General features: G+C 32.9%; 6 protein-coding genes and 1 pseudogene across 14 annotated transcripts; 5 read left to right on the plus strand and 2 right to left on the minus strand.

The window, feature by feature from the left end:
- Positions 1 to 2,035: 2,035 nt before the first annotated feature.
- LOC111369091 lies at positions 2,036 to 4,129 on the minus strand. The gene is made up of 4 exons (XM_022990576.1): positions 3,124 to 4,129; positions 2,827 to 3,043; positions 2,675 to 2,792; positions 2,036 to 2,596 (listed from the first exon to the last, which is right to left on the minus strand). Exons 1-4 carry the CDS (start codon positions 3,773 to 3,775, stop codon positions 2,036 to 2,038), a joined length of 1,548 nt encoding a protein of 515 aa, XP_022846344.1. The 5' UTR covers positions 3,776 to 4,129.
- Positions 4,130 to 35,744: 31,615 nt separating this feature from the next.
- Positions 35,745 to 40,358, plus strand: LOC111369716 (probable inactive receptor kinase At5g58300). Its single transcript, XM_022991336.1, has 3 exons — positions 35,745 to 36,161; positions 37,617 to 38,948; positions 39,540 to 40,358. The coding sequence occupies exons 1-3, from the start codon at positions 36,152 to 36,154 to the stop codon at positions 40,157 to 40,159; spliced, it is 1,962 nt and encodes a 653-aa protein (XP_022847104.1). The 5' UTR covers positions 35,745 to 36,151; the 3' UTR covers positions 40,160 to 40,358.
- A 10,526-nt stretch (positions 40,359 to 50,884) lies between these two features.
- Positions 50,885 to 54,709, plus strand: LOC111369235 (annotated as a pseudogene).
- A 480-nt stretch (positions 54,710 to 55,189) lies between these two features.
- LOC111369092 (zinc finger MYM-type protein 1-like) lies at positions 55,190 to 56,431 on the minus strand. Its single transcript, XM_022990577.1, has one exon. The coding sequence runs from the start codon at positions 56,429 to 56,431 to the stop codon at positions 55,190 to 55,192; it is 1,242 nt and encodes a 413-aa protein (XP_022846345.1).
- An 8,786-nt stretch (positions 56,432 to 65,217) lies between these two features.
- LOC111369717 (protein NETWORKED 4B-like) lies at positions 65,218 to 69,622 on the plus strand. Of its 5 annotated transcripts, none has more exons than XM_022991337.1 (4): positions 65,248 to 65,405; positions 66,886 to 66,965; positions 67,188 to 67,317; positions 67,704 to 69,622. In XM_022991337.1, the coding sequence occupies exons 2-4, from the start codon at positions 66,951 to 66,953 to the stop codon at positions 69,386 to 69,388; spliced, it is 1,830 nt and encodes a 609-aa protein (XP_022847105.1). In that variant the 5' UTR covers positions 65,248 to 65,405; positions 66,886 to 66,950; the 3' UTR covers positions 69,389 to 69,622. The 5 variants fall into 5 exon arrangements, with proteins under 5 accessions (XP_022847109.1, XP_022847105.1, XP_022847107.1 ...); XM_022991339.1 differs by having other exon boundaries at positions 65,248 to 65,373; XM_022991338.1 differs by lacking the exon at positions 65,248 to 65,405 and adding an exon at positions 65,467 to 65,568.
- Positions 69,623 to 72,473: 2,851 nt separating this feature from the next.
- On the plus strand, positions 72,474 to 87,237 carry LOC111369718. 5 transcript variants are annotated; one of them, XR_002698233.1, is made up of 20 exons: positions 72,474 to 72,652; positions 73,287 to 73,360; positions 75,724 to 75,746; positions 76,044 to 76,228; positions 77,249 to 77,365; positions 77,468 to 77,507; positions 77,748 to 77,827; positions 78,056 to 78,157; positions 80,102 to 80,147; positions 81,689 to 81,788; positions 82,541 to 82,763; positions 83,871 to 84,036; positions 84,115 to 84,152; positions 84,896 to 84,968; positions 85,041 to 85,139; positions 85,245 to 85,270; positions 85,357 to 86,173; positions 86,280 to 86,329; positions 86,451 to 86,776; positions 86,954 to 87,237. XR_002698233.1 is itself a non-coding variant. In XM_022991345.1 (19 exons), exons 2-19 carry the CDS (start codon positions 73,319 to 73,321, stop codon positions 86,467 to 86,469), a joined length of 2,250 nt encoding a protein of 749 aa, XP_022847113.1. In that variant the 5' UTR covers positions 72,474 to 72,652; positions 73,287 to 73,318; the 3' UTR covers positions 86,470 to 86,946. The 5 variants fall into 5 exon arrangements, 3 of the variants coding, with proteins under 3 accessions (XP_022847113.1, XP_022847112.1, XP_022847111.1); XR_002698234.1 differs by having other exon boundaries at positions 86,451 to 86,598; XM_022991345.1 differs by lacking the exon at positions 86,954 to 87,237 and having other exon boundaries at positions 86,447 to 86,946.
- Positions 87,238 to 97,946: 10,709 nt separating this feature from the next.
- On the plus strand, positions 97,947 to 103,531 carry LOC111369093 (B3 domain-containing transcription repressor VAL1). The gene is made up of 12 exons (XM_022990578.1): positions 97,947 to 98,070; positions 98,847 to 98,928; positions 99,008 to 99,150; positions 99,735 to 99,909; positions 100,028 to 100,202; positions 100,654 to 100,730; positions 100,828 to 100,908; positions 101,005 to 101,223; positions 101,556 to 101,605; positions 101,945 to 102,058; positions 102,286 to 102,353; positions 102,675 to 103,531. Exons 1-12 carry the CDS (start codon positions 97,958 to 97,960, stop codon positions 103,397 to 103,399), a joined length of 2,022 nt encoding a protein of 673 aa, XP_022846346.1. The 5' UTR covers positions 97,947 to 97,957; the 3' UTR covers positions 103,400 to 103,531.
- The last annotated feature ends 84 nt before the right edge of the window (positions 103,532 to 103,615 follow it).

Below are 103,615 nucleotides of genomic sequence, written 5' to 3' on the forward strand. Positions count from 1 at the left end.
AATATGTTAAAAGATGTGATAGGTGCCAGAGGTTCGGTAATGTTATCCACTCACCAGCCGAAGATCTCACCAACATTAATTGTTCGGCCCCGTTTGAACAATGGGGAGTTGACATCCTCGGCCCCTTTCCTGTGGCAAGAGGTCAATTAAAGTTTGTTGTTGTAGCAGTAGAGTACTTCACAAAATGGGTAGAGGCCGAACCTCTCGCCACAATATCGGAGCCCAAGCTAAGAGCCTTCACTTGGAGGTCTATCATTTGCAGGTTTGGGATACCAAAGGTCCTCATCACCGACAATGGCAGGCAATTTGACAACCAACAGTTTAGAAACTTTTGCTCAAACCTTGGGATTGATCACCGTCTGACATCAGTTTCGCATCCTCAGAGCAACGGTCTGGCCGAGGTAACAAATCGAATCATATTGCAAGACCTCCGAACAAGAATAAGCGATGCTAGGGGTTCTTGGTCCGACGAGCTGCCTTCTATACTTTGGACGTACAGAACAACTCATAGGACAACCATAGGAGAAACCCCTTTTATGTTAGCCTATGGCGTTGAAGCAATGGTCCCAGTGGAAATTAGACTGCCAAGCCATAGGAGGCTCGTGCCAGAAACCTCGGAGCATACAACTGAACATCTTGATCTCTTGGAAGAAGTGCGGGAGCAAGCCGCTATAAAAGTGGCCTCTTACCAAACTAGGACAGCAAAACATTTTAATAGCAAAGTCAAGGCTCGGAGGTTCAGAGCTGGCGATTTGGTCTTGAGGAAGGCCGAAGCAGCAGGCCACCCCCCAGGGAAGCTCAGGCCCATCTGGGAAGGGCCCTTTGAGATCATACGACAGGTTCGCAAAGGAGCATACAGCCTAAGAGACACTTCAGGTAGACCTCTTCCGAGGCCCTGGAATGCCGACAATCTAAAAGTATATTACAAGTAAAACTCCCGACGCCTTTTAGGAGATTTTCTTTTTCTGCATTTTATTTCTAGTTTAGCGGGCCTGCGTGCCCATGCATGTTTTCTGCTCTCTTTTGTAATGAACTACGTTCGGCTTGATCCCGTTTGGGTACGTAGGCAGCTTGGGTATAATATAAATCCAAGTCCAGTCCGAAAAATTATAAATTCAAGCTTCAGGTATGACAGCCCTTTAGCAAAAAGCCTTGCCCCAGGCAAGCACTCAAAAAGCCTTACCCCGCGCAAGCACTCAGAAAAGCCTTGCCCCAGGCAAGCACTCAGAAAAGTCTTGCCCCGCGCAAGCACTCAGAAAAGCCTTGCCCCAGGCAAGCACTCAAAAAGCCTTGCCCCGCGCAAGCACTCAGAAAAGCCTTGCCCCGCGCAAGCACCAAAGCCTTGCCCTGCGCAAGCACAAAAGGCCTTGATCATATACTCAAGTGTAAAACATTATAGTATCGCCTAGGGACATACAAAATCCCACATCATTTTGGACACCCTCGAGAATCTCACATTACAACTTTTTAATGTTAGTGTGCTCGAGGATTACAGCCCTCGAGGATTTCACAACCCAACTTTTTAAAGTTAGTGTGCTCGAGGATTACAGTCCTCGAGGAAATCACAACCCAACTTTTTTAAAGTAGTGTGCTCGAGGATTACAGTCCTCGAGAATGTCACAACCAAATTTTAAAGTTAGATGTGCTCGAGGATTACAGTCCTCGAGAATGTCACTCAATTTTTAAAGTTTAGTTGTGCTCGGGATTACAGTCCTCGAGAATGGCCTCATTTTTTAAGATTAATTGTGCTCGAAGTTTACGGTCCTCGAGAATGTCACATCATCATATTTTTTATTTTTGCTCGAGAATGCACGTCTCACCTTTTAATCCCTTAAATACGCTGGAGTTGTGGAATCCTCGAGTAAACACTTCAATATCGCGTGAGCAGTAAGTTTCGAATTTGTTTGCTCGATTGTATGGAGTCCAAGGGGTCGAGATAAATAGTTCGAATAAATTAACTAAACATACATAATCCTCGATCAATTTACATTGTCGAAATTAAACCAAAAAATTACAAAGGATCGGGGTGGGGAAGTCATCCAATGTGGCCAAGAGGAGGGTCGAGGTTGCTGATGTCGATCTCAACGTCGTCCTCAAGACCTTCCTCATCATCTCCACCCGATCCTCCTCCATCTTCCGAACCCGAGAGCTCCAATGTATCAGCAATGGAAGGCACCGTCTTCAGGTCGTCTGGAGTGACATCGGGAACCTTCTGCCTGAGGAAGGCCTGGGCTTCTTTCAGAGCATGGAAGTACGCCCCCGACGCATACTCCCCTTTTATCTTGTCGCAGTCCTCGGAGGTTTTAAACTCCTCCCAAGTCTTCTCCCTGATAGCCTCGAGCTCGCGCCCGAAATCCTCTGTCTTCTGGATGAGCTCGAGCCTCGCCCCCTCGACCTCATCCTTTGCTGCAACCAAGTCATCCCTGGCCTTTGCAGCCTCCCTCCTCGCGTCATCACGCTCCTTCAATAAAACCTCGACCTGGGCCTCGAGGTCTTGAATCCTGCTGTCCTTAGAGGCCATGGACGTCTCGACCCCAGCTGCCCTCTTGGCCTCCTCGAGCCCTTGCAGAGAGAGTCCTCGAGCTATACTCAACATATGGAAAAAATGAAGAAAATGTCAAGTGTTAAGCTCGACCAATAAACTGGAGGTTAAAGTCAAAAGTTCGAAGATTACCTTCACTGTAAGACCCTCGAGGACCTTCATCCCATCCTCGAGTTTGACCTCCTCTTTGTATTTGTTTACGAGCTCAGGAGCGAGGTGGCAAGTCCCAAAGTCCCCCGGTGAGAGACGGCTCATCCTCAAGGTCAACCACTTCAGAAGGAGACCGAGGAGTGACGACACGAGGAGTCGGAGATCTGAGGTTCAGTTGCAGAGGGGTCGAGACTTCTGGATGTGTTCGAGAAGTTTCGCCAGGCCCTCTCGCACCCTCAGGAGCCCCTCGAGGCCTCTTCTTGCTTTTCTTCCTCGAGGGCTGCCCCTGTGGAGGAGCGCCTCCCCTTGTGCTGACAAAGTTCCGGAGAGCCCGAGGATCAAAAGACATACCTGCAAATATTTATAAACATTTAGAACGAGCACAAGGTCGGGGTATCTTTCAAAAAATAACAATAAAGGAACATCCCTACCCTCGACGCCTCTAATATCTGCCAGGTCTAAAACCTCTTCCCCAATCTCCTTCATCGTCGAGAAAAGGGGGCTGAGCCCGACCAGCATCCTCCTATGCTCTTCCAAAACATCCGGATACACCTGGCCCTCAGAGAACTTCTCAGCGTCGGGGATTCCCCAATCAGGCCAGAAAGGAAGATCGGGTTCTTGGGCTACAACATAAAACCACCCCTCCCTCCACCCCTTTAAAGAGCTCGCCATCCTCGGGACTTTAAAGCCCCCAATTGTCGAGAGATAGCCAAAACAAGTGTATCGAGGATGCTTCTTAAGCTCGAACACTAATTTGCTGAGGCTAACGTTGGGCTCGATACCTAAGTATCTACATGCTATAAAAAAGTAAACGAGCATCCTCCAGGCGTTGGGCACTAATTGCTCCGGGCACATGGAGTGCTCGACTAATAGAGCAATAAAGAAGGGGTGAAGGGGCCACCTAAAGCCAGCCTTAAGGGTCTCCCTAAAAATAACAAACTCCACTCGTCGTGCTCGAATAATCCTATCCTCGGGGTCAGGAAATCTAACATCGCAATTAGGCATTATACCATATTCCCTAGCCGCAGCTATGACTGAGTGCTCTTTAAGCCTACAGGGTTCGTCGGGATACTCAAAAACCATATTGACCTAGGCCTCGGGAGTAGCCTCTAGGGGAATAGCCGTCGGTATTATCGAGGTCCCTACGTCCTCCTCACTACTACTAGAACTGCTAGAAGATTCTCGACCCTCACTACTCGACATTACTTAACAAACTTAAAGACCTAGCTTATGAATAACTTAAAGTCTCCAGCCTTACCTGGAGTTCCCGACGACTTGAGAAGTTCCCAAAGTGTTTCTCTCGAGCACGACCTCTCAGAGCTCTGATTTACAGTGGGTAAAAGTGAAAAATGAAGGTGAGAACAATAGTATTTATAGGTGAAAATGATGGGAGGCCAAAGGTCGCTATCTACGACCGTCCACAGAGACACGTGTCACAAATCCCAAGCCACTCTCTGCAACGGTCATATCTCGACCTATATCATCAGCCGTCACTTCTCAATGAATGTCCGAGAAATGACATAACCCATGTGCACCCCATCCTAAGAGCACGATCTCTAGGACGAGTGCACGGGGGCCAGTGACTATGCCAATATTGATATACCCCGAGGAGTGTATCCCGAGGACTCAATCTATACCCCACCTCATTTCTCTTCTTCGGTCCTCGGGGTCACCTAAGTCCTCGAGATATTGTAGTCCTCGAGATACCTCGAGGACACATTTACATTCCCTCAATGTCCTCGAGAATAGTCCTCGAGACATACACCACCAACATACCTCCTAAGACCTGGGTACCTAACTAATAAATCTAAACACCCAAGGATTCTACATCAACCCTAACACCACTTGTCAAACAATTCCATTATAAGTAGGACACTCTTTATAATAGAAATTCCCTTGGATAAAAACATCCAACCAACACAATCCTACTAGGAGTACACTACCTACTCCTATAAAAGCAGAACCTTGGGCCATTATTTAGGTACGTTTTACATTGTTCTTCAGCACATAGCCTCACGCATATATTTTCCTTTCTGACTTAAGCATCGGAGGGGCGATGAGAACACAACTCGTTGCCTTTGTTTCAGGTATCGGAAGATCACGTTCGTGCCCCACATCCGTCATCAAGCTCGGAAAATCTACAGGTACGATTTTTGGTAGCATCAGTCACCAAGGAAACTGTTCGAGACTTAAACCAAGTTTTGACTCCTATTCACGACCCAAACCTAGGCCTTAGTCAACCTCCAATGACATTCCGGTAACTGTACCGGGCTTGAGTGAAAATCTGCCTTATGCACGAATCACCTAGTACATAAGCCAGAATTTCTTTTTTCCTTTGTTCGCTATTTCAATCCCATAGAATTGCTGGACGATCCTCCCTCTTGATCAACATAGCCTTCTCGTAATCCCAGATTGCAGCGCATGAGCTTTATTTTCATGAAAATTGTTGGATCTTCTACTACTTCTAATTTTCTTGGAGTCAGAAATCTTATTTTGGTGGTTGTTCTCCATTTCTCTATCTTTGAGTCGTGAACCTTGAAAAAATTTTCTCCATGATGCGGACCATTTTCTTTGGTCGATTCAACCCTCTGGCACGCATAGGATTTTATACGATCATTTTAGTATTGCACTACCTTTTTTCTTGATCAATCCAACCATCTAATACTCCCTTAATTTTGACAGATCAGACCTCTCTATCTTCTATTGTTTGTTACTAGTTCATGACACCTTTTTATCTTCTGTTGTTGTGCAATGTACTCCACGTGACCTCATGCTGGCTATGAATTTGGTGACAGACATGAAAGCCTTGTATTGGTTGTTCGATGTGCACTTTCATGCACAATTTATCCGAAGGGCTTGTATTTGTTGTTCAATCTGCACTTCCACGCACAATGTGGATGAGTGTGTATGGTGTTGATTCTTCTCACCTAACTAGGACGTTCTCTTAAACTCTTTGAATTTGATGCTCAATCAAGAGTGGAAATGGTTATTTGAAAGGGAGATATTTGAATTTGATTGCCCTTTCATCTATTAGGTAGGAGTATTTATAGATTTCCTTGAAGGCAAGTCATTCTAGAAAATAAAAAGGTGGTGCTCATTTTGTGGTGGACTGATAATCGATTTCCATAATGCATTATAATGTTATCATCGTTTAAAATTCATATTTTTCATATTTGTCCACGTGTGTTTAACTAACGATTTTTGTCATCATAGAGTATGATGTTTTCCCCGTTTCTTATACGAATCTTCTACGTTCTAATTGCCCTCACGTGTTTTTAGACTTCTCTTGAGGTAGTGAGCTTGCAGGATAGGTTTCTTAATTTATTAAATAGTCCCCAAAATTCGATTTCATTATTCATATTGAATCTAAGACTTGTTTATTGTCAAGCTCCGAACTCGTAGGTGTGGCATTACTTTATTATTATTATTATTATTATTATTATTATTATTATTATTATTATTATTATTATTATTATTATTAATGTGTTCTTCATCGAAGAAGTATGCCATGATTGTAGCCGTTTCCTACTTGCACTAATGGGCCTATTTGGGTGTTCCTAGGTTGGTGGCCCCTGGGTGCTTAATCAGCATGTAAACTACGTTCAATAATGCCCGTCCATTACGAGTTTTGATTAGGCGTCTCTTAGTATTCAATGGTTACGATTGTTCGAAATAATTAAAATGGCTTTGATTGTTTCTAGCATAATTCAACGATTTATATCTCCTATTTAGAACCTATAAGTCGGTCTTTCTTTCCGTGAGTGTATGCATTACTTTTTCTTCGTTGTTTTCTCTTGCTGGGCTTATTTCTGGTGAATATATCCCCGCCTTCTTTGTCTTCCTTCAAAATCCCTCCTTTAGGTACATGCTTTGCCATCATCTTGCTTTTGTGGTTAATCTTTAAAGTTCTACAGTCTTTTCTAACAATAGCTTCTCGAAGTGACTCCCAAAATATGTCATATATATAATTCTGACACTAGGGAGTTCTAGATTTAAGATTGATTCTCCTAGTGTTTCTTCTTCTTCCATAGAAACGCTATATACTGCCGAGGTGTTGTCATGCTATGAAGTTACGCATTTAGGTACTTGCGTTGCGTCAATCTAGAACTTCTTAGGGAATGGGGTAGTTCCCTTCCTAGGGTTGAGGTATGCGATAAAGTGTGCAAACCTTTGAGTAAATACTTAAGTTTTCATGATAGTGATGAGAAGGTTTTAGAAAATTCAAAAATTTTTACCAATCTTATCGAGCAGGATTCAGATGAAATTGGGAATTGATTTAATGTCCCTGATGATATAGAATTACTGTGTCCTGAGCAATTTTGAATTGCCGGTCATCCTCCTCATGATTGTATAACTATTTATAAACATTCAATGTACATGAGACTTATAGTTCCTTTACATTCCTTCTTTCACAAGGTTCTTTCTTCCTTTAACATTGCTACTACCCAGCTTACTCTATATGGGTAGGCTTATATGATTGGGTCAATTTTCCTAGCAGTTCAGTGGGTTTAGACAGGGAGCATTTATCGGATGCATTTCGATTTATTTTTCATCGTGTAAAAGAGAGAAATAAAGCGAAACCTCAAAAAGAGTATTACTAACTTTCCCCTCGCTCTAGAATATATCAAAAATTTGTAGTCACTCTTAATAAAGTGCATAATTGGAAGGAGAGTTATTCTTTGTCTGGGATAACTAGGGGTTTTAACCTAATGATCTTATTCTTTCGGCCGTTATGCTTTGGTTCTATGGCGAATATAGTAAGTGTTTGTTCCTCATTCGTTTTTTGTTTTAATAGTTAATATTATTTTATTTTGGTGTGTTGATTGATGATGTAGGACCCCTTTGAAGTCAAGCTCTTAGCGATCTTTGTGCCTTAGCAGCACCCATTTTTTGCTTAAGTTCTAAAACTCGCCAAGTGAGTTCGAGCAAGTTAAAATCTCTCATTCTCCTAGAAAATCTGCTCCAAATCTCGGGATATCTATTCAACCTTCATCCGAATGAAGAGTTTGATTTAGCAATTCTTTCTATGCTCCTCCTTTTGTTTCTCGATCATCAAGGTCTGCCTTTACTTATTTTAATCAATCTTGGGATAAATTAGAAAATGAGTTTACCCCAACACAACAGGGAGAAATGATTAATGCTCATCTGATGCAAGCTGTGGTACTATACCATGACCAGAGAAGGAGGAAGCTAAATATAAAGAAATGTGCACAAGTGCCCAGACACATGCTAAATTACTTAAAGTTTTGACGGCCATTAACATAATTAACACTATAAAAATAGATATGTTATGAGCATAAAAATAGTAGAAATTTGAAGGGAAAAATGGATTCAAGTGTGCTTGCGTTACGATTCTAATCCATAAAATCAAAACATATATACAGAATTTCTACCAAATTAATCCAGACAAAATCAATCAAAATATTTTCTATTAACATGAACACATACATAAAAAATATAAGCTTTGAAATCGAAATTCACATCACAGTAAGTTTCACACCCGTCTTTCACAAGCTAGATTAAAATGCAGCAATTTTCAAAAAATAAATAAACACGTGAATGAGTTATATAAATAGTAAAACTATGCACATACTAGCTGGGTGAACAAGTCGAAAAAAACAATAAAAATTCAAACTTTGAACGACTTCAGACCTTGTGACTGTTGCTTCAATTTTGTTGGCCTATCTGCAATGCGGGTGATCACCATTGATGAAATTTGGTGAATGTTATAAGTGTAATTGTTGCCTGAATTGAAATGGCAACGGGGTAGGGTTTTCTATGTGGTGAACTGATTCAACCTTGAGGATATGGATTGCTTAAAAGTTTGTACCACATAAGTAAAAATAGACTTCATTTAAAATGTTTCATCTTCAATGCAAGTTGGATGAACTCGTCAAGCTGGCGTAGTACAAAAAAATAGACAATGTTTAGAACTTCATCTACATTAAAGAAACTCCGTTAGACAGGCTGACTCGGCAAAATCAATATTTTCTATTCATATTTTCATTTTGATCCAAATTTTCATGCGATTTTTTTTATCCTTCTACTACTTGAATTTGGAAGATAACAACTGTGCTGAAAATAATTCTCCCGGGTCAGCGAAATTGTATAAAATTCAGGATTTGTCAATATTTTTTTATATATTCATGTTTTTTCTTTTTATTTTGGTACATGATTAGAGAGTTTTGTGAAGAAAAAAATTGTAAACTTAACGTCTAGATTTTTCTTGTTCTCTTTGTGGGTTATTCAAAAGTACAAATTGGCGAGTGTGATAAAACTTATAGCATTATTTTCCTACAATACTTGGATGTTGGATGAGTAAAATTCCACATGACTGTAACACACTTTTGTACACTGTGAGCAGATAACTCAAAATTTATTTTAATTTTCAACAAGTGTTACCAGAGCTTCAGAGCGAAGATAAAAATATGGCAAATGTGAAATATGACTTGCGGATATCTTGATTTAGGTTGGATTGCATAAGGCTTTGAAAGTGAATCAACTCTAGTTTCGAAGAAAAAAAATTGGTACGATCGTTGAGGATTGGAAATATTTGGATTTGAAAACTACAAGCACGATATGTCTATGTTCGGGAAAAACAATCTTCCAAATATTCATTGAATATTTATTGTCAAAGGGCTTTGAAAAAGACTTGAAAATATATGTGACAAAAAGTTTTCCACATTTGTTGTGTCTAAAGGAATATTTTCATTCTTTACGAATGGATGAAAGTACTAAAATCTAAAACCATTAGAGTGTTCTCAATGAATCGTTTCTAATTTGGAAGTTACTGGATTTAGAATTAATGATAAAGATAAAATGACTTCTTTCATCTTCTATGAGAACATCAAATAGATTTTGATATAGGGGAAGGAAACAATGAATTTTACAGAAATTACAAGTGAATTGATTATTGAAGAAAAAATGTTGAGTGAAAGTAATATTTTATGTGAAAACTCGTTACTTGTTGCTGAAAATAAGATTATGATTTTATGGCGTTGCAATTTGATGCTACAATGTAATAGCTTATAAAGATTCTGTAATTTATTAATAAGCTTCTATTAATGTACCCATTGCAATTTGCTCCCTTCATCCATAAAAATAAAGTTGTTTATATTTTAACAAATATGAAGAAAATATAATTAATATAATTGAATAAATTTTCCTTACATTTTTTTAATATATCCCTACATTAAATAATAGTTTAAATAAGTTTAGTTTATATTTATTGATAACAAGGTACAGGGATACATTAGAAAATTAAAGAATATAGGAAATTAGAGTAGAGAGTATTAAGGTTTATGTCTATATTTTTATAGTATTAAAGTTTCTCTCTCTTCATTTTTTATTTATTTTTATATTATGATTAATAAAAGAGATAAATAGAACTGTTGAATTATAAATAAAATTCATTGGAGATCAATTTTGAATTTGTCAATTTATTCATTAGAAATCAAATGTCTCGTAGACGACATGCCCATCTACTTGAGTACCACATAGATTCTGTTGCAACCTCTTCTAATGGGGCTTCAAATGGCGATCATGTGGCAGTTAGTAGCAAGTTCAATCAAGTTTACACTCCACATCACTATCAACTGAGGCCATATATTGAGGTGGCCAAAGTTATGCATCATCTTAGTCAAGGTGTCCTGTACAGGTTGACCCTCATGATCTAGCTAAGATGCTATAACCTACTACAGAGTAAATGCAAGGAGTTAACTTATAATGAGAAATGACATCTCCAACCTTACCTTCTCAAAGAGATCTTTCATACATGATCTCTCTATATTTGATTGATATGACATCTTTGCAACAGACGTCTTAGATCAACTTGCCAATCTAAGTTTTCAGAGGTCAAGTCTAGGATATAGGATGACTACTTGACCTTTGGAGTACACACAATCGTTTCCCCCACACTTAAATAAGGCTATGTGCTCCTAGTGAATTGTGTAGGAGAAGGGCTACGTGGACGTCACTAGCGTCGAGATATATTGATGGTCACCGTGCAGAAATCAAGGTCAACAAGTTGCGATTAGGGGTGAATACAGTTTGGTTTGAAAGATTTGCAACAAATCCTCAAACCAAACCACTAAAACGATTTGAAACTTTTCCAAAACAATCCAAACCATCTTATTCGATTTTTGTTCAGTTTAAAATCACGGTTTAATAAAGAAAAAATAACAAATATCAAATAAGTTAAATCATAAATATTAGTTTAAAATTTTTCGTTAAAATATAAATTGTATTATTAAAAATATTACTAACCAACGTTTCATAATTCTAATCATTATCATATAACAATATTATGGAAACATTTTAACCTCTTAATCGATACTAATGGGCACAACAATTGCAATTGTAACCCATGATTCATTCTCTTCATAAATATAGAATATAGTACGTGAATTTTTGTACCATAATTAAATGATATGAAACAATTAATAAAAGAAAATGATAGAAAAATCAAATACAATATCTATAACATTTTGTGAGTCATTCAATGTTTCTTACTTCATTCAAATATTGAAAAATCAAATCATCGCCTCAACCATATTTGTATTCAAAAAAACTTCTAAAAGAATCAAGAATCGAACCACTACTAAAAAAAATAGACTCATAAACAATTGTGGATATTTGAACAGCTAATAGATCTTTAACAATTTGGGGGATAATCTTTGTATTTATTCAATTTCCACCAAAGTAATAACTCGAAGGGCTCATTGGTCAAATCTTCAAAATGACCATTGAAATAATCCATCAAATCATAATAGCAATTACTAGTAAAATCTGGAAATTAAATTAAAATATAAATATTTAATTGAGTGATTTGACCAGAAAAATTGAGTTGCAAATAAGGAAAAAATGTTGTCCGTTAAAAATTTAAGGGAGCATGACACAAATAAAAAAAAATATATATTACAAGAATAAAAAAATAGCAAAAAATTACCGAAATATTTATAAAAAGAATGGATAAACTAATCTGAAAATTTAGCCGAAATTCAAGAACATTATTTGTAAAAGGAAAATAAATGTTTGAGTTTGAATTAAAATCTAGATATAATTGTCTACTCAATTATAATGGATGGTCGATGAATATGGTTCAAGAACAATTTTTCAATACTTCACCCAATTTGATAGTTTTGCATTCACAATTGTGATGACCAATAGGCATTTGGGTACGAATTAAGGGGATGGATAATCATCTGTTTAGATATTGAGTTTACTTGGATTATGCTAATATGAATGTATCTTTTTAACTGTGATGTGCTTAATTTTAATTGGGTTAGATAAAATTTAAATTAATTTATTTTCAAATTTTTTTGTAAACATTTTGGTGATTTGAAACAGTTTACAAAGATTGAAATCTAAACCAAACCTTTCAAAGCGTTTTGGTTCAATTTAAAATCAGAACGTTGACAGAGTCTCGTAGATCCAAACCAACATTTCAAAAAAAGGAGTTTCGATTCGATTTGGCAGTTTTATTGTTCAACCCTAGTTGCAATACATCAAATGCATTGGAGATGCTCTTAGTGGTCCATTAAATAACTTGGTTATGAAAATCAAACTTGTTGAATTGGTTGTTAGTATCATTTGAAAATCCTTGTACATAAGAAAAAATAGCGTGAAATTAGGGATTGTTGGCAAGAGAACAACGAATTAAATGAATTTAAGTATTTTTTTATATTTTAAATATAAGTAATATAGAAACAAGAAATGTCAAGAAAATATGAAAGGACTTAATTTTCAGAACTTAAAGGTCAAAAAAGTCTCCAAGCCAATTTTGGTTTAAAAAATTAAAAAATGGAATGAGTACTCGAAGTTGGTCTAGAATTTATTTGTAGTTAGCTTTTGGGCCGTGAAGCCTGTTTCATTGTATATTTTTCTCCTAGAAGTTCATATTGGGCTCCCAGTATTTCATATTGGGTTAAATTTATATGTTTTGCATCATTACGACGATAATCATCTAAGGTGCCTTAAAATATTTTTACAAGAATATAAGTGATAAATACTTAATTTTAATAACAATAAATAAATAAGTAGGAAAAAGAAAAATATACTAATATTGAAAAATATAAACTAGCGCAAAACATGATCCTCACAACCTCGACTACTATTCATTTCCTCTTCTTTTTCCTTGCCCTCGCAGTCATCCATCCCCTATTCGCCGCCACCCTACTTGAACTTAGTGATTCTTCGAGGATCTCTTAAGTATGAAAGGTTCTAACATCCTTTCAACGATTTTTTTTTTTTGAAAAAAAATTGGATGTTATTGCATTAATTTATTTTTTGAAAGTGAGTTGAGAATTTCGATTTAGTATCATATTAAATTAATTTATGTTTGGAGTTGATTGAGAATAGGCCTATTTAACTAAATTAGTTTGGTTGTTAGGAATTTTGTTGTTAAAATTAAAATTGATTATAAGCTAAAATGTGAAAATAAGCAATTATATGAGAATATAATAACTTCATGGTACAACGTTCACATCAATCCTTAAAAGTTAGCAAGTTAGTGACCTAAACTTGCCATAAAGGATGTTGCAATCTGACAACTAGAAGCCTAATTCGAAGGCAAAATAAAAATTCTATATGCCATTGAATTCCTTGTCTCGATTATGTTTTTATTTATTTTATTTTAATCGAGTCACTGTCTTTTAATCGCTTAAATCCTCAAGTTCTACATTAAAAGATTAACCTAGTTAAGAAGAACAAATCCATATTTTTTAACACTGATTATTGATTTCATATTTTATAGACATAGGATTACACATTTAACATATTTAGTAAAATTGTGACTTGTTTGAGGATTATAATCTTAGACTTCAATTGCTCGTTCGATTTTAAACAAATCAAGTACCTCATTAAGAATAGTAATCAATCTTTATACGTTGATTACTTTTTTGTATTATTGTGATATTTATCCTTAACAATTCTAATTTACACAGCTTATTGGTTAAATATTTAGTAAAATGGAAGTTGTCGGTAGAAGGTGAGATGTTCTTATCAAGCCCCTCAAGATTCCTCAAGGCTCTCAACGACATTGAGAATTTGTCAATGAAGAACATCAATTCCCTTCACCACTAAAAGCCATGAATGGCACATCGTATCCTATCAATCGATTGTTTGCTTTGTTTCTCTTCATCCTAATTTTTAAAGATCCATTTGGTATAATTTCTAATTTTACTTTTTTGTAAAACTTCACGAGGAAGTCACTTTGAAGAAACATCTTCTAAAAACTCTTTTAATAGAACAAAATACTTTCAAAAAATTATCTAAACGAACTGTAGTGAGAAGTATGAAGTGAATAGAGCCTATGTTTGACAATCCGAGCTTTATAGAACTGCCTTGACATGCCTTTCAAGTAGAAAGAATGTCTTCAAGGTAGTCGAGTAGGGTTGTTATTGGCCCGAAGTAATTTATGGCTAACTTATTGCTCGAATAATAAATAGGTTGTTTTATGGACCTACTTTGTAAACTTGTGACAGCATGTGATTGGCAAGTATTCTCCCTAAAGTAAATTGGCGACCATTGATCATTGATGGGCCAATGTGTCTCTCTACACCTTGAAGGTCAACTTTCCTTTAAATTCATCAATCTTTAGTTGGTTAAAATACCATTTTGTCCTTCAATTACATTGGGGTGGAAAAAATTCATGAGTGAGACAAATACGAGACACGAGGATATAATTGGTATTTCAAGGGCACATGAAAGATGAGTTATCAGTGCCTTGCAACTTTCTAAATTTTGGACTTCATTTTTAATTCAAATTCTCACTTTCAAATTATCGAAATTCGATATTAATCTTAACCAAGCATGTATTTAATTTGTCATACCTAAAAGACAGATATATTTAAAGCAACAAAGAGATGAATCTTTTCCCCCTATTTTCGTTTAATTGCATTCATAGTGCAACTCTGGATTTAAAAGAAATTGAGGGTTTTTTTTAAAAGAAAAGTTAAGCTTACAATTTGATAAATAAAAAATTAATTTGCAAGTACAAATTTTTTTTTAACAGAATTGGTACAGAAAAACAACTGTCTTCATATGATTTGTTGTTAGCAAAAATTGCCTTTGGACTTTGGCAATAGCCAATTACAGGAAGACAACTGTCTTTGTGTACAAATTTTGCAGAAAATTTTTTTATAGCATTTTTCATAAATAAAGGAATGATCTTTCACGAATTTCATAATGATGTTGCACAATAAAGCCTCGTTTTGTCCACATTAAATTCTATTTCATTTTTTTCTTTCTTATTTTTAACCACACAATTTACTATAAAATAATATTACACGTAAATTGAAAAAAAAAATCTTTTTCTATCATTTATTTTTCAAAAAAAATACTATTCCACCCATTTTAATTTCAAAAAAAAAAAAAAAAACTCTTCTAGGCTTACAGACAGGTCCTTGCCAGCCTCACACATACGTGGGGCTCACGTAAATTTTTTTAATACATGTGTGGCTCTTACACAGTAAGGGATCCTGTAAAAGCCCTATGAAAAACACTAGGCATTATTCTTCAAAAAATGGGGCCAAACGGAGGCTAAAATTCAAATATGACATAATTGTAGACAGTTAATTTTGGACAGAATGTTTAATTCTTCTTTGTTTTGTTTGACTATGATGGCATGGCACCAACCCCCAAAACCCCTCTCTCTCTCTCTCTCTCTCTCTCTCACTTTTTTCAGGTTCAAATACGAAGTGAATGAAAATAGTTTTTTTTTTTTTTTTTAATTTTAAAATTTTAATAGGTATAAATTTAGGATGGAATAAATATTAGGCCTTGTGTGAGTCCCACTTATTTGAAGAAATATATTATGAAATAATGATTGATAGAAAATGTGTAGTTAAAAAAGAAAGAAAATTTTTAAAATTTAAGTATAATATTATTTTAATGAAAAATGTGTGCTTAAAAAATAAGTATCGTAAAAAAAATAATGAAAAAGATTGCAAAGTAAAAAGATGATAAACAGGATCTTAATTACAAATGCAGCTCTCAAATCTTCTATTGAAGAAACAATTAAAAACAAAAAGTATTTACTTTGAAATAAAATAGTCATCGAAGAGTAAAAGTAGATATGTATACTGAATAGGAAGGTGCTACATGTACATAAGCTTGTATATAAGAGTATCCATAATGGACATCCAGTGTCTCGGCATTGGTCGAGGCGCCTGCCACGCTTGGGCCCACAGGCACCTCAGCCAATGCCAAGACGCTGGGTGTCCATTATGGACACTCTTATATACAACAAGAATTATCTTACTGCATATTGTGGTGGGTACTTTGGATCATTTAAATCCAAGAATGGTTTTTGACTAGCATTTTGTTCTCATACCTGAAGACACATTATGCAATATAAATTTTAATAGTCCATCATCTACTAAGCTGATTTAGTTATATTATTTGAATATATGATAAGTAGAGGTCGCCCAGATACCTTGAGAATCTTAGGTAAAATCATTGAGGTCAATTAGTAAATAATAAAAAACAAATAAACGGATTAGAGAATCAATGTCGGAAATTCAAGCAATAATCACCATCCTTAGTCCGATAATAATCAATATTGATTGATAAATATCAACGAACTTCTGTTAACGATTACTAATGACAATTTTGTCAAATGTCAATAACAGTGTCATCAATCACTTATAATATTTCGTTCGCTAATCGTCGATGTGACAAGTTTATATATATTTACTTTATTTTTTTTAACTTATCGATGTTTGATACGTTAAGAAGTATGTATAATTTTTATTTAATACCGATAGATACATCGTTCATTTAATCGTTATTTTATTTCTAATGAAATTTTTCGTTACTATAATCTTCCTATTTTTATTAATTTATTAATTTATGAATTTCTCTAACTAGATTAGATTTATTAAAAATTTATATTTTTAATATCAGTATTGAAAATTTTGTTCCTAGTCTTAAATTATTTTTTAAAATGTTTAATTAATGATAGAATTTTTTTGAAAGTAAGAATCCATTTGATTGTAGTGAATTCCACGGAAAATGTCGTATCCAAAAAATTCGTTTTCTACTTTAGTTGTTTGATACGAAAGTGAAAATGAAGTTCGAATTCCAATGTACAAACATTTCCATGGAAAATGCATTCCTATGATTTTTGTGATTTTTTCTTTTCCAACTTATATGAAATTGATTTGTCTTTTCGACCTTTGCAATGAAATGGACCTAATATATTTATTATTTTAATTTAACAACAAAAATTATATCAATGAATTAAATTTCTTAAGACACTTTTCTTTTATGAATTATCATCCAAAACTTTTATTATTATTATTAATTATGAATTATTATTTTTAATTGTTACTTTGTTACCTACGATTTTTGTGTTTCATTTATACTCGTGTTTCTTACTTTATTACTTAAATTAAATTTAAATAAAATAACTATTTTAATTTTTACCAATCTGTTGATAAAACGCTTTGTAACAATGAAGGTTTCTAGAATTTTGAAGTATTACCAAAATATTATGCCTCAGGCAACCACCGCACTGGGGCACAAATTGAGCGACTTGAACGATCACAATAATCTTGCTGGGGTCAAAATCTCCCTATACACTCAGTGGAAATGAAAAATCAGTGACGAATGCAAATGTACATTGATTTATCAGAAAAAAAAAAGGGGAACCAAGTGGACATTTGCAGGGGCGGATACAGGCTATAGTTCGGTCGAGCCCATGCTTGTATTAGTCCCTATGAAAAATGAACATAAAAATTTATAAGAGAGAAAACATCGATATAACATTGTTTAAAAGTTCTGACGGCAATAGGAGAATGAGATCGATTAACTTAATCAACCTCATAAAACAAGTTCTTCACTCTCTTAATCTCTCCTATAGAAAACTACAAGCTCGTAGTCCTCTTGATTTCCTAAAGGAGCAAAGTATGTCATGGTGAGACCTATGACACTTTGCCATCCCTACATTATGTGCTCGAAATTGAGACTTGGAATAATGCAAAATAAATCCTAGTGTATAATGTTAAAACATAAAAACTAAAAAGTGACAAGTGATGAAAGGAAGGCGGAGTAGACAAAAATAAAATGAACTTTACAAAGTAGGGCTTATTTACAATAAGTGAAGAACTGTGGATGAGAAAAAACACAATCTTCTTGAAAGAAAATAATAATTTTATGAAGAAGAAGGTTGGGTATGAAAATGTTAGGGCCTGTTTGGGAGCGATTTTTCCCCCAAAAAATTGATTTTTTTACCGTTATTTCACTATTCCAGCCGTCATATTTGACTTCTTCTCTCACAAGTGGACCCCACTTTTTTTCTAACGGTCAAAAAATCAATTCCCAAAATCACTTCCAAACAGGCTCTTACATGTTCCAAATTACATGTCATGGAAAGTATGGGATAGACAAGTTCATTTTCATCCAACTTCTCCTAACTTCTTAACTTTAATAACTTACTTTCATTTCAATTTCCCGTTCACCCAAAAGTAATTTTAATCAACTAAATATATACCTCGAGTATCTTCTTATGGGGATCACATTCGGCAAAGAACCACCAAAATTCATACACATAGACCTGAATTTTTCATTTTTCTTATACAACACCATAAGATCAAACAATTGATGGCCCGTTAGATTTATATTTCAGTTTTAAGTTTTTAGTTCATTTTTTAAATTTCTGTTTCGAGAATCTATTTTAAGATTGATAAGAACAAGTTTGGTTCGTCATTTTGAAAATTTATTTTTCAAAACAAAAAACTAAAAAATGTATTTGGTTTGAAATTTTGAAAAATTATTTTATGACATTTTATTCCATGAAATTTGATTATTTTGTAAAAATAGAACAATTTTATATTAATTTATTATCAAGTAATATATACATTTCAAAATTGATGGATCTTACAATATTTTTTTCTCGTTACAAAAGTTAAATAGTAAATTGAGTTCAAAACATAAGAAATGAAATAAAAATAATGATCTGGACTGAAAATATTTTTATCTGTTAGAATTTTTTCTAATTTTTAAATTTATTTAATATATTTAATTTTTTTCTAATTTTTGAAATTTTATTTATTTGATCGTTTGTTTTCTATATTTTGAATGTTTTCAGAATTTTCATTGAAAATATTCAAAACATCAAAAATATGTTTTGAGTTTTATGTTATAAGTTAGTTTAACCTTGTTTTCTAACATGTATTTTAAGAAATATCAGATCGAACATGTTTTCAATGTTTTGTAAAACTGAAAATTGAGATTAGCTTGAAAACGGAGCCTACTATTTCAATTTAATGGGACCTCCCAAAGACCAAATTCTGATTTGTTTGTTGTATATTCCCTGTGGAATCATATAAAGTAGTTGAATGCAAGTGATGAAATAGAAAAAACAAATAAATGAAAGTAGGTTTCTATATAGTGCCCACAAAATTAAGGACATATTTGATCATGTCAAGGATAATTTTAAGGGTTTTGCTAGACGGACATGGCTCTATCTGTCCAGGGCACCAAATAGGGGGCGCCTGTGGGCCCTACGCCCCCTCCAATAGGGAGCGCCAATTAGGCCCCTGTTTGTACAGGCCTAATTTTAATAGTCTAATGTGCATCTATGAAGAACAAGTGTTAAGGGATGTATTGGGTATCTGAACTTAAGGTCTCTAATGCTCAAACGATGCACACAAGGTACAAATGAAATTATAACAAAAAGATTTGATATCATTTAAGATGGAATCCCAAATTTTAATAATTCTAAAACTACTAATCGCCAAAATACCATCATGCTAGATTTCAAATAAAAACAAGGGATAATTGTAACAAAAGTCCCGAACCTCTGAAGCACAAGTAGACTTTCCCTGAATATTTGATTTGTTACGGTCATCATCCCTAACCTTTTCAAACGTTACAAGTGAGCCCTTTTGGACGGTTTTCATCCATGATTTTCATTATTTGATCAAAAATTAATCTTTGGCCACATTTTTTATATTTTAAAAAGGAAAAAGGAGTAACTTTTTATTTATCACATCAAATAATTAGACTAATTAAATTTTAAAAAAATAAAAAATAAGAAATTAACAAAAAAAAAAAAACATAATCGTCTTCTTCCTCTCACCCTCACCTCAAACTCAAAATCAGTCACTGACAACCGCCACTTCCACATCCACCTCCACCAACCACCTGCTATCGGCAACCTGATTTTGATTAATGTTGTGAAACTATATCCAATCAGAAATTGGGAATTACAATATTCTCATGGGATATTGGAAATTAACTGTTTTCTTTACAGTTAGAAATCTTATCAAATTTGTTTCTAATGACTTTAATTTGATGAAGTGTTAATAGATTATGGAGTAGATTCTTACAGTATTTTTCATTTCCCTATTGTTAAAAAATTATCTGACATTCATCTTCTTTTTCAAATAGGAGTTTTGACTTGGTCCATCTGTTCCCATTCATGTAGGAAATGGGAAGCTCAATTTCTTGGGATTCGTCCCTCTTCTTTCAGAAGTTTCTTCTCGTGCACTTCAGAAGGTCTGAATTATGGTAGCGCTCTACTTGCTACATCTGCAAAATGCTTGAACTTTATTGCTTGAATAGGATCAAGGTTGTCTCGTTCTGGTCGGCAGAAGATGGTTGGTGGAGGTGGAAGTCGAGGTGGCGTTGGCGTTGGCGTTGGCGATGGTCGATCGACTGATTTTGGGTTTAAGGTGAAGGTGGGGATAGATTGGCAGGTGAGAGGAATAAGACGATCGTTTTTTTTATTTCTTATTTCTTATTTTTTAAATTTAATTAGTTTAATTATTTAATGTGATAAATAAAAAGTTACTCTTTTGCTCATTTTTAAAATATTAAAAATGTTGTCAAAGATAAATTTTTGGTCAACTGACGAAATTGTGAATGAAAACCGTCCAAAAGAGCTTCACCTGCAATGTTTGAAAGAGTTAGGGGTTGCAACAAATCAAAATTTTGGAAAAAATCTGCTAGTGTTTCAAAAATTTGGGACTTTCGCTGCAATTATCTCTAAAAAGAACTACAAAAATTACAGAGCAAAAAAAATAAAAATAAAAATAAACATGATGCTAATCCGCATTCAAAAATACAACATCATTGCGCTCCAAAATGCACAAAATATACAATAAAATGTTGAATAAGTAACATAGTAAAGTGAGGAATATGATGTTTGTCTAGACTCAAAGATAAAGGAAAAAAATAAACTAACTTGATAGCAAATGATTGAGTATTTTTTATTTTTATTTTTTAAACAGTTTAATTATGTGTTGATATGTGTATGCCCATTTTTCTGAATCTATTTTTTGGCATGTTTGTGTGGCATAACTCGTAAAGTAACAAGCAATGATTAGTTGATCAGCAGGCCTCAAGAGTTAGAAAATAGACAATCGACTCTAAAGCGAGTTGTTCTAAAAAGGGAGGAGAATTTTGGGAGATTTTTCTATTTTGCCTAATTTTATTCTTTTTGATTTATCCATAGAAAATTCTATATTGTCTTTAATGAAATGATTCTTCTTATATTACAATCTATATCCCGATTTTTTAAACTATTTTTTCTTTATATTTATTATATTCTAAATTTCAACATATAGGTCCATTCTATGGTCTAATATATTGGAATATCTGCAACATATTGTTCATATTTTTTATTAAGTATATTATATTTTTCAGAAGATGCATCTATATTTTTTAATTGAAAAATAATATTTTTTATTTCTTCTAACATTCTTTCTAATAAATTATCTAGTCCTTCAATTGTATATCCTGACATTAAATCATACAAATAATCCCTACGATTATCTAAGATCTTAAAAAGATTCGTTCAAATTTTAGCAAAAATTAATAGTCTTACCTTAGTTCTGATTTAGATCCTTATTCTTAGAATTGAGTCACCTTCGAATTCTGAATATGTAAATTGTTTCCTTCAACGGCCTCTTGCCTTCATAAAATTTTTACTATTTTAACTTCTTGCTCTCACTGTATCAATTCTAAAGAATAAATCTCTAGATTTTGATTAAAGAAAAAATTTCTTTTTGCTAAAATAAGAAAGAAACTTTCTATTAGATCCTTCAAAAATCTATGGGAAAAAAAGATTTAGAAACTCATATTGATATCAAAATATTGAAATTTTATTTCTATAAAGATTTATACAAGATTTCTATTTGGTACAAAAGGATTCCCAAAAAAACTGATTTTTCAAATTGAGAATGGTTTGAGAGTAGCTATTGAGTACAGTTCGAGATTTCAAAATGTGTCTCTCCTCTCCTAATGCCTCTATTTGTGCATACATATGAAGCTCTTATTATTAATCTATTTATATTATTGCATACATCAGCTTTATCAAAAGGCACACTTGTCTTTCTATTATTTTCCTTCTCAGGCCTACATCTTCACATGTAACTTCTGCCTTTTATAAAAGAAACTTTATTATTGTCCTCCTTTCACATGCATCTTTATTAAAGGAGCTCTATTATTGTCCTCTTTCATTTATTTCTTCACATACAGTTGGGACAATCTCTTAGTTGACAAGATTCTTTGATAGTAGTAGGATCTTCTAAAAATTGATATATATCGAATTTCATAATGTAGTCCTTCAAAATTTCTGTTTTCCAATTCCTCCATTTGTGACTAACATCCAGTTTTCATATTGGCATAACATGAAAATTTTTAGCAATATTCTATATGACTTTGATTCCAAGCGCTCTTTTATGCCTGATCCATGATTTGGTCACATTTGGAGCCTTTTTATCATTTTCTATAATATCTATTTGAAAATTAGATGCTGCATATCCAATTGATATTATTTGCTCAACTAGATAATAAACAACATCATCATATTCATGACTTATTGAATAAAATTTCAAATATATTTTTCGTCCTTTGACAAATTTTGATATTTGTTTTATGAATATGTCATCAAATTTTGATATTTCAATCAAATCTTTTCATGGATCTATCAAATCCAGAAATCCATATTCTGCAATTATTTTTTGAATGAGGGATCTCTTCCTTCCATAGCTGTCACTCTAGAATAAACATTATTTCTTGGAGAAATGGAATATAAATCACTCAACTCCCGTTTGGCCCCTATTAAATTCCATTACATTACATTTCATTTTTCTCTCTCCTATTTTCAACCACACAATTTTTAAAAAAATAATATTACACTTAAATCGAAAACTTTTCCTTCTTTTTCAACCATTTATTTTTCAAAAAAACACTATTCCACTCATTTTCACTTTCCGAAAATGGGGCCAAACGAGGGCTCATTCTTATTTCATAAACAATTCTGACTATTTTGGCATGTTCTTCTTCTTTTGGATCTAAAGGGATTATATGGTCTTGGTCTTGGTCTTGGTCTATGATACTGATAGTTTTGGAATCTTTTTTATCTCCACATATTACCACTTTTTTAGTTGATGTTGAATCTCTTTTTTTATCAATTGGTATGGTGTTACATTTGGGTCTACTGCTGCTTCCAACTGTTCCTATTTGGTATTAATTTGAAAAACTCATTTATGAACTCTTTGGTATATCTGTGTCAGACAATATATCTTTTAATTGTGCTGCAGTAGCATAAACTTGATTTTTGAATTCTATGATTTCTTTATGATGCTCAGTAACAATATTAAAAAATATTTTTATATTTGAGTTGAACATTTCTGAGATTTGTGTTGCTCCAGTATTTATGTCTTCAGACACTTCTTTAAGAAAATATATCCTTTTTTGTATATGTAGGATAGATTGATATAAATCTATGACTCTGGCTTTATCCATCAAAAAATTATATATTTCTGTTGAAAAAATTTGCAAGAAAATTATTAACTCTTTTAATATGAACTATATCAAAATTATAAAATGCTAAATAAGCTTGCCATCTATGGAGCCTTCTGTATTGAGGTTCTGATGGTAGTTTATTCCTGACTGATCCTGCAATGTGAGAATTATCAGTTTCAACAATAAATTTTTTAGATAATAAAAATAATGATAACTTTTTTATTCCTCTAATAATTGCTGGTAATTCTTTTTCATGAGTAATATAATTTATTTCTGCTTGATTAAAAATTTCACTTGAATGTCTACAAATCTCATTTAGATCTGTTTTTAATATTGCTAACCAATATTTATCTGAGCCATTAGTATTCACAATTAAATTATCTTTTTCATCTGGTAATCTTAATTTTGGTAAATTTTTACATTCTTTTAATTATTTAACTATTTCTGTATGTTCTTCATTCCATCCTTTAGTATTTGTTTTTAATAAATGATTTCTATGTTCTTCTTTACTATTAGAACATATTAGTATGTCATTTATATAAACAATTAGAAATTCATTAAATTTTTAAAATATATTATCCATTTTTTTGATATATTTGTAGTGCATTTTTTTAATCTAAATGACATTACTAACCATTCATATTTCCCTTGAGATATGCTAAATGCAGTATATTGTGCACTATCTTCTTCCATTTTTATTTGTCAAAATCCTGATTTATAATCAAATTTAAAATAATATTGTTTTTCTTTTGTAAGGTTTATTAAAACTTCTTTATTTGGTAAAAAATATCCATCGAATTTAGTATATTTATTTAATTCTTTATAATTTATGATCAGTCTAGCTTTTCCTCTAACATGTTCTGAATGTTTCATAGCCATAAAGGCTGGACTACTATGATGTCCATTACTAGATCTGATAAGTTTTTATTCTAATAATTTTTTTATCTGAATTTTGAATTCTTGTGTATCTTCTATAATATACATCATTCGTCTAACTTTTATTATAACATTTTCTATTAATTCTATTTTGATTTTAGGGTGATGTGATTTCCAAAATAATAATGAATTTTCTCCATAAACTTTTAATAATTGTTCAATAATTTTTTCTATACTTATTTTTATTCCCATTTTTAGAACTTTTTTTATACAATATTATTTTATTTTTTATTTCATTAAATATGATTGATTTTTTCTCCCATTTATCATCACGCTGAGCTGGCTAAACTCTATAAGATTTAAATTCTCTTGAAATTTTTAATAATTGCGAGCAAGGTGTTTGTAACATTATCATATAAATATTTTGTTTATAATATTGAAATTGTCGTATAAAGTCATTTCATAATAATATATCACATTCTAATTTATCATATTTATATACTTTATTTATTATAATTTGTTTACTTCTAAAAATTATATTAACTTTATCAGCACGATTTATTATTTGGGTACTTTCCCCTGTGATACCATTTATTTTTATATTACTATTACTATTCCATAATTTTATCAAAAAACTTTTATATATTGTTATATAACTTCTTGTGTCTATTAGAGCACAAGTTGTTATGTTTATTTCTACATTAGTAACTTGTATATATATATATATATATATATAGCTAATGGAAAATTTATCTGATTGTTCATTTAGTTCTTTTTACGTAATATAATTTGTTCATTATGTACTATGTATAATCTTTCTCTTTTTATACTATAATCTTCTAATCTATTCAGAAAATTGATTCCTAGAAGTATATGAGAGTTTATATCCATTCTCTTATCCATATAACATGGTACTAAAATGTTTATTCCTCCTATTTTTATTGGTACTTTAACTTCTAATTCTGAAATATGTATTTGTCCATCAAAATTTACATATCTATATGGATTAGTTTTATGGGTTATTAATCCTTTATTTCCGATCGAAGCTATATGACATTTACTAATTCCTGTATCTATTAGTATATTTGGTACATTTATATATTCTTTTTCATTATAATATTCTTCTTCTATTTTCATATTTTCAGTATTTCTGTAAAGTTTTATTTCTCTTATATTACTAAATTCTTCTGACTAATTTTTATTAGGTATTCCAAGACTTTTTGATCTTTTAATTAATTTTTCATCCTTAAATGTTATATTATTAGAACATTCTTCTTTATTTAATTCTGTTATTTCAGGTTTATTTCTTATTATACTAAATTCATATTCTTCTGAAATTAAATTTATTTGTCTATTTTGTTATGTTATTTTACTAATATACTTACATTTTTTATGTACTTCAATATATGATTTAGTGGAATAAATATTTCCATAATTAGAATTGGTAAATGTATATAAAGTTTTATATTCTATAATCATAATTTGATCACCTGGTTGCATGATATTATTTCTATATAGCTTAAAATGCAATCTTAAAACTTCATTAAAGTTTCTATCTTTCAATGATACACAATATTTTGGGTAACACGTAAACATTATTTTTTGATATGTCAAATTTCCTTCTATTGTTCCTAAATGAATATCTTTTAGATTTATTATTCTTCTATCATGTAAGGTTATAATTAAGGGTAAGTCTATCCCTTCTCTAAATAATGATTTAAACATTATTTGTATTTCTACTAGAGAAACGTTTGAATTTTTTCACTTTGTTTTTTTATTGATCTTTGTTAATAATTATTCAACTGTATTTTTTGTTAAAAGACTTTATTTATGTTTTCACATGTTGTTTTTACATCTATAGTTTTCTCAATTTTGTGATATCATTTATTGCTATCATTTTTCTTTTCCAAATTCTGTCTAAAATTTCTCATTTTCCTATTTTTAAATCTAAAGAAAATTTTTGCATTTTTTAAAATTGATTATTATCAAATGTTACCTTTAACCCATAACCTTTTATTCTTTCATATTTTTGTATATTTATATTATTATTTTCTACTTTCTCTATTTCCTTATTCAGATTACGATTCATCATCTGTGTCACTTATATATATTTCTTGATTATAATATTGTTCAATATCCGATATTTCACTCAATTCATCTTTTATTTCTAAATATTCTTTTTGTAATATTTTAACTTTCTTTTTATCACAATCAGGACTTATATGACATATTTCTCCACAATTCCAACATTTACATTAGCTCTTATTTTTTTTATATAATTTTTATTTTTCTGTCGATCATATAAGTTATTTTTTCTTTTATAATATTTTCTTCTAGATTTTATATATTTTTTATTAGAATTTCTAAAAGTTTTAAACTTTTTATTTTATTAACACTTCTTTCAGGATTACATTCCCATTGTAAAGGATTTTTCATATCTTCACAATATATTCTAGTTAATTTTCCTAATTTTTCAATAATTGTCTTTGTTGACATATATATGCAAGTCTTTCAAATAAAAAATTTATTCTTGAACCTAAAATTTTGGGTATTACAATATTATCTCTGACATATTTTTCAAATTCTATTTTAAAATATATTCCTCATGAATCCGATAACTTATTATAGTACATATCTTGGTATACTTCTTGATTTTCATTACTATAAAACTGAGTATAATAATAATTTCTGAATTTACAAGTATATTTTTTAATTTTACACGTATCACACATTGTTAAATTTATTAATTTAATTCTAGCATTATCTTTTTCTCTTATTGCTTTTCCTTCAGCATTTCTTATCCAATTTTCTCCTAAAAATTCATCTGAAATATATTCTACTAACTTTTCTATACCTTATTTATCTGATTTTATTATTTATGTTTGTATCTTTTTATTAATGTTCTTGTATCATTACTTATTTCTTCCAACCAATTTCTAACATCTCTTTCAAAGGATGCTATTAAGAAATACATTCTTCTTTCAGTACTTTCCCATGCGTCATCTTTATTATATAAAAAGAATAATATCATTGAATATACCCAAATTAATAAGGCTTTTTAGCATCTATTTTACAATTTAAATCTAATTTTGTTTTTCCATAGTTAATAGATTTATCATAATTATCATTTAATTCAAAGTTATTTCTATATTTATTTCTTTTAGGTGATTGTCTATCTCCTACTTTATCATAAAATTGTCTATATGGTTTATTATATATATGTGCATAACTTTCATCTGATTCTTGCAATTCTTGTTTAGAGGTTCCTATTGGATTATGTCATCTTCCAGTATTCATTAAAATTTGGTATTCACTTATATCACTTAAACTTAATTGATGAAATTTTTTTATAAGTAAATCTAATTCCTCATTCATCTTTATTTTCTCGATTTTCTTCTATTTTTAATTTTTCTAACATTTTTCTCTCTAGAGTTTTCTTCTTCTGATATTTTAGGTAATATGTTTTTTTTTCTAAATTCATCGTCCATACTCCCTGTTTCTATTACTATATTTTCTTTTTCAATATGTTTCTTTCCTATTCGGGTAATTTCTTTTTCTATAAATTTTTTAACTTTTCTTTATTTTTATTATTTTCTTTTAATTCTCTAATTTCAATTTTTAATATATTTATATCATTTCTTGTTTCTTTTACTTCATTTCTTAAATCTTGAACATCGTTTATTAACATTTTTATTAATGATTTTAATTCTTCCATATATTCATTTATTGACATCTTAATTTTTTCTTAATCATCTTTCTAACATATAAGTTAATTTACATCTTTAATATTCTTTTTTATCTATTATTTTTCCAAATCTTCTATTAGCTATATATGTATTTACTAATTCTTCTTTTACTATCTTAAAGTATTTACTTTGTAGTCTTAGTTTTTCACATTTTAATTTTATTAACTGTTTTTCTTTTACTTTTATTCCATCTGGTATTAATGTTATATCTTGTTTTTGTCCTTGTATCTTATTAATATTTGCAAGTAATCTATTCGATTTTAAATCTATATTATCATTTACGTTCATACTTCTCTTTATAATATATATTAATTTCTTCATTTTCATATATTTTAATAATTTTTTCATATATATTGATCCTATTATTAATTTTTCTAATATTTGTTCTTTTATTTCTTTGGGTAATTCTTTTAACATTGTTAATGTCATTATTTTTAATTTATTAGGAATAGTTCTAAAAATATATAACTTCCTTTTTCTTCTTCTAAGTACTAATAATTATTTATTTTCATTATTTTAATTTCCATGATCTCTATGACTCTGATACCAATTAATTTGGAGGTACTACTTTGAGGGAACAAAAATCAAATAAATCTATGTAAACAATCTATCTAATAAATCAAATAAATCTATGTAAGCAATCTACTCAAGTAATGATTAATTTTAAGGACTAGAATGGAAGATTTCTATATTGTCGTGATTTGTATGTAATATTTATAAGGAGGGGGTATTTTAGGTACTTTTATTGGTTGAATTGGTCAAAAGCTAATTTGGAAAAATAGTCTTTTTATTTTGGTCATTTTCATGTATTTCTCGAGAATTTTTGATACATAATTTTAGACATGACTAAACCGTAATCACAAATTTTAATTTTTTTTTAATATTTATATTGTTAAGCGCAATTTAATTTGACACTGTCTAAAAAGAGGCGTTGAAGTTGTGTCAATGACAGTACGGAAAAGAGAAAAAGTGGGGGGGCCTAATCAGCCCACCAATGAAGAGTCAAGGTATGTGCGAACAAACTACTTCTCAATAGCCTTTCCAACCTAAAACGACAGGTTTTTGTTCTTTTTTAGTTGTCATTATTCGAATTAGTTACATCAATTTTAGTCATAATGACCTGCTTTCAGTCAAAATGGCCTGCTTTACTTTTTACATTTGTGAAATGTATTTTCTTTGAAATGAATGTGAACATAATAATGAATCGAATATAAGAAATTAAGCATTCTCATCTAAGGTTATTTTAAAGTCTTCAGCGCTCCTGTTTGAATTAAATTCTTTAAAAACACACACACACACACTCTCTCTCTCTCTCTTTTTCATTTATTTTTAACCACATATTCTCTTCATAAAATTATTTTACATGTAAATTCAAAAAATTTTCTACTTTTTAATTACACATTATTCAGAAATTCACTATTACAAAACATATTCTCCCGAAAAATGCGACTCAAACAATCCTAAATTTTGATAAGATTTGAGACTATCAACTTCAACGCCCATTGTGTACGGCTTACAAGTTTGACTATTCAATGACCACGAATTGAGAAAGCAAGTTGGCTTGCAATTCACTAGGTAAAAGGTTAGTCAACACTAGTCCGTCGACTGTTTGGACCATCAAGGAGAAATAGTGGCGGATTTAGGGGAGATTGGGCCCGACTTCAACCCTATGCCCCCAAGCCCATTTCAAATTTTTAAGGGATTTTTTTTTTTTTTGGGAAAAGTTCAAAAATCAGGCGTCAAGTATGACGCAATTCAATTCTTAGGAGTCAAGTTTAAAAATGCAGAACTCAGGTATTGATTAATTAATTAAATATATTTATTATTTAAATATAATAAGATCACAGTTACACAATTAATAATCACAGATATACAATTATAGGTCACATATAATTTTATTGGTCACATATTGTGTCGAGGTCACAAATAAAAATTTTTATAGGTTACAGATTGTCTCGTTGGTCACAGATAAAAAAATTATAGGTCACAATTTATCTATCGATCATATATTTACAAATTTATTGGTGACAAATTATTTTTTAGTCATATATTATTGAATTTTAAGATTACAGTTGAATAGTCACAAATTTTATGGTCACAGATTATCCTACCCTACCTCGTCGTGACATCACGCACAACCACCCACGGATCCGCCACCGCCACTTGCAACCACAATCACCCTGTGACCATCCCCAACACCACCACCATCACCATCACCATCACCATCGTCAACTGTCACCACCATCACCGCCAATATCCTGTTCCAACAACCACCCACGTTACCATTATCACCACCAACCACCCACTGCACCCAACCAGATTTGCAGCGCCCATGGAGAAACACCGTCGGCGCACACTGCAACCGCAACCACGGCATTTCCATCTCGATCTGCGGGCAACCACGACACTCACTCAACGCAACGACGCACACCACACCACCATCGCCGTCACGATCTGCAGCGCAACCACGCACACCATACCACCATTGCCATCAGCCTCTGATTCCAGCAACGAACTCTCATCTGCTAGCACCGCCACCATCAGCCTCCGATTCCACCGACATTAGCGACGCCGCAATGAACTATTAACAGCCTCCGATTCCAGCAGCTTCCGCCAAAACATCTTTTTCATCGTCAAATTTTGCCTCAGATTTTGCGGTGAGAGACGAGAGAGGAAGGACCGATTTTAGAGAGAGAAAATAATGGAGAGTTAGGGTTTGGGTGAAAGGAAAATTGATTTAAGGTTTATATCTATTGATACTTGATTTATGAATAATGAAAGTTTGCACTTGAACTTTGAATTGTATTCTTTAAATCCTTGCTTTTGTATAATTTCCTCTTTCTTTTCTTTTTTTCATATTAGCCCGACTTAATTGTTATTATTATTATTTATTTTAAGTCCTATCCGCGTCCCATCCCTAAAGACAACATATTTCGTGGGGTTTGTCACTCACCATGAGTTGACAACTTATTCTTGTACAAGCTCACATTCGGAGTCTAGCTCCTCCCAAACTCAGAACGTAAGAAATGGGTTCATGATAATAAATTATTGATTTATTAATAACTTTTTCATTCCATATAAAAAGACAAGACACTACAATCGAACTTCTATGATTAAATCAACATCGACCATGGTTCAACCAAATGTCCCCAACTACATACACAGTCTTAATTTGGTTTAGATAAATATCATATTTTTAGTACATTTTTATAAAAGTAGACGAAATGCATGATTGAAAAGTTATAACTTTCATAAAATATGTTATTAAAATTAATTCTTGATTTTTAATTAATTTAAAATGTTGATTTTAATTTCCACCAAAGTATAGTACAAAAGCATTAAAATAAACATTGAATGAGCACTAGAGGACCAAGAGGAGAGTACATAGACCGTGAAAGAATTAAAAGTCAACAACCACTTGATGGACCAGCTAGTAAATGTGACGATAAATTTGGTTGGCACCAAACCGTAATTTAATAGGTATAAATTAGTTGGTAATAAATTTAAGACAACAGCGATTTGGTAGTTGTGACATTTTATTATTATTATTATTTTTTACAAAATCTAAAAAAGTTATAATTCATAAGAGTAAAACGAACTTAATAAAATATATTAGAAGAGAGACATCTAGCCAAGACTAATATGATTTGTCGTAATAGTTAAGAATTTATCTACCTTGAAACTTCAAGAAAATCCGAAAATGAAATCTAACGGATTGGTGAGAAAAAACTTAGGGTCCGTTTGATTCCAAGAGTGGAATTTGAGTGGAAAAAAATGAATTTTAGGGAATTGAATTGCTTAGAACTTGTTTTCCTAGGAATTGTTAAATAAATGTGTTTTATTTGTATAATCTTTCACCTGAAAAATGTTGAAAATTTCTATCTTTTGGTGTTTTTTAGGCTTTATTTTTTTATGAAAATTGTTAATTAAAATGATAGAATTTGTTCCAGTTAGAAGAAGAAGAAGAAGAAATCGCAGAGAAACCAATTCCCACATTCCACAAAACCAAGGAAAAATGGTCACCGGCGCGGGGGTGGGGGAATTGTCAAGAAAATTATTACAATCAAACAGAATAAAAGGTAGAAAACGAAAAATGTTTTCCATGAAAAATCGGTCAAATCAAACATGCCCTTGCGTATAATGTAAGGAATTATTTTGTTGTGTTGTTGTCGTAAAATCAAATTCAAAGAATATTGAGCAATAAAAAATGGAATAGTAATTATATTAACACGAAATATTTTTCTTTTGCTGCGATACTTTACAATTAATTGCACCATATGTTTTAATCCGATGGGCGCTATGAAATAAAGAGTATTATATTGCATTTTTGTATTTGTTGTTCTTTTTTCATTTTTTTTTATATTTAAAAATATGAGGTACAAATAGTCTTTTATACCCTCTTAAAGGACTTTTTGAATTGAAACAATTATCATAACAAAATGTAATAATAATTGAAATGTTGATAACAAGAATATGTGCAATAAGCAAAGTTCGAAAACTTTTAATACGACGACGAAAAAAAAAAAAATGGGTGGCGAAATATACCCCCAAAAAGAAAAAGAAAGTTTCATTCAACTCAAACTATTTCATACTTTCATTATATGATTATCTTCTATAATCTACTTTTGATTCATCCTTGCTAAATTTAGGTAAGTTTATTTATTTAAATATGTATAAAAAATATATTTTAAGTATAAATATGTGACATCAGTGTCATGATTAATTATATCCTTCTAACAAACGGCACACAGAAAGCAAAAGAAAAAGGACACAATGGTAGAAAGACACTAAGCACCTGTTTGCTTTAGTTAAAAAATAATTTTTTTAGTTAGTTTTGTTAAAACTTGACAAAATGTATGGTTGAAAATCGATAAAAATTGTTGATTTTGTAAAACGGAAATTAGGTTCTTTCTAATGACGAAAAGAGCTTTTATCTTATGTGAAATTTATGAAGACCCAATTTGCTGGATCAGAGCATGAACTCTGAGAATATGGGTATATGAAACCATTTCTCTCTTAGGGAATCATAGCCTACTTTCGTACCGAAGGGATGAAATGACAAGGAAGGGCAAATAGGATAAAAACTTAGTCTCCGTTTAACCCTCATTACCTGAAAATGAAAATGAGGGGAATATTATTTTTTAGAAAAATGAGTGGTTGAAAAGGAATGAAAAATTTTCGATTTACGTGTAACATTATTTTATGAAAAATTGTGTGGTTGAAAATAGGAGAGAGAAAAATGAAATGTAATGTAATTGAATTTAATAGGGATCAAACGGGGGCTTAATTGACTTAGAAGAGTTCGGACAACTCAACCCCTACAACGTTTCCCTCACTCTACACTGGAAGAATCCAACGCTATTGCCTCAATAAGTCAACTGAGTAGACTTTGATGACACTAACATTATAGAAAAAGTCAGATTTAATGAATACAATTTGACTTAGGGTTGGGTTGGGCATTGGATTTGACATACATCCTAGCCTTAAAAGAAATACTTATTGATGGTAGATTTTCTTCTTTGTTTTTCATTTTTGTATTTTTTGGTATATTAAAAAATTATTAACTAAAGATATCTGCTTGAAACATGGTAGGTCAAGAAAGTGGGCTTGAGATGAAATTTCAAACTTGATTTTTGATGATATATGTTTAATTGTAATTGTGCCATGATGTAAACTTTGGGATAATGTGGTGGTAATACCTTACGTAGAGTTGATGTTATGGCTTGATGTCCATTGAGAGAGTCGATGATGCAGAATTTCCTCGAAGTTGGTAGATAGTGCGAGCGAATGCTTACGAGGTGAAACCAAGTTAGTGTTTTTGGAGGATTTTTTACTTAATTTTGGGAGATATTTAATAAATTGCATTTTTGTATGCCATGAATTGTAATATTGAACAAAGTGGTGGCAGTGTCTATTGATGTCCTTAATGACTGCGTGCTCTTGAAAGAATGAAATTCACAAGCTTTGGTGGAATTTTTAATTTGACCTTAGTTTCCGTATGTATTCTTAACTTTGAGCGATATCGACACAATATTTGAACTTTACGACACTAAGCATTTGAAGTAAGAAGTAAAGATATTCGAGTACGAAATTTCTTTTTATAAATTTCGTGCACTTGGCTTTGGAAACTCTTTACATATTGCATTGGTTGTCTTTGTTGAATTTTAGGCGCTAAATATAACACAAAGCTCATCTTAAGCTTAATGCATCCTCAATATATTAGGGTAAAAGATTTATTATTCTCAAAGTAACTTATTTGAAACATAAATAGTAGAGATCACTTGTAAAATAAATGACTTAATAGACTATTAAAATATTATTTAGGGCCCACGTGACAAAGCATTTAAAATTTAGCAGATTTACTATGTTCTGTAGGCATATTTTAATACTTCTTCCATCTAATAATAATACAAAATATCCAAAAAATAAAAATAAAAATTTAGTAGAATAGCATTTTTTAGGGAACAACCTAATCTTTTATTGAAGAATAATACCATTCGTAGTGAAAACTACTAATAATCATCCTACGTTTCATCATATGTCAATTTGTTATTTAATGCATGATGCAAACAAAAAATTACTATATTGATATATCAAATAATAAATTGTCATATGTATGTCACATAGGATGATTATCGTTAGTTTTCATTACGAATAACATTACTCATTTTCAATTGTCATGATCTTAAACTGTATATATTGAAATACATCATGAGCTACATATGTGTGTGATTTAAATGGTCTTAAGAAAAAATATGTGTGTGAATGACACCTAATTATCTTCGTTAGACTATTATCCATAATGCTAATATATCAAAATCCCAAATTTTGACAATCAATTTAAAATGAAAATAATGTTAATATGTTTCAGAATACATTTTTTCCGTCCGATTAACAATTTGTTAAAATTAGAATGAAATGGTCCAAACGAAAAAAACCTTAAATCAAATTGAAAATCGAAACTCACAAGTTTACATTGTGATCTGTAGTTCACGTACTTGTTTGAAAAAACGTAAAAAGCTATTAAAATACTAGCCAAAGTCAATGATTAATTTTAATTACATAATTCCTAGAACTCGTAAATCTCATCTTTTCAATCACAATTTCATCAACATGTGTTAAAATTTACTAAAATTTTTATAAAAAACTTTGTCAAACAACTCCTTAAAATTGCCTAGTTCTATTTATTTATTTATTTTTTTGTTACCACAGTTCAATCTTGATTCCATTAGTTGAGTTTTGCTTTTGATCAAGCTTTAGTTTTAATTATACATTATAATAAATTCTTTCACTTATGCATCACTTCTTTTTATTTATTTATAAATTAAGGCCCCGTTTGATACACATTAATGTAAAAATGAAAATAAAAAATATAATCGTTACAGATCCCACATAAGAAATAAAAAATCAAATATTATTGCTTGATGTGATGAATAATAGTTATATTTTTTTATTTTAATAGATAAATAATGAAAAATAAACGGGGTATATCATTTATAAATTCTTCTAAAATGGAGTCAAAATATTGAGATTAAGAAAATGTAAAATAATACTGAAAAAGTCAATTTACGAATTCAGACTGCAATGCGGTCCAAACGGTCATCGTCAACATTACTCTCTCTCTCTCTCTCTCTCTCTCTCTCTCTAGCATATGTCTATAAAGAAAGAAAAAAAAGCACATAAAGAAATGAACAGGATTATCTCTATCTCTATACTCTTTCACTGCCAGTCAGTGGTTGAGTGAACCGACGCATCTGACTTTCTCTCTCCATTCTTTTCCAGCTCATAATCATAATCACTAAACAAAACTCAAAATTAACTTACAAAATACTGTCTGCATTTTTCTCCTGGATCTGTTAATTGAATTCCCAATTGTGTAAATCCTTGACAAAAGCATGGTGTTTTTAATGCTGCTGCAGCACAGTTCGAGTCCTGTATCACGCTCCAATGCTTCCAGTTACTGCAGTTTCAACATTACAGCAAACTCAGGTTTCGCCTCTCGAGTTCAGCATTCTTGACAAAATCCATATAAAACTCAGAAAATATCGAAAAAGAGGAAAAAAATTCTGGGATTCTCAGAATGTTTCGAGGTGATTTTGGGTTTCTCTCAGTTTTACCCTTCTAATATATTTTTATTTATTTATTTAAGAATTAACTCAGATTGAAGTACAAAATGTTTAATAGCAGATCTGATTGTTGGTATGTTTGTACATTTTGCAGAGGCTGTTGAATTTTGTTTTCTTTTACACAAAAATCTGTGCACATATTTTTTTTTTGTTGAACAAGACTGTACTGATGGAAATTTTGCATCGTGATGAATGCTAATGAAGCAAGTTTAGGTTCTTAGTTACACTGAAATATGTGAATTGGGTGAAGCTATAAGAGCTTCTCAACTACCCAAAATCCCATTTTTTACTTTACCATTCCCATGAAAATGTTTTCTTGGACTCAGATATTTTTATTTTTAAAATTCCTACTCATTTAACATCTGGCGTCAAATTAAGAATTGAATTAGGGTTTAACCTTTTTTTTTTTTAAGAATTGAATTTTTTATGTTAAGGAAAGAAGATTTTGGGCTAATTAATTACAAACTCTGCAGCTAAAATATGTATAATTATTAAGACTGAGCTGTATGCGATGCTGGCTGCAACTTTTAATCCACTTCCTTGTAAAATAAGCATTTTTGATTACTTTACTGTTCTTGAAGATTGTATAGAAAGGTTCCATGCCTTGGCACTTTCCTTTAGCAAGATGCATATTTTGTATTTTATTTATTATTTATTCAAACTCTGTTTACTTGTCAGCTGTTTCCAAATAAAGGCTGTCATGTGCTCAGATTTACTCATTATTTCAATTTTCAAATTCTTTGTGGTTGATCTTTAAAAATACTTTTTCCAGCTCTAGTGGGCTATTGTTAATTGCCTAGTTGCACTTTTCAATTAAGAATCATTTTGAATTCCTAAGAATGAATTATTGGCCGCCGTGGAAAATGCATACATTTTGATTGGAAGCAAAATATCCGAGTGCCATTTTGAAGGAGAAATATGATTATGTTGTTGGTAATAATCTGATATCGTCTCTCTCTTTTTTTCCTCTGAAATTTTTGATGTATAAATTGAAAGAGAGTTATGGTCATATAGATGTTTCCCATTTGAAACTAAAAGCTGAAATCTGCTGTTCAGTTCAAAATAGCATTATCATTTGATTTATTTTTATTTTTTTTATTTTTTGGGATTAATGGTTTCTCTTGTACTGACACCCATTTCCGCATTATCATCTTTGTATTTCATAACATTTTGCTTCCGATTTTGATTAGATTTTCAGTTCTACAAACAATTATCACTATTATTATTTTTGTTTGTAACTTGATCTTAATACCTGCAGAATTTTTTTCCTTCTATTTTGTGCCTTTTGCGAGTGCTCACTGTTATTTAATATTCAAATTATTACTCCATGTCTTATCTTGGTTTTATTATCAACTTTTGGTGCCTTATTTTGTGTTTGGATAATCTAACCATGTATTATTGTCTCTGTAATCCCATCAGAAGAACTGCGGTACCTGCAGCAATTTTACGTTCGTATCCTTCTGGATTACCTCATGAAACTCTGCTCTATCAATATATTTCTTCTTTTCTTCATCATCGCCATGAGTCTCTTTCCTCTGGCTCTTGGTGACTTGAACTCGGATAAACAAGCCCTTCTAGCATTTGCCGCCGCCGTGCCACATGGTAGAAGGCTTGACTGGAATCCTGCTATGCCAGTCTGCAATTCTTGGGTCGGAGTCACTTGTACTCCGGATGCTAACAATGTGATTTATCTGCGGCTTCCTGGCATTGGACTTAAGGGTCCAATTCCAGCTAATACCCTTGGAAAGTTGGATGCTCTGAGGACTCTCAGTCTTCGCTCCAATCTCCTTAGTGGTAATTTGCCTCCTGATATTCTTTCACTTCCTTCTCTCCGTTACCTCTTTGTTCAACGTAATAATTTCACCGGTGATATTCCAACTATCTTTTCCCCTCAGCTTACTATCTTGGACCTGTCATTCAATTCATTTCGGGGAAAAATTCCCCCAACAATTCAGAATTTGACTCAACTTACTGCTTTGAGACTTCAGAACAATTCTCTTTCTGGATCAATCCCCAATCTAGCTCCGCAGCTCAAACGTTTGAACCTAAGCAACAACCATCTTAATGGCTCTATTCCTTCATCTCTACAGAAGTTCCCAACTTCTTCGTTCATTGGAAATTCCTTATGCGGGCCACCACTAGATTCTTGTTCACCTTCTCCTCCGCCTGCTCCTTCTCCGAGTACTTCTCCACCTTCCTCAAACGTCCCTTCGAGGCGAAATTCTAAGAAAAAACTCGCTTTGGGAGCTATTATTGCCATTGCAGTCGGAGGGGCTGTAGTGCTATTTCTTATAGCACTAGTTTTATTCCTGTGCTACTTTGCGAGAAAGCGAAGAGATGGCAGTCCAGTGCCAAAAGTTAAGCCTTCTGGTGGTGGGAGTCAAGAGAAACCAAGCGAGGAGTTTGACAGCGGGGTGCAAGAACCCAAGAAGAACAAGTTGGTTTTCTTTGAAGGCTGTTCATACAACTTCGATCTTGAGGACTTGTTACGGGCCTCTGCTGAAGTTCTTGGAAAGGGTAGTTTTGGGACAGCATACAAAGCAGTCTTAGAGGAGTCGACAGCAGTGGTCGTGAAAAGATTGAAAGAAGTAATTGTCGGGAAGAAGGACTTCGAACAGCAGATGGAAATAATCGGGAGAGTGGGACAGCATCCCAATGTTGTACATTTACGAGCTTATTACTACTCTAAGGACGAGAAGCTCTTAGTCTATGATTATTTTTCAAATGGCAGCTTGGCAACTGTGTTGCACGGTATGAAATTTCCTCCCTCTAGTTCCTTCCCTTTCTTCTGCCTTTCTTGCGTTTCATTTAGCATGTTTGTTACTCTTGAAGATGAGAGTTTTCATTAGTGATTTCTTCGAAATTAAACAGTCGAACAAAATAAAGCCCAGTCAACAATTTTCACAAACGAATAGAGAAACAGGAAAAATTCCAAGTGGATGACATGTAAAGGAATCACAGGAAGGCAATGGCAGAACTGTAGATTATCTTCAATGCAGCATAACTTTGGTGGTTCAGTGAAAAAACTAAAAATAAAGATCTACCGTCTTACTCCTGTGAGAATATTAATTCACAAGGCAATTGTATTTTAGAAATAATTTCTCTGCAGTGTAATATCTATTAGAGCATCTTAAGACTTCTGCTGGACAAGAATCTGTCATTTTAAAATGTGTTAGTTCAATAGAATTCAACATATGGCCTTTCGAAAGAACCCATTCGGAACTCGAAAGCAAGAAAACTTATCTATCATCCATTTTCGTAGGTCGTGTTTTGGCGTCTTGCTCTAATCTGTGGGCAGAATGAACTTTTTCCACTTATATTTGCTCAATTTCGATTTAACAGGAAACAAGACCGCCGGAAGAACACCTCTAGATTGGGGTACAAGAGTCAAAATATCCCTAGGAGCAGCAAGGGGCATTGCTCATATCCATTCTGTGGGTGGTGCTAAATTTACTCATGGAAACATCAAGTCTTCCAATGTCCTCTTGAATCAAGATTTAGATGGTTGTGTATCCGATCTCGGGTTGGCCCCTCTCATGAACTCTCCTGCCACTCCATCTCGACAGGCAGGATACCGTGCTCCTGAGGTAATCGAAACTCGGAAACACACTCACAAATCAGATGTGTATAGCTTTGGAGTCGTGCTACTTGAAATGCTTACAGGAAAACAACCGATTCAATCGCCGGGACGAGATGATATTGTAGATCTCCCGAGGTGGGTTCAGTCAGTTGTCAGGGAAGAATGGACGTCCGAAGTTTTCGATGTTGAGTTAATGAGGTTCCAAAACATTGAAGAAGAGATGGTGCAGATGCTGCAAATCGCCATGGCGTGTGTCGCAAAGGTACCGGACATGCGACCAAACATTGACGAAGTCATTAGAATGATCGAAGAGGTTCGGCTATCCGACTCGGAAAATCGACCATCTTCGGAAGAGAATAAATCCAAGGACTCCAATGTTTAGACTCCTTGATTCTTTTCAAACCATTATTTACTTATATCTACCTTTATTTTTTATTTTCTATTTCCTTCTCAAATTCTGAAAAATCATCTGATTCAAAACGCTGTTTGATCATGCATGCATATGCTTGTATGGCTAGTGACGGTGTGAATTTGTCCAGTTGTGTGAGCTTTTTTTATTTGTTGTTGTATTTAGTTTTTAATCTCGTAAGAGTTAAATTTCAATAAAGTTTAACTTCATGTACATAACAAATATTAATGAAATGGTAAAATTATCTAGTCATGTAATCACGAAATGATAAGAATTTTGTACTAAATTCAAGACTAATTTTCGGAATTGAGTTCAATAATTTAAACGAATAATTTTTAAACGATGAAGATGTTGAGATGATTATCCTATTCAAAAGAAGCTAGATCTGAGTCTCAAATTCTTAAAATTCATTTTCACAAATCATTTTTAATTATATATTCTTTTAATAAAATAATTTTGAACATAATTTAAATTTTTTTCATATCTTTTAATCACACATTTTTCAAAAAATTACCATTTTAAAAAAAAAATCTATTATGAAGAAAGGGTTCAAATGGGATGAAAAATTGATAAAAGATGTGAATTCATTGAAAATGAAATTGAAAAAAAAAAAATTTATAAAAATATAGGGCAAAATAGGGGCTAAGTATGTACTTCTATGCATTACTCTAAAGATACATATTATTTGTACAAACAGTTTGACTGAAGCATTTGATGGATTTAATAAATTATAAAAATAATAAAGTTACTTTGACATTCATTTTTGACATATTGGTTGACATTTCATTATGTGTAAAAGATCTGGCCATATATTTGAATAAATGGTCAAATTGCCCACTCCAAATTGTTCAAGAAAAGTGACGTTGAGTTTCTCCATGATGTCTGTTAGTTTGATGCCTATTCTTCGAGTAGTGTTCTGTAAAATCACATTATGAATTTACGTTCGTTTATTTGCGTGTTATAATTTGAAGTGATTGTCTAAAGTTCCATGATCATATAGGATGTCACAAATTGTATACTCGATGGATCGGGTATAGTAAGACACAATATGTAATGTGATCAAAATTATGTCGTTCACAATAGGTTCATAAAGTTGGACGCTTTATGTTGATAAAATTGTATTGTTCTTATTAAGATTTGTCTTGATCTTGAAATAGGAACAATAATGTGTTTCGATGCACATTGAATAGGACCGCGTAGATGACTCATTTGTGACCGTTTGAAATGAGATTCTACTTGATTATCAAACATGTCACCTAAAATCCTGAGTGAGTAATGTACCTTTGATTGCTAGTTCAAGTTCTTTGAGGTATCAATGAGTGAAGTCTTAAATAGAAGATTGATTTCGGTGCTTTGGGAATCGGGCCGAAATAATTAGAGATCATATACTTACAATATTGAAATCTATTAATCATTGAAATGAGACGATCGTCACTTGAAAGTATTTTCCTAGGCAAATTGAATATGAGCTCAGTAGGTTGACGATGAGATCGTTGGACTTTACATTGTGATTTGATCACAACGAATTTGCTGTATGAAAATGGGACTTAGAGGGTAATACATGTTGAAGGGCAAAACGGTCATTTTGCCAGTTTCAACATATTGACGGTCAAATGGGGGTTGACTTGTGGAACGATAACCAGAGGATATTGTTATTGGATCATAATTTGCTTCTATAACTATCACTCCACTCGAGCGTGCAATCTCGATTTTTTGGTAGAATAAGTCGGGATTAATAGATGTATCTCAATTGGTCAAGAGTTGACCCAATTGAAAACATCTATTAGAGTTTGGGTCATGTGAGTCCAATTAGGTCCCTCTCTTGGCTCCAATAAAACGTGTGTGACTTAATTAACATACTACAATAAAGTCTAAGAAAATTTGTACAATTTTCAAACCATAATAGGTCATTATAAATTTGCACTTTATTGGCATATTTTATTTATGAATTAGGGTTAGCCACTTTTCACATTCCCCAAAAAGGAATTACACCTAGTAGAGAACAAGGGAGAAGATCTAAGGGAGGAAGCAATTGGTAAGACCATTAATAGCTCCTTCAAAAATGTTATCATTTCCTCTTTCTATATGTGAGGATTTTATAATCCAATGATCTCAAGGTCAATTAAATCCTTATTTACATGATTTTAATCTTTAAAGGAAAATTAATTTCCTATTGTGATGATTAAAATTCATTAACCAACAAATCGTATTTTAGTTTAGTTGTGGTAGGTTATTTGATTTTGACATGTTTATGCTTTAAATATGTTTAAAGTTATAGTTGATGTATTCATAATCACTTTTGGCCCTAGAATTTCTTTTTACTTCCTATTGTATTTCATTTATTATAGTTATTCTCTAGAATTATTATAAGTCATAAGGCATTAAGTTTTTTGTATTTTTTCTTCATTTTCATTTTTGTACTTTGAGGAAAAAATGTAAACTTGTTGCTGTAATTTCAATAGAGAGGAAGGAAGAACAAAAATGCAAGAATCTCAAGAAACACTTAGAGGCGGCGGCGATGGTAGCCGCCGTGACCGGAGCTATGGTTGCTGCTGTTGCTGTTGCACGAAAGCATCAGCTATAGCAGCCGAAACTGCTGCCTTTGTGCAGCAGCTACTGCTGGGGCCGCTTGCCGGTAGCGGTGTCGGTGGCCCCTCTTTTTTTGGGGTCGTCGGAGATTGCGACGTCGTCGAAGTTGTGTGTACTTTGGTGTTGTACGTGTTTTGAAAATTAGGGTAATTTGAATTTTTTGGGCATCTCTTTAATACTTGGGCCAATGTTGTTGGATAATGACTTTGTTGGTTTTAAGTTTTGGGCCTAAAAATTAAATTAACCCTATTTTTATGTTTCATGATGTGGACTACAAAGAAGATTGGAGAATTGAGCCGGGATGTGGTCCAATGTAATTCTTTTTATCCATGTTGTAATTTAAATTTTTAGGATGAGCCATTAGTGATTATTATTCATTTAATTATCTTTTACCGCTTTATGGATCGATGAATGTTTAATTATTATCGCATGTCATGTAGATTAAATGAAACACTACCCGGTGCACTAAAATCATATGCATTTACATTTAAATATTTTTTTATCACTCCTAATTAATTAGAGGTGGTTGAAAAATATTTTATAATTAGCGTCATTATAATTGATTATATTTGGCAAACTAATTAAGTGAAAATCCAACGGTACAAAATAATAAGTGGGAGATGGTTTATAGGCATGTATAAACCTACGGCCTCCTCCGTCATCCAATTTGTTATTAAAATACGTATATTTAGTATCGAATTATATCGGTCTCCCTATAGAAAAACTACGTTATTTTAGATCAACTGAAATTGGATCTAGTAATAGAATTTCTTTAAGAATGAAATAATGGGATGATCATCCTATAAACGACATCTTATATATTTCGGATATTTTAAAATTATTGACGGATGCTATTACACTTATATGTGAATATTTTGGGGGACTTCCTATAGAAAATTTCAACAAAATTATTCATAGGCCAAATAATAATCAATCCTCATTTTCTTGTGGCATGAGATTCCTAGCTCAATAAAATGAGTGGGAGGGTCCCAACCTTGCCAACAACTACATTGACCTCCTATAGAGGTCGTGTTAAAAGTTGTAAGGGTTTAAGGTTTTTTGATTACAAATATAGTTCTGGGTCTATATTTGCATATTCATATACATGCATCATACAAAGATTATTGCTCATTTTATTAATACGCGAATCGTTAATTTTACAGAAAATGTCGCTTAATCCATTATCAGTAATACTTAACAAAAATTAACTTGTGGGAGAAAACTACGTTGACTGGAAAATGAATCTTAATATTGTTCTTACCGCTGAAAAACACAAATTTGTGCTGAATGAAGTTTGTCCCGAAGCCCCTAAAGATGACTCCACGAAATCTCAAAAGGTTGCATATAAAAAGTTGCATCATTCTGATGAGATGACCCGTTGTTACATTTTGGCATCCATGTCAAATGTATTACAATAGAAATATCAGAATATGCAAACTGCTTTTGACATAATGGAAAACTTTCAAGAGATATTTGGACATCAAAGCCGACAAGCTAGGCAAGCCTCCATTAAGGCAATTATGAACACACGCATGAAACCGGGTGCATCTGTAAGGGACCATATGTTATCCATGATTGGTCACTTCAATGCTGTAGAGGTTTTTGGAGTTGACATTGATTCCGAGACGCAGATTGATATGGTCCTTGAGATTCTTTCTGAGATGTTCTCACAATTTATAGTTGATTATAATCTATACAAGATGGACATGTCTCTGACGAAACTAATGAAAGAGCTACAAAATGTTGAATCTATTCTAAAAGCTCGGAGTGGAAGTGCTTTGACTGTTACAGCTGAACCTTCTCGTCCTAAGCCTTCTGGTGGTAAAGGAGGAAAGAAGAGGAAAATACCAAATAAAAAGCCAGATAGCAAATCAAAGGGAAAGAAAACTACTGTCGATGGAAAACCAAAGGAAAAGTGTTTTATTTGTGGACAAAATGGTCACTGGAAGAGGAACTGCCCAGATTACCTAGCTAAGGGGAAGCAAGGTAAAGGCAATAATGCCCTATTCATTGAGTCATGCTTAGTGGTTGATTCTACTAATACCTGGATTGTAGATTTTGTAGCCACTAATCATGTTTGCAATTATTTGCAGGGGTTCCAGGAAACCAAGTATCTCAGTGAAGGGGAGTACCCTCTTAGTGTTGGCATAGGAGCAGTGGTGTCTGCCAAAGCTGTTCGTACTTTTACTTTATGTTTTGAGAATCGTAGGCATTTGATATTAGATGACTGTTATTATGTTCCCGAACTTACACTGAACTTGGTTTTCGTTGCACTTTTATATCATGTTGGTTATTTGGTACTTTTTACCCATTCTACGGTGGCTATTAAGTTGAATAATTTTGTAATATGTTCGGGTCATATGGTTAATAATCTTTATATCTTAAGTCCTTTGATTGTCTCTATACATGACACTACTACTATTAAGAAAAGAAAGAGGTCGTCTAGTATTAATGAAACTCTCTTATGGCATCTTAGATTGGGTCATATTAATCTAAATAGGATTCAAAGATTGGCAAAGGATGGTCTTTTAAATGAGTTAGAGGTGGAATCTATACCAACTTGTGAATTTTGTATAGAAGGAAAGATGACCAAAAGGTCCTTTAAGGATAAGAGACTAAGGGCTAAAGAGGTTTTGGAATTAGTACATTTCGATGTTTGTGAACCTATTAGTACTCGGGCTAGAAGAGGATACGAGTACTTCATCACCTTCACAGATGATTACTCTAGATTTGGATACATATACCTTATGTCTCACAAATCCGAAGCTTTGGAGAAATTCAAGGAGTTTTCGACGGAAGTTGAGAAACAATTAGGTAAGAGTATCAAGGCCCTTAGATCTGATCGAGGTGGCGAGTATCTATCCCAAGAGTTTAAGGTCTATTTATCGGATAATGCGATATTATCCCAATTGAGTGCACCAAGAACTCCCGAGCAGAATGGTGTCTCGGAAAGAAGAAATCGAACTCTTTTAGATATGGTAAGATCAATGATGAGTTATTCCTCATTGCCTATATCCTTTTGAGGATATGCACTACAAACAACCATTTATATCTTGAATTTGGTACCATCTAAGTCAGTTCACAAGAAACCTCTTGAATTGTGGAATGGGCGCAAGCCCAGTTTACACCACATTTGGATATGAGGATGTTCAGCACATGTGCTAAAGGGAAAGACGGATAAGATGAAATCAAGATCAGATGTTTGTTTCTTTGTAGGATATCCAAAGGGAACGAGAGGTTACTACTTCTATAATCCTCTTGATAAGAAGGTATTTGTTAGCACAAATGTAACATTTTTAGAGGATAAGTATATAGAAGAACACAAGTCTACTACTAAGATTCTATTGGAAGAGATGTTAGAACATGGTTCAAACAACTCAGTTCCAAATTTTCGCATAAAATCTAATATTGATGACTTGGAACCTCCTACTAAACCAATGGTTGCTGATGAGCAAGTGATGCCCACAGGGCCTCATAGGCAAATAGAACCAGAGGTAGTAGAAAATGAGGCACCCATTGTTGTATCTCCACATGTCCCTTCAAATGGGGATAATGAGGATGTTGTTCTTAACCAAGGATAGGATCAAACAGTTGGAAGAGAGGAAGGACCCTTGGTCAGACTGGACAATCAGGCGCCTTCAACCATTACTCGTAGTGGGAGGGTTGTGAGATCGCCTTCTAGGTACTTGCTCTATGGAGAATCCTATCAGGCGATCTCTACTGAACAAGAAGAAGATCCCACTTCGTTTAAGGAAGCAATGGAAGATGTAGACTTTGAATCATGGAAACTAGCCATGAACTCAGAAATGGAATCTATGTATTCCAACAAGGTTTTGGATCTTGTAAATGCACCTAATGGGGTAAAGCCTATAGGATGCAAGTTGGTCTATAAAAGGAAAAGAGGTATAGATGGGAATGTTGAAACCTTCAAAGCAAGGTTAGTGGCTAAAGGTTTTTACCCAAAGAGAAGGCATCAACTATGAAGAAACCTTCTCACTGGTTGCCATGCTTAATTCTATTCGAGTCCTTTTATCCATTACCGCTCATTATGATTATAAGGTTTGGCAAATGGATGTCAAGACAACATTTTTAAATGGACGTCTTGAGGAGACCGTTTACATGATGCAACCTGAAAGGTTTGTGAAAGAAGGCCATGAAAGGAAAGTTTGCAAGTTGCAGAGGTCCATTTATGGACTCAAGCAAGCGTCCAGATCTTGGAATGTAAGATATGATCAAACCATCAAGACCTATGATTTTGAGCAAAATCTGGATGAACCTTGTGTGTACAAATGAATACAAGGGAAGAAAGTAGTTTTTCTGATTCTTTATGTAGATGACATTCTACTCATTGGAAATGATGTAGGGACATTGCCATCTGTAAAGAAATGGTTGTCATAGCAGTTTGGTATGAATGACTTGGGAGAAGCTAGTTATGTTTTGAGAATCCATATCTTGTGAGATAGGAAAAACAGAAGGATTGCATTATCCCAAGCTTCATATATTGACAAAATATTGTCCAGATTTGCAATGCAGAATTCCAAAAAGGGACAACTTCCTTTTAGACATGAAATTCATATATATAAAGAGCACTATCCCAAGAATGCAACAAAGATAGATTACATGAGAAAGGTTCCTTATGCTTCGGCTGTTGGAAGTCTCATGTATGCTATGTTTTGCACTAGACCGGATATTTGTTATGCTGTGGGTGTTGTTAGTCGTTATCAGTCTAATCCAGGACCAGAACATTGGGTAGCGATGAAGCATATACTCAAGTATCTTCGAGAACGAGAGATTATATGCTTGTCTACTCAAGACATGATCTAAATCCTATTGGATATACTGATTCTGATTTTCAATCCGATCGTGACTCTAGGAAGTCTACATCGGGATCAGTATTTACACTGGGAAGTGGAGCTGTGGTATGGAGGAGTATCAAGCAATATTGTATTGCTGATTCCACCATGGAGGCAAAATATGCAGCGGCTTGTGAAGCTGCTAAAGAAGCTGTATGGTTCAAGAAGTTTCTTTTTAACCTTGACGTGGTACTTTTGGCAATGGGGCCCATAACGCTTTATTGTGATAATAATGGGACGGTTGCCAATGCCAAAGAATCGAGGAGTCATTAGCGTGGCAAGCACATCGAGAGAAAATATCACATTGTTAGAGAAATTGTTCATCGAGGTGACGTAACGGTTAGTAAGATTGCAACAGCAGATAATCTTGCGGATCCGTTTACTAAGACCTTATCAGCTAAGGCTTTTGATGGACATCTTAAGGGGATGGGTATTCTTGATATGTCATACATACTCTAAAAAAGGCAAGTGGGAGATTGTTAGTTTGATGCCCATTCTTCGAGTAGTGTTCTATAAAATCACATTATGAATTTACGTTCGTTTATTTGCCTGTTATAATTTGAAGTGATTGTCTAAGGTTCCATGATCATATAGGATGTCACAAATTGTATACTCAATGGATCGGGTATAGTAAGACACAATTTGTGATGTGATCAAAATTATGTCGTTCGCAATCAGTTCATAAAGTTGGACGCTTTATGTTGATAAGATTGTATTGTTCTTATTATGATTTGTCTAGATCTTGAAATAGGAGCAAAATTGTGTTTCGATGCACATTGAACGGGACCGCGTAGATGACTCATTTGTGACCGTTTAAAATGAGATTCTACTTGATTATCAAACAGGTCACCTAAATCCTGAGTAAGTAATGTACCTTTGATTGCTAGTTCAAGTTCTTTGAGGTACCAGTGAGCGAAGTCTTAAATAGAAGATTGATCTCGGTGCTTTGAGAATCGGGCCGAAACAATTAGAGATCATATACTTACAATATTGAAATCCATTAATCATTGAGATGAGACGATCGTCACTCGAAGGTATTTTCCTAGGCAAATTGAATCAGAGCTCAGTAGGTCAACGATGAGATCGTTGGACTTTACATTGTAATTTGATCACAACGAATTTGTCGTATGAAAATGGGACTTAGAGGGTAATACATGTTAAAGGGCAAAACGGTCATTTTGCCTGTTTCAACATATTGACGGTCAAATAGGGGTTGACTTGTGGAATGATAATCAGAGGATATTGTTATTGGATCATAATTTGCTTTTATAACTATCACTCGACTCGAGAGTGTAATCTCGATTTTTTGGTAGAATAAGTCGGGATTAATAGATGTATCTCAATTGGTCAAGAGTTGACCCAATTGAAAACATCTTTTGGAGCTTGGGTCATGTGAGTCCAATTAGGTCCCTCTCTTGGCTCCAATAAAAGGTGTGTGACTTAATTGACCTACTACAATAAAGTCTAAGAAAATTTGTGTAATTTTCAAACCATAATAGGTCATTATAAATATGCACTTTAGTGGCATATTTTATATATGAATTAGGGTTAGCCACTTTTCACATTCCCTAAAAAGGAATTACACCTAGTGGAGAATAAGGGAGAAGATCTAAGGGAGGGAGGAAGCAATTGATTAGGCCATTAATAGCTTCTTAAAAAAGTTATCATCTCCCATTTCTATATGTGAGGATTTTATAATCCAATGATCTCAGGATTAATTAAATTCTTATTTACATGATTTTAATCTTCAAATGAAAATTAATTTACTATTGTGATGATTAAAATTTGTTGACCAACAATGTCAATCAAAATGTTAAAAAAGATATCAGTAGAGCAAAACTGATTGTAAAAATTCGAATCGTAAAACTCTATTCTAGAAATGGATATCTTGAATATTTAAAAAGGTTTAAGGGAATCGAAACGTTGGGCGTTAAGGGTCAATGTATAAAGGCTCTATAGTGTTAATTGTATGCTAATTTTATAATAGGTCGGTTAGGTAGTGATTATGAAAATTGATTTTTTAATCGTTAGAAAGAAAAGAGGGTCTCATCTTTGAGTGAAAAAATCAAAATGAAGATTTAAATAGTAAAATAACGATCTAAAAATTATTTTTAGGTTGTGAAAAGTTGCTACCAAGCAGGATATATTTTTTGCCTCAACATAGAAAATTCTAGAATAGGTTGTGAACCCCAAAGAAGATTCCTATTTGATAACTCATATACTATCTAAATCAACGTTTTGAAAATCGGACCGGACCGGCCGGTCCAATCGGGAAAATCGGGAATCGGACAAAAATCCGGTCCGATTAATGCTCGAAACTCGTTTTACTCAAAACCGGGGAAAGAACCGTTTAATTGTCCGGTTTAATGATTAACCCGTCGACCAATTTATCCGGTTTTCCCGATTTTTAAATTGTATAGGTTACTCAACTTTTAACCCACTAATTAATAGGCCCAAAAAGTCTATTGTGCACTTGTTGACCCACCCATTTATAGGCACCATTTGTAGTGCTTCATTTAAAAGATTCCGATGTGGGATATAATTTGGCGTTTACTGTGTGCAACTGTGCATTACACTTGTGTAGTCATGTGGTAGGTTTTGATGTGGGATCTACTATGATACTGTTTAGTGTTTATATATTTTTTATAATTAATTATTTTATTGAGTTAATTAATCTTTTTTAACCTTTCTTTAATTATTAAAAAATTTAAACTCTTCTAACATTTAATAGTATCATTATCATTATCTATTCTTAGTTTCGTGTTTAAAAATATTTTTTGTTGCACTACGGGTTCGACCTCCGGATTCAATCTTTCGACCCTTGACCCTTTTGCTTTCCCGGGTCGATGATCGGGTCGGTTTTCAAAACATTGATCTACATGCGAACGTCAATTTCATACATCACAGCTCCTGCTCTGCTTCCTTAGGACCAAATTTCTGCAATCTGTATCACGAAACTTCTCTGGATTTAATGGCTTTACGTGTTTCAGCTGGTGGAGAAATATTACGTATCATTACATTTGTATACAGTTAGTTAATTAGTTGGATAGCTAATTCCAGCTGTTAACTAACTAACCAACTAATTAACTAACTGTATACAAATGTAATGATACGTAATAAGAAATGAATCCTGTTAATTCATTTTGTTCTAGTTATATTGGATCTTGGAATTTATGCTGTGATTTTTATGGTTGTGGGCTTTTTTAATTTAGTGATTTGGCTATCGTTATTTGGGTCTGTTAAAAAGGGTTAATTTATGGCGTCGAAACGGATATTGAAGGAACTCAAGGATTTGTAGAAGGATCCTCCTACATCATGTAGCGCTGGTATACATAATACATTTCACCTTTTACGTGCTTGAAAACACGCTGAAAAGATATTCAGTGGAATTCATAGTTAGGGGATTATTTGTTATTCTTTTTGACTCTATGATGGAAGTTTTCATTGTGTTGTGGTTTTTCTGAGATATTGCTTTGCTTACTGTTAAAGTTTCCAAGAACTAAGTAGTGAATATAGAGACCCTTGATTTGTTCTAAGTTCTGCATTGGGTGATTATGAATTAATTAGTCTTGGCTACATATGTCTTGCATAGGGTCTTGTTCAAGAAAATAAATACTGATGCAACTTATACTTATAATTGGAGCTTTCATGAGCATGAGATAGGGACACTAATTCGCTAAATTTCAACTTTGACGAGAATCAAGCAATTGAACAGAAATTTAATGTAATATTGTGATGCAATTTCATTAGCACACTGTTGTCGTCATCTTTGATGCTAAATGTGGCCTACATCTGGCAGTGGGTGCATTCAGTGCATATTCCATCTTCAGTGTCCTTGTAGGGGTTTCAGTCATCTATTGTTTTTCATGTTGATTACATATACCCATGTAATTGTGTGCACCTATGCCTATATTCTCTGCCGTTGGCTCAGCCTCCCTCAACGGGGTATAACTTCTCAACTTAAATTATTTCGTCATCTGCTTCTAATATGAATTTTCAAATAGGACATTTAGTGTACTTCCTGTAATGGAGCTTTTTCCTCAACATTTCTGTACTTTACTTTATACTATGATATATGACGAGCTGAACTTTGATTTTCAAATTTGATCTTAAATTAAGAGAAAGAAAGAGAATAGCCTAATGGCACCAGTACTTGTATGCTATGGTTTGGGGGCTTTAGCAAGTCTATTGATAGGGATTAATCGTTCATTATTTCATCATGCAATCTTGCTCCTATTGGTGGCGCGTTTCTAATTTGCATGTGTTGTTTAGTTGTTCTAGGATGCTCAGTTTGGTTGCTTAGTGAACTTTTGGAGTTTTAATTTTTAAGTCTTGTGATAGTTATATTGTATAAATTTGCTTCAGCAGTTGTATTCAATCTAAAATTGCTGATATCTAATGCAGGTCCTGTAGCAGAAGATATGTTCCATTGGCAAGCAACGATTATGGGGCCTTCTGATAGCCCTTATTCTGGAGGTGTATTTTTGGTTTCCATTCATTTTCCTCCCGATTACCCATTTAAGCCTCCAAAGGTATGCTTGTATCCTGTACATTAGTTGTATTGTTACATCCCCATCTTTGATTCATCTGCTGACTTCTATTGACCTGGGACTCTGATGGTCAAAAGCCCACAACTTTGCAGGCTGATTTCGTTCGTGTTTCTAGGTCTTGAACCCCTCTTTACATTATCAGTTTCTATGCTAAGCAATATAAAACAATTATTCTGTGGAATGATTTACCCTGTCCCCAAGTCCAATTTTGCAGATTAAATTGACATCATATCATTCTTTTCTTTTGCTGGTTGTTATTTTTTCTGCTGTGTCTTGCAAAATGATTTCCTAAAATTTCATCATCTTTTCCCCAGAAGTACTTTTGGTAGCTAACTCCTGACTTCGGTAGATGTTGAGCACAGGAACTGTTATGTTTGTGTCCATTGTTAAAACTATATGAATGTCATCGATAATCTCTCAGAACAGTACACAAGATTTTTTTATTTAGTGTCTTGTGGAAAAGAGTTTGTTTTTCTTTATCCTTGGAGACTTTGTGGTTCTTCCTGATTGTTATTGGTTTCCATGGAGATAATGTTGAGAAACTCAGTGAATCCAGGTAATTGATTTTTACATTGTCTCAGGTTGCATTTAGGACAAAAGTCTTCCACCCCAACATCAATAGCAGTGGAAGCATTTGCCTTGATATTCTGAAAGAACAGTGAAGCCCAGCATTGACCATCTCTAAGGTAATTAACTTCTTTTTTTTTTTTTTAAGATGACATCATTTAATGAATTGTGGTCTTACATGTTCGTACTTGCTTCAATTAACTCTCACCTATAGGTTTTCCCACTTGAAATGACATAGTGTTTTTGAGGTCCTGTCTGTGATTGGTTCTGCAGTCTTGTGTATTGGCTTGATCATTTAGCTACGTAACAGTCTGCTATGTGTGCTCATAATTGATATGCGTAGTGTTTGTTCTGTTGTTCAATATATCTCTTTTTCTATGAGACCCGAATACTGCACTTAGTAGAGTGGTAGAAATTCAATTATATTTTAGGTGCCTTTCGCTGGGTGTATTGTCCTTAGACCTTAAATGCTTGACTCCTGAAACTTGAGCTTTTGACTGTTGCTGCTGCTTATTTAATTCAACTGATGAAATAGGCCATATTTATGATCACATAGTCGGGTCTGGACTCTAGACTTGGCTTATCATAGAGAATTTATAAAACATATAATGATATTTAGGTAACAAGAATTTACAAATCCAATCTAAATAGAACCTTAATGGTAATTAATGATATGGAGGAGGTACTATAAAGTCGATTTTTCCATTTCCAGTTTGATGCTTTTCCTGTTGTTACAAACTACTAACAGCTTGTTTGAGTCCCATTATTTAGAAAAAAATCATTCTTCTACAGTATTTTGACATCATTATAACCACACATTTTTCAATAAAATAATGTTAAAGGCAAATTCAAAATTTTTCTTATTTTTTAACCACACATTTCTCATCAATACACTGTTCAAAAATTCATTTTTTCTTCCAAAATGGGGCTCAAACAAGGGCTTAGGTTAAGTAGTTGGCTTCAACTGGCATCTCCTTTTTGGGATGAAGCAAAGTAGAATACAGTAGGCCACTGATATTGACACTGAATCAATATTCAATTTACTAGTAAGCACTCAAAACATGAAGAAAAAGTTGTTATCACTCTAGATAAATAGTTTTGGTGGGATTTGAACTGCGGTCCTTGTAGTCCCGGGACTGCTTGAGGTTAGGCCTTATTGGAACAAAAAAATATCCTAAAACCAAATTAATTTTATCAAAAAGAATGAAATCTACAAATCTAAGTGACATATATTCTAATTTCTTATTTTCCATCAGAATGGAACATGTTATCAATTCATCATTAGGAGATTTGTTGCTTCAGCATAATTTTCTCATTTCCTAGGGTTCTGCTAATTTTAGTTGTTGAGAGAGGGACATGCACCTTATTGTTGGTTTTCAAACACTACTTGGGTTTTCAGTGGTGGTTTAATATATTTGATATCCAATGATGCTAGTTTGACCCCCATTTTTAAGGAAAAATGTATTTTGAAATAGTAATTTTTTGGATAACGTGTGGTTGAAAAAGAATGAAAAATTTTGAATTTACATGAAAATTATTTTATGGGAGAATGTGTGGTTGAAATGAGTTCCGGGAAAATGGATCCCAAATATATATATATATATATATATATATCTTGTTAGCATTTCTATATTCAAGGTCTAAGTATACTTGCGTTGCCCATCCTGTTTCTGTTATCTCAGTAGTCCTTTATTTAATGATACTAAAATCGATTTGTCTCCATAAAAATTGGTGTCAGGTCCTGTTGTCCATTGTTGACGGACCCAAATCCCGATGATCCTCTTGTGCCGGAAATAGCTCATATGTTCAAGACAGACCGTGCAAAATATGAGGCTACAGCCCGCAGCTGGGCACAGAAGTATGCCATGGGCTGACAGGTTAAAACATTCCCTGACAAGCATGAAAACTTTATAGATGGTTTCTTTCATTATGCTTTGGGCTGGGCTAAAAAATATTGTTCGTGAGTTTTTTTTATTTTTTATTTTGGTTAAATTTTCTTCCTTTCATCGAGGCTGGCAATCAACTCAAACCCACAATTTGTGAATTGATATTTCAGGAAATGATTTTTCGATCAGTTCAGTTTTAATCTTCCACAAATTTCATGATTTAATTGGCAAGAAAAACAGCCCCATGTGTAACAGCAGCCCCTATGTCATTTTTTTTTTGGTCCTTCCGATCAGTTCATTTTTTACTTTCCCACGAATTTTGTCGAGTTAAGAAACACAGTCATAATGGAACACAACCACACTCTATGCAGTGTCGAATAGAATTATACAGTGTGATAACAAGATTTTAGGTTTCTAGTGCAATCAGGGGCGGACGCAGACATTTTAGACTAGGGCGTTAGTAACGAACTTTTAAAAAAGTGATGAAAAAATTAAAATAAGATATATCTTATTACAATTGCTCTCTACGTGTTCTCATACTTTGATAACGTTCAATAATTATATCATTTTCAATCTTATCAAAAAATCTTTCTCAATATATGCAATCAAACTATCATTCAACCATTGATCTCCAATTCGATTGCGCAGACGATTTTTGACGTAAGTCATCGCAGAAAATGCTCTCTCGACTGTAGCAGTAGCCACGGGAAGAACTAAGGTTAGTGTCACAAGTTTGTAGACTAATGGATACACTTCATGTTTATTCTTCACAACCAACTTCTGTGCAAGATCGCTAATGCCTTGTAATTCTTCAAAGTCTTCAAAAGTGCGCATATCAATAATATACGTATCTAGTTGATCATCAAGTTCTAGGATATTTGCTGCGTCAAAATCTATCGGATAATACTGACATAGTCGAATCAATTTGATCTTGTCAAAAGCAGCAAATGAATTATTTGGAGATAAACATGCAACACAAATAAGCAAGTCACTATTTGCTTCAGAAAAACGATCATTCAACTCTTGAAGTTGCATATCAATGACGGCATAAAACATTTTCACACGAAAATGATGCAAATTTGTCATTGTCTCACGCCGTGAACGACCTACAGTTACGAACATATCATCCATATCGGGAACATTGATCTTGTGAGTTTCACAAAACAAACAAATCACTCCCAAAAAAGAATCCCATCCATCATCTCTCATGGTTTGGAGTTGTGTTTTACATATTTGCACCAATTTCATAGCATTGACAATATCTTGATCTTTTCTTTGTAATGCTTTTGACAATTTGTTTGAAATCCCTAAAATCTTTTTCATGAGATATAGATTAAATGCAAATTCAAATATTAACATCAACTCCAATGAAATGCATGTATCACCTCTTGTTCCGGTACTTGTAGAATCAGTAGCAATCATCTCAATGACTTTGACTATAGTTGAAAACATGGTAATCAAGTTAATTAAACAACTATAGTGAGAGCCCCAACGTGTATCCCCAGGACGCTGAAGAGTAATTTCTTGATTGAGACCTCGTCCGCTTGATATTTCACCAATACTGAGTGATTCAAGAATTTTCAATCTTTGATTCTCTCGAATAAGATCACTCCGTTTAGCTGATCCTCCAACAATATTCACCAATCTATGTACTGTAGTGAAGAAAGTTTCAATCTTCGGATGTTTCTGTGCCACGGCTACAAGAGCTAATTGAAGTTGATGAGCAAAGCAATGAATATAGTAAGCACTTGGATTTTCTTTCAAAATAAGTGCTTTGAGGCCATTATATTCACCTCGCATGTTACTAGCTCCATCATATCCCTGGCCTCTCAAATTAGATATGCTTAAACTATGCTTGAGAATAATTGATCAATTGCAGCCTTAAGTGAGGCAGCTGTGGTATTCAAAACATGAATGACACCAATAAAATGTTCCAATATATACCCATTCTTCACATAACGAATGACAACTGACATTTGCTCTTTCACAGAAATATCTCGAGATTCATCAACTAAAATTGAGAAGAAACTATCACGAATATTTTTGATAATCACATGTAGACATTCGGAAGCAATAGCACTTACAATATCTTTTTGCACTCTTGGTGATGTTAATTTCAAATTTTCAGGTGCATTTGTCAAAGCAACGGCCTTAATCTCAGGATTATAATCACACAACCAATGCAACAGTTCAAGAAAGTTTCCTTGATTGTTTGAATCTTCAGATTCATCATGTCCACGAAATGCCATCCTTGTCGTAGAAGAAATCGAACACAATCAATTGAAGCATTTAATCGGATTCGATAATTTGTTCGAGCTTGATGCGATTGTTTAACGAGACAAGATCGAATACTTTGTTCTTGATTGTTGAACAATTCATATTTGACCCGAGCTTGATTGTGTGCACTACTTGAAGCCCCAACATGTTTTCTTATATATTCTTTCTTTTTCCAATTTGAGAATCCACCTTTAACAAATGAACCACCATTCAAACCGAAAAGATTACAATAAAAGCAAAAAACTGCATCCTTTGCTATACTGTATTCCAACCAAGTGGGATGCTCATTATACCACGAAACACAAAATCGTCGGTCTATTTTACCTATTCTTGTGGGTGGAAACATATGATTGCGAGGCTGACAAAGACCTCTTTGCATATATGCTCTTCGAATCACATCTCGAATATTAACATCATAATTCTGTATTGGAACTCTCAATCCAGGATCAGAGGGAAGCTGTGCAACATCAACATCCCCAACATGTCCAACATCTCCAATATCCTCAACATTTCCTCCACTATCCCCCAACATCTCCAATATCCTCAACATTTCCAACGTCTCCAATACCCCCAAATCCAACATCAACATCTCCAACGTCTCCAATACCCCCAACATCTCCAACATCAACATCAACATCCCCAACATCGTTTTCATCCCTTTTCTTTCGAACATTCCTTTCACTGATATTTTGTTCATCACAGGAAATCGTAGATGTACATTTAAAGTATTTTTCCATAACTGAAACAAACCAACCAAAAATGAAAAATCAACAAGATTAGAAATGCCTAAATCAGTTTATACTATTTCCTACCTACCAAAAGTCAGACAAAATTTCAATCTTCCCAAATCAATATTATCAATAATCAATTTACATATAAATAAGTAACAAAGCCCTAAATCAGAAAACTGGAAAAGGGTCAATTTCCTAAATCAAAGCCCTAAATCAGAAATCCCTAAATTACATTTATTGGGCAGGAACATGAATCATAATTGATTAATTGAACTGTAAATAAATCCAAATTTAGAAATAGGAACTAACCACACATGACATATAGAGGCAGACAGGCAGCAGTTACGGTTATTGTCACTTATGGAGAAGAATTCAAAGAAAAAATTTGAGTAAGTGATAAGTCTGTAAGTGTAAAGCTTCTAACCTTCAAGTCAGTAGTGATGGGTCGTCGGCACTGGCGTGACTGGCGTCGGCTGTTGCTGTTGCCGCAGTCGCATGGAGGTCGGAGGCGTTCTAGGTGGAGGCAGTCAGGTCAGGCAGAAACAGAGGCGGGGACGGAGCGGTGGCCGATGGCTGTGGGTGAGCTCTCACTGCTTTGTGCTGTGCTTCAATGGTGGGAGTCAGCGCCGTTTGTGCAAGGCAGCGAGAGACGGGAGTTGAGAGAGAGAGATACGGTTGAAGCAGGGAAGGATTTGTTTGAGTTTTGACTATTTTGATTTTTGACCTACTAATTTATTTATTAAAGAAAAAAAAAAACCTTAAGACTAGGGGGTCAATTGACCCTACATGCCCCCCCCCCCCCCCCGCCAGTGATTGCAATCAATTTCTACCGGCATTGACTACTCTCTTTGGGAGCAAAAATTGGATTACTGGCACTGGCTAATCTTCATTGACTACTGTTTTTGGGAGCAAGTTGATGGAATTGGATAGGAGTGAGGTTATCTCACGCCTTGCTGGCAGCAGCAGTGTGGGGGTTCAATTCCTGAAACATGAAATTGGACTCTTTGTAGGCGCAGTGTAAAGGCAACTCTTGTTCCTTGGCCCATTGGGGCACATCCTGCTATTTACCTCCCTCACAAAACTCTAGAGACAGGACGGTGGGGGCCCTCAAAGTTGGGGTTCAACCTTTAAGTTGATTCTTAAGTTTATGCATTATTCTTCAGGGATACGAGTAGGATGACTATGTATTTTCATTAAGAGTGAGTGTGATTACAAGCATAAAATTTACATGAAAGGAAAATAAATTTTAGACAATTGAATTGTCTAGAAATTATTTATATGGAAATTATCAATTGAATGTGTTTGATTGATTATATTTCCAACCTAGAAAATGTTATATATGTCTATTTTTTATTGGTAGGTAGATGAGAGAGAGAAAGAGAGTGAATTATTTGAAAAATAAAAATTTATTCCCTTTAAAAAAATATATTTTTTTTCTTGTTTTCAAGGAAAATATGGTTACGTGACAAAAGTAGGAAAACAATATCATTTGAACAACACAAGAGTAGAAATTTGAATGAAAAATGACATTTTTTATAGAAAATATTGACAATCAAATGCATTCAATAGATATTATCATAAGGAGATTAGAAATATATCATTTTCTCGTCATTTTATTTGTCATCGTTTGGGTAAGTTTTATTAAAAATTAACTATATTTTCATTATAGTTCAATAAAGTAACTACAATTCTATTCAATTGACTAACTATGCTTCTGATTTCAAATGGATAATTCCGTTGAATTTCATCAATTTAACTTGCAATATTTAATGACGTAGCGATCAATAAATTATGTAAGTCGTTTATTTTCATGAAGTTTTACTTCTTTCGCTTTAGCATCTAATGATTATATGTGATAGTCATCATTTATAGATTATCATGTCATGAATTATCGTTAGTTGAATAAACGAAATTACATCAAAATTAAAGTGTAGCTATTTGATTGCAATTATATTTATACATAGTTATTTGATCGTATAAATTTGAAGTATAATAATCTACTATGTGACATAGAGTGAAAGCACAGTTACTGCACATGAATATTCATTATATATTGTGGCGAATATTAAACGCTTATCAATGCTAAGAATATCATCTGATTTCAACGAGAATTGTTACTAATTTTCAACTTATAGATTTTCCCAAAACAAAATTTGTCAATAGGTTTTTTGATTTGCCTTGAAAAACATCTCAACATGGAAGAACATACTTAGAATTTTCTTAAATTAAGAAGATAGGATTACAAAGGATAAATATATATGTATCGAAAATGTGTTACTGAATTGGTGTCCTACTCTCGCGTGCAGGCCCCGCATGCATTTAAAAATTTCAGCTCGTGGCACCCGTCCTTCTATTGTGATTGTAGGTAAAAGATTCAGTAAAAATGTGTAAATAAATGTAGCATTGTCCAATTATAAAACTGGTTCATAAAATTACTAGTTAGGTTTACATTTTTATTCTTCCTTCTATTACATTTCTTATACGAGACATATCACATACATATTCCATCCAGGGAATGATTGAGAGAGAGAGAGAGAGAGTAAAAACATGCTGCATATCTATAAAAATGAAACCAACAGCAAAGCTGAAGCTGATAGTGCCAAGAGAAATGGAGCTGAATTTATTCCAGTCCCACTGGATTGATATAAGCTAATTCCATTAAAACCTGCATCCATATATATTAGTCGAGTAAGACGACACATAATATTAAACAATATAAGTACGACATGAAATGTTGATTTGAGCTAAAAAGTGACACAATATGTTACTTTTCAACTTTTTTGACCTTTCAAGAAACGAAATGAAAGACACAAATTTTACTTTGTGGATTGTGCTCAAATTTTTTTATTTAAAGGGTTAACCGCAACTCATCCGAGTCCAACTCAATTTTACACCACTAAACGCAACACAAGTTGATATATAGCTAATACGACTAAATGGGATCTCCTCGATTTTTCTATAAAATGTACCAAGTTGTCAAAAATATATGTCATACCTTGAGGTGTATTGCAGCCAATGTTGATGGTATCACTGAGATTTTGGATTGTGGCTTTGTTTCCAAACCAAAAGTCATTTTTCACATAGTTAATGCATTTAAGAACTGCACTAATGTGATCAGCGCACCCTTCCTTGCAGAATGAAGCGCCATCTTCGTGGGTTACGTTCAGCCAACCCGACGTATTCAGTGTATATTTCGTGCAATAATTCGAAGTCTATAATCAAAAGGAAAAGTAAAGAAAATTAGGGAAATTCGTTTCCATATAATCAATATAGTTTTTCTATCGGATTTTGGCCACTATGCCTTCGTGTTATAAAAGGCGTGTTAATGCTTTAGAATCCGTAATTGTTTAAAATAGACGCCCACGAAAAATATTGGCTTAAGATCACAAGGTTTTTACTTCTTATAGAAGAGTTTTCTAAGGAAGCTATCTTGAACCAGTTTTCTCTAAAAAAATCTTTTAATTGGACTAACCATTTCCACAAAATTATCTAAAGATGTTCAAAACCAACTTTTTAGTCAATTCGGAAACAATTTTTGACTCTTCAAAAATTTTGCCAAACGAGGCCTTAAAGGTGGATTTTCCTTGGCTAGTGCTCTTGAATCCGTCTCATATATTCAGAGACAGAAAATTAAAATTCATCACAAAATATCGCATTTTATTGTTATAATTATATAATTTATTCTTACATATAATATAATAGAGAAGAAAATAAGTTACATTTTGGAGGCAGTAGTATGCACTTCTCCAAGCCTGGATTGGGCTTAAATTCACGTTCGCCATTGGCCATGTTGTATCTGCATGAAGCAAATATTTCGAGTCAGTTAACTAAAAGCAGCATTAAGGCATTATGGGCAAATACTTTTCGTCATCGTATAAAATATTTTATTGAAAGAATACGAGATTGAAAATGAGGTTGAAAAAAATGAGAACCAAACAAGGACTAAATGAAATTGACTTTATGATAGAACCCTAATACTCAAATGTGATCATAGGCCAAGAAGTTGAAAGAAGCAATTTAGTTCATCAAATTTTAAGATTGATGTTCTGAAAATCGAGTCACCATCTTGTGGTAGTATGTTAATGATTTGAACTACTCCTCTTAATAAAACTAATACTTTAAGATAGAATCTCAAGAGTCGCAATTTCAAAAACCAAAAAGAAATGCGAAAAACCTAGTACTCTTGAAATCGAATCATAAGAGCTATAGATAGATCTATCATTATTTTAAGATACTTGCTCATTGAATGTTGAAGAACAAAAATGGGAGAAGGAAATTACTCTCTGCTTTGGCACACGAAAGAAGAATGCATAAACTCAGAATTTGCAAGAGGAAGCCATAGCCGAAGACAAAACTCCATCTATGTTTCTCCATAGCTTCACGTCGATAAAGCGAGCAAGCTGCATATGGTCAATATATACTATGTGAGAAGCAATGAGATGCTGCAGAGTGCAAGAACAATACCTTGTACAAAAACTAGGAACTAATCTTAACAATATGGAGTAGGATATTCTAGGAATACATAGAAACTAGACAATAACAAGAACTATGTGATGAAAGAAATGTAATAATACAAGCTGTCTTTAATCTTTATTGTTTCATGGCTTGAGAGAAGTGATGATAATTTGTAAGGAACCATTATTAGATGAAATCAATGTGACCAATTTGTATGTAGTATGGAGTCTCATTTTTCAAAATTTATTTTCAATTACACGTTGTCTCAATAAAATAATTTTTCATATAAATTCGAAATTATTCCTTACTTTTAATGATACATTCTCTAAAAATCATTCCTTACAAAATCTATTCTAAAAAAAAAATGGAGCTCAACCAGGCGCTCTTATGGCACGTAAAATACAAAATTTCATCACAAAAATTACAAGAGTAAGTTGAAGACGATATTTAAATTGATATACATGTCACTCTATCTAAAGCTTAAGCTTTTAGATTGATTTTAACATTTTATCAAATCAGGCAAATCTTCAAGTATATTCTTGCCACCCATTTAATGAAATCATGCATGCATAAGGTGTCCGTCTAAAAGTTTAAACTTTTAGATCAAGTTAACATGAAAGGTCTAGTTAGTCATAGTAAACTCAACATTTTCTAATTTGGACATTGAATGACAAACACAGGTGAAGTGACTAACGAAAATATAATATAAAATAGAATGATCATCATACGAACAAGAAGTGTAATCAAATGAGAACCTGCTCATAGTAAACCACATTGGACTCAATAATTTCTTAGTTCGCAAGTTAAAAATTCGTGACCTCACCTCTTTTTCCAATTTATTTGAGCAATTTGATGTACTTCTACAAACAGATTTCCAATCACAACAAAAATATTTTGATTTTTCAAATTCGAAGAGTCAACATTGCAAGTGGTTTTTTTTTTTTTAATAAATAAAATGGTAGTTTTCAAGCCCTTCTAAAATTGATGCATTTTTATAAAAAATAATGCTATCTACATCGGTCTAAATAGTCATATTTGATAGGTTCAATTAAATGAATCATATGACATAGTATTTAAGTAAATATATCTTTTAATTTTTGACAGTTGCCACTTAAACTGGTGCTTGATACTTGTGGTGATTTTTTAGTTTTCGTCTCTTCCTCCCTTCTAAAAACGATTATGGGTAATTTTTAGGATTAAATCTGTATTTAATCGACCCACATGGACAATTCCAAGCTCATTGTTTGTCCTGGCTCATTTTTCGACCTATATTTATATATTCATGCTATAACATGCACGGACATCCCCGAAACTCATTTTTCAACCTTACAATTCTTGCTGACCTAAGTATTTATATCCTTTACCATGGTGATTCATCTTCTATACAAACAGTATTAATTATAAAGATGCCCCTCGGAGCATAATTCAGTGGTGCAAAGGACAAGGGTGAGGTAGTCTCAACTTTGCTAGCAGCCGCAGTATAAAGATTCGATTCATGAGATGTGGAATTGGACTTTTTGTGAGTATCAGTGTACGGGTAAGCTCTTATTATCTGGATTATTGGAGCACATCCCGCAATTTATCTCTTTCACGATTCTCCAAAGAAGGAGTGGTAGGGACCCTCAAAATTGGCGCTCATACTTTTAGGATTAATTATAAAGATTATGTTGCAAAAGTTGGAGATCTCTTTTGCTCTTTTGCAGAATCACATGGAAATCCGTATGAAAATGTCCTCCAGGGGTAATTCTGTAAATTTACAAGCGGGGGAATGTAGGGCAATCAATATCAGACTTTAATGGGCCGTGGCCCATTAGGGTAGAAAAAATAATATAATTATCAACATTTCTCACGTTTGTGAAAAGTGGTTGGGAATTTTGTCTTTGGTGCCCAAAGGATGTTCTTATATTTTTCTATTTTCGTAGTCAAATCAAAGCAAATTGTTAAAACTTTATTATAAAATGATATTTTAGAAGAGCTTTCAGAAATTCGATTTAATTAACAATTGAAAGGAATATTTTTATATTTGATGATAGTTTCGAGAAATACTTCAAATCTTATATGCATATGTTTAATGAGTGGAGAAAGGAATCATTAATTAGTGAAATAATTGGTGTACATAATTTTTTTTTCACATAATGTATACAAACTCACACAAAGATACGTGTCTGATATGAATAAATAATGTTGAAAAATTAACCCACCCCCCTCCCCCACGCCCATGGAAGGTGTTGGTAAGAGTTCTTAACCCTTACCCCGTACACCTATCATCACTCTCATTAATTGCTCTCGACTGCTATTCTAGTCTCAATTTAAGTCAAAAATCCTAACTTCAATCATGATTGGTGAGCACACAAGAGAAAGAAACAAAAATATGGTAGAAATGGAAAATATGAGATGAATATTTCTGGTCAAATAGGTTAAGGGTGTGTTTGGGTCCCTTTAATTTTGAAAAATTTTATAGTAGATTAATGGAGAATGTGTAGTTAAAAAAGAATTAAAAAATTTTTGTTTGCATGTAATTTTATTTTAATGAGGGATATGTGGTTGAAAATGAGTTCTGTAGAAAAAATAATATATTAAAATGATAAATAATGGGTGACAAAGAAGGGCTAAATATGTGATGGAATGCAAGAATACAATGTATTTATTTTGATCGGCAACTTATTACATTTCAAGGGTAAATGCAAGATTACATACACGATGCATATTTTGTACATCAAAGTATATAATACTTAATCAAGAAAAATACACTAAAATTTGTGAGTTGTACAATTCAACTTAGGGGTATGAAATGAACTAAGTCGAACCGTTAAACTCGCCCACACAAGCCACTCGCTTCAAGAAAGTTGGGTTTAGCTCTTCAAGCTCCTTTTTAGTTCCCATTTTTTTTTCATTGAAATGAAAAATATAAGTGTTATTCATCATATTAAGCCACCAAATTTAACCTGTCAGAATAATTTAGCCCCCGTTTGTGTCTCATTTTTTGAAGAATGAGAACGAAAAATACAGCCGTATGACCTTTGTTTCTTATTTCTCCACCATTTTTTCTAACACAAAATAATAAAATACAGATTATTAAAACTTTGACTTGAAAAAATCACACCATTTCCACGTGAACAAATTTCAGATATTGTATTATATTTGTCCCTCCACTCTGTAGGGCTGACAATACAAAGTCCTCAACTAAGCAAGAATCTCTCAACCTTTTTGTCTCTCGTGCAAGAGTTTCAGGACTTTTCTTGGGCCTCTTGAATTTTCCCAAAAAAAAAAAAAAAAAGGGTGAGAGATTTTCTTCATATATATATTTTCAGGTATTGTTAATTTTTACTTGCATTATTTAAAATGTGAGGTTTATATATGTGGTCACGAAGTTTCTGATTAAATTTCATGTTTTCTTGGATTTTTATTTTTATTTTTGGTTTATTTCTGTGAATTCAAATGATGATGCTTGTGGAAATATATATGTTTTTTCAGGTATTGTTAATTTTTACTTGCATTATTTAAAATGTGAGGTTTATATGTGTGGTCATGAAGTTTCTGATTAAACTTCATGTTTTCTTGGTTTATTATTTTTATTTTTTGCATCATTTTTTGTTTATTTCTGGAAATTCTGTACTTTTACTAGAGCCCAGAAGTTTTTCTTCTTGAAATTCTATGCTTGCATTTCTTCTTGAATGTATTATTTGGAAAATCGTGAATGAATTTCTAAAAATAATGTCATCTTTATTTTAATAATTTCAAGAAATGCCTTGAAGTTAAGGGTTTTCAACAAAAAATGCAGCTCACAAGTCATATGGTAACGTATGAAGTACTTCAATTTGCTTCCAATAGTTTAATCTAAGATGAAAAAATGGTCCCCTTTCTTGAAATGATACAAACAAGGCTCAAGACATGCTGGCGATCCAATTGTCGAATTGAACTACACCTCAAGTCATTAGAGATGAAACCCATTTATTCATTTAAATTTTAGTTTCAACACGAGTTCTAATGAGCGAGTCGAAATTATGTTTTCATCAAAAGCCTTTAGATAAAATGTTATGTTTTCATCAAAAGCCTTTAGAGTAATGCTATTTTATTGATATTAAACACAAGTCTATGTGGCAATTATATGGCATTAAATAATATATTCATTTAAATGCATAATCACATCATTCATTTAATTGAACTTATAAAGTGTAGCCATCTAGACTGGTGCTAGATAGGATTATTCAAGCCTTAAATATGTGTATAGTTTTCATGAATAGGTGAATATGCGAGTTAATGAGTATACTTGTCTACTTTATTCTTAAATGAGGTTGTTCAACATTTACGTCTTCTCATTGTTTGCGAGTCCGAGCTAATCCTAGCCCTAATATTGTGGCTCCATCCTAATAATCTAATTAGTCAACTCACTATTTTATTACCTCCAATTAATAGGCTGGAACATATGCAGCCATGGATCATGCTCTTGTCCTTTTGTCATGATTTGCATTTATTCAAGACTGTCTACCTAATTTCTAATCATTTGGCTAAGTGAAGCTATTTTCTTCTATTTTATGTTTGTTATATATTATGGTTAGAAATGAAAATCTTGTTATCTCTAGCAATGGTGTTTGCTTTCTTGACTGATGGTTTGTATATTGTAGTTTCACGAAATACGTTTTACCATGATTATGAATATTTAATCAGTAAATATTTAGGTTGAATAATTGTAAGCTATTGATGAAATCCAAATCAGTTCATGTATTTTTGTATGACTTACATATTAGATATGTACGTCTATATTCTCATGTATATAGATATAATTTGCAGGTATTTGACTTAACTTGCTTTCGAGCAAGGTGTTAAAAGTCAGGTTTGCTTCCAACTCCCATATAATGGCATCACCGCTGGTAAGAAACCGCACGCTGTATAATTATCCTGGCAGGGGTTTAGTTCGTTGTAGGCTTAGTTATTCAGAGTGAAATCATGGCTAGTGGCTGTGGTAGTTGCTAAGAATTGGTTTCTCTAGATCATCCTTTAGATCTAGCAATATAACAAATGGATGGTGGAAAAGGATTCTTTTGTTGTGATCTTTTGCTTTTTCCAACATTATCTTGGTTCTTTTATCTCAGGTTAAGTCAAATAAGATGAAGAGGATGGAATCTAAGATGAAGAGGATGGAATCAAAAAAGTCGCACTCGTGGTGGTGGGATAGCCACATTAGTCCCAAAAACTCGAAGTGGCTACAAGATAATCTTGAAGGTATATTTTTAATTGAAGTGGAAACCATGAAAATTATGGTAAACAGATTTTTAAAACCAGAAACATAACTTTTCAATTTTCCTTTCTTAATTCCTAATGGAAATTGACTGAAATATGTTCGTCTTTGTTTTTGCAAGCATCAGGAAAAGAAAGATAATGCATCTGACACGATTGATCAAAAAGACAATTTTCGATGATGTAAATTGGTTTGCATTGATTTATATCGCTGTATTGTATTAACACTAAATTGTAAAGATAAAACGTTAGTTTTCATCTTATTATTATTTAGTTTATATTCTGTGTAGTTATTGCTATAATTCTAGCATATTGTAATTTGAATAATGGATGTCGAGCTGAAAAATTGATGACATGGTTTTTTATCCCAGAAATGGACCAGAAAGTCAAACTGATGTTAAAACTCATAGAAGAGGATGCAGATTCATTTGCAAAAAGGGCTGAAATGTATTATCAGAAGAGACCAGAGTTGACAAGTCTTGTTGAAGACTTTTATCGAATGTATCGGGCATTGGCTGAGCGTTATGATATTGTGACTGGAGAACTTCGAAAAAGTATTCCATCTGATCTCCAATCTCAGGGCTCTGGAATATCTGATGTGGAATCTGAACCACCTTCTTCTTTGCCATCTCCTGATCGAGACCCGAGTCATCCTATATCTGTTGCTCGCCCGGCTGGATTTGTATTCTTTCTTGGAACTGGCTCAGATTTAAATAAAGGAGATGATTCATCTACGTCTGACTCTGAATCCGAGTCGGATGGTTCCTCCATTAACAATTACTCGGCCACACAGAGCAATGATGAGGAACATGATTTGCGTGGGAGGATTAATGAATTAGAGACTGAGCCTTCGGATGTGAAAGAAAGACTCGAGATGCAACAGAAAGAGATTTCTGAAGGCTCATTTAAGAAATCTGACAGCAAAAATTCTGAAGCTCTTGCTAAAGTAGCGGAATATGAAGAAGATTTGAGGATTGCAAAGGAAAATATTCGGCAATTTGAAGAAAAAAATAGTCTTTTGTTGATTGAGCTTCAAAAGTGTAAATCTCTTAAAGTTCCTGAAGTTGAGCAAAATCAGGTTAGAGAGCTTCAAGAAAGCATCGATGCATCAAAAGCTGACGTTTTCGACCCAATGAACGAAATTCAGACACTAGAGGAGGAACTGAAAATCACGCAAGAGAAGCTCCATGAGTCAGAGAAGGAAGTTGCTAACTTAAGGGATAAACTTGGGGGCAACAAGTTGTCCATTCAACTTTTGCAAGATCAGCTTATATCATCACAGAAGGAGATTTCCATCTGGATGATTAAACTCGAGAATGAGAAAAGCGAGGTTTCAAAGCTTCAGGATTTAATAGAGAGTTACAAATCCAATCTTGCTGACAGAGATCAAGAAATCCAGGGACTGAAAGAAGCAATATCGAATGCCAGTAAGAGCTTGTCTGAAGAAAATAAGCAACTTCAATCAGATTTAACTACAATGTCGAAGGAACGAACTTATTTGGAGAATAGCCTAAAAGAGTTGGATTTACGCTGCCAATCCTTAGAGGAAAATGTCAGTCGAGCTGAAGCTGGAAAAGTAGAGATGGAAGTTGTGCTACGAGCTCAAATTGAGCAGTTGCAGGCTGAAATTTCCAAGAAAAAAGACCACTTGGAAGAATTAAATAAAATTCTTGAAGCCTTAAAACTGAATCACAACATGCTAAGGTCCGAGAAAGACAGTCTTGATGCTAAGATCAGTACACTTTCTGCAGAGAGGTGTTCGAAAGACGATCAAATCGAACAAATGAAGAATCATTTGCATCAGTTGCATATGGAGCACGTTGAATTGATTGTTGCAGCTGAAGGGGCACATAAACTGGCAGAGAAGTTGCGAAGGAGAGTTAAAGAATTGGAAACGGAGGTTGAGAGAAAAGAAGAAGTTATTAGGGAAGGAGCGGAAGAGAAACGAGAAGCGATAAGGCAGCTTTGCTCATCACTTGAACATTACCGGAATGATTATCATTGGCTTCGTCAGGTTGTTACCAGTCTCAAGCGACCACCCATAATAGCATCCTAGTTTTAGTAACGTAGAAATTTCTTAGGCTTCAACACATCTTGCCTTGTCTGAGTCGCGTCTTAATAAACTCGTTTATTTCTACATTATCTGTTTTGTTTCGACAATCCTCCATCCTTTTGTTTATCTAGGTGCATAAATATCACGCCAAACAGAGATTTGGTCGAATATATTCCATGGTTTTCACTTGTCCTTTGATCGAGTATTAATCTATCTACCGATTGACTCTTGGTCGCATGTCAAGCCTTGCAAGAGAAGTTTAGTGTGTATGTCAAAAATCTGCAGCTGGCTGTGTTTCTTTTACCGGAACTTTACTTTGTTCTCAATATATATTCCCTGTCAACTCATTAGCCTTAAAATTTGCATGTTCTTCTGATGCGTATTACATAAGCAGGAGAATCATGGTTTTAAAATTCAGAATAAATATGAAGTTCCTTGCTAATTTTAAATGAATATGCGTATTCCATATTCGTTAACGTAAACTTTTAAACAAGAAACTTCAGTATGGTATTGTAATAACTGAAGATCATGAGTTCTAGTATGTCATCTTCTATTTATGAAAATTGTGCATGTGTTAAAACTGTAATGAAAAAGTAAATTTGACATGTTCGTTCATAAGTAGGTTGAAGATTATAAAGATTTTATGTTATCGTCAAAATTTATAAATTACAAACTAAAAGCATGATATATTAGAAAAATATTCAAATAAATTTAATGATCTTTTATGCATCGAACTTTTGCATTCCGGTCTCTCAATTTCACAATGTTCATGAAAAATATCAAATAAATATAAATAATCTTTTATGTGAATTATATGGAATGGAAGATATTTATTATTGGAATACTAATAAATCTAAGAGAAAAAAAAATTACTTTATTTAATTAGGGTGAAAATTAGCATTTAACAATGGATAAATGAAAAGGCTAAAAGCTGAATACGGAAAACTATCAATTCATTGCTTCTCAAGATCTGTTGTTAATATAATCAATTCTCTTTGGAATTTATCAAACACATGACAAGTTCTGATTATTTGATATTAAGAAGTTAGCCTATAAAATCAATCACAAACAAGGCCTTAGGCTGAGTCCATACAAAAGAAAAGCTAATAATGTCACATACAACATCACTAAACAAAAAAAGAAAATTCTACTTGTACACTAGAGTGTACGTATATAGCCCCTTCACATGAGTTCGTGGGCCCCCCTTAGAGGGGTTCGTACACTAGAGTGTACAACTCTAATGTACATGTCAACAAAAAATAAAGTCGATTCAACAAGATTTTCGCGTTCCTCAGAATTGCAAAGAGAAGTTAAATAGATTAAAATAATACCAACGACCACAATGTTTGCGGTGCCAATACTCAATACCTCAAGAGAGTTTCAATTTGGTGTTGGATGAATATGTAATGGAGTTATGAAATGAGGGTAATTGACCATATTTGGTAATGGACAATTAATCAAATTATCCGTTTTGTATTAAAATGTTAATTATATTTTATTTTAGATGTTAATATTGTATTCTTAAAAAAAAAAAAATAATTTAAATGATCTGATTTGATTTCAAACCATTGTTAAAATTCCAAAACCTAAACCATGTCATTTAGTTTAGTTAACAAAAATGTGTACAGGTCCACTTGGTACTAAACTGGCAATTTTGGTTCAACGATTTTTGCTTATACCTCTTCTAAAAATCAACCGTGTTTTGAAGCAATTGTGAGTATTTCCAGTTGTACCTTACAATTTTAGATATTTGAGAGGTTGGTTTTGGAAGAATGGTGGTGTTAGGGTGGTTGGCCGTAAGAGTGGTGGCAATGCTAGGGTTTGACAGTTTGTTGGGCATGACGAAAATATTTTCATTTTTTCTATATTTTATTTGCATTTTTTTTTTTTTTTTTCTTTTAAGTGAGATCTATTTATACTTTTCAGAACTAAACATTACATATCTAAGAAAGTTGCAAGACACAATTTCAAAATTAAGAAACTTGTTTTGAAGTTTCAAAAATTAGGTCATAATTTAAATTTTATTAATTAAATAGATAATCAAAAATCTTATTATTTTAGTAAGTAATTAAATATATTAATGTTACAATATTATATAGTTTATGATCACAAATATATCTATACACACTAAATGCAATCACAAAAAGATACAGTCACAAACTACAAATTTTATAGGTCACAATTTTATTTATCGATATCAAATTATCAAATTAATTGGTCATACGTTATTTCTCTATCACAAACATAAATGTTATAGGTCAAAATTTATTTATTGGTCATAAATTATCAAATTAACTATTTTATTTTCCCATCGCAATCTCATCTTTTTTAGGTAATATATTATTTATTAGTCACAAATTAACCATTTTATTAATCACAATTACTCAAAATAATTAGTCACAATCACTCTTCATCCCATTCCTTCCAACCCTACCAAACCCACTCCACCACCAACACCAATCGAACGTCGGCCACCACCACACCACGACTAACAACCCCCATTTTGCAAACTAGTGGTAGTGCTTGATGGGTTATGGGATTGGCAAGATATGGTTTGGTTAAAATGATAGTGACGAATTTGGAATGTGGTGGTGGCGGGTGGCTGTTTAGGTGATGTCATGGGTAAGGTAGATCGAGATGTCGGTGTCTGAATGGGGCGTCGACGATTGGGAGGTAGATTAGGGTTTGTAGGGGTGTGGTGAGTTGGGTAAGGTTCTTAAGGTTTGGAATTTGGGTAGGTATGTTTGTTAGTTGGATGGTTGTTACAAATGTTTCTAAATTGAAAAAAAAATGTTTTGAAAATTGAAATGTAGGTATGTCAGTAATTTTTACTTTAAAAGGGTGTTAGTGAACCATTTTTATATAAAAATGTATTTTTGAATAGTAAATTAATGAAAAATGTGTGGTTGAAAAATAAGGAATTTTTTTTTATTTACATGTAATATTACTTTAATGAAGAATGTTTAGTTGAAAAGAAGAGAAAAAAAATGCATTTTCAAAAAAATGGGTGTCAAACGGACCTAAAAAAAGATATGGGGCTTACTAATTAGGCAGACGAACTAAAAAAACGCAGACGAACTCTCTCTTGCAGTGTTTCAGTGAGCCTATTCACTAAACTCGGAAGAAGCCCATTCCTCGTGTTTCGTTTATAAAGCCCAATTAAAAGCCGATCTTGTAATTCATAAGTGCACAAGGATTTCCGTTGGCGCCAATTTATCTCGTGTTGCTGTGATTTTTACTAGGATTCTTCATCACCAAACTCGGAAGGTAGTATCAGATTTATTTGTGCAAAAATGGTTGACTTCGAGCTCGATTTGATTGTTGTGAATCATTTAATTTCGACACAACCTGGATCTAAGATTATCGCCATTCTATCTCCTAGCTTTCTAGTGTGTGTATATATTTTTTCCCCAAAATTGATGTTTATTGATGGTAATCTTCTTTATGAAACAGCAGTTTTCTCCACAATATCTCTCTTGAATTTTAATGTGGTTGTTTATGGCTTTCCCCTCTGCCCCTGGCCGCTCGCTCTAGCAATTTCAGGGAAATGCAAATTAATGGGCAATGGAATTTAATATTTCAATGTAAATGTAGAAGTTCTCTACAATGCTTGTGTTTAGTGGAGCGCTGGAAAAATGTTTTTGCCATTTTCGGATCTGTAATTTAATTTTTCTATCCTATCAGATAAAATACAAATTTAAAAATTTGTTGGCTATCATGAAAACAGAAATAAAATGTTTTAGTATTTCTCTCAATTTTGTTGGAATGGACATGTCTTCTATGTTTCACTTTACAATTAAACACAGAGGTTTCGCCCTTTTCTGAAGTTGTCTGCCTTTCATAATTTATCTTCTGCTTATGATTTTCTTTTGTCTTTCTCTTTAACTTTGTTGTGGCCTAGTTGAGACTGAGCAAGACATCATATCTCATACAATGTTACAATGGATGGGTGGATCAAGGCGGAAAGTGATAGCTGTAAGTTTGATTTGCAATTGAGTTCTTTTCAATTTTTTGCTTCTCACAATTTTGTGAATAGTGAGCACCTACCAGTTTGGAAAAAAACCCAATCAACACTGATGCCTATGTATATTTTAGCAAATAGATGCCTGCATTTGGGAATGCTCTGTTATGTACTTCCTTTATTAACAAGCAGAAATCATAGAGTTTTACTCATCGTTTAGTTAACCAAATTTGTCAAGTAGAAATTGATCGTTTGATAAAAGATTCTATAATTATTGACCAAATCAGCTTGGCCTGCAGAGATGACTAAACCTGAGTTTGTATTGGTGGGTCTTAATATTCTGGCTGGAGGTTGTCTCTGTGATGCTTTGTTTGGGCTTTCCCCAATCATGTAATATTGCGTCTGTTAATTGTGGGCCAGACGTGCAACGTTTCTGTATTTTCTAATGAACTCATGAATTCACTAACTGCACTACATGTTTGTTAATCATGTCATGCAATCAATTTCTGTAGAAATTTAGAATGCTTGAGTAACTGTTTTTGTTGAAGATTTTTAAAGTAGAACTTAAATCAAGAAGAGTATAGAAACGTCAAGGCGGTGTTAAAATTTATTTCAAAATTCAGCTTGTCAAGGAGCAAGATACTCTAGTGTGCTCACTGCTAATTTCTCACCCCAAACTCCTGGTTATGTAAGCCTATCTATATAATCTCTTTGATGGATTTAAAATCTTCAAGTGGATATTAAGCTTAGGCCTTTTCATTTTGAGCATGGCCTTTTAGTCAAGGATCCAACATTGTAGAACCTGATGGGCTGTGATATACTATTGTTGATGTTGGATACATTACCTAACTATTGAACTCCCTCTTCTAAAACCTTTACTTATTAGAGAGGGGGGACACCTATTTATTTAAATTATGTTTTCAACATGTCCTATATGCAGACTGGATTAATTTTTTAAATTAGGCCTGACACATGAACAATTTTCATATATGGGTGGCGGCTAAACTTTGTATCTGTTCTCATACCATATTGAATTAGTTCGTCTATAATCTTAAGTAAATAGGGAAGGAACAAAAACTATATCTTTAACACCAACGATCTTCAATTCTTAAGAAATATTGGTTAGGTAAAGAATAAATAAATCAAGAGAAAGAAAAATTTGATGAATATTATCTGTATCAATGAATGGTTGTACATGGGATTTTCGGTTGTTAGGACAAGCACGTTACAAAAAAATTAGCTGGACTTGGTTGTTTGGGCTTTAACCATCAAAGAAGCTGGTTTAATGGTCCGGGCACAGTCTTGAATTGCGGAAAAATAAAGAGGAAAAGGAACAACAAGTAGAATAAATCTAGGAATCACTCCCAAGATCTCCCATAGGCATCAAACATTGGGCTGGAATTTTATCATGCAATTCAAAAATTAAAGTCTTATATTTTGTCAAGCACTACACAACTTTATAGACAACTTGCTTTTCTCTTTCCAATGAGGCTATTTTTTATTTTTTGGGAAAAACACATAACAAACCATTTCTAAATCATCTTGAAATGCCAAAACATAACTTGATCTAGCCTGAGGCTCATTCCAGGAATTACAGCAATTAATTTTTTTTATAGAATTCACTAAAATACCACCGGACATGCTAAGAGACTGTTTCTAAAGGCTAACTACAAAAGACTCAATTGATGTCTGATTTTCGCTACAGGATATCTTCAAGGACCTTATTTTTACCTTGAAGCCTGAAGATACTCCTTTATTTTGCTTTTATTCAGTCCTTTTATTATCTGCATCTTTCTCTCTACAAAGCTCAAGTTTTGTAAGTGTTGAAGTTTGAAAGTCCATGATTGTCAAATTAATAATCATTACCTGCAAAACTAATGGTTCTGAATGTTGGGTTCTTAAATCTCAAAATGGATGAGATAAGAAATCAGAATATACTCCAACAAGTCAGGATAAATTAAGGGAATGATGAATTAGGTGGTAAATCTTGGGGCATGTTTTAAGTAGACCTAAACTGTATCAAGGCCTATTATGGATCTAAGAGTCTTTTGGTTAATACATTGCCCGGACGGAAGTGTCCTGCTGAGGAGCTGTGTTTTTTTGAAAACTCTCCATTTATATTTGCTTCCTTGATCCTTTTATTGGCTGCATCAACAGGCTCATCTTTTTTCCTTTTTCTTTTTTCTCCTTTTTTTTCTTTTTTCTTTTCTGTGAGTATGTTCTTTTGTCAGTGACAGCAGTGAAAGTTCATGTTGTACTTTCTTAGTAGATTGAACATTATGGTTCCTATTTAGCTTTTCTTTCCAACATAACAGTATTTTATCTTTTATGTGTCTTCATGTCATGCCATTTAATCATACGGAGGTGAAAACTGCAGTCAAGAAGGTCTACTCAGAAAAGGTACAAAAACATATTCTAACTCTATCCATTGATCATTAAACCAACATTCTCCACATTGATCTTATTAGAGGTTTATTATTTGAGATTTATTTAGTTGCCATATATAGAAAAATCATATACAATCAGGGGCCTAGTTACAAACATGGATTTGTGCCCTTGATTGTACGTGATTTTTCTATATATGGTAACTAAATAAACCTCTAATAGATCTCTTGGTGGAAGATTAATAAAAACTGCGAGAGTAAGATGGACTGAATTGACTGTTGCCTATATTGACCATGAGTTGAAATAATATAGGCAAAAGCAATATTTTGAGCAAAGAAAACGACAACAGCAGCAGTTATCAGCTGGATTAGAGAACGATGCTAATGGAAGGCATTCATGTAGTCAGCACCATGGAAATGAAAGATCACTCGATATTCTTAGTTTTTTGAATTTATCAACTCTTACACAGGACCAGAAGTCCACCACTTGCCTCATTGGTAATTTGCCCCAAATTCTTAACTTCCTAAAAAGCCCGTTGCTATTTTCCATCATTTTTATTTTATGAGGATAAGAGTCAAGTGGTGTGCACATCCAAATTTATTCATCAACTCAATCAAACATGAGGAAAATAGGATATATTTGTGTCCTCACTATTGTTGAACAAATTATTATTATTATTATTATTATTATTATTATTATTATTATTATTATTATTATTATTATTATTATTATTATTATTATTATTTTAAATTTAAGGATATAGCCCCTGTTTGGTTTGGTAGTGATTAAAATCTAGATTTTAATTTAAGTCAAAGTCAACAATTAATTTTAATCATATACTTTATGGGACAAACAACTTTTCAACCGCATATTTCATCAATTTTTATCAAAATTCACTAAAAATTTGATTTTAATCCCTAGTTTTAATCCCATCAACTAGGGGCATAGTTGTGTCTATCCTGTTGTCAAAGTTGGAAATCTAATTTAACTAGTTATACAAACAATTACTTGTGACTTCTAGCTTTCTAGTACAATTTAGTTTATTTGCCCTGTCATCAATTGAAAACGACTTGTAAATAATCCAAGAAACATAACAATGATAGGCATTGAAGGTGGTAAAGAACAACTTCTCAACGTGAAAAGGATAGGCATTGAAGGTAGTAAAGAAACAAGAAGAATAAGAATTCATCCTCTATATTTTCCCAGAAAAGTCGAAAACGAAGTGATGAGTGGTTTCTTAAGTTGTCAGTATCTTTACCAGTTCATTTATAATTGCAACATGACATAACTAGCTTAGACACGTTTATTTTTTGAAAACGAAACCAAGTTAGAAATATTTGAAATTTTTTAATACAAGATTATGTTGTTGGTTATTTGCAATGTACTCTTGGTTTATGATTGCTCAATTCCACATATGATTAATGATGATGATGATGTACTTGCTCAAAGGTTCGCAAATGTCAAGTATAATGTGTTTTAATCTGTTAATTATATTTTCCTTTTCCTGCCGATGCAAGGAAAGGATAGTCCAGAGAACGATACTTTCAATTTGAATTATCAGAATGCACATTACTCCCCAGCAATTCACACCAAGAAAGCCATTGCTGGAGATCATTTTGAAACTAATGAAGCAAGTATGCTTCTGAAACTAGTTTCTGTTGTTTTTGTTCTGACTAGTCCATATATTAAAAATTGGTTGGTCCAACCAGATTATATGCATGATTGTGTTGTTACAGGACCATCATTATGCGGCCATGTGGAGACTAGCCCAAAGAAGTAAGCATATTTCTGCTTGGAAAGGATAGCCATGGAAATTTTCACTGATAGTCCAATAATAATTTGGATGTGGGCTTAAAAGTTCAAATTGTCGCACATTTTTTCAGATTGACTGTGTAAAAAATTTATTCATTGCACTTTCAAGCACATTGTTCTGTACCTATAGTTTCTGTCTGCTGCATGCTATTATCTCTTAACAAGCTGCATTCTGAGGACAATTCATGTTACCAATGCTCACAGGCTCCCAGTCAGCCCACTTGATTACAAAGAAGGTTTAACTGGAAATGGTGACAAGTTGAAGTTGACAACTCAATGTCATGGTATCTACAATGATTGAATTTTTTTCCCTTCTGTTCTGACGCATTCATGTCCTCCATCGGCTGTCAAATCAAATTCATTGATATGCTAGTGAAACTTGATGAATGAGTTTAGTTGTCTCTATTATCAACTACAACCACGTTTGTATCTTTCTTTAAAAACAAAGTTGCATTATGTATCAGAAGATAACTCCCTGCAAATTATCTTTCTTTCCTGTTCTATCAATTCAGGGATATCTGTTATTGATTTGCTTGGTGATGATGGAGCACATGGCACTGTGAAAGAAATTTCAGTACATGCACCGGAATCTCATGTTGCATTTTCAGTTGAAGGTATGATTTTTACATATATACATATATTTTTTATTTTTTTATCGTTATGATTTTTATATTGTTGATTTAGAAAGTAATCCAGTTTGTTTTTCTTTCCCCGTAGTAGTATGATCCGTTAGGTAGTCATGTTGCTTAAGAAAATCCTAAGAATAAATCATTTGTAACCCCGCCAGTGTAAGTTTTTCTTCTTTTTTTAGTTTACATTTTGGCTTTGTTGGCAGGCCAGTAATTTCTTAATGATGCATCTACAATTAACATAGATGGAGAATAAGGAAAATGACAATTGAATCCGTCTTTAGAAAGATTTCTTCCAGAAGAAAAATGAAATAAATGCGAAAAGAAGGAAATAATGACATGACGATGAAGATACAATGAAAGATAAAGATAGAGTTAGAATTGGAATAGACTTTTGAAGTAGATTTTGATTTAAAATATATTTAGTTAGATTAGTTTTCATATTGCAATAAGGTTATTAGTTTATTAGAAGTTCGTTTGTTCTATAAATAGAAGGGTTTGTTTAATGTAATAATTAACCCTTGATTATATGAAAAAAATGATATCTTCTTTTATCCTTAATTCTTCTCTTCTTTTCAACCATTTTTTTCTTAATATTCAATTATTTGTGTCTAGTATGTGCTCCTGCGTCAATTTGGTATCGGAACAATTTATTCTTCTTTGGCCTAAACCTTTTCAAGTCAAACCATCTTGAAATATTCGATTGTTGTCTACTTTAGCTCTTCTTATCATCAATGTTCCTAAATCTTGTGTCAAGATAAAAGGATAAATTATTTTCAATCATGAAATTTTGATGTGCAATATAAGCTAGGGGACTATAATGATAATTACTATGCTTTATTGCACGTCTCTTTGATCCAATTCCCTAAACATATTAAGAAAATATTTTTGGAACATTCATATAAAAATAATCAATTTAATTGGTCATTGCTCTTGAATGAAAGTTATATTTTCAATGTAGAAGAATTGTTTTTTTAACGGTGTCAATTCAAACATTCGATGTAGCAATGATTTTTTTTGTGCAAGCCAATCTACAATGCTAATTCTTGTGCTCATTATACACAACCAATTGAAAATTTTGTGGATGGGTTGAATTAGTTGTTACTATTTGGAGTTCAGCATGGGTACTTGATTAAAAAGAGAGATCATCCCCTTGGTCAAATCATGTTCTTAGGGGATGGTTTGCAATTTCAGTCGTGATCACTTGATCAGTTTCGGTATTTGGTTCAAAAGAAAGATCGTCCCTCTTGGTTTTAATCCAGCTATATGTTGTTGTCAAGAGTTCAATAGCAACATTTGATCTAGACAATAGATCGACGTTCTTGGAGAATGAAGTTCTAGTCTACGTCGTCGTAGTCAAGTTCTTTCAGCAGGGATAAATGATGGAGATAGAAATAAAGATAAAGATAGAGTTAGAAATAGAATAGAATTTCAAAATAGAGATTGATTTAAAATATATTTATTTAAATTAGTTTTAATATTGCGATAAGTTTTATAGTTTATTAGAACTTCGTTTGCTTTTAGCTTCTTTTTAGTTTATTGTTCTATAAATAGAGGGATTTATTCAATGTAATAGTTAATCCTTGATTATATGATTAAATTGATATCTTCTTTTCCCTCAATTCTTTCTCTTCTTTGTACTTCTTTCTTTTCTTAATCTTCAATTGTTCGTGTCAAATATATGGTCCTGAGTCATGCGTCTTCTACTCCCCTCCCTTCTCTGCATGCTGATTAAGTCATTCTAATTCCACGTCTTGTTCCTTTCACCATTCTTTATTATAAAAAATAAATTCAACAGTCGCTAATGTCACAGCATTTTGAAGAAATTACCTTAATTCATGTTCAAATCTATAATGGTTGTTAATAGTTATCCGCGACTTCCAACAATGTTAGCATGCAAAATTTATGGGAACTACTTCTGCATGTCAGGGTTGGGAAAAGTGGAAACGGAAACTCCAATTAACTCTCCTTGCAGGTAATATCTTTTCAGAACATATTCTGGAACTGATCATATAGTGCATAGATTACAAATCATAGTCAAGCAAAGGCTTTTCGCTTGCAGTAACCTTCTTCCATGGATACATCTTTAGTTTTGTAGTTGTGGATGCATGTCCTTGTAAAATCACATGTTTGTAGTACAAATAAACAATCAAATCCCTAGTTCTTCGTACTTCAAGATTCAGGATCCTAGACTGTATTTGAGTCACAAATTCATGTCATTTACCATTTTTAAAATTGATTATTTGATCTCACAAATTCTTAGGTCTACAAGTCCGATGTAATGCTTTGTTTATAATTTCCTGGCTTCTGCTATTGAGCACTTGAATTGTGATTAATTGTTTTGATTCTCGAATGTCTAGATTCTGAACTTGTAATTTCGTGGTATTTCAAACAAGCAAATCTGAAAAAAAAATCATCTTTTTATTTTACATATTTTTAGTATTTAGTGTCTTGAACATAACACATTTATATACAACTCTTCTCGGCACTGCAATTTAAATGACTTTTTTGTAATGGATTATAATTAATCTGTACTACCTAGAGCAATTAGTAACATGAAACAGAAAATACAAGCAAAAGCATATGTTTTAGAGTGGTTAACTCTGCTATGTCCACTTTATGCTGTTGAAAAGTTTCAATGTATAAAAGAAGATGAATTATTGTAGTCGTTTCTGATCCCGCATCTCTTTGTTATCTCTCTACTCTTAAACAGGCAAAAAAGGTTGCCCTAGATACCCTTCATATAGATAATAAAATGGGCAACACAGTGTTTTGCAAAATTTTCAAATATACCCCTATAATAAAATAAACAAAGTAATTAGGCTCCATACATCCAACACTTGTCACCCTGTAACGATTTTTATGGACTACAAATGGCTAGAAAGGCATTGTCAGATGGAAACTTACATGCCTATTTGCAGAGTAATCAAAACATTTGGCACTTGAGTTGTCACTCTTATTCCTGGCTTCTTTCTAGAACGTTCGGAGTTGATTTTTTAGACACTGAACTCATGAAACATATTTTGAATTTCACCTCAGATGGTGTTGTAGAAGTAATTTTAATTGATTCAGTTCCACTAGACTGATTAATTTTACCGGACGATAGACTCTAAAATGCTTTTGCGGGCAACATGCAAGGTTTGTTCTGATGTTACGTTTTTCAACTTTTGTATACTTGCAGTCATTCTTGAGCTTGGCTTGTCCAATACTAGACAGACAAATATCTATAGAATTCAGAAGTTTTGAATTTCAGCACCAAATTAGATCTCTTCATGTTAATCTCCCATGCATACTCAGTGAAACTTTTACATTTCTTGGCATTAATAGTGTCACATGTATGATGGATGCATTTGTAGATATAAGCCAAAGCCATTTGTCATGATCTGCAGGAAGCCACATTTCTGTGGACCTGAAAATTCGGTTGCTAGGCAGCCATGGCTGAGTCATAGTTTCCATAAATGGCTTGTTATGATTATTCTAATTACATTTACAATGTTTTTTTATTCTTGACTGCAGATCTGTCTTAAATAGTTTCTCTTCACTTGAAGAAGCTAGGAGACAAGCTAGGACATCCAAAACCTTCAAGTATGGTCTGGATGATTTTGAGTCTCGAATGGTGAGAGTATTTCTATTTTCAATCATATATTTGCATAAATTTCTTCTTGCAACTATAATCTATTTTTGTTCAGTAGCTTCCTTGTGTGTCCCTCTAGAGTGACCTTGAAATGTACAAAAAGCGGTCAGCAGTAACATCTGTGAGAAAGTTTTCAGCGCTTCGTATAAAATAATATCTGACTTGTTTTGAAATTTTCATTAAGCTACTAGATCTACTTTTCTTCTTTAGCCCAAGACTGTGAAATTACTTCAGTTTTTGTAGCATGTATTAATTGGAATGTCCAGTGAGGATATGATGCCTCTTCGGGATGTATTCTTATGCCTTAGCTATGCTTGTCACAATGCAACTCAAGAAGTTTCTGGCTGCAAAGAGCTACATTTCTGTCAATTAATTCAATTCTCCTTTATGAAGAATCACGTCTAAAATTTTAACATTTTTCAGTTTTTGACTGATATCCACATTCGATTTTCTACTTCCTTTTCTCTAAGGACAAATGTGGTGAAAATTGATTGGTGGTCTGTCTGTAAAGCATTGAATGCAAACAAGATACGTAAAAGCATTGGCTCTTGTTGGTTGCAAATCCAAATATTCTCAGCATCATAATTCATGAATAATCATGTCTTATGAATTGTAGTCCATTTTTTATGGAGTGTGCCATTATTTGAGATGATGATAATCTAGATGTCACTTCCCATTTTATGGGCTATATTGATCCGACTCTGTAACTGATATAGCATATTGACAACCAACAGGATGACATGGTGGAGGATATTGATTTTTCGTCACTGTACAATGATTCCATAGACCAGCCATTCTCCTGCTCGGGCGACTATACATTTGGCAATTCAAAGCCGAGGCTCTCAAAGTTCAGGAAGTCCTTGCCATTTGACAGATATGATAATAGCTTGAACGATGTATTGGGGGATGATGTAATCATGTACGACACCAAAGACAGTGATGAAAACATTTGGAATGGTAATACATACCCTTAAACCTTTTCCTCATCAATTATTTTGGAATTTACTCCTGTTGTGGTCCTAAGTGATTTGTTGTATATTCATCGGCTTTGATATTCATTAGAAGGTGTACCTTTCCAGATCGAAAGATTTGAGTAGGGTTTCAAATCAGTGACTTAAGTTGAATCCAACTGCTGAAAACTGTAGTATTGCTTTAGTCTTTTGTTGATTTTGTACGCAGTTGGAAACTTTGAGGTAGATCTGATACTGATAGCATTTAGAATGTTAACAGAACTTGGTTTGAACATTATAATAAGCTTGTTAACATGTAAAATAGGATGTTGATATATTTCTGTTATTGGTCATACATAATGTACTTTATATGCACTATGTACCCAGTTGTTTTTAACCCTCTCTCAACCTCTCTGCAAAGCAATTTGAGGGGGGAAGTAATTATTTATAAATTAATTGTGGGGGGGGGGGGGGGGGGAGTAATTATTTATAAACTAATTGTGTATTAGGACTTATGTCATAATTACCAAGTTTCATGTTGGCCGTCAACCTATTACAATCATGGATCTTGTAATAATCTGAAAGGACTTGTTGAAAAAATAGCTGACCTCAAATTTATTTGGAAAAAGGCTTAGTTTTTTGTTGTTTGGGTGGCTAATTGTTCACAAACAAAATCATTATTCGTTTCATCCTTTTGGAATTTCATCAGCAAAACATGTTTAGTATTTCCTTTTGGAATGCCTGAAATGCTGTTTCTCGCATGTTACTAGTTGCAACTGGTAAAAGCTGGATCATATTCTAGCAGCTCTGTTGTAACCAGACATTTGATGGTTTAGTTAGCATGTTCAAATTTTTTTTAATTGAATTGGAACTTTGATGAATCAAGGTTCTGATTTGCCATCTATTTTTTCTTTGGAATGTTCTTAACATGTTGCGACAACTAGAATTCAGAACTGCAGGTTATGATTTTGAATCGTATTAATTTATGTTCTTTTCAATGCATGATGAACTGTATAGGTAATTTTCGGTCTATTATAGGTGTAAATTTCTACTTGTCTGAGGTTTCATGTTACTAAGTAGCATGACGGTGGAACTGTTATTTTTGGCTGTTCAGCAGGTTCTATCTTCCTAGATAACCATATTGACAAAGTGGAAGAATATAGATTATTCTGCAAGAATCAGGTAGATCTAAGAGATGATGATTATGCTGATTATTCGAATAATAACGACCATTGGGGGCGAGACTTCAACTTTGAAGGCTCTTCTTTACAAGAGCGAAGGTTTTTGAGAGATTAATTTTTCATGTCCTGTTAAGAATTCAGTTAGTTGGCCTTTTTAATGATTTATTGACTTTACAGGGCCAGCAAGCACAGAACAGAAAACATTGATATCAGAGGTGCTTCTTACTTTTGCAAAATCTTTGTCATTTTACACCCACCTTCCAGTCTGAGCAGGTCTGCTCACTGTTGTTCGCATTCTTGCTTTGTGATTTCTCTGTAGAATAGTATAGATATTTTCTAATAAAGAAACCCAAATAGATCTGAAGCTTTATGCCATTTAGTTAATTCACTTTCATGTTCACAAGGCAATTAAGAGATTGAATGCTGAGAAATCAATAATCTCTATTGATTTGATGTATTTCCTTACTTCTGTCTCAAGTTCAATTATCAATTAGCAGACGGGTTGAGCAAGGAAAAATATTGCAATCTGAAGAAATTATAAGTTTCTTCGCTTTTTCTGGTCTTTGACGGGAAAATAAAAAGGCCTTTCATGATTGTAGTTAGAAAAATATTCTTATATTTTCGTTTTAACCTTTCAATTTTCCCATTCCTGTAGTGATTAAAAGTGAACTATGTAGCAATTCCTAGTCCTTCACAAAAACCTTCGTGTTTTTGGCGCTTGTATTTTCTTGTTTACCATTTTAAACCTCCTTGACATTATTTGCTTCTAGATTCTGTACTTCTCCCTTCATGTCCAGTTTTTCATTTTTTTTACTGAGGTATAAACTAGTATGTCATTTATCCCTAGTGTCAGCTTATTCTCAAGGAAAGTACTGGATCCTGAATTAAAACTGTTGCAACTTAGCTACTATTCGCTTGATGCTTATAATATTTTCTTTTTTCCTTCTTTGATGATCAGATCCACATTCCCCTTCTACCAAGCATCAGATGTCAGAGTATCTACGTGATTTTGAAATTTCAGATGCAAGATGGTATGCAATTTAGCCGAGAGCCTTTTAGGTTATTTTCATTTCTACTTAGGAGTTTTTCTCGTATGATGGCAGGTTTACCATAGGGATAGATCATAATGTTAAAGATGCTAGCAACCAACCATCATGGTCGTGCTTTATAAGGGAACACGAAAGAGAGAATTTGAGTTTGAGGTTTCACATTCTTGGCCACCTTGTGCATCATCTCACAATTCCCTTTTTTACGTGTCATGCTTACTGATTTGATTTCTTTTGATTCCTTTATTAACTTCTTGACAGTGAAGAATCATGCTCCTCCAGTGCAGGTTACTTTCAATGGTTCCTGTATATGTTGATTGACATATTGGTTTCACATGAACATTTCAATGTAAATCTCTGTCTTGACTTTCAGTGAGGGGTAATGAAAGCAATAGACCACCAACGAGAAAAGAGGGAACACAGGTCCATGGCATACATGGTTGGTTCCAGGAGAACAAATGTTATGAGAAGAATATAGATGGCAAGAAAATAAATCGTGGTAATAGAAGCCATCTCCAGCAAAGAGAGAGTGTAAACCGACTAGGAAAGCTTACAAGGATGCCAGAAGCAAGTCTAACACCAGCTTGCTTCCAAACTGCCACTTTTGAGAGCAATTCCTTCTGTCAAACTTCTGGGATGAGAAAACTTTCAGCCTCAGGTCCCAGTGCTTGGAGCAAAGATGTCTTTGACGTAACAGATTCCCAATTAATTATCGACTGTAATACACCATTTAAGAGATCTCCTGACTTGCCTGGTGAACATTCACCCATATCAGAAGAAATGTACTTCCGTCATCCTTGTAGTCATGTATACTCACATGAGACCCCGTCCCCAATTTCCCAAAACATTGAGTTTGTATCAACTGTACCAAATTTATCTAAAGACTCCAAAGGAAATACAGTTCTGGATTCATTGTGTTCACAGAGCTATCTAGGATTAGAGAAGGAGAGCTTGAGCAGAGATGGAGAAAAGAGCGTTGATAACCCATCTATTGTCGAGGACAACATTGAGCTACAGATGGATGTTTCTGATGGCAGTAAGGGCTTGTCCTCGAAAATGGGAAGTCCATCAATATCTCCAAATAGAACCCCTGAAATGAAAGAGAGTATGAAGGAAACAGACTCTACCGATCTTGCAAAAGACACATCATCATTTGTAGAGATACCGTGTACTTCTGGAGGCATTCAGCTGTGGGTAGTCAACAATTTATTTTATTTTCTATCTCCAATTCATTCTCTTTTATTATGGAAAGAAACAACATTGTACCTGCACTCACGAGGGTTTCATTCGTATCAGGTGTCAGGGTGATACTCGCATTTTACTTCCATGGAAAACTGAATCTCGAGGTAGATAGCCTTGTACTTTTTTCAGACGTACTTTAGCTGCATGACCTTTTAAGGGTAATGATGCAAGTTGTTTGTTAATGAATGGTGCTTCTGCTGATTGTTTTTACAATTCTGGAGTTAGAAGAAGATTGTGGGCATAAAGAAACAAGGATAGAAATCACTGGGAAAAGTAACAGCGGTGGCTCATCTTGCTGTGATGTTGCTCGTTAGCCGTGTGCTTCAACTTCCATCCTTGCACCGAAGCATCTGCACAAAATGCTCAGAAGAAGGTATAAAACTTCCTGATATACAGATGGATGGGATTTTTTTCCCCTTCAAATTTTTTGGATGGTTAAATGCTTATGTGCTTACTGAGTTTTTTTAGAAGTTCTGGTCTTGTAGACCGTCTAGCAAGCATAAATGCTTATTAGCGTAATGATACACGAGAACAAAAAGAAGGATGAACATGTAAGTTTCAAAAGATTTCTGGCTTGGTTTTCACTCTTTTTTTCTGTAGCATTTCTCTGCTAATTTTCCAGCATGTTCACTCAGGAATCTCTGCTGTATTCAATACAAAATAATGCTATCCATATGCATAGTTTTCTGGATGGCTTCTCAAGTTGTTCGTATCTGATTGCTTGACAGGTTTAAATATGAACTCTTGAGCTCCTCCTTCCAATCACCTATTTGAGAGATATGAGACAATCCATGAATTATATACCACACAATTCAGTAAAAAAACAGTAAGAAATTCATTTTCTGACTGGATAGAGAGTCCTCTAATTCAGTGAAGCATGTAAGATATTTTTTATAGCAATCATGCTACTTGTACAATGAATTTAACAACAAATTTGACAATGTGTGAGTTGATGGGCATCATATCCATTGATTTGAAAAATTATTTTTGAATTCAATGGTTAAGATTTTTATACTCTACACATTGTCAAAGTAATTGTACAATTTGATTGTACAAATAGATTTTTTTTTTTTTTTTTTTTTTTTTTTTTTTTTTTTTTTTTTTTTTTTTTATAGACAGAATGTTGGATGATGATTAAGATAACGGTGTGCACGACATCGAAATCTCATTCCCTGTATTCAATGGCAGATTTTCGAAGGCCCTTTAATTCTAGCTCAAGTACTGGTTTTATGGGCAAATAATACAACATTTAAATTATACTAGACATACATCATAAAATATCAATTGACATTTGCATTTTAGACCTTGTTTGAGCCACATTTTTTCAAAAAAATATATTTTTCAACAGTGATTTGACATCATCTCAATCACACATTCTTCAATAAAATAATATTATAAGCAAATTCAAAACTTTTTCTTATTTTCTTAATCACACATTTCCCTTCAATATACTATTCAAAAAATGTATTTTCATTTCAATAACGTGGCTCAAACAAGGGCATAATATGAGTATTAGTATATAAATCATCTAACTTTTAAATTGTGTGTCTATAATGGTCAACTAAAAATGATTTTCCAATAATACCCTACACTAATTGACAAAAGAAAATTGTGAAGGAAGAGTGCACCGTTGGACTAAAACTTTCTGCCGTGTATTGTTTGTTGTATCCAACGACTGTTTCTTTGTCCAAAAGGAATTTAAGATTCATGTATTGTTTTTGATCTATGATTAACAATTTTTTTGTTAATTATAAATTGCTTATTTTTTTTCTACAAATATGTGAAGGGGTCGATATAGAATAGGTAGAAATCTATGGTTTTCGTTTGACCAGTGCACCGAATATGTTACACTTATGCCAACATTACTTTATTTGAGACTACCCATATTAACATAGATGAAAGCACTAAAATTCACCATAAAGGCAAAATGTCATGATGTGCATATATTTCCTATTTCAAGTAGCAAAAGCTCCACCACTATTTTGGAAATTTTTGGGATTATTATATATGGTGTGCATGCATTTATATATCTTGGTAGTATTTTTCTGTTTTTCTCAATAGATTTTGTCCTATAAATCTTTCTTGAAATTTAAATATTGTTGTATAAGTTGCATGGAGTTTAAGCTAGTTTAGAACCTTTATCTGGGACTGGGGGAGAACCTATATCAAATGAAAGGAATTCAATAAATAAAAGATGCTTATATAGTGTCGTCAAATATGAAAAGTTATTGAAGATTGATCAAGGTGAAATGGACTATTTTATTATAACTTTTGGAATCGATGGTTCGATAACAACGTATTTCATCTCTCCTTATATACATGAATAGGGTAAATCATGTTCTTAGCTATAATGATTAGCAATATTATGTTTTAATAGTAGATGAATAGCAAAAAGTAGAATACTAAATATCCTAGTTAGTACTTGGTATTTATTTTTTTGATTGTTGACTAACTCTTCTCTTCGTCTTTACTCACTCGGATTTCAAAGGAGTGGTGCCTCGATTAAAATAGATCACCCCATAGGCCATATCCGAGCCAGTGTAACTTTAGGGTCGTGTATAGGGGGATTGAACCATGACCTTTCTCACGAAGAGTCTAAGTTCATGTAAGCCTTCAACTAAGCAATTGATACATAGATGGAGAAGGGACTTTGGATATGGGTCTTAAACGAGGAAGAGCGTGTAAAGTATCTCGAACCCGCAACAAGAAACATATGAAAGCTAGTTAGAAAGCACTCTATAGACCAAAGTGGGAAATCGATTGTATGAATGTAGCTGACTTGAATTTTTGCTTCTTCATGTACATAATGCACAAATTGTCTTTTAGTTTAATGTTATTGCACCACACAATAGTCGATATTTTATTTTGTACCTATAATAGATGATTTGGCCATGAATTTTGTTATTATCATGTGTATAGATTACATTAAATTTTTTTTTATTTTTTTTTAATAAATGATGCGTGTGATAAGGATGCTTTGATTTTCAAATATACAAAATATTATGAAAAGTCAGGCAAATGATAAAAATGAAAATCTCACAACCTTTCAACTTCACACCGATTATCGATGTGTTTTTTTCATCAGTAGCATAACATTACACAAATCAAAATTCAAATGCTTGAGTCTATTATAACTTTTGGAATCGATGGTTCGATAACAACATATTTCATCTCTCTTTAAGTACATGAATAGGGTAAATCATGTTCTTAGCTATAATGATTAGCAATATTATGTTTTAATAGTAGATGAATAGCAAAAAGTAGAATACTAAATATCCTAGTTAGTACTTGGTATTTATTTTTTTGATTGTTGACTAACTCTTCTCTTCGTCTTTACTCACTCGGATTTCAAAGGAGTGGTGCCTCGATTAAAATAGATCACCCCATAGGCCATATCCGAGCCAGTGTAACTTTAGGGTCGTGTATAGGGGGATTGAACCATGACCTTTCTCACGAAGAGTCTAAGTTCATGTAAGCCTTCAACTAAGCAATTGATACATAGATGGAGAAGGGACTTTGGATATGGGTCTTAAACGAGGAAGAGCGTGTAAAGTATCTCGAACCCGCAACAAGAAACATATGAAAGCTAGTTAGAAAGCACTCTATAGACCAAAGTGGGAAATCGATTGTATGAATGTAGCTGACTTGAATTTTTGCTTCTTCATGTACATAATGCACAAATTGTCTTTTAGTTTAATGTTATTGCACCACACAATAGTCGATATTTTATTTTGTACCTATAATAGATGATTTGGCCATGAATTTTGTTATTATCATGTGTATAGATTACATTAAATTTTTTTTTATTTTTTTTTAATAAATGATGCGTGTGATAAGGATGCTTTGATTTTCAAATATACAAAATATTATGAAAAGTCAGGCAAATGATAAAAATGAAAATCTCACAACCTTTCAACTTCACACCGATTATCGATGTGTTTTTTTCATCAGTAGCATAACATTACACAAATCAAAATTCAAATGCTTGAGTGGTTTAATTTGGTGAGTTATACTAACGTAATTTATTCGAACATTGAAGATAACGTTGTTCTATTGAACTTGAATGTGTGTGTGCGTGTGTTTTTTTTTTTTAATTTTTATAAATAGAGTTCAAAGCAAACTATTGAATTTACTTATTAAATTTTATCTAATTTATTTTTTACATATATTCTATTCTAGTTTCAGTCATTTGCCAAAACTTATTCTATCTATGGTAGTTCTCTTCTTCAAAACACGAACTCAAAAAATATATTTTTGCACTTTCTGTAGAGCACCAAAATATGAGTACGAAAAATAGTCTTAGTTTATTGCAAACTTTAATAATTCAGTTTCCGTTTTTTAATAGGTTACGTGAAAATATTGTATCACAACATCATTTTGTATGTATATTTATTTGAATGATATTGACATTTCGAAGTATCGCTTAAATTATTATTATTTAATAATTGTACCGAAAAAAAAAAATTCAAGATATTGTTATAAAATTACGTGCGTCGCTCACGTTTCTAATTAGTTTATACTATGCCTCTTGAGTTCAAAATAGGGTCAAAATGTACCTAATTAAAAAGTTCGAGTCAAATGTCAAAAAAATGAAAACAAATAAAAATAAAAATCAAATCAAATCAAAACAAACAAACAAATAAGAGTAATTAGCACAAACGTCCTTACCTTTCATTGTTATTGTGCAATACATTTCTACCTTTCGTTTTTTGACACTTATACTCTTACATCCACCTTTTATTGCAGAAATCATCATTTTCTTCAAAATTCTTGTGTAAAGTGACAAATACACTCCATATTTAAATACAACAATAAAAAAGAAAAGAAAATTTAAAGAATAAATAGCAATCATATTCCTAAACTTTTTAAAAAAGTGCAAATGAGTCCAAATAAATTAACAAAAGGGTAATTAGCACACAACATTCCTATCTTTCATTATTCTTATACAAAATGTCCATACTTTTTATTTTTGACATTTTCGTCCTTATTTTTATATTTTATTGCAAAATCATTATTTTCATCAATTTTTTCAATTAAAAGTTGTAAAAAGACAAATATACCCTCCTCTTTAAATAAACAAAAATAAAGAAAATAGAAATAAAGATCATATTTCAACTATACTCTCAAATTTTTCAAAAAAAAAAAAAAGTACAAATGAATTTCAAAAAATTATTAAAATCACTTTCTTTTTTAATTATTTATTTGGAATTTATTTTTTACTTTTTTTTAAAAAAAAATTTGGAAATGTAGTTGCAATTTGGTCTTTATTTTTCTTTTTGTTTATTTAAAGATGAGCATATATTTGTTGTTTTACGGCTTTTAATTAAGAAAATTGATGAAAATAATGATTTTCGCAACGAAATATGAAATAATGGTGAAAATGTCAAAAAATTAAAGGTAAAGACGTTTTGCACAATAATAAAAAAGGTAGGAATATTTTGTGCTAATGACCCTTTTAATAATTTGGACTCATTTGCACTTTTTTAAAAAGTTTGGAAGTATGATTTTAATTTATTCTTTAACTTTTTTTCCTTTTTTATTGTTTTATTTAAATAAGGGTATATTTTTCATTTTATACGAGAAATTTGATGAAAATGATGATTTTCGCAATAAAATGTGAAGATATGGGTAAAAGTGCCAAAAAATGAAAGGTGAGGACGTTTGCACAATAACATTGAAATATAAAAACATTTTATGCTAATTACCCAACAAACAAGAAAGGGGAAAACAAAGAAAAGTCTATAAAAGATGTCGACTTTGGAAACCCTGCCTATGCTACTAGAAAGGGCAGAAATAGAGACGGAATTTTAGCTACAAACTACTTATGTTGTTATTACCGATGGATTAACAACAAATTCAGAACAAATTATTATTTTATTCTGACTAAAAAATTTACCTTTGAATATCTATATATATATAGAATTTTTATAAAAAAAATTAAATATTTACTAATAATTTTTTTACGAAAAAATTAGTTGATAGTTTTAACAAAAAAATAAATAATAATTAAAATTTACAGACAAAATATGCTTGAATTGGATCGACGTTTGCTGTGGATTTATTTTTTCTCATAGTACTTATCCAATTTACTATTTGATTGGATTAGAGTGGAGTCATATTTGTGATGTATCACTCAATACTATACGTAACCGCATGGTTCATTTCTCTCGATTTAATTCTTTGAAAAGGAGAATTTGACGACGAATATCTTCTCCTCTCTTTTGTAGAAAATTGGATTCTATACGCTCGTTTGCACGAGATGGTGATGAAGAGAAGTTTCTTAATTGTGTTGGAAACGTTGTTCTATCTTATCTAAAAGGTTGGTTGACCTCAAATTTATAAAATGCTCTTCTATGTTGCTTTGTCATGACTAGCGTTAAGACGAAGACATGATTTTGTTGCTACTGCAAGTCCATGAAATATCGAAAATATTAAAGTTCAATATCCGTATCTTTGCAAACCGTGTTTGTTATTTGTTAATGTGATTTTCTTTATTTCTCTTGGTATAGCTTAGAATTTATCAAATTAATTGGTGAATTTTTTTAGTTTTTTTTTTAATTTATTTATGTGCATTTTATATATCACTTCATTCGAACTTCATCTGGAAGACAGAGCCTCCAATAGTTGTAATTTACTTTTATGTTGTTTCGAACTTTAAAATTAAAGAATTGAATTATATGTTTGCAATTTCATGTATATTAATTGTTAGTTTGATCATTAAATTTTGAACTTCAATATTTTATTTTAGTTTAGTTTAGGTTTTAATATATTAAGTTCCCAAGAAAGAAAATGTTAATATAATAGTCATAATTTTTTTTTTTAAATTATAATTCAAATTAGCGACGAAAATGACAACACAAATTTGTTGCTAATTAGTGATCGACTCATTTCATGGATAATTTGTGACGGATAGAGTTGGTGCCAATATCGTTGATAATTAGCTATGAAAATTGTTGTTGGTAAACACTAACGAATTTTAGTTAATTTACCTATGGTCAAAGAAATCCGTCAGTAAAATTAGTTGTGAGGGTGATTTACCAACATAAGAGTTCTGTCGCTAAAAGCCTTTACTTACGGAATTAAGGGCCCGTTTGGGATGACTTTTGAAAAGTCAAAAGGAGCTTTTGAGAGCCAAAAGCCGCTTTTGGGCCATTGACTATTTTTGTTTAAAGTGCTTTTGGAGGTTAGAAGAGCTTTTAGAGGAAGCTGATTTTTTTGACTTCCTCCAAAAGTACTTTCGGAATGGGAAGTGATTTTAAATATTAATTTTCAAACAAAAATTAAAATAGCTTTCTCCAAAAGCTCTTTTACAAGAAGCAAAAGCCAAAGTAAAAGCCGTGCCAAAAGGGCCCTAAGTCATCAATGATTAAAATTTTCGTCTCTAAAATTGCTTTTTTTTTAAGTACTAATTTTGACTTAGAGATATTCTGATCTTAACTTATTTGTTATCAAATTGCGTAATATGCACAAAGATGGATGGATAAATATTTTGAGTTAGTTTTTTTTTTTTTCCCTTTTTTTTTTTTTTTTTAAGCCCTTTTTTTTTTTTTTTAAGGCCCTTACTTTTTACTTTAGAATGATTTCAACCAATTTTTTTAATAATTGTCATCACAGGTCTTCTAAACAACATTGCAACATTTGAAATATAAATATTGGCAGCATCTCAAATTTTATTTTTAATAGATTGCCCTTCAAAAATTCTATTTTGCCCACTATATCCGCTTAATTTAATTATCCAACTTTTTTTGACGAAATTATAAGTAATTTGACTTACTTTTAAGTACAATGAAACATGCTCATATACAAATAAAAAAATAAAATACAAAAGCTCGTTGATTTATTTGTAGTGGCGGTCTTGACTATAGACGGGGTAAGAGATCACTTAAGACCATGCTTTGGCGAGACCCCCAAATTGTACAAGGTTAATTAGTTGGTTGAAGAAAAATGAAAATAATATTTATAAAATTCTTTTAAAAAGATTTATTATATGTAAACACAAAAAATTAATAAAAATTAGAAAATACAAAAAAACTTTGAAAAAAAAAATATAGATGGCATAAAACTTAGAGTAATTCGATAAATGACTCATTTAATTTCATGTATCAGTTAATGCCATATTAGCGTCATCTTTAAAACTTATCACTTATATTTGTTTATCACGTAAATATATCCACAAACATCACCCTCTCTATCTAACTAGTTTGACCATTTATTTTCTAAACATTTTTATTCTTTTCTTAACTAAACAAAATGTCTCTTTTATCTTTTCAAAATTACACACAAAATAGTCACCCACCGTAATTTTTTAACCCAACAAGAAATAATTTATTTCTCTTAGAATTAAAATTTTGAAGATTCTATTTAATCGATTGATATGATTTCCCTGCCATTATTACAGTTTTACAAGTTTCTTTCTTTCTCCTTTATTTTCAAAACATATATTATAGAGTAAATAGACTGTTATTATTATTGATTTGCTTTAATATCATGATAATAGCCTTTTAAATGTACGTTGAAGGTAATTTGAATTTAATCATTTTTTGTCCGTATTCATACTTTTTATTTGTGAGTTAATTCCTACTGTAATCAAGATTCTTCAATTCTGTACATAAAGTATTCAAATGCATATTCAACGTTGTTTGAAATCATTGCACGGAGAAAATAATCAAAGAAACAAATAGACCCTTTTGCCATTGCATTATAATTCTATTTAACTTACTTCACTTCTAATTTATATTATATGTTGAAATATGACTTTTTTTTTTCTCTTCAAATTTTAGAACTTAGTGGTCTGAATTAGATTTTTCATAATTATATTAACATTCTATGTAAGAAAACTCAAAATATAAGAGCTACATATTTAAAGTTAGCTTAAGACCCGAAAATAGTAGGGTGGGGCCCTGTTTATTTGCTATTTAACATGTCGAAGTGATTGCTATTTTGTAATAATTTCAGTATCAAGAAAAGATAGTTGTGAATTTGTATTGAATATTTACTGATTTAGCCCCCGTTTGGCTCCATTAAATTTCATTACATTACATTTCATCTTTCTCTCTCTCCTATTTTCAATCACACAATCTTCCATAAAAAATAATACTATACATAAATCGAAAACTTTTCATTCTTTTTCAACCACTCATTTTTAAAAAAAAAATACTATTCCATCCATTTTGACTTCTAAAAATTGGGGGGCTAAACGGGGCTTAATGTACAACGTGAGCCATAACGATGAGTCGGTGACAATCGAATCACTGCTAAACTAATATTTGTGTTACATCATGCTTCCACGTGTTACTAAAAATTATTTATTGATCGAAAATGATGAGAAATAAATTCATAACAAAAGTTCAAAATAAATAATTAGATACAAAGAAAAGATCAAAAAATGATGAATATTTTTTATTTAAACCATCAAGTTGTAAGTCATACATTGCTTAATTAATATCTTCATTAGACTTAAATTACAACCATGCTTCGAGGGTTACAAAAACCGATTTTAAGATCAAAATTGATGAGTATTGAATTCAAAAGAAATGTGCGCACACACACAAAAAAAGGTTTTTGTTATAAACATATTTGAATCTTTTGTGGTGAATAAGTTTTCACACAAACTGTTTATATATATATGATTTCATAAGCACCGGTGCTTAGCTTATGTTAAACACCGATGACATGACACATCATTTAATTGGTGAATAAGTTAATGGTAGGTCTCATAAATTTAATGATTGACCAATTAAATAGTGTGTAATGTCACTGGTGCTTAATATAAACTATGTATCGATGTTTAGGAGATAATTTCCGATATATATATCATTCTTGAGACATGATTCCCAAAGATAGTTATAGACAGTATTTGATTACTAGGTGAATGGTATTTATTAATAATTAGATTAGGATTGTGTTATTTGTAGACTATTTTTTTTATATTATTCTTGAAATTATCAATGTAGTCAACAAATAATTGGATGAAAAAACTATTTCCTTTTTAAGTTGTCCAATGGTTTAAAGTCACGTACTAAGTGTAAACAATGATGTAAGCCATAATGTACACCAATCTTGATTGGATTAGATTATCGAAGTGAATAGTATTTATAGAAATTTAATTAGCAACAATAAATAGTAGTAAATTTATAGTGAGTATTTACTAGTTTAACGTACGACAATAATTCTAAAGGAATAAACCACAAAAAGATAACAATCTATTCAACACTAAATTAATATTATATAACACTACAATTACAGTCATGCTTCCAGTGTTACTACAATCATTTTGTGATCAAAATTGATAAGGAAAAAAATTATAATAGAAGTTGAAAATATGTGATTTGGAACAAACAAAAGATCGCCTAATGAATAATTATTTTTAATTTAAAATCGTGTTGTTAGTCATACCTTGATTAATTGATATCTGCTTAGACTTTAATTTTAATTATGCTTCCGCATGTTTCTAAAACTAGTTTTATGATCAAAATCAACAAGTTATAAATTCAAAACAAATGCTCAAAGTAGGTAATTCGAGCTAAGTTGAAGAATACAAATTAACACTCTTTTTAAGTAGTCATATCATAACGTTATAAACATATTTAAATCTTTCTCAACAAACAAGTTCCCACGCAAATTACATGCAAAATCAAAATATCTTGACGAGACTTAACTACAAAGTCTACCGTAAATACAAAAATAATTTAATGTATTCAATAGCTGAACATATTATCTAAAAGTATTATGTTATAATAAGTTCAGTTTTAAAAGAAGTACATCGATCAAGAATTACTTTTCTAAATTTCGACATTATAACTCCTTACGTAGGTAAGATTATTATTTAAATTTGGCTTTTTAAGATTATAAGTTGATTGAACATACTAATAACTAAATTCAATTTGAAGAAAAATAGGAATATAAAAAACAATAATAATAATAATGTTAATCAGGTAGAAAGTAAAACCAAGTAGGACTAGAGTATTACCACATTGACTTCACCTAATCATGGGAATCCACGAAACATTCGGGTTCGGGTCATCGTATCAGTGTCCGAGCAAAAGGCCTTCGCCCCTAGTTCTCATTATACATACAACAGATGTAAGTATATACGACCTTGCGGTGTCGTGCTCAAGTGTCGTGCATGCATTTTGTGCACTTGTTCCATTTGCATGCACTCACGCTTTCTCTCTCTCTCTCTCTCTCTCCCTCCCCCCTCCCCCGGCTCTTCTCTTTTTTTCTCACTCTAGAAATATACATACAATTCTGCATCGTCGCATCTCTTCTGTCTAATTTAATTGAACTTAAACTCTGCCCAGAGCAGAAGCACCACTAGGGACCGCCTCCCGTTGTTTTCTTGACTTTCGTATGTACTCCAAGATATGAAGTCAATTCTATAAGCAACTCAAGAAATGGGTTTTGGATTCCCTTAGAGTTGTTCACGCGTAGACGTAATAATTTCTTGATTTGAATGAAGTGTGATTTATCAGGAAATGGGTTTATTATAAATCGATTTGGATTGTTGAATTGAAAGTTTCTTTTTCTGTTTTTTGAAAAAATTGATCTGGGTCAACAGGATTTTCTTGGTCTTGTTTTAGGGTTTTGGTTTTGGCTTTTCAGATTTGGACTTTGTAGGGCTTATGATTGAACGATTGAATTTTGTTGAAATGGGGTCAAAGATTTGCATGAATGAGGTTTGCCGTGCAACGACGTCGTCTGTATGGAAGAAAGGTNGATTGAATTTTGTTGAAATGGGGTCAAAGATTTGCATGAATGAGGTTTGCCGTGCAACGACGTCGTCTGTATGGAAGAAAGGTTGGGTCTTGAATTCAGGTGGATTTGCTACCCTTTGCTACAACTGCGGGTATTTTTCTTAATTCCAATTTTAGCCCTATTCAATCAAAAATTTCCACTTCATCTTTATCAGAGTTGATTTCAGTCTTTAGGGGTAGTTTGGGGATGTGCACATTGGATCCCTGAAATGTGAGATTTTTGTTTGATCGACGTGCAATTTTTGTATTTGAATTCTTGTAAACTCTCGTATTGTGATTTCTTGAAGATTCGATTTATTTAGAAGGATCATTGGGTTAATTGATGACCCGTTATAGTAATTGCCATAAAAATTTAAATTTTAGAAACTGGGAAAACAGAAAACATAAGTCAAAAAGGTTTTAAGGTTATTGATCCACTTCTATAATTAGTTTAAGATAGGTAATGAAATTATTTAACTTCTATATAATTTTTAAAGCTTTAAAACTTTTAACATTTGCTTCTATTTAATCAGGAGACAGTGGATTGCTTAGGTTTCCTGATCTAATAATTGCCCCATGTATCTTTGTTATCTTTTGCATTCAATTCCGGTCATGTTTTTGCACGTTATTATAGTACTTTTGTCGGTTGATGAACGCAAGCTTTCATATATTTGTTTTGAATTAGTTTGATTGAATTCCTTTCTAACTTATAATAATTGATTCTAATGTGAATGTACTTACTCCGGTTATAGAAATCAATATTCATTGCGTTTTCTTTCCAATTAATCTGTTGGCTATGTTATTTGTGTTGTGCAAATTCATTTAAATAGCTATGTCGTCTATCTATTCTGTTCATCCCTTGCTTGACTTGACCTTTTCTGGATTCCAGATCAGCTTATGAGAATTCAGTTTACTGTGAAACATTCCATCGAGATGAATCTGGTTGGAGGCAATGCGCTAAATGCGGGAAGGTAATAATAGTTTAAAATCATTGGGTTTTCGATTTTAGTTTCTTCCCATTTCCTGACTCTATTGAATTTGTTGTGGCAGGGTATCCACTGTGGATGCATTGCTTCAAGATATTCACATGAGTACCTGGATTTTGGAGGTGTTGGGTGCATAAACTGTGTTAAGAGTTCAGAAATTCATTCTGTGCAATCAATGCAGGTAATTAGTCATTTGAATTTGCATTGAGCAAGAATTATTTTCTAATGATGCTATGCATGCGCGAATCAGAGGATAAAGTTTTTTGTAGGCCATGCATTTCTTTCTGTATTTCACGCATTTATTTTTATAAAGTTGGGCAGTTTAGTTGATAATAATATGGTTGAAAGTCGGAAGATAATAATATAGTTGAAAGTCGGAAGTTAATAACAGGTTGGAAGTTGAATGACATGTTGTTTGACAATGCTTTAGAAAAAGTAAACATATTGTGCAAAAGGGGGGGAAAATCAGATATCCTAAAAAACTGTGAAAACTTCAGATGTTTGGCAAAAAAAAAAAAAAAAAATTACTTAGTTTTTCATCTCAGCAAAACTTGCTTTANGTCTCAATAGCAAGTTAGTCATCAATGTTTAACTAGGAGCAAGTTGGTCCCAACCATTTATTAGAGTTGCACAACAAGTCTCCAATGATGGAATCATACATCTGTTTAAATTTCTGGTACTAGTCCGATTTAGGATTTGATATTGGGTGTGTTTGCATTGACTAACTATTCAACTATAATGGAAGATTGGGAACTACTCCAGTCTGAAGTTTGGGGGTTAACTTGCTAAAGCAACAATAGATTGAGGGCCAACAGGGAAATTTTCCCATTCAATTCATATCTACTATATGCCTTAACTATCATTTCTAGTTTGAAATCGACTATTGTTCCATTGTTTGAGAAGGTTCTGAGTGCCAGTGATGCTGGTCGAATTGGTCGCCTGGTCCTCCCAAAAGCATGTGCTGAAGTGAGCATTTATTTCTTCGGACAATGTCCCTAACAAGCATGTTGTTTAAAATCGCAGAGGTTCATACTTTTGTTCTGCGCTTTCAGTGTATTGTATATTTAAATATAATGTTCTGCAGGCATACTTCCCTTCTATTAATCAATCAGAAGGTATACCAATTAGGATCCAGGACATAAAGGGGAAAGAGTGGACATTTCAATTCAGATTTTGGCCCAATAATAATAGTCGGATGTATGTCTTGGAGGGTGTAACCCCTTGCATCCAAAATATGCAAGTACAAGCTGGTGATACAGGTATTCTCTTTTGAACCCAACATCTGAAAATTTAAGCTATTTCTCTATTATGTAGTACCATGGTTGCCATTTTTTCCGTCTACGTTTAGTTTTATTGTTTAGTAAGAGTGATTTACTTCATCTAGAAATTTTTCTTGATATGCATACCCTTGGACAGACTCATTTAGTTTTTTCTACCCCTTGCATCACTATACTGTTTACAGTTATTTAATGATCTCAAACAAAATTTTACATATTATGGTTTGACAATTCTGAGAGAGAGAGAGTTCTCCTTTTTTTACCACCCACTATTTGGCTGCGGGACAACTAGTGATCTTCCAACATGGAATTAAATTATTGGCTTCCTTTAATGCTTATGGTTACATTTACTAGGAAATTTCATAATGTTTTAGGTTCTCCTGCAATCTTTTTAATGCCGTTCTTATCATGCATGTCTTTGTCTTTGGTGCAGTGACGTTTAGTCGGATAGATCCTGGGGGTCAACTTGTCATAGGATGTCGAAAGGCTACAGACAATGTTGATACACAGGTCAGACTTCTTAAGCATTTCTCTGCGTTTTATAATTTTATTTTATTTTCTTAATTGTGTGAAATAGCTGATATATAGTTTACTGGCAAACAATTAGGATACCCAAACACCTTTGCTTCCAAATGATGATTCTCCAGGTGAAACGTCATTTTCTGGTCCTACAGACAATCCACTTTCAGTGAGTTTTAATTATCATTTTGATTTTTTATTTTTTAGTTTTTTTTAAAAACATTTTGTTGATTGAAATGCTCCTTGATTTGTGAAAATCGGGAAGAACGGGGCCAAAACAAGTGATGATTCCATGCAACAGCATAAACCCGTATCAGAGAAGAAGAAAACACGAAATATGAAAAATAAGAGGCTCCTCATGCATAGCGAGGATGCTATGGAGTTGAGAATAACGTGGGAAGAAGCACAGGAGTTGCTTCGTCCCCCTCCAACTGTTCAACCCACAATTGTCACGATCGAGGACCATGCATTTGAAGAATATGATGTAAATAAAGTTTTTATCTCGAAATTCTCTCTTCATTATTGGACAATATTGTTTATATGCTTCTTAAATTCTAATAGCACGTTTGGCTAAGCTTGAAAAGAAGTAAAAGCACTTTTTGTGGAAAGTAAATATAGACTTACTTTTATAAAAGTTAGTTTCAAACTTCAAATCCCAAAAAATCGACGAGTAACTTCTAAAAAGCCCGAATGTTTTTTGCAATACAAGTTTCCTAAAAGTAACTTATGAGCTCAGCCAGACATGCTTAATGCCATTCTTAGGGGAGCCTTCAGCATATATGTGGTTTTACTTATTTATTCTATTCTTCTATCTAGGAACCGCCAGTTTTTGGAAAGAGGACAATTTTTACATCTCAACCTTCTGGGTAAGGAACCTTTTTTTTTCTTTTGGTTTTTAAAAATTCTTACTACTATTTTAGGAAAATAATTAAAAACAATCTAGATATGGTGGTAGTTTTTGCGGTTATTATGTTTTTGCGAGATGTCAAATCTCGTTGCTAAGCTTATTGCTGATATGCATTTACTTTGAAAAGCTGAAGGGACAGGAAAATGAACGCATTCAGTCATTGAGTTTCCTTTGATTCTGATGATAAGATCGGTGCATGAAAAGTGTACTGGTTAAAATGGTTTAGTTTTTATTCTATATAAATGATGTAAACTGTGTATATATACCAGCTACATAAAGAATTAAATATGCTTATCAGGGAGCAGGAACAATTGGCTCAATGTGACAGTTGCTCGAAATGGCGAAGGTTGCCTGTACATGTTCTTCTTCCTGCAAAGTGGACATGTTCAGAGAATCTATGGGACTCAAATAGGTTTGCAACTTTCAATTTTTGTTAGAATTTATATTTGACCATAAATGAAGATGTTGCTAATTAATCCCATGTTTTTCCATAAACTGGCTATATATTTTGCTGCCGATATAACTGGTAAACTATTTGTATAGTTGAACTAGTAATATAAGGTCTGCCCTCTTCCATCGATTTTTGTCAAGCTTGATTAAAGCAGATTTGTTTAGTACATGATTGTGATTTTTTTCCAGGTCTTCATGTTCTATTCCAGAGGACATTAATTCAAGTGATATGAGTGCCTCTTTTAGAGTTTGCAAAGGTATGAACTAGGGCTCCCTTTAATTTATACAAAGCTCTCTCTCTCTCTCCCCCCTTCTGTGTGCGTGGCCATGTTCTGTATATATGCATGTTTTACGTGCGCATCAGAGAAACACGTGCAGACCAAAATTGTACATGTACAACTTTGGTGCTGCTTTTTCTCTTTGAAATGGACAATATATAGCCCAAGTGAATGGACGAAACGCTCTTGTTTCTAGTTGCCCATATTTTGTTATTCAAGTTGATTTGTCTATTTCCAATATTATATAAATTTCGATACCAATCAATTCATGTAGCATTGCTTTACTTTTGCATTTTTCAGAGTCTAAGAGGCGGCGAAGTGCAGACAACAAGGCATCCAAAGATGGAGAACCTTCAGGATTGGATGCATTGGCAACTGCTGCAGTTTTGGGAGATAACATGGATGACTTAGCAGAGTCTTTAGTCGGAGCCACTACAAAACATCCTAGACATCGACCAGGTTGCACTTGCATTGTCTGCATTCAGCCTCCAAGTGGAAAAGGTAAGCACGAGCCCACGTGCGAGTGCAATGTTTGCTTGACTGTTAAACGACGTTTCAAGACACTCATGTTGCGTAAGAAACAACGGCAATCAGAACTTGCAGCTGAGCTTGCCCTTGGAAAGGACGAGGCCCAAGTGGACGTTAAATTAGAAAACGATGATGACATTGCTGGGCAAGCATTGCTGCAGATGAATCTTCCAAAAAACGAAAGAATCCAGGACAGAAACTCAGTGGACTTGGACGAGGACAGCAAGGAACAGTTGGACTTGAACTGCCATCCGGATCGTGAAAATGACCTAGTCGAGGCAGCTGGAATGAGCTTGGCGACCTTAATCAAAGATGCTGATATTCCATCCGAGGCAGGTTTACAGAAGAACGAAATCCCAAGCTCAGAACCAGATTTACTCTCCCGAACTGCGAGCGAGAGTTGTGAACATATCGCTGATGAAGGGGGTATCTTGTCTGGAAACGTCGTGCAGGAGAACAAGAGCGAAGATGGCGAATCTGGGACCGGCTTGAATTGATATAAAGTTATGTGTATTATTATATTTGTTAAACTACAGAATTGTCTTGTTGAGTTTTAAGTGTATCCGAATCACAGTTGTTTTTCCTCGAGTTATATTCGCAACCTCGTACTTGTTAGATATTTTTCATCATTTTGTATGTATTTATTTTTTGTTTTGCAAATGATTTGCCGCCCGAACTAGTGTTTGCCGCTGCGCAATGGGCACTATTCAAAC

This window comes from Olea europaea, chromosome 20 (assembly GCF_002742605.1).
Source record: "Olea europaea var. sylvestris chromosome 20, O_europaea_v1, whole genome shotgun sequence".
NCBI classification, from domain to species: Eukaryota; Viridiplantae; Streptophyta; class Magnoliopsida; order Lamiales; family Oleaceae; genus Olea; species Olea europaea.

Bases quoted from the DNA above. Each gene is read 5' to 3' on its own strand.
- LOC111369091 (XM_022990576.1), bottom strand. From the start codon at position 3,775: ATGGTTTTTGAGTATCCCGACGAACCCTGTAGGCTTAAAGAGCACTCA. The intron at 2,793-2,826 runs GTCTCCTTCTGA...CTTGAGGATGAG, and splicing joins CCTCGTGTCGTCACTCCTCG to CCGTCTCTCACCGGGGGACT. The intron at 2,597-2,674 runs GTAATCTTCGAA...CATTTTTTCCAT, and splicing joins TCGAGGGTCTTACAGTGAAG to ATGTTGAGTATAGCTCGAGG.
- LOC111369716 (XM_022991336.1), top strand. The intron at 38,949-39,539 runs GTATGAAATTTC...TCGATTTAACAG, and splicing joins CTTGGCAACTGTGTTGCACG to GAAACAAGACCGCCGGAAGA.
- LOC111369092 (XM_022990577.1), bottom strand. From the start codon at position 56,431: ATGCGAGGTGAATATAATGGCCTCAAAGCACTTATTTTGAAAGAAAAT.
- LOC111369717 (XM_022991337.1), top strand. The intron at 67,318-67,703 runs GTATATTTTTAA...TTTTTATCCCAG, and splicing joins GCTACAAGATAATCTTGAAG to AAATGGACCAGAAAGTCAAA.
- LOC111369718 (XM_022991343.1), top strand. From the start codon at position 73,319: ATGTTACAATGGATGGGTGGATCAAGGCGGAAAGTGATAGCT. The intron at 77,366-77,467 runs GTATGCTTCTGA...GTGTTGTTACAG, and splicing joins TTTTGAAACTAATGAAGCAA to GACCATCATTATGCGGCCAT. The intron at 86,174-86,279 runs GTGGGTAGTCAA...CATTCGTATCAG, and splicing joins ACTTCTGGAGGCATTCAGCT to GTGTCAGGGTGATACTCGCA.
- LOC111369093 (XM_022990578.1), top strand. From the start codon at position 97,958: ATGGGGTCAAAGATTTGCATGAATGAGGTTTGCCGTGCAACGACGTCG. The intron at 101,606-101,944 runs GTAAGGAACCTT...TATGCTTATCAG, and splicing joins TTTACATCTCAACCTTCTGG to GGAGCAGGAACAATTGGCTC. The intron at 102,059-102,285 runs GTTTGCAACTTT...ATTTTTTTCCAG, and splicing joins AATCTATGGGACTCAAATAG to GTCTTCATGTTCTATTCCAG.